Raw genomic sequence first — 144,179 nt, forward strand, 5'->3', positions numbered from 1 at the left:
CAACTGACGCATACACACACATGAGAGCCACCGGAAAGTGGTTAGCAGAGAAGGGATGTCAGCTGCTCAAGTATCTAAAGGCTCAACCTGGCTGCTGTGTTACAAACAGACTGGGGGAGGTGGGGAGGCAGAAACAGGGGTGCCAGTTAGCTGACCTCTACCTGTGAACGGCGCACAGGCACCTCAGACTCAGAAATCCAAAAGTAAACATTCCCCAAACTTGCTCTTCCTCCCATGCTCTGCAGTTCAGTGAAGGACAACTGAATCCACCAAGGACTGGGGTGGGAACCAGGGATCCCTGACCACTCCTGCCCCTTCCCCTCATAACTAACTAGTTACAAATCCTCTTTTTTCTAGCTTATGAGTGCTTCATTCATTCCTTCATTCATTATTTCATTCGGTTACCAGATGTTTACTGAAACTTATATTTCAGGCCAATAAGGGGAGGTAAGCAATCAGATGTGTTCCCTGCCCTCTTGGAGCTTTGAGTTTACTATGGGAAATAAATAATGCAAACAAAAGTAAGCCAATACTCACATGACTTCCTCTCATGATAAGGACTATAAAAAAAAATAAACTTGTTTCAACAAAGAAGAAAAATACGAGAGAAAAACTTAGATGTTGGCCAGTGAAGAGCCCCACAGGGAAGGCTCTGGGCTAAAAGGGATGGGTCATGTGAGAATGGCGCTGTAGCAAAAGGCACAGACTGGGAGGCTGAAAACAACAGAATTTTATTCTCTCCAAGTTCTGGAGGCTAGAGGTCAGAAACCAAGGTATCAGCAGGGCCATGCTCCCTCCAAAGGCTCTAAGGAAGAATTTTTCCTTGCCTCTTCCTATTGCTTTTGTCCACAGTCCTTGGCCTATAGACACACCACTCCAACTTCTGCCTCCATCTTCACAGGGTCTCATTCCCTCCATATCTGTATCTTTATATGCCTCTTCTTATAAGAAACCAGTCACTGGATTTAGGGCCCACTTTTACCCAATATGACTTAATCTTAGTTAATTACATCTACAAAGACCCTACTTCCAAATAAGGTCACATCTTGAAATTCTGGGTGGACAAGAATTTTTAGGGCCCAAAATTTGGGGACATGATTTAACCCAATACAAATGGCAGGATCTTTTCCAGGCAGGTGGAGTAGCTTTCACACAGGCCCTGCATGGAGAAAGATGCTTGGAGTGTTTGAGGCCAGTGTGGCTGAAGTAGGCATAAGGAGCAGAATAGACCCAGAGAAGCTTGGAGTGACAGGCAAAGCCAGATCACAGAGGAAAGAGGGGCTGGGAAAGGGAGAGAGAGAGGGAAAGCCTGAGGCACCAATGATATGGAAGAGAAGTCCAAAGGATCAGCATCCTGGACAAGGTGGCCAGAACAGGATGTCACAGTTGGGACAGGGTTGGTTTGTGATAGCAGGAAGGTTCAAAAGTGGAGAAGGGGAAGACGGGCAGAGGCAGGTGAGTGTGATGGTGAGGAAAAGAGAAATCCTTTCTAATGGCTCCTCTGTGCACAACAAAACAGGAGATAGCTGGAAGGTGGAGGAAAGGGAGCTGGAGTTTGGAGGAGAGAAGAAACTTGTGATGGTTGTCTTGGGGACAGGGAAATCAAGCTTACCAGGATGGGTAGGCAGAGTTAAGAGCCTTTTCCATTAAAAAAAAAAAAGCCTTTTCCAGGTTCAAGGTTCTCTTGTATATGCCCATTTCCCTGCCTTTCCACAGTCACTTCCCCAGCTTTGGCCACATTATCGCCACTCTGTGACTGTGACCGCATCCATCCGACGGGTTTCTCCTTCCTACTTTTCCCCTACTCCAGTCTGTTCCCAACATCGCTGTCACTCTGATCATGCTACACTCACATGGCATCACGCCCCAGTGTGGAATTCTTTTTAATAGTTTCCCATCGCCCTAACATACAACCTTAACTCCTCCATCTGAGTCTTCAGCTCCTTCATGGACTGGTCCGCTCTTGCTTCACATTCATCTTGCCACTTTCATTTCAAATTCTGCATTTCAAATATCCAGAGTTACTATAAATTCCTTGAATGTGCTACACATTCTGAGACTTAGCACTCACCATTCCTTCTTCCTGAAATTCTCTTTCCCCTCTGTTCGCCCCTCCTCTCCTGTCTGCCTGGCTAACTCTTCTCCCCTTTCAGTGGTCCCCTCCTCCTGCAGCTTTCATCTGTCATTCACCCACTCTGAGTTTGGGTAGGTTTCCTGCATAACCCTCTATGCTTCCCTTTTCTTTTTCTTCAAAAGCAGATACCATATAACAATGTAATTGCTTCCTTATTTCTATTTGGCTCTCATAAAACAACCTCCCTAAAGTACCACGCCTATGTTTTTCATGTTGCTTTCTGCATAGTATTTTTTTAAAAAACTATTAAAAAGGTAAATAAATGAAAATATTAAGATGAATTAACGTTTGTGCTGAAGGTTGTGAGTAACTCAAAGCTTTCGAGCAGATGACTGCTTCCCCTCAAGGCACGACAATGCAACTGAACTGCATGCTGGTGACATCAGGGAACCGCACTCTGCATGGCCATTGCAGCTCAGCTTCCTGTCTCACGCTCTGGTTCTCAGTTGGACTCCTGACTTTCCATCACAAATTGCACGCGGCTTTGTAAGGGTTCCCCACAGGATAATCTCTGCTGTGTCTTTTTGCTCTTTCCACCTCCTCCTGCAATCTGTGGTCTCTGTTATTTGGTTATAGGTTATGCTTTTCTTTATAAGTGGTCTTCCGGCTTCTTAAAGCCTTGGGACAGTGTGTGTATTGTAGTCTCTTGGGTCATTGGATTTTGAGTTCTCAGAAATTCTTTTTTTAAGCTGCTTTTTTCCTGTAGCAAAAACAGCTTTGTCCTCGTTCTAACTCTTGAGTGGTACTTCCTGCTCTGCCTCCCAGCAGTGGCCCAAGGATATACTCCCACTCATGCCCAAGTTGTCCTCAGATGGCTTCTCAAGTGACAATGGAAAAGAAATACAACGTGCATTTCTCTGTGATCGGCAGGCTTTCTGATCTTGTTGGAGGCGTGTTGATTCCACTACTCCTGCATGCAGATGGACCGTGACCAGTTTACATCTTTAACCCATTCCACTGATGAGGCAAGAGTTTCTTTTCTCAGTTGTAGACTTCACAACAGGGGAGTCCACACCAGTTCCTGTGCCATTACTAGATGAAATAGGCTACCGTTTGCCCTTCTGCCCCATCTTCTAATAATGTACTGCTTACCATGTTCCAGATATCACATAAACAGATACAGTGTACTGACCTTTGTGGATTCCTCTATTGGTAGGATAGAGGAAATAAAAGAATTCCCATCCCCTCTTTCTTTGTGTGTTGATCTCAATACCTGTACATTCTTGTTGGGACAATCCTGCTTTATGAATTTGTCCATTTCAGAATGCACATTTAATTTTGGCTCAGAAGACACCATTTTCTCTTGTGTAGAGTTTGTAAATAAGCCTTTTCCAAAAAAGCATGTTTTCAGCACTGTAGTCTGTTTGAAATGTAGCAGACATAGCATATTGATGTTTGACATTTACTCCACTGCCTTCTGGAATGCCCTCCATACTGCAGAGGATGGGAAATGAGAACTATGTTTCCAGACACCAACCTTGCAGCTGGGGTTCTGGGACTGAGCTCTGTCCAGCCAGTCAGATGCACGAGGTTTGGAAGGCAGGAGTGAGACACAGCCCTCACTTCTGCTCTTTTCACTGGGAAGCATGGTCACTCACGTTCAGTTTCACTGTGTCTGACTGCTGCTCTGCGTGTTTAAAGCTGTGGTGGGTCAGTTGTTTCTGGTGTGGATTCTAGTGGACACTTGGGTGGTTCTGGTTGCAGCAGATACACGGGCTTCCTAACCATGATGGCTCCCCGATGGCAGCAGCGGTGTTATGGTTCTGGGGTTGGGGCAAGACATAGCTTGCTGCTCTGCCGGAGAGCTTCCTGGTGGTAGAGGCTGCAGCTCTGTTGGTGACCCGGCTCTGCAGAGCAGTGTTGAAGTCATCCTAGAAAGGATCAACCTAGAGCCTGTCTCTACTAATTTGTGAGCTATTTAATGTCATGTACTAAGTTCCTTTCTGCTGAAGCTAGTTGGAATGGATTCTGAATTTTGCGAGGGGACTCTGACTGATATACCAATGGGAGTAGTTATTTGCAATATTAAACATAGCTTCTGCTTAGAAAGATTTTAGGGCAAGAGAAGCAGCTAAGAAGAGAGGCAAGAATCAGGCTTTTTGTTGGCAGCTGCAGCTATGTAGGAACCAAATCGAGGCTCTTGCTGTTTTGGGTTTGTATATATCTCTCTGTGCCAATAGGGTTTTGAGTGATGGATGGGTGGGGTACAGAGCTCTGGAAACCCTAACTTTCAAATTAAATTGAATTTATCCTGAAGCTCACCCCCAAATGTATAAGCTTTCAGGTCGAATTCTCCTGCCACAACCTTTCTAATGATGAGCAGCTCCTCCCATTCTCTCCCAGTCATCTCTCTCTTTCCTCCTCTCCCCTCCTGCAGGAGTTCTTCAGCACCTCCACCTAGTCACCCCGCTCTCTCTCTCACACACAAGGGAGGGCTCCATTTGTAGAAACAGATGATATAAATGACAAAGTTTCCGAGGACAAATGATACAAGATCTGCAGTAGAGTTTGCTCCTGGGAGAAAGGATCGTTCTTCCTACATGAAGAGCATCAGGAAGGGGAGGAAGTAAATGATGCAGCAAAGAGAGAGTTAACAAGAGCAGGTCTAGGAGCAGGCAAGCCACTCTTCCTCTTATCTTAGGTTCAGGTTCTGTTTCTCTGCAATTTTAAGATTAGGCAATACCTGCTCAGGGTACAAAATTCAAAGCAAAAAAATAAAGGGCACATAACAAGTCTCCTGCCACCCTGGAGCCCAGACTCCTGGTTCCCCACTCAGAGGCCAGCTCTGTGGATTCTTCTCATTAGGGCACCTCTGATCTGGGGGTGGCACGGAAACCTCCAAAATGGTGCGGGAAAGCTCTGGGGTGAGGGAGGTGAGGAGGAAGCTCCGTGTTGGAGGCAAGGAGGGGTGATGACAACCAGGATTCCACACCCAGCCGACTGGTGCCTGGCGGAGATCCGATCCCACAGTGTGGACAGGGCACCTGCGGCTGCCCCCTCCCAGCCGCCCGATCCTCAGGAAATAGCCCAATTCCCTGGCAGGAGGCTGGCCTGTGACTTTTTCTTTTTAGCGTTATTGTCTGTTAGGCTTTTTTTTTTAATGTTGTGGTTTATTCCCACAGCTTTCCCTTCAGCTGAAAATTTGAGTGCTTCTGGATGAATGTTTGTTTATATATGTCATGTTGCTGTCCTTTCAGGGCCAAATACCTGCATCTGAGGCAGGAGACCATGTTTGTTTTTTAAACTAAGTGGAACTGCCAAGCACCCTCCCCTAGATTATGGAAAGTTACCCTATCAGGAGTTTACAGAAGAAAAATCTCTGCCAGTTACAGCAGGTATTGAGAAAGAAGGAGGGAGGGAATGAGACAGAGACAGAAAACCTGAATAATCCTTGGCAATTCTGAGTGTGACACAGGATTCTCTTCTTTCTTAGCAATTCTGTGCCTCGTTTCTGATAATTTTAGGGTCTGCTATGTCTCTTGCTATGAGAATTAGCATCAGCAGCTTTCAAAATGACTTACCAGTTAACCCCTCCAGAAATCTTAAGACATTATTCTTTTCTTCTCCAAATTTCCCATCCCTAAGCCTTCTAATTCTCCTTCAAATTTCCATCTGTAAAGTTAATACAATCCAATAAGAAAATAATGTGCTCTTGAGACGTTGACATGCTCAGAGCCATTTTATCCTGCCCTAAAGCCTGGAAAGTTTGAATTTTCCTTAGGATAAAAAAGTAAGAAATAATAGAATAATTCACTGTACTGTAACAATTAAATCCAGCAATTTAACATTATGCATTGGTAAATATAAAGCTCGCAACGACCCGAAGTCTCCCATGTATTGAACAGACAAAAACAAAGTTATAAATCTAAACCTCCTATTCTGAACCACATTCCTAAATGTAAATAAGCATCCAAGCATGCTGCTACATATCTTTAGAGAAGCAATTACAAACAAGCCTTATCAGTCGCTAAGTCACCAACGCACACAACGCTTATCTGCTATGCCCTCTACTGGATAGAGTACACAAAGCAAGTCACATTATTTCCAATTAATTTTTGGCATCCTCTCTCCGCATCTGTTTTAGGAATGCAAGGCGTGAAATTTATAGTAGCAGGTTTAATATTCCAGCCAGCCAAAATTATTTTGCTACAAGGACTTACCTTCGGTAGAATATTTTGGGCTGGCACATTTTTTTTTAAATGCATAGATTGCTTCTCCTCTTCTTGCAACCCACTGTCCCAACTCTCAAGCTGTCACCAAACTCAGTACGTGGCAGGAATAATTTCATGCTGAGTAAAATGTGTTTAATTTCACATCCTGTAAGAATAATTACTTAGCATAATGCCATTTAAAATGTATTTCTATCTGCAAATGCTAATGAAGCTACAAAAACCTGAATCATTTTTGGAAAGAATTAGGGAATTAAGGGTGCTTCGCCTTCAGTCCCTCTTCTCCCGGAGAAGGACCGCCTGAAGAGAGAAACCCGGACCACAGGAGTAATCCGAGGCGAGACCCTGCTGTCTTCAAACTGGGTTTGAGTCCAGTGGCTTTTCAGGGAAATTAATCCCACAGACCTCTCCTGAGCTCCCCCAAGGTGCTGAACCAGAGCTGCAGGCTCCCTGTTGATGCCCAGTCCTCACCCAGGTCCCAATGGACGGCCCCTAGAAGGGGGCTCAGGCTCAGGGCCAGTGAGGACCACCTACCCAAATGGCAGGTCTGTGGTCTTTGCCCTTAAAAATCTTGTCCCTTTGATCATCAGTGCGCCCAAGTAGTAAAGACCATTGTGTTAGATATTGCATGTCTTGAGGTTTAAAGCTTTCAATAAGGAATGAAATGACAAGGACTAAAATAAAAAAGGAGCACGTTGCCTTAAAAATGTTCTTTAAATTCTTTTATTGTGAAATCATCTTAGAATTATAGAAAAGTTGCAAAAATAGCTCAGAGAGTTCCTGTGTATCTGTCCCTCAACTTCACCTAATTTAATATCTAACATGACTTCAGGGGCTTCCCTGGTGGCTCAGTGGTAAAGAATCTGCTTGCAATGCAGGAGCCACAAAACATGCTGGTTCGATCCCTGGATCAGGAAGATCGCCTGGAGGAGGGTATGGCAACCCACTCCAGTATTCTTGCCTGGAGAATTCCATGGACAAAAGAGCCTGGTGGGCTATAGTCCATAGGGTCCCAAAGAGTCGGACACAGCTGAAGCAACTTGGCACATGTGACCGCAGTACAACAAAACCAAAAACCTGACATTAGTGCAATATTATTAACTACACGGCAGACTTGGGTTCAGATTCACTAGTGTTTCCACTAATACTTCCGTTCTAGAATCCAACCCAGGATCCCATATTCCATTTAGTTGTCACAACTCCTTAGTCCCCTTCAATCTGTGTCATGCTCTTGGTCTCTCCTTGTCTTTCACAACTGTGACACTTTTGAAGTGTCCTGGTCAGGTATTTTGCAGTGTCCTTCCATTTGGGCTTGGGTGCTGTTTTCTTGTGATTACACTTGTGAGGTTATACGTTTTGGGCAAAACTGCCATGGAAGTGCTGGCTGCTTCCCATTGCTTTGTGGATGAAGGACCTGTTCTCTTCCAGCAGTGGAGTGAAGCAATAGCATGTGCTGAGGGCCCAAGGGAGCCACTGCACCTCTTAGAACCTGGAGGTGGGTCCCAGGGAGTCAGGCATTGAGTCTAAAAGCACTCAGCATGCTTCTGTTACCTGACTTCTCCCTTCTTGGTTACCAAGCTAGCAATGCAGAAGTGAGGTTTCTTCTGCGTAGGCAGACAGCACTAGAGTTTTTTTTTAATCCAGTACTGTTGAGATCGGCAGAAAAACAAGGTGTGGCCAAGGAGGGCAGAGTATTCTGGACTCTAGGCAGAAAAGAGGTGTGGGGAGAGGAGGACCAAGGGGAAGTGTAGGGAGAGGGACTACTCTGCAGTCCAGTGCAGCCGTGTCTGGGTTCATCAGGGCTCTCTATGTCCTAAGGATGAGACTTGGACATCTAAATGGGTGGGAAGCTTGTTAAACTATGTTGAAGCGGTGGTGGTAAACATTTTTCAACCAGCATTTGTAACAGTGAGAGATTTGCTCTGTTGGGTTAAATGTAGTGGTGGTGCCCAAGGATCCTCTGTAGATTTTCAGTGCTTGCATTTGGTTTTCTCCCTCTCTAGATTGGAAGCTCCCTAGGGGACGGGCTCCTGTCTCTCTGGTTCCTACCTCTCCCCACTCCTCACCTCTCACCCCGCCCTCAGCCCCACTGAAAACCTATTATCCAGGCCTGGAACACTGTAGGAACTCAAAAAGTGATTATGGATGAAATGAATTTTTAAAAATGAGTTGTAAAGCAGTGAGTGGATGAGGTCCTCATTTAGGAAACACCCTGATGGGCACTCCACTCCTTCCTTATTGGAAGTCTGTGGCTCTGGGCCCAAGATTCATTTCTTCATCTGTTCGGCACTTCTTGGTTACACTCTTAAAATTACCAGGTTTCCTTATAATTTAAATGACACATTTGTAATTACTATAAAATGACACATTGTAATTTAAATGGAATTGCTTTTCAGATGCATGTTTACTGAGAACTTTTTAATTATTCAGGAGAGAAGCAAAGCAACAGGAGGCTTTGAAGACTTGTCCTTGGTGTGTAGTGGGATTGAGCTCTGGTATTCGCTTGCATTAATGAGGACCCGCAGCACCGTGAGCAGTTGCTCTGCACTGGGTCATCTTCAGTGCATGCCGTCTATATCAGCCCATTTCGTCCTCACAGACACACCATGCGGTAAGTGTGCTATGACCCCCTTCTACAGATGAGGACGATAAGGCATGCAGACACTTGCACTAAGTCATCCCGCTCCAGAGTGCAGAGCTGGGAGTCCAGCCCTATCCACTGGGTGTTCTAGTGCTGTCTAAAAAAGGCCTGTGCTTTCTGGAATAGCCTGTCTCCTGGACAGGTGAATGGAAGAGTTGGGAAAGACTAGGTTTCTGCTCTTTCAGGCACAAGTGTGCCCATGTGTGTGTATGCCCGTGTGTATGTGTGTGCGTGCGCTGCTTCATGCAGGCAAGGAGATCTTGAGTTGTCCCTCCTTCTATGGGAGGTCCCAGTGAGTTCTTGCAGAGATTGCACACCACTGAGGGAGCTTTCAGATGAGAGCAAGGTATTTGTTCAGGTATTTCTTTAATCCAGCAGCACTATAATAAAAAAGAACATAAAATATCTATCTTACAAAATTTCAAGCAGGTCACATTTTTCACAAGATAGTTATTATTAATAAGCACAATTATTATGAAATCTCATGAAATTGCTTTAAAATAAAGTTCTAGTTTTGATTCTTATATGCTGCTGCTGCTAAGTTGCTTCAGTCGTGTCCGACTCTGTGCGACCCCATAGACGGCAGCCCACCAGGCTCTGCCATCCCTGGGATTCTCCAGGCAAGAACACTGGAGTGGGTTGCCATTTTCGTCTCCACTGCATGAAAGTGAAAAGTGAAAGTGAAGTCGCTCAGTCGTGTCCGACTCTTTGCGACCCCATGGACTTCAGCCTACCAGGCTCCTCCGCCCATGGGATTTTCCAGGCAAGAGTGCTGGAGTGGGGTGCCGTTGCCTTCTCCGTGATTCTTATATAGGCTCCCATATTTACCTTTGGACTTCCCTGGTAGCACAGCTGGTAAAGAATCTGCCTGCAATGCAGGAGACCCCGGTTGGATTCCTGGGTCGGGAAGATCTGCTGGAGAAGTGATAGGCTACCCACTCCAGTATTCTTGGGCTTGCCTCGTGACTCAGCTGGTAAAGAATCTGCCTGCAATGTGGGAGACCTAGGTTCAGTCCCTGGGTTGGGAAGATCTCCTGGAGAAGGAAAAGGCTACCCATTCCAGTATTCTGGCCTGGAGAATTCCATGCACTGTATACTCCATGGGGTCTCAGAGAGTCAGACATGAGTGAGCGACTTTCACTTTCACATTATCTTATACAATTAGCTCATAGTTTTCAACATGTTTAGGTTCTGTAGATCAACTATTTCATTGTTCACAAGGGGATATGTGAAAGGAGAAAAGTATCATCACATAAATTCGTGCAGCATGGCTTGTGTGGTCACATCAGGAGTCTTCGTCTTATGAGCACCACTAAATGTATTTGCCTGCCAAAGATGAAAAGCCAGACTACTTCCAATACTGACAGTAAATGCAGAAATGAAGCCATTCAATGGATATTAAATGGAATTACTTGTTATGACAATAATTATTATTGTTATCATTTTTACAAATCACATACATGACTTCAGAGCCAAATTTGAAATAAATCATCTAGACACTGAATTGGTAAGGCTCATAATTAGGAAACCAGATATTTAGTTCTTCGGAGAGGCTTCTGACCTCATGGACACTGGTTTTCAATAGAGTGGCTGAACCAAATAGAACAATCATGAACACTGGCTCTAGCTGGTTTTAGTCTCTGGGAGGAAAAGTCTAATTCCCAATGAACACTCCAGTGCAGATAGGACATAGTTCCTCCTGCAAAACATAGAAATACTATTCTGTTTTGAACCCTGCATATGAGCAGGAAGGAATATATAAAGTACTGGGACATTTTTCAAATGGAACTTTCAGTAGCTGATTCAGCTGGAATGTAATTTATGCTAATAAGTTCCTGGGTTTCAAAGTGACTTTTTCTTATCACACTAAAACCTTTTAATTTGGATATATATTCCTAAGTCCAGAATGGTAGAAAAATTCTCTATCAAAAGCCAGGGATACAACTGGCCTGGTGTAAAAAGGAAGGAAAAAAAAAAAAAAGAAATTATATTCCAGAATTTTGGAGGAGGGCAAGAAAGAAGTTCGATGTATGGCTTTTAAACAATTTCCTACGACATAGTTCTTGATTTCACACACCATTTACCGCAGGAAAAGTTTATCACAATTTTAATATGACTGCATAATTTGGGGATTTCAGTGTGACACAGAGTTGAGAGTAGAATGTAACTAGTTTCATTTAACTGTGATGGAAGAAGGGAAAGTATACCAGATTGGGCCAAGAAGCGTGTGCTCTGGCTCCTATCTAGGTTAGTCGCACTAGTTACATTAGATGATCCCTTCCCCAATCTTCTTGGCATTAACATTCAATAAATTTGGATAAATTCTCTGAGTCCAGTGGCTTTCAGATTTATCCCTTACTGTGATCCACAATAAGAAGTACATTGTATATTATGACCTAGTTCACCTACCTGTATAGATTTGTATGTAAATGTTATATCTATATCTCACTATATTAATATCACTCATAGTAAGATATGCTGGACATAAACCACACATACATACATGTGAAATGAAACAAAGTTTTATAAAACAATAGTTACTCTCCTTACCTCTGGTGCATTATGATATCTTTTATTCTATTTCATTAAGAAAAAGCTTGTCAGTTTCCACTAAACTGACTTTATGACCCAGTTTGACAGTCACCTTAACACACAGAATTGGTGACGGTCATATCACCTTAACTAGGCAGTCCTGCACGCTGAAGAACTGCCTCCAGTTGAATGCAGATAACTGCAGAACTCTGATTCCCGAAAGAGAAATTTAAAAATTCTGTAAATACCAGTCTACATATTGAAGGAATACGCTCTAATTTTAGTGAAAAATTATGACACACTAAATAAAAACAATGCCTAACTACTGCTAAGTCACTGCTAAGTCACTTCAGTCGTGTCCGATTCTGTGCGACCCCATAGACGGCAGCTCACCAGGCTCCCCCGTCCCTGGGATTCTCCAGGCAAGAACACTGGAGTGGGTTGCCAATTCCTTCTCCAATGCATGAAAGTGAAAAGTGAAAGTGAAGTCACTCAGTCATGTCCGACTCTTAGCGACCCCATGGACTGCAGCCTACCAGGCTCCTCTTTTCCTGGGGTTTTCCAGGCAAGAGTACTGGAGTGGGGTGCCATTGCCTTCTCCAATGCCTAACTACAAGTACTCTCTATTAAGCTCTGCATAACTGAACTTTGGTTTTTCATTTTTCTATAAGCGAAATTATTTTTGAAACTTCTTTTCACCTGTTAGATTGGCTTTTAACTCTTCAAGCAGAGGAATCTAGTGTTTTGATAAATGAGTCATCTTTTTTTAAAATTAATTTTTATTGGAGTATAGTTGTTTTACAATATGGTGTTAATCATCTTCTGTTTATAAACAACACTTTTAAAAGTTCCTGTGGCTTATGCCAGAATATTTTAAAAGAGCCTTTGATTTTTTTTAAATATTAACTTTTAAAAGCACTGTTAATAATAAAACACTTATAGGGAATTCCCTGGTGGTCCCATGGTTAAGACTCTGTGCTTCTACTGCAGGGGGGCCTGAGTTCGATTCCTAGTCAGAGAGCTAAAATTCTGCAAGCTATGTGGTGCAGCCAAAAAAAAGTATACAATGCTTTCCTTCTACTTTCAAAACCCATTTGGGGGAAAATACCATAACAAGATTTTAGTCCTTGCATCTTTTACCCTGTCCTCTAATCCTCTGTTGCAGTTTTGTTAGAATGCCAGGGATTTCTTGTGTCTCAGACAGTACACAAAGATGTGGGGTAATAAGTGATTCATTTAGGTTCCTTCACACTACAGTCTAAGGGAGGGAAAATTGAGTCTAACTTCCCAAGCATTGTTCCCTCTGTGGCTTTAGTCACACTTTAGTTATTTAGTTGCTAAGTTGTGTCCGACCCTTGGAAACCCCATGGACTGTAGCCCTTCAGGCTCCTTTGTCCATGGAATTTCCCAGGCAAGAATACTGGAGTAGCTTGCCATTTCCTTCTCCAGCGGATCTTCCTGACCCAGGGTTTGAAACTGTGTCTCCTGCATTAGCAGGCAGATTCCTTACCATGGAGCCACAAGGGAAGCCCCTTTAGTCACACATACTTATGCATATAAGTGACAACCACAGGTATTAAGGGTAGTTCCAATGGTTCAACCATTAGGGAATATTTTATTTATATGAGAAAAGCTCCAGAAAGATTTTCTTTAAAAGGTTACATTATTTTAAAAAACTCCTTAAACATGTATTTATTTGGCTGTGTTGGGTCATAGTTGAGACACTCAAGACCTTTCGTTGCGTCGTGTCAGCTTTTCCAGGCGTGGCACCTGGGCTAAGTCGTTCTGCAGCATGTGGGAATCGTGGTTCCTCCACCAGGGATTGGACTTGCGTCCCCTGCATTGGAAAGTGGATTCTTAACCACTAGACCACCAGGGAAGTCCCCAAATAACTCCGTTTCAGATCACATTTCTAAAATAGAAGTTGGTTATGGTTTGCATATTTTAAAAAAGGACAATCTCCATTTACTAGTTTATCATATGTAATATATAAAGAACTTGCCAATATAAAAATTATACCTCATCTATTCTTACCATCTCATACGACTTATAACAAATTCTAAACAACATTCTGAATGGGTTAAAACTTAGATATGGCTTATTTCTATTTATCTTTTATTAGACCTTTGTTTAACATAAACCTCATCTAATGGCACCAAAAAGACCTGTGACTACTTGGGTGCTCTGTGAAATTGGAGCATGTGGATGGCAACGTGGTCCATTTATTTGCCTTTGTGTTCGATTTATATCTTGAAACTTTCTTATCAACTTTTAAAAAATCATCACATTATCTGTGCTATTGAAAATTAACCCTCACCAATAGCACTTGGGATCAGTGGAAAAGATCCAGATAATTCCATTTACAGGGCAACAATTTCAGGCTCTGTGTTTACAGTTTTGGAACCTCTACCTGTCTCTCCCCACCGTCTTTTTTTTTTTTTTTTTTTTTGCAATATGATACAAACTAATCTTTCCAGTATATGCAAATATATACTACATTGTTGAAGAGCAATCAGAATTTTTTCTTAAGAAAAATCCCTTTCTCAAGATATATTCCGATTAGTTTACTTTCCAATATCCAGGTAAGCACATCGTGCTATTCCTGAGGCTTTTTTTTTATCATCCACGCTGATCCAAATCAAACAGACCTTTAGAGTGTGCTGACAATGACGTCTTCATTGAATATGATCGCTGCTGAGCTTCAGCTCCCTGTTTGCTCTGTAAGTCTGTGCCAAGATCTTGGCCTTTAGATGTTCCCAGAATCCCTGGAAACATCAGTTATTTGTTTCTAAGTGTAAGTCTTAGGATGGGCTTGCATCCACAACAAGATATGAGGATGAACAAAGCAGTGTGAATCTCCTACTGGGTTAGACTTTCTTTACCGTTTTACCACAGGGCTCAGAGCCAGTTAGAAGAACAGAATTTTAAGTATTACTCCTCACTGGTGCTTTCACAAAATATACCAGAATTAAAACAGAATAAAAGGATTTGCTTTAATAGGATCCATTTTTTTCAATCTTTGGTATTAACGTTTTTCTTAAATGTTAAAAGTATTAATATTTCTAAATTCTGAAAGATATTGATGGGAACTCTGAAAAATGACTCACATTGTTTAACTTTCAAAATACGAATTTAAAAAACTACTCTTCATATCCTAGTCTGATGTCTTAAAGAAATCAGCAGGGTATCATACAATAATCCTAACACTCAAAAAGAGCTTTATTTAAGTATCATAAAGGGTATAAACATCCTGGTGCTATCATTAGAAAGTACTAAGAATGCAGGCAGAAATAACATTTCACTCCTATTAGAAGACTTCAAAATAGGACACAGGTCATTGATTCCCTTCTCTTTTGGCTACATTTTGAATCATAGAACAAAGGCATTAAAAAAAACAAATGGATCCTTTGGAAAAACAAAGAAGAAAGTCAACAGCAAGAAGCAAGTATATCTCCCATCAGCGGCAACAGGGCTGGGGAGGTTTGTTAGCGAACATGGAAGCCACTACCCCCTTCTCCACTGGCCCTCTGGTGTGTGCCAGCCTTAGTGCTGGGCAGGAGGGCACTGCAGCCTGTGGAGAGGCAGACAGTGCTTCTGGCTCCAACTTGCTCCTTAGGCCAAAGTCCAGGCAGGAGTTGGCCTTGTGGGGTTCCTGTCATCCTGCCAACCCATGGCACTCCAGGGACACTGCTAGGGGAATGCTGGCCAAATCCTGCATGAGAAGTCACCTTCTTCACATTCTCTTCCATGTCAGGGGTTAGACTGAAGGAAACCCCTTCTGTCAGGTTTTATGGTGTTTGTGCACTAGCCCAGGAGAAGGAAGGGAAAGAAAAGAAAGCAAATGGTTTAACCTCACAAAATAGAAAGAATTCTTCAAAGTAGTTGATCTTGGAATGAAGCCCAACATCCCCAAATCTCAGCTCAGTTTGCTCTTTTGCCATTCACTGCTGGTTTTTAGAAATTTAAATAATTATGACCCCATCTACAGTGGGCCATCGTATCACTGCTTTCTCAAAGAGAGTGGTCCAAAGTCACAGTTGCACAAATACAGAATAATCTACGCAGCATCTGACAACAGTCAATATGCAAAGCATATTCAGATGTATATGAGGTATCATAGCATGAACAGACATTTAAAATGCAGATATTTAAAGAGGCCCTCATTTGCCATACTTATGGCCATAAGTAGGAAATATTACTCCAAAACAAGATGTGTAGGTAGATGCTGAAATGAACATTTACATATTATTCCGTATACAGAATATAGATTTCAAAAACCAACATGATCATCTCACACACACACAGTGTCTCTTCTGAAAAAATAAAGACAGTGCATTTCCAGGGAATGAGTATATGAATTTTATTGCACTGTTTAAAAAGAAAAGTAGAAATCATAATCTTACATAATTCCTTCAAATGGATCAACTGAGACAATTTCTCAATGCTTCCTTAAATTTTTACACCACACTGAACTCCAACAGGTTTTTTGTTTTAAGGTAAACCAGGTTTTTGGTTCTTCCCTGTGGAGAAGTTACTTTCAAGTCAGTGAAAGTTCTTGGCCCATGATTAAAAGTCTTTGCCAATTAGTACTCAACAACTTCAATTCATTTTTTTCTGGTTCAAGATGAGTAGGAGCCTAATAAGGCTGTGATAAAAGGGCAAAAGGCACTGAGAGCCAAAAGCGGATTAATGAGCTCCTCCATTTATTTGTCTTCCTAACAGCTGAACTGTTACAACTATTGACACTCTTCAAAAGGTTCCGCTCTGAACCCTGTCCAGGCGCTGCAGGCTCCGATGGACATCTTCAAATCCAGAGAATGGAGGGGCAAGGGCTTCCCCTGTGTGGTGCCAAAACCAACAAAGCCCCATGGATCAGGTAATGAAACTTCAGCTTTTCCCCCTTTGAGATTTATTTACTGGCAGCTGACAAGGGGCAAATTCAGCTCGAATTGTGCAGTCAAGGCCCTGTCAAGCTTTTAGAGGCACCCTTGTCTTGAAGCACCTTCATGACTGGCATTTCACTCAAAAGCCCTCGGCACTGGCCCTTAACAGCTTATGACATCACAAAGGACACTCCAGACAGATGCCTACATGGCATCCTGCAGCATTTTAAAAGAGAATTAGTGGTTTTAATTATGGTCGTAGTATGAAAGGGAACCATGCAAGCTCCACAGGAGACCTTTGATCAGACCCTTTCGCTAGTACAATGCCACGGAACTGTGACTATTCCTGGTAAGGGGCCTTTTCTTGCTGAATGACTCACCAGTGATCTTTGAATGCAGACAAGCTTCTAGCCCTCCCTCTTCATTAGTGAGCATTTCTATACAGGGGCCTATATAGTGCTTGGAGTTTAGGAGCTATACAATTGGGGGAAAAGAATCCCTACAGATTCAGGCCTCTACTTAGGAAGTGCTGAAGGACTCTGAGTGACTTTATTCATTAAAACAGGTTGCTATTAATTAACTGTCATAATAAAATAAAGAACTATTATTTGCATTTCTTACTATGTTCTCTTTAGTAATATGTATAAAAGATGCTTGTAACAGAAATGAATTTATTGAACCACTTCCCCACACCCCTGAACCCCCACTGCCCCCCCTTTTGGCAGCAGGAAGCCTCCTAATTATTGGGTCCAGATTTATGAGTCCAAATAGAAGTAAAACATGAATATAAAATTAATTAAGGAAAGACAAAATCCTTTTTACTTGCCAGTTTAAGCAACTGAAGAAAAAAAAAGCAAACAATTAGCTTTACTTTTTTAGTGATTTCAGAGAATGATCAAACACAATAAAACCTTAACTTTTTTCCAAAATATCATCTGGTTGGTATTTAGTTTGAAGTGTGAGATTATGTAACAACTACAGCTACTCAAAAAAAAAAAAAAAGAAAGAAAGAAAACCAATGCCCCCCCATCCCCCGCACCCCAAACAGTACTCTAGCTTGAAGTGTAACAAGATTTATTAAAAAAAAATAATAATAATTTCATTTCTGGGAGCCAGAGAATGTCTTTGGTCTGGTATTAATATTTTAAGAATTTAATTTTAATACCAATCCCAATAAGCAGGGCCCTTAAGATTCATGGTCGATATTTTAAGTATATGAAAATAGTTCATTCTTTGCTAGAATTTAATCAAGCAAGTCATTTGATGAAAGGTTGTGTAAGTAGGAAGATTTTTCAAAATATTCTCACTGAAATGCTAATTCAGTAACACAGGCTAAATAGAATTTGTGGAAATAGCACATCTCAGTTTCTAACTCCGCCGTAAAACAGTACCGTTACTGTTTTACTTATAACACCATGTTACTTATATCTGGGAGATGACCTAGTCTTCCGTTTTTTAATGCCATTTCTTTTCTTGGAGGAAAAACTTTTGGACTTGGGAATTTTGGAAGCTGAAAGCTGAGCCGGTTTTTCACAGTTTGCTGTCTCAGCCATTTTTCATGTTTCTCAGACTTCGTAGTTCCTTTCTTAGGTGCTTTAGAGCAACTGAAATATCGGCCAGCTGGGGATCATTCTGGGCCTTGCGAGTGTAGAGACGGAAGTGTCTGATGGTTTCAGATAACAAGACTTCAGGGTCTGCACTTCTTTCCTGAAGGCGCAGCATCCGTTCACAGGAGATGGCGTAGTTCTTGTGCCAATTCACCGGGTGTTCCCTTCGTAAATAGACAATCTCCTTATAAAGCTGGAAGACAGCAAGAACATTGACATTCCATTGTTATCCCTTGACTTTTTAAAAAAGACTAGAAAACACAAAGGAATTAATAACACAGGGAAAAATAAATGCAAGCAGCCTGTAGTAAAAATCTAATCGTTGCTAGGCCATGCAGAAAATGCAAGGATGATACTGTAATTATTACAGTAGCAGGAGGCAAATGCATTTCATATAAAGCTGTTTCTGGGGTTTTTTGGATGTTGCGGAGGGAACTTTAGACACACTGGGTCAGGACAGAATGCTCTTCCTCCAGAGAGATGTTCTGGGAAAGGGATTTGGTTCTAATTCATGGAAAGCTATTTACTCAACAGGCAGAAAGGTTGAAACTCTAAATTTAGCTATTAAAGAAAAAAAAAGTAACTTTCTTTAGAAAACTGCATGGAAAAAGAACCTGAAGAAATTTCAATTTTGTCCCTCATTTTTACATAAAATTCTCTCTACATTATAAACAACAGTATTAACAATAGTAGCAATAGAAAACCTCTAACAAATCCAGCATCCAACAGGCTGGGCATAATATAATTTAAGAGACACCCTTAAAGTGAGATGTTGAAAATCTCCAGTGTCCTAAAATAACAATTTTCATAGTTAAAACTCTGCCCCCAGGAATTCAGAATTTTGTTTTTCAATATCAGATATAGTGTTGATTGGATAGAATTAGAATCTTTAATATTGAGTTTTCTAGAGGAAAAAGATAAAAAATTAACAAATAAACCAAAAAAGTAGATGCAAATCTACAAAACAATATTATGCTTGCTTATTGGGGAATTTCACAACCTTCTTGGGGATTTTCAAATTGAAGTCAAATCCACAGGCACTTGAGTTAACCAGTAGCCTCCATTAGAGCACAGGACAAGTAATGATGCTTTCTCCAGGGACAAGGGCTTTTTGAATTAGAACTATACTCATTACATCATTCAGTTGAGAGGGACCCGATTATATTATCTGTTTCCCCAACTCCTACTCTAGAGTAGACAAATGCATATCCAGTCTTTTTCAAAACAACATCCCCATGAAAAATTCCCCAATCTGTATTTTTTATGTCATTTTGATATTTAATAACTCTTAGTCCCGAAGTTGCTTTTAAAGCTATTTTCCCTTTGCCTTCACTCCATAAAATAGGAAAGAGTCACCTCGTACTTTTCATAGACTTCAAAGCTATTAAGTCAGCATTTTATTTTCTTGGTAAAATGTCCAAAGCTTCTCTACTTTTTCTCATAGTCTTTTTTATTTTCCCTATCTGCTGCTCCTCTTCCTGAGCCTCCCTCCAATGAGGGACATGTGTAAAATGCACGGCAGGCTGCCCTGCACAAAGTCGGTGCTCAGGAACTGCTCAGGTTCTTTTCTTAGCCGTTTTCAAAATCCTGATTAGATTTTGGAGTGCAAGATGGATGCCAGCAACTCAGTAAGCACTTTCCAATGGCTCAAGAGAATAAGAGGCTCACTCACAACCTCCCTGCTACGTCTTCGGACATCAGAACAGCCATACTACCCTTTTCTAAAACACTCTGATCCTGGTGTCTCATCAGCTCATTCTGGATGGACCATTAGTCACATGTGCTGTATCTTAAGAAGCTAACAGTCATTTTTCATCATGTGGGAATTGTATTTCCTCCTCTAAGCGTGAATCTTTGTGACACTAAGTTTAGTGGAACATATTCTAGTTTGGGGGGCATCTTCAGTGTATCAACTGTATTCCTAAAGATAACAGATCATTCTTGCTTTCCCAGTACACCTGAACTTAATGTTCTGGATAACTATTGAGCAGGACAATGTAAATAATAACAAAAATATCTTCTATACCTAACAAGAATGTTCTTGAAAAACCTGTGCGAGGAGGTGATTTGTGTTGACTCATCAAGTATTTGAGCTCCTTTGTCTTGCAAATGATGTCACATACCTGGAGACACACGTGAAGGAGATACCTATAGATTATGTCACAGACTTGTGTTCACTGAACAGAGTAATGCCTGCAGGCCCAAAGGGACAATAAATCCATGAATTGGCTTTAGTGGTGGCCTAACGACTGACCACGGAACAGATCACTGATGAGAACATAAAATAGTACTAAGTCTCGGATTCCTCCCAACTAAATACTTGTTTTTAGTTTTTGTTTTTCACAGAATCACAGGGTATTAGAGATGAAATGGATCTGACATGGCCAGGACGTGAGAGATAATCTATAAAATTTACAATCCACTTTTTTTTTTGAAAGAAAAAATAGAAAGGTTAATTGGCCCACAGTTAACAGTGAATGGTGGAGCAGGCCTTGAACCAGGACTCCCTGACTGCCAGTCAGAACTCCAGAACACTGCTTCCTGTATCTAGTCCCTGGCTGTCCTTGATGGGCACCTCGGAGGTGTCCACCTCTATCCCTGTGGTTTCCTGCACCACATGTGTCTGGCTGGCTTCCTCTGATCTTTCAAGATGACACTGCAGTGACATCTCCTGTGGCAGCTTTCCCTCCCTTCTGCGCCACCTCTCCCCAGGAGGCTGTGCTCATATGCCTCTCACTGTCCCGTGGCACCCCTGCACAGCTCTTGTATTTCTCACTACTAACAGGACTTTATCTTCTATCTCCCTCTCTGGCGTGTGCCCATTTGACAGCAGGGCCAATGCCTGATCATCTCCATCACAGTATTTGGTACAGACTGGGTGCTCCATAAATGCTCTGTGAGTAAATGAATACATGAGTAAACCATGGACCAATAAGCACACAATTGAGGAGTAAAAGCTGTCACACTAATTGGACACCATGCTATTTTGACTCAGTCCCAAACAAATGCCCTGGCTGAGTAGATCCACAGCAGCCCAGAGACAGCATAAATAATCACTTGCTAGACATACAGCTCCTGGGCTCCATTCTCACTGGCTTTTGCCAGGATGTCTGTTTCCTATACTGCAGGCTCCAAGACTATCTCAGAAGGCGGGGAAGAGGCCAGTGCTATAAACCACAGAAAAGCAGGGCCTTGTTAACACAGTGCTACAGCAAAGCAAGCCTCTGGTCTGTACCCTCGTTCCCATCACAGAGGACCAGCTAAGCAAGAGCCTTAGCGTGCCTGGCTGTCTGGCTTCCTGGGGTTATTCTCCACGACCCTTTCTCTCTCTCATGAAATCTCAACCAGCGATGGTCCGATCGTTTCAAGTGTTGCCAGGGTCATGACTTTTGTATAGAGGGCGACCCATCAGAACTGCTTTTTAAGAAAATAAAGCCATCATCTTAGCTTCCTATTACTGTTGTAACAAATCAGCACAAATGTAGTGGTTAAAACATAGCAGTTAAAACAATATAAATGTATCATATATTTCTAGAGGCTCTAGAATCTGTTTTTTTTTTTTTTTGCCTTTTCTAGCTTTCAGAGGCTGCCTGCACTTCCTAACTTGTGGCCCCTTCCTCCATCTTTCAGGCCAGCTACCTGGCAATCTTCAAATCTCTTTCTGACCTCTGCTTGCAATGCCATGTCTCCTTCTCTGACTCTGACCTTCCTGCCTCCTTCTTCTAGGGACCCCTGTGATTATATTAGGCCCACCTGGATAATCTAGGATAATCTCCCCACCTCAGGATCCTTAATCACACCTGCAACGTGCCCTTTGCCGTGTAAGGCCACATATTCACAAGTTCTGGAGATGAGGACATGAACTTCTTACATTATTTTGTCAACCACGGTCATTTACTTTAAATATTATTTGAGAGACACATGACTGTTTTTCCATTTGTACTGATTTATAATGCCAAATAAAGCTGGAAACAAAAAAAGTAAAAACTCTGTGATACACTCTCTTTACATCCCAAACAGTCACCACTACCCTCCCACCAAATGTATTTATATATGTAAAAGTGCAACATACGTTATAGGCGTGAGTGTAGAGTTGAGCTTTCACATTTGAAGGCAAACTTGCACTTTCTGCCAGGTTAAAGATGAAGAACGGTGTTTTCATCCTGGGAGTGGGAGGGTGTTCACATCAATTTCACATTCAAAACTAAATCGGCCAGACTTTTCCATTGATGAGGATCATACAGAACCCTTTATCGTATTCTTTTCACTTCTTTCATATTCACAGAAGTTTACTCTGAACCAACAGTAGCCCTCCCCCACCCCAAGACGCTGCATTCTGTTCATCATCACTGTTGTGCATCACCTTCCCTCCAGATGTACATCTTCACTGTGCAAGAGCAGCTGGGAGGGGAGACTTGCTGAGTCTGTCAGCACATCCCCGAAGATACCCATCACGACGGCTCATGCCGTGTGTGACCAGTTCTTCAAAGGTGGCTGGACTCTTTGACCACATGAACTCATCCGAATTGTATTCAGCACTCCAATTAAATCAATACCTGCCCGAATAATGACCTGCTTTCTTCATGTGATTTCTCCCCAAGCTTTCCCACACTGTCACACTGAAGAACCGTGCAAACATTTGGTATATCTTTGATTAGTCCCTCAAAGCAAGTATTTGTTCTTATAACCGGGTTGATAACTTGAAATATGCAATTTTCTGACATTTCCAAAACACTACTACAAACACTTTTTTGTAATTGTTATTTTGTCAAGAACCATATTTCTTGACAATTAAAAAAAAACCCTGTTTAAACATATTACACCCTAACTCAATTTCTGGTGCACTCAGCCCCTGGCCCAGAGTGGGCATCAATCCATTTTTCCTGGAGGAAGTACTTCATACTTGGTACCCCTGTCTGCATCACTTAGGCCTTTTACATTTTAGGCCAAAGTCTGTTAGTTAGTGTTAGATATTTTGAATATTTTAAAATAATGGCAGGAACACAGAGAGACAAGAGCATCACTGTGAAGTGTTCATTTCACATAGGAACAGGGAAGTCCAGCATCTAGCACGTGAACAGTCAAATCTCTTGGAATATGTCTGTCTGCTCCACTGACAATAGGAACTGTGTCGTATTCCAATGTGTAGCCTCCAAGCCTAGCGTGGTGCCTGGTTTCTAGGAAGTTTTCAATAAGTGCTTAAATAACTAACTAGCACATTACACATGGGACAGGGTGGTAATTATCAATCTCTCCTTAATCAATTACACTGACTTTGGTTTAGTGGAGGCGGGAGAGCACAGGAGTGATGAATGTTCCAGTCAGAGAGAGGTGAATTTTGGACTCTATTGGTAGAGCTATGCGGCCTACAAGTAACCTCTCTGCCTTTAGTTCGTTCTTTTTGTAAAATGGGGTAAGATTGACTTCTCCACAGGTTGCTGTATGGATGAAATGAGATTATGCCTTAGTAACAATTAGTACAATGCCCCAAACAAAAAAATCGCTCATAAATATTACTTTTATTATCACCATGCCCCACTGCTGCTCAAATGAAAATTGCCACAAGCTACTTCTACTACATTAAAAGTAGACTGCAAACCGAAAGTATAAGTTAGTCACCTTGCTTGCCACATCTCTTCATTGGCCACAGATTCCCAGGAAGAAGGATCAAACCTGTAGTTAGAAGAAAATGGTAACATTTTCCTGCCAGTTACCTTTATTGTTACGGACATGTCATTTTTGTTTTATAATCTTACAAGGCAAATAAAATAGGTTGCATCTTGAAGAACAGATAGAGACCAAAGTAACAAACTTATTCCCTTAGAAATATTTGATGGTTAGGAATCTGAGGTTTTGGTAAATGTATTTGTAATCTGCATGATGAGCCCCACTGCCTCACAGGAGCACACTAAAGCTCAGTGGGAAGAGGCTGGAGGCTTCCCGAGAGCTGTCAGGCGGGCAATGGGGTAGGGGTGAGGCCTGGGTCCCTCTGTGGGCACAGCTGAAAGCCATAGAGCTGTGAGAAGAGGGGACTCCTGGCTTTGATAAATCGTTGTTGGAGCTAGGATGCTGCTCAAAGAGCACTGGCTAAACCGTTTGCCGATTTTTTCCCACTTAATTAAAATTTCTCTTAGCATGTATCTACTTTGACAAAATGGAGGCAGTGAGTGATGCTGTGTACCTGTACTGTCATCGGCTGTTTGGAGAACAGGGGATTTTCCAGCTTTTCCTCACAATGGTCACAGAGTACTTTGATAAACAACTACTTATCCAGCTCTGGCTGGAGCACAGCAGTGGGGTCTGTTTGCTCATATCGACTCAGAAATCTTCGGTAGCATTTGTTCATATGATTTTGAGTGTTGCTCTTGAATTATAGGCTTATAGCTCAGTTGGTAAAGAATCTGCCTGCAATGAAGGAGACCCCAGTTTGATTCCTGAGTCAGGAAGATCCTCTGGAGAAGGGATAGGCTACCCACTCCAGAAGTCTTGGGCTTCCCTTGTGGCTCAGCTGGTAAAGAATCTGCCTGCAATGCGGGAGACCTGGGTTCGATCCTTGGGTTGGTAAGATTCTCTGGAGAAGGGAACAGTTACCCACTTGAATTATAAGCAGTAATTATCTAATCTTTGCATAATTCATAATTTAATTTAAAAAATAGGCAATAGAGAGCCTATCTTTAGATGGTGACTCCTTTTCCATATGGGAGAGAGTCAACTATAGGTAGAGATGCTTCCAGAAAGACTAATCAAAACAACAGAACGAGGCTAACGGCAAACAGTTGTGAAGAAAAAGTTACTTAAATCCCAGTCTTCCTACACAGAAGTGATCTGCCATTCTTTTTTTTTTTTTTCTTGTTTTGGCCACACCATGTGGCATGTGGGATCTTAGTTCTCCGACCAGGGATGGAACCTGAGCCCTTTGCTGTGGAAGTGGGGAGTCTTAACCACTGGACCACCAGGGGAGTCCCTGATCTGCCATTCTTGAAGAAAACAAATAGAAGTGACAAGTTTCTGTGGGTGGAGACTATCAGGGACAACAGAGTGCGCTTTAAAGCTCTGCTTCAGTTCACGAATCTCTCCCACTTTTAGGGTCTGAGGTACAGGATGACGGACCATGTGGCATTACAAGAGCTGGATGTGGATGGTGGCACATATCTAACTACATGGTGCCCACTTAACCATCACTGCCTTTCCTCCACCTCTCCATTGTTCTTCAAGCCTGAGGACAAGAAATATAAGTTCTCCTTCTCTATCACGGTACTCTGTGGGCAGCAAATAGCAATATTAACTACTAATAAAAAACAAAAACAAAAATCTAAAAAATTAAAAGGCATTTCAAAATTCAGTGAGTTTTTTAGGCACACAAAACAGCTACACACTGATGGCAAACAACTGCCCTCCATACCTTCCATAGCTTTCAGTCCAGTTGTAGATATTTCTCGTAAGTTTAATCCACTCCTCAGGGTTGAATACAATCTCTGAAGAAACTAATTTGTCACAAGAACCCCATGGCCAAAGTGAATAATTCTTTTTCCAGGTTGGGTCGCCTTCGTGAATTCCTATGCAAACAAACGTTTCTTTTCTATTGAAGACAGAAAAATATGTATTATCAGCTTAAGGTTCTAAATGCCAAATACATATAACTCAGGAAGGGTCATTTTTTACTCTAAACCTCAGTTACCAATAAACCATTTGTGAACACTTTGGTTTCTTTAAATCTCTGCCAGTAGATTGCTTTAAATTTATATTAGTGGGGGAAAAAAGCTGTCTGGAGATTGAAGGGAAGCACACAGACATAAATAATAAAACCTACCTGTTTTTGACACAGAAATCAGAAGAAATCAGGTGGGGACAAAGGGACAAATACAAGGAAAGAGTCTGTGGTTCTGTCTCATGTGTAAATAGACATATTATTTGCTACCTTCTAAATTTTATAGGTGGAAACATGTCTTTGTATTAGTAGTACTACTAATACTAGTAGTCTTTCTGTCCTCCAATTTCCATTGCATTTTACTTTTAATCTCTTTTAGCATTATTTTATTGAACCTACGATTTTCATTTACAAATCCTTCTGAGTAGCCCAGAAGTAGCCTGAGGATAGGCTCTTTATCTCTAAATTAATTCTGAAATCTAAACATGGAACAACTATCTGAAGACTCTGAACAGTAAATGGTAGAAAGAAGATTGAGGGAAGAAAGCAGAATTCTGAGTTCCACCAAATCCGTGGTGAGTTTACTCCTGTTCATCTTCCAGGATTACCTGGCCTGAACTCAAGGAAGCCTGAAACCCAAAATACATACCAAGTGAGAACAAAAAGATCTCAAGAGAAGCCTTCCTCTTGCTTTTTTCCTGACTCCAAGGAGCAGGAAAAGGAACTTGTAAGGATTGAAAGAGCAGAGGAAATCCCCAGAACTTTTTCCTTTCCCTCTTTCCCTGGGCACCAGACAGCACTGTGCCAGCAGCAGAAGCAGCAGCACAGTGGCAGCTGGGCAGGTTCCTGCAACTCTGTGGAAGTGGACGCTGCTCGCTAACCAGAGGAGCCATGGTTCCAAAGATTGGGAGCAAACTCCCATTACTCCTCCACTGGATGGGCTTCATACAATTTTAGAAAGACAGAATGTGTGTCAATGAACTTGAAGCTAGATCAAGAGAAATTGTATACTTTAAACAAAGAGGAAAAAATACTGAAAGTATAGAGTCTTAGGTACCTGTGGAACAATATCAAAAGGTCTAACACTGGAGTCATCAGAATCCCAGAAGAAGAGAAAAAAGGTGGAGCAGGAAAAGTACTTAAAGAAATAACGTCAGAAAACTTCCAACTTTTGTGAAAGACACAATCGTTCAGATTCACGAAACTTAGTAAATCCCAAGCAGGTTAAACTCAAAGAAATTCATGCCCAGATACATCATAATCAAATTGCTTAAAATTAAAGACAAAAAATCTTGAAAGCAGTCAGAGAAAAACAACACATTTCACACAAGGGAAACAATGATTTGAATAACTGCAGATTTCTCAACAGAAGCCATGCATGGCAAAAGGATATAAAATAACACTGTTAAAGTGATGAGAGAAAAAAAAGAACTATCCAACCCAGAATTACATATCCAGAAATATCCTTCAAAAATGAAGGTGAAATAAAGACTTTTTTGGGTAAAGAAAGACTAAGAGAATTCACTGCTAACAGTCTTGTTTTGAAAGAAATGCTAAAGGACTAACTTCAGAAGGGAGAAAAATGATACAAGATGGAAAGCTCGAACACCAGGATTGAAGGAAGAGCAACAGATCTGGTAAATATCTGAACAGATATCTAAGACTACTTTTTCTCTTAAATTAAAAAAACATATGTTGAAAACAAAAATTATCACATGTCTAATATAACATGTTTGACAACACAATCAAAAGTGGAGTAAAGGAGCTTACACACCAGTAAGATTTCTACAGTTCACTTGAAGTAGTAAATTGGTTTAGTCACTAAGAGATGTCCGACTCTTGTGACCCATGGACTATTGCCCGCCAGGCTTCTCCATCCGTGGGATTTTCCAGGCAAGAGTACTGGAGTGGTTTGTCATTTCCTTCTCCAAAAGTAATAAATAGATTGTGATAGTTAAATATGTCTGTATACTGTAATTCTAAGAGCAACCACTGAAAAAAATTTACCAAGAGACACAGTAACATGGAATGCTAAAAAAAAATCAAATTATCCAAAAGAAAGCAGGAAGGGAAACAGTGGAATGAAAAACAGAAGACCAAACGGAAAACAAGTAATAAAAGGATAGATGTACATCTAAAACATGTCAATATTTACATTAATGCAAATGGTCTGGATATAAATGAAATGATAGACAAATTGTCAGAATGGATAATAAAACAAGAGTCAAATACGTGCTATCTACAAGAAACCCACTTTAAACATGACGTAGGTGGCTAAAAGCATAAGAAAAAAAAAAGATATGCCATGAAAACCCTAATCAAATTAAAACCAGTCAAAAACCCCAGAAGTATTTTTTTTTTTTGTAAATACAGAAAAAGGTGCAAATGCAATTAAATGAAGAAAGAATATAAATGTTTTCAACAAATGATATTAGGACAAATAACATTCATAGGCAAAAATATCTTTGTTCTAAGCAAGCCCCTTGTAAAAATTAACTCAAAAGTGATTTTTGATCTGAGATATAAAACATAAAACTGTAAAAATCTTAGAAGAAAACATGAGATAATCTTTGTGACCTGGCATTAGGCAAGAGTTGTTTGACAGGAGATCAAAAAGTATGATCCATAAAAGAGAAATATGATAATTGGATTTCATCAAAATAAAAATTACCTGCAAAAGACACTTTGAAGAGAACAAAAAGACTAGGAAAAAATATCACATGTTTAATAAAAGATTTGCATCTAGAATAGACACAGAACTCTCAAAACTCAATAGTAAGAAAACAAACAATCCAATAAATCCAATAATCCCACTCCTAGGTATGAAAACATATTCATACACAAACCTGTACATGAATGTTTATAGCAGCTCTATTCACAAATAACTGGAAACAGCCCAAATGTCCTTGAATAGATGAATGGATAAACTGCAGTACGTCTATACAAAGGAATATTACTCAGTAACAAAAAGGAATAAACTATTGATACACAACAATAACTTGGAAGGATCTCAGAGGCATTTTGCTAAAGTAAGGGACGCTAGTATCAAAAAGTCACATACTTTATGAGTCCATTTATATGACATTCTGGAAAAGGTAAAACTACAGTAACAGAAGAGGCCTGGCATGCTGCGATTCATGGGGTCGCAAAGAGCTGGACACGACTGAGAGACTGATCTGATAGTAACAGAGGATAGATCCGTGGTTCTGAGGGCTAGGGGTCTGGGCACAGTATAACAACAAAGGAGCAGAAAAAGGGAGTTTCTGGGGTCATGGATTTGTTTTGTATCCTAACTGTTCTATCTACTTGGCAAATTCTTTCTTAGTCTTTGAGTCTCCAAAGTTCATCCATACCAGTATTATCATGCTTACCAGCTGATACTATAACTTATCTGTTTCACATTTAAGGCATCACTTGACATCTGTCTCAAAGATGGTAACAGCAGGGATCACACCCATCCATCTGCAGCTAGTACAGGTGTTGGGACATTTTTAATACCCAAAGTTTATTAAATAAATGCTGAATGAATGCCCCTTGGCAGAATTAATTGCTTCCTCATCCATGGTCCCAGAACATTTGGCTTACACTGTCAATTAAGTCATCCATTTAGTAAACACACATTGAACATTTACTGTGTCTTACACTTTACAAGGCTTTGTTAGTACAGAGCTTACACCATTATGGCTAACTGTATTCATATCTATGTATATATACAACTAGATTGTAGTCTACTTAAATCTGGAACTGAGTCTCACTTTATTGCCTAATACAAACGGATAGACAGTAGGTTCAATTAGTGTTTAAGACGTTCAATTAAATAAACTGCACCAAAAATGCCTATTTGGAGATGTTGTTAATATTTTATTCCAAAATAGAACAATTAATTATTATTCCACAGCACATTTATACCTATTACCTTCATATGACTTCATGAGCCACAGTAAACTTCAGGCTCTGAACACCAAAGTACCACTTCATTATGTTCTTAGTAAGGGACAGTTTAACTTTGGAATTTATAAAAATTTCTGAAATCCTCTTTATAAGAGAATAGAAATTATGAAATAAGTTTGCTTCTTCAGGCTCTGGACAATCCCAAGCATTTCAGGGACAGGAAAAATATTCAACAGTATACCACTGAAGGAGTTATTTATTCTTGACCTTAACTATGAATAATTTTATGTTCTGAAGTATAGAATTCACAATTCTCATATGTTATCTCAGTCAGCATAACTGTAGGTGTTTTTCTTATTTATAAAAATGCCTTATCCTTTAGAAAAAAATCCTTGAGCTATTTTTATATAGTGATTATTCCCAGAAAACATTTGCATTAAACTTAAAAGGGGGCCATGGTGTTGATCAGGGGGAAACTATAATTGCTTGCGATCTACCTGCAATGATTTCAAGTAGGCAGGCACATCTCCAATTTCTCTGAATTGTACTAAGATCTTATTTGCTATTCTTGCTAATCTGTCTTTATTTTTCCTTTACCCAGAACAATAACATTTATTTCTGCCTGGTCTCATTTATGCACAGATATTCAATTTAATTACAAAGATAATCTCACCGGTGACAGGGAAATAGGTATAGAAAATTGGTCTTTTGGATGAAGCACAGCAGCTACATAAACAATTTTAGAAAAGCTTAAGATTTTAGAAAAGCTATTATATGAAAAGAATGCTTACTGTTTATTTACTTCAAGAAAATGATAAAGATTAAATGTGACCATTCCACTAGATAATATTCCTTCTACAGGATTCCACCGGTTCCCAGGAAACTTGACGCCTGGTAAATGCTTTGCCATCTTGGGTAGATACCACTCATAAGTCATCATCTGCCAGAAAGATAACATGTGATATCATGCTTTTAATATGTTTCTTTAAAAAGAACCAAGTTTATCAAGGATGATGAAAAAGTTACCAAATGTGGGGTTACTCATTAAATATAAACATAATTGAAAAATACATACAAATGCAACCAAGGTATGTGCCACTATTCTTCTAATGACTCAGACCTTAGATTTTATGTCTTAAGTTATAATTATCAGCTATCAATAAAATCAGCACCTAGTTTATGACCAGAAGGACCTCCTGTTCTTATACCTAGGGAGTGTACTGAACTTTGAGAACCAGCTTAAGCATCACTTCCTCTAGGATGTCCTCCCCAGTTTTCACAGCAGAACAAGATGCTCCTGTAGCACGATATACCTACCTTGATCATAGCTTCTAGCCTATTCCTCACTAGACTGAGAGCTCCTATAGGAAAGAGACTGTATCTTTTCACCTCCTTGCCTCTGCACCTAGCACAATGCCTGGCACAGAATAGTTCCCAAACTATGTTTGCTGAAGCTGAAATGCCTTTTTGATGGCCAGACTAGACAACCTAGGCAAAATAAAGAGATGTGTCATTACTCTGTTCTTTCATTCATTCATTCAGAAAACAAAAACAAGTAGTGCTTGACCTATAGTGAAGATATAATCCCTGCCCTTGAGAAGTTCAATCACATAACCTAGGCGTCAAAGTTAAAAACCCCTTGGCTAAATAATCTGAATTTATTAATAGCTCCAAGTTAATTACATGTCCTTACATATTCTTTTGGTTAAAATAAATCATTAGTATTAATTTTTTTTAATTCTATACTTAATATATACTTCATCCTACAATTTTATATGTACAAATTTCAGTTTTTAAAGAAGACTTCATTAAAGTTTGGATATCATCACTTGAGCAATTATGTTTATGTTTTACCTGTCTCTACAAGTCATTTAACTAGAAGTGACAAATTAATTTTAATCTAAGTATGTAGAGGGTGCTTCCCTGGTGGTAAAAAATCCACCTGCAATGCAGGAGACGTGGGTTTGATCCCTGCATTGTGAAGATCCCCGGGAGGAGGGCATGGTAACCCACTTCAGTATTCTTGCCTGGAGAATTCTATGGACAGAGGAGCCTGGCAGGATGCAATCCACAGCGCTGAAAAGAATTGGACACGACTTAGCTACTGAACCACAACAACATATTGGAAATACTCAAAAAGTACTTATTGAATTAGAGTTTATTTCCCAATAAGTTTCAGTATTTGAGAATCAAAAGTCAAAGTCAAAGTCGCTCAGTCATGTCCGACCCTTTGTGACCCCATGGACTATACAGTCTCTCCAGGCCAGAATACTGGAGTGGATTCCTTTCTCCAGGGAATCTTCCCAACCCAGGAATTGAACCGGGGTCTCCTGCATTGCGGACAGATTTTTTACCAACTGAGCTATAAGGGAAGCCCCTATTTGAGAACAGTAACATTCATTAAATAACCACTTTGTACTAGGACCTTACTGTTTCTCATTCAATTCTCATAATAACCTTAGGTGAGAATAATTATTTCTGATACTGTTGATTGCCCACTCAACAGCCAATCCTTCTTTTCAGCTAACACAATCCTGGTTTTAATCAGGGAGTTACAGTCATTCTCCTTTGCTAGTGAGTAGTTTTTGGAGTAGTCATGTGACCCAATACTGGTTAGTGGGGCCTGAATAAAGGTCTGGCGGGGGCATCTGGGGCACATGTTATTCCCAATACAGAGAGAGAGAGAGAGAGAGAGAGAACTCAGAAGAAGCACTTTGCATGCAATGTTTAGAACCAGGCATCCTTCAATTCAAGAGACCTGCAAAAAAGCTACCCTAGAACACGGCCATCATGGAACTGCTTGTATTATCAATCCTAAAAGCTCCTTTCTCCAGACTACTTGTTTTGTGAGATTAAAAATCCCATAGTTTAAGCTACTCTTAGTAATTTTGTTTCTTACATTCAAAAGCATCCTAACTTACTTATCTAATGATTATTTCCATTTTATAGACAGGGAAACAGAAGTTCTGAAAGGAAAACTCTTTAGCCCTAAGTCATACATTCAGGAAGTGAGAGGATAAGGATATGAATTCAGGTTGAATTAACTTTGAAATCCAAGCTTCTCAACCATAGTACCTGTATTTAAAATCATGGTATACCATATTATTAACAAATGATCTAGCTTTTGTCAGATTCTAGATCATTTTAATCAAGACCAAATGAATCATCAGTGTACATGACATAAATGCACACTGCTTATAAAAATATGTGTGATTTTCAAATTTCCCTATATTTGCAAATCTGTTTAAAGTGTTGTCAAATTTTTAAATTATTTATTAATTGAATGAAATTTATTCAATAAGTATTGTTTTTTTCAAAAAATTTTTAAAATCAGTATTGTGCCTATAATTTGCTCAATCAAACTAATAGTACTTTTTCGAGGTTAAGAATTTCTCTTTTCCTGATGACTGTTCTAAAAAGAGTGGAGATAGATTTGTTCTCTTTAACTATTTATGGCTTAAACAATAAATCCTATAGTTTAAATACATTTTTTTTAGTTCCAGAAGATTGTTTTAATAGACCTTGAAATTTTCACAAGTCCTTTCCCAACATACTTTTGTCATAAGATCTACAAAATTTACAAATTCTATAACAGAATTGTGGTTAATAATTTCTATTTTGAGTGAAATGTTTACTTACTTGCAGTATGACTTATTTTATAGTCAGCCTAATTTATTTTAATCCCTGGACCAGGGGGCAGTGTTAATTTGAATGGCTGAGCTGATTGGATGTAAAAGAACAATTTAAAAATAAATTTACAACACAGTATTGTCATGGTCTGCCATGTGAACTAGAGACCTAGGATGTTGTTTGAATCTGAGACATATTAATTCTTAAAACACTCAGTTTAAAAAACAAAGAAGAAACACATGACTTATCCTATTAGTTACAATAAAGGAAAGAATGTGATATATATTTTACCTCAGAGTGATCATGAAAACTGAACCCATGCACTGTTAAAAAAAAGAAATAGTTCTTTAAAATACACATTTTAAAACAATTGCTACTACTATATTTTAAGTATATTTCTCACATACTTACTTCCTGATCCACTAATGAAATATCTGGCCTCAGTCCCTCACAATAATGCATGTAACGGAGAGAATTCCCTGGCAGATCTCCTCTGAGTAAGATAATTGCATCACGAGGCATGGAGGATAGAAGGTTCTTTGCAAATTTATCAATCACATAGTTGGTCCTTTGGTCACAAATGCTAAATAAAAGGATTTAAAAATATTAAAATAGCAACACATTGTTTTGGTTTTAATAAGACTAGGCTTATTCCCCACTCCATTCCTTTCCCATTATACAATCTACACTTAGTGTTTTAAGTATTCTAACATATCTTCTAAGAGGACACATATATTTCAAAGGGAACACTACTAACTGGAGAAAAAAATGTAGAACTAATTGTGCTAGTGAAAAAAATCAGCGTACTACTTTACTTCTGGAATTTATAATCATTTCCATAAAAAGGGAACAAGTTAGTACTCAATAATGAGTACATTTTACCCCTAAAAACATATCCAATTTCACTAAAAAGAAGTAAGGTGTCTAATTCCACTTGGAGTATAACGTAATTTCATGTTAATTCCATTTAGTTCAAAGGGATTTTCAGAAACACAAAAGGAAATTTGCCAGTTTCTGGCATACATTTGCACATTTGTCTGACTCTCTTGCATGTAGAGGTTGATCCTTTCTACCACTTCCCTGGACCACTGGCTCTCTGTGTTCCTCTCTCCCTTCTAGACTGAAGCTGATTATCACTAGGGGATGAGCCCAGTGAGAAAGAAGGGAAGGAATAATTTGCTGAGATATTTACTTCTCTTCAGCCATTATTTACTGTTGCCAACAATAGCAGTATAGCTCTTTTCGATGATGAAGTGGACTTTATAACTTCAAAGGAAAAACTGGCATGAATTCTCAGAGCCTTCCACAAAAAAAGAAAATGAATACAAGAGAGAAAAAGCATCAAATAACTGAACAAGTAATGTCCTTCCTCTTATTATCAGGTCCATTACATGTAACGGTGATAAGAAACACAGCCTAAAGGTGAATCATTGAGTTAGCATCACAAAGCAAATTAATACTTCCAGGAACAAATACTATCCCTGCCTTTGTAATTGATGATGCAAATGTTTCCTACTGTGATGCCCTACTTTGCAGGGTGATGCCTCACCTTTTGCCACCCAGCAAAGTTCCATTCACCTGGGGGCAAAAAAGAATCCAAATCAAACCAAGCCACCCAGTCTGTGCAGGCATCCCTGGTGTGGAAACTGAGTTGCCCTGAAGACCTGAGCCAGGAGAAGAATGGGATAAAAGAGGGGTGGGAAACACACTATGGGCCTGGCAAACCCTTCCCGAGCCAGTTATGGAGTTGTATCAGGAATCTGCCTCCCCTTCCCGAGCCAGCTGTGGAGTCGTATCAGGAATCTGCCTCCCCTTCCCGAGCCAGCTGTGGAGTCGTATCAGGAACCTGCCTCCCCTTCCCACAAGGCCTCCTGGTGACACAGAGTCCCTAGCATGGCTGCTCCTCAGCATTATAAAGTACCAATCAAATCTCACTATAACAAAACTCCAGCGGACTCTTCCACTTCTATAAAGTCTATTCAATATTACTGCAAATAAATGAATTATCATCTAAGTCTTTACATCTTTTATGTTTGACTGACATTTACATTATAATGGTCATTAAGCAGATTTTGAAAAATACAAACAACACTAATAATGCATAAGGGTTAAGAAACTTTCAGAACTTTGAATATTCAAAATATTTAATATACACTACTACAGAGTATACTAGATAAGGGCCAAGGATTACTCAAAAGATAAATTCTTTGAAGCACAAAGTAAATTATTTTAGGGCATACAAAAAAAGCCCAAATTGGGACTTCCCTGCCAGTCCATGAGATGTTTGGATGGCATCAATGACTCCATGGACATGAGTTTGAGCAAGCTCCAGGAGTTGGTGATGGACAGGGAAGCCTTGCCTGCTACAGTCCATGGGGTCACAAAGAGTCAGACACGACTAAGCGACTGAACTTAACTGCCAGTCCATTGGTTAAGACTCAGTGCTTCTACACAGAGAGTGCAGGTTCGATCCCTGGTTGGGGAACTAAGATCCCACAAGCCTAGTGGTATGGCAAAAACAAACAAAAGCAAGACTTCAAATGCCTTTACTCTCCATCTAAGTGGTATTTTAGATCATGGAATTTTACATATAGGCCACAGAGCTTGCTCAAACTCATGTCCATGGAGTCACTGATGCCATCCAAGAGTCTACAAAGTAGCTCTAGGATCCCCTTTAGTGGAAAATACACAGGTAGTTTACACGCACCACTTGAACGCCTGTTTGCAATGCCCTGAAACTATATATCACTCATGCTGAGATTCTTATTCAAAAGTTTAACAACCACTGCATTCAGATCAAGCTATCTCACTTTGAAAGCTAGTGGAAGGTAAAGATAAAACAAAGCCCTAGAATCTAAATATCCCAACTGTCTCTGGCTGGAAAGCTACTTTTCATAAAAATAACCATGTATTACCTATAGTTAGAATATATTTGGCAAGTTACAAAAAGAATTGCTGAAAGCCATTCCAGATACTGAAGCCCGTTGGTGTTGAGCACTCGGTTACTCTCAGATACAAGGGCAGCCAAACCGATGCCAGCAAGGACAGCCACCACTGCATTGCTCTGCATCCAGAATCGTTCCACCTGTGAACGAGGCATGGGAACAGTGCATCCAACTGACCGTTTTATGTAATCAATCAGGTATTTACATATCTTAAAAATATACTGCATGCATCTAGTTGCTCATGCCTGTGTCATTTATGTCTTCTTAACTGACTTCCCCAACTCAACTCCACGTCACTTGATTTTTCCATTTTCAAGCATTCTTCCTTCCCTGTCTGACATGTGGATCTCCCTTTTTGGATCCACAAAGTCTTTTCTATACTGCATACTTAATCTTGAATTCTTTATCCTAATGTGCAAAGTTGAAGAGGTGGAGAAATGCTTTTGCTTAACTCCTGATGTTTCCTTCCATGAGAAGCCCCACCAGTATAACACTCTTTCCCTTCACTTATTTCTCCTAGAAGGACTGTAGGGACTGAGCTGACTGGACAGTTTGGGAGTTGGGCCTGAAGAGCTCTCCTCTTTCCTCTCTCTTTCTCTTGGAAGTGAGTTGCCCACAGGAAGTACTTGTCCAGGGGCAGACTCTGGGGTGAGGTGAACTGGGGAGGGAAGAGGCCCATCCTGAGCAGCACTGCTTGTGACTAGACTGTTCAGGGATACAGGATGAGAAGGCTCCAGTGCCCACAGGTATTAACCACATTCTCCAACCCCATCGTTATTGGTAACAAAGGTGATTCTCCCACCCAATGTACTGGTTTATCTTGTTCTCAACTGATTCAGAACTCAGGTACTCAAATAAGGTATTATTCATCAGGTCTCTCGGAAATATACACACATGGTTGGTTTTGGCTGCTATCTACATTTACATAGGTTCTGTTATAAGGAGAAGAAATACTCTAATCTCAGATATCGTAGTCAGGGAAAATTGAAATATACTTCCTGTTTTGTACAGGTGTGGACTGGTGAGGTAAGAAAATAAGGGAATATGTTGGTAGAGACCCTAAGCACAACCCATATTTCTTTGCTATTTAAAAAAGTTCCAGAAGAAATGTGAAAAAGAAAGTGAAAGTGTTAGTCACTCAGTGGTGTCCGACTCTTTGCGATCCCATGGACTGTAGCCCACCAGACTCCTCTGTCCATGGGATTCTCCAAGCAAGAATACTGGAGTGCGTTGCCATGCCCTCCTCCAGGGGATCTTCCCAACCCAGGGATTGAACTCATGCCTGCTGCATTGCAGGCAGATTCTTTACCAACTGAGCCACCAGGGAGGCTCAATCCCCTAAAACATTAAATTTAAATACAATTTCCAACTTCTCATCCTTCAACATGTAAAAAACCATTGAAAACACTATAACTAAACCAGAAAGGAATATCCCTAAGACAGTCTTATTAGAAATCTAAACTTCAGGATACTGCTCAGTAGCCATAGCCATTGTATAACCAAATACCACCAACATCCCCCTCTAAAAAAATTAAAAACACCATTAATCCTAAAAAAGAACGACCAAAATTCAATACAATACCACAACCAACACCACCACTTACAATTAATGTGAAAGTGAAAGTGAAAGTGAAGTCGCTCAGTCATGTCTGACTCTTTGCGACCCCGTGGACTGTAGCCTACCAGGCTCCTTAGTCCATGGGATTCTCCAGGCAAGAGTACTGGAGTGGGTTGCTATTTCCTTCTCTACAATTAACATGAGCCCCCCATAAATAGGTGAAGAAAACTCCACAAAACCAATCACAAAAATAGTACTTAAATATGATGGATGTTATCATTATTCTTACACGGAATTTACCACAAGTAATGATATGAAAAACCATCATTATTATTCAACTATAAGAACACTAATGACCATCACTCAGAATCACACCCACTAATAAAAATCATCAACAATGCATTCATTGATCTCCCCACACCATTAAAATTTTCATCAAGCTATTTTAAAAAATTCCAGAAGAAATGTAGTGGTTCCTATTAACATATCTCCAAGCACACATATAAAATGACTAACTTAAATCTACCTTACATTTATTTTTCTATTTAACTATTGTGCTAATGAAACAATGCTTTCCGCCCCCCCCCAAAAGAGGCCTTAGCCTTACTTATTCAATAATTTAATTTTGATTTGTGATCATGTATACACAATATCAGGGCTTCACTGATAGCTCAGTTGGTAAAGAATCCACCTGCAATGCAGGAGACCCTGGTTCAATTCTTGGGTCATGAACATACCCTGGGAAAGTGATAGGTTACCCACTCCAATATTCTTGGGCTTATCTTGTGGCTCACTTGGTAAAGAATCCTCCTATAATGCTGGAGATCTGGGTTCGATCCCTGGGTTGGGAAGATCCCCTGGAGAAGAGAAAGACTACCCACTCCAACATTCCAAAGAGTTGGACATGACTGAGTGACTTTCACTTCACTTCACGACAATTTTAACTATTTCTAAGACTGGTTGCCCTTCTACAAGATTCATGAAAGACAGATTTGTACATTCTTCACGAACTTTCTGGTCAAAGGATATATCTAGGCAAAACTTACCACACCCATGAAAAGCGGTTTTGAAATATCTAAATTTGCCCTCCAGGCAAAGAACAATGAATAAATGCAAAACATTCCAGTAAAAAGCCATACTAATGATGGGCTTTGTCTGTCCCTATAAAAAAATTAAAATATGTCAAAAATTACTTATGTGACATGAATATTAATAATATTACAGTTACAAGCTATAGGAAAAATATTTGGAACTAAAAATCTTTCCATTTTTAAATAGGAACAAAGAAAGACCTTAGGCTTAAAAATGTGAGTTGGAATAGATAACCAGAACATAGTAATAAGTCACACTGCACTACATATTATAAGCATAACTTGGAACTATGCAGCAAAAAATATGAAATTAAAATCTGCAGAAGAAAATATAAATTACTAATCCTATTAAATTTAAGCTTAATTAAACATATGCAAAACAAAAGAATAATTTCATGCATCAAAATAATACAAATTTTAAAATGACAAATCTCAATGCTGGTGAGAATGAAGTTGTATGAGAACGTATGTTAGTACAATGTTCAAGGAAAATTAATTTGATAATATATCAATATATCAAGAGCCTTAAAAAATATTCACATTCATTGACCCAGTAATTTGCTATGTGGGCATAAATCTTTAAGAACCAGAAATACTGGATAAGAATTAATCCATAACAATGCCTTGGTATTTATTTACAGTAGTGGAAAAAGTGGAAGCAATCTAAGACTCTTAAATAGGAAAACATATAAGTTAATTGTCCCAGGTTTTAGAATGGACTATTATACAGAAATTTAAATGATCTTAAGTATTTGTCCCTTCTTTTCTTTGGAAGGAATGATGCTAAAGCTGAAACTCCAGTACTTTGGCCACCTCATGCGAAGAGTTGACTCATTGGAAAAGACTCTGATGCTGGGAGGGATTGGGGGCAGGAGGAGAAGGGGACGACAGAAGATGAGATGGCTGGATGGCATCACTGACTCGATGGACGTGAGTCTGAGTGAACTCCGGGAGTTGGTGATGGACAGGGAGGCCTGGCGCGCTGCGATTCATGGGGTCGCAAAGAGTCTGACACGACTGAGCGACTGAACTGAACTGAAGTATTTGTTATGGTATGGAAAAATGCTCACTATAATGTGAAGGGTTAAGGAAATAAAACAATAAGTATATATTCAAATATACATTTATATAAGAATATACTCAATAGACTAGAAAGTCAGTAAACGAGAAATTAACAGAGCTTCAGTTCAGTTCAGTCGCTCAGTCGTGTCCGACTCTTTGCGACTCCATGAACCGCGGCACGCCAGGCCTCCCTGTCCATCACCAACTCCCGGAGTTTACCCAAACCCATGTCCATTTAGTCGGTGATGCCATCCAACCATCTCATCCTGTCGTCCCCTTCTCTTCCTGCCCTCAATCTTTCCCAGCATCAGGGTCTTTTCAAATGACTCATCTCTTCTCATCAGGTGACCAAAGTATTGGAGTTTCAGCTTCAACATCAGTCCTTCCAATAAACACCGAGGACTGATCTCCTTTAGGATAAACTGGTTGGATCTACTTGCAGTCCAAGGGACTCTCAAGAGTCTTTTCCAACACCACAGTTCAAAAGCATCAATTCTTCAGCACTCAGCTTTCTTTATAGTCCAATTCTCACATCTATACATGACTACTGGAAAAACCATAGCCTTGACTAGATGGACTTCTGTTGACAAAGTAATGTCTCTGGTTTTTAATATGCTGTCTAGGTTGGTCATAACTTTCCTTCCAAGGAGTAAGTGTCTTTTAATTTCATGGCTGCAATCACCATCTGCAGTGATTTTGGAGCCCAAAAAGATAAAGTCAGCCACTGTTTCCACTGTTTCCCCATCTATTTGCCATAATGATATAGTGACTATATTAATTCAATTAATGAACATGGAAAAAATAACAGAAAAAGGAATTACTTTACTCACTTTCTTGTTAAACATATATTTGCCCAAACTGCAAGGGCTTGAATGTTGAATGAGAGTTGGGTCCTCATATTTGTCACTTGAGAACTGTAAGAGACAATTTAATTTATTATTGGCAGAAAACAAATTTGCTAGTTCCAAACAAAGCATTCTTTACATACTATACCTGATTATACAGTAAATAAGTCAGATTTTCAATTATTTTGTGTTCTTTTAAATTTGGGAGAAAAAGTACCACAAGAAAGAGCTAGATAGTCGTAAGATGTTTTTCAGCTGTAACACTGAATTACCAACTTACACTATTTGAGCTAAGAACAAATAATTATTTGGTATTTTTGATATTGGTCTACTATACTGATATTATACACCAGTTTGTATCCCAGATTAGTTTGATAAGAAGTCATGTGAAATTGAAAACAAAATTAATTCAAATAATTTTCTGGAGATCCAATCATGGAGAAAAAAGGAAAGAGAATTGATCTCCAACCATCCTTTTTGAGGTTATCTCCTTTCTTAAAAGTCTTCCTTGTTTTCTGTATTATTTGGTACAAAAAGTGTTTAAGTAATCTCCAAGAAATGTATTTCTCCCCTATAATTAAATTCTTTCATTAACTAATACATTTTCCAAGTATTATCTGAGTTTTCAAATAGCTCTGGCAATCTCCAATTTTTAATAAAAAAATGACTCTAAACACTATCTCAAAGAACTTTCTTCTCCCTACTGGCAATTTTGTTGGAATAAATGTAATGCCATAATTATGGAAACAACACAATGTGTATTTTATTAATGGAGACTCATCTACTATGAGAAGATCAGAGCAGATCAGTCGCTCAGTCGTGTCCGACTCTTTGCGATCCCATGAATCGCAGCACGCCAGGCCTCCCTGTCCATCACCAACTCCCGGAGTTCACTCAGACTCACGTCCATCGAGTCAGTGATGCCATCCAGCCATCTCATCCTCTGTCGTCCCCTTCTCCTCCTGACCCCAATCCCTCCCAGCATCAGAGTCTTTTCCAATGAGTCAACTCTTCGCATGAGGTGGCCAAAATACTGGAGTTTCAGCTTTAGCATCATTCCTTCCAAAGAAATCCCAGGGCTGATCTCCTTCAGAATGGACTGGTTGGATCTCCTTGCAGTCCAAGGGACTCTCAAGAGTCTTCTCCAACACCACAGTTCAAAAGCATCAATTCTTCGGCACTCAGCCTTCTTCACAGTCCAACTCTCACATCCATACATGACCACAGGAAAAACCATAGCCTTGACTAGACGAACCTTTGTTGGCAAAGTAATGTCTCTGCTTTTGAATATGCTATCTAGGTTGGTCGTAACTTTCCTTCCAAGGAGTAAGCGTCTTTTAATTTCATGGCTGCACTCACCATCTGTAGTGATTTTGGAGCCCAGAAAAATAAAGTCTGACACTGTTTCCACTGTTTCCCCATCTATTTCCCATGAAGTGGTGGGACTGGATGCCATGATCTTCGTTTTCTGAATGTTGAGCTTGAAGCCAACTTTTTCACTCTCCACTTTCACTTTCATCAAGAGGCTTTTGAGTTCCTCTTCACTTTCTGCCAGAAGGGTGGTGTCATCTGCATATCTGAGGTTATTCATATTTCTCCCGGCAATCTTGATTCCAGCTTGTGTTTCTTCCAGTCCAGCGTTTCTCATGATGTACTCTGCATATAAGTTAAATAAACAGGGTGACAATATACAGCCTTGACGTACTCATTTTCCTATTTGGAACCAGTCTGTTGTTCCATGTCCAGTTCTAACTGTTGCTTCCTGACCTGCATACAGATTTCTCAAGAGGCAGATCAGGTGGTCTGGTATTCCCATCTCTTGAAGAATTTTCCACAGTTTATTGTGATCCACACAGTCAAAGGCTTTGGCATAGTCAATAAAGCAGAAAGAGATGTTTTTCTGGAACTCTCTTGCTTTTTCTATGATCCAGTGGATGTTGGCAATTTGATCTCTGGTTCCTCTGCCTTTTCTAAAACCAGCTTGAACATCAGGAAGTTTACGGTTCACATATTGCTGAAGCCTGGCTTGGAGAATTTTGAGCATTACTGTACTAGCGTGTGAGATGAGTGCAATTGTGTGGTAGTTGAGCATTCTTTGGCATTGCCTTTCTTTGGGATTGGAATGAAAACTGACCTTTTCCAGTCCTGTGGCCACTGCTGAGTTTTCCAAATTTGCTGGCATAGTGAGTGCAGCACTTTCACAGCATTATCTTTCAGGATTTGGAATAGCTCAACTGGAATTCCATCACCTCTACTAGCTTTGTTCGTAGTGATGCTTTCTAAGGCCCACTTGACTTCACATTCCAGGATGTCTGGCTCTAGGTGAGTGATCACACCATCGTGATTATCTGGGTCGTGAAGATCTTTTTTGTACAGTTCTTCTGTGTATTCTTGCCATCTTTTCTTAATATCTCTGCTTCTGTTGATTCCAGCATGAGGCCCATTTCAAACTATCCTTCAAAAGGAACGAAGTCAGTCTCTTGTAGAGATCTGTTGCTTAAATGTAAGCTTTAAAACATGGTCACTGCCTAGGGTTAGATTAAATAATTTCCAGTATGTAATCCAACAAGATGGCAATTTAAAGATATGCATGGAGAAAGAATGCAATTTGCTTGACTGGAAAAGGTAGATGATTAGGTTCTATCATGTTCAAGAATTTTCTAGTAGGTTAATTATGAGTTGCCTTTCTTAATACTCCTATCCACCTGAAACAATTAAAGACTAGAAATTCTCTCCCTCACAGAGTGCTAGGATTATATCCCCATTCCACATATGATTTCATTGGAACAACAGTGTGGGGGTGCGTGGGCGTCACTTTTGTCAAGTCTTTTTTTCTGCGTATGTGACCTAACTGCTATTACTTCAATGTAAAGGAGACCTTTGAGTTCCCCCATAGATGACTTTTACATGCAACTAATGAAAGTTAGACGTATGGTCTAGGATTACTCTTGAGGCGTCTCTGGAGTTCATGTGGGGTTTGTTAAGACAAAATATATCAATGATCCTGAACGTGATGACAGTTTTGGAAGGTAGGTAGAAAACAGCAGGCTGGGAGTCTTGGCCTGGAGAAAAGCCCCAAAGGAGAAGCCTACAGACACTGATAAAGGTGTCTTTATCTTTAAAAGGGGAACTGAGCTTCTTGCTGCCTTCTCCCCAAAAGAAAAGAAAAAGGAGCCACAAGTCTAAATGGTGGCAGGGAGGTATTTTCAAGATATAGTATTAAATGAAAAACAGCAGGCTAACAAAACAGAGTGTATATTACGATTCCATTTTTAAAAACAAGCAAAAATATAAAAAATATTGGAAGGATATAGACAAGAATGTTAATGGATTAAGAACAGTAGTTATCTCTGCATGCTGGAATTATAGGTAATTTTAATTTTCTTGGTTTTCTTACCTGTATTTTCTAAATTTTCTATTAATAACTACATATCATTTATTTAGAATAGAAAGAAATTTAGAACTTCCCTGGTGGCACAGAGGTTAAGAATCTGCCTGCCAATGCAGAGGACACAGGTTTGATCCCTGGTCTGGGAAGATTTCCTATGTCTTGGAGCAACTAAGCCCATGCACCACAACGACTGAGCCCAAGCTCTAGAGCCCACAAGCTGCAAATGCTGAGCCCATGAGCCACAACTACTGAAGCCTGTGCACCTAGAGGTTGTTTTCTGCAAGAGAAGCCAATGCAATGAAAAGCCCGTGCACCACAATGAAGGGTAGCCCTCACTCACTGAGACCAGAGAACGCTCGCACAAAGCAATGAAAACCTAGCGCAGTCAAAAAGTTTAATAAAAGTAATTAAAAAAAAAAAGAACAAAGTATGTAAGGAAGCAAGAAAATTAGCAAATGAACAAATTAGAAATTGTGAGAACATGTGAGCTACCTCACATATAGATTTAAAATATTATCCCCATATTTTTAAAAGTTTTCAAGTTGTCCTGTGAATTCTGTATTAATACTGAGATCACTTTAGTGTCAGGTAAACCTATTCATACTTAATTTTATATTGAAATACTGTAAGAATATTACAAAATTGCTATAGATAATTTTCAGTTATCTTAATCTCCATAGGTTTTAAAGCAAATATTAACCCATTTTTCAAAGAACACTGAGAGATAATATAGATGAAAATATATTAAGCTGGTTCTAGTAAGGCTGGATTTTTAAAAATGTGTCAAAACCAGAGCTTAAGGACAGCTTAAAGGAAGTCTTAAAACATTAAATAAATGAATATTTGAAGAATTAAATGAATATTGTTGTTCAGTCGTTCAGTTGTGTCTGACTCTTTGTGACCCCATGGACTGTAGCACACCAGGCTTCCGTGTCCTTCACCAACTCCCGGAGTTTGCTCAAACTCATGTTCATTGAGTTGGTGATGCCATCCAACCACCTTATCCTCTTTCATCCCCTTCTCCTTCTGCCTTCAATCTTTCCCAGCATCAGGGTCTTTTCCAATGAGTAGGATCTTTTCCAATGAGTTGGCTCTTTGCATCATGTGGCCAAAGTATTGGACTTTCAGCTTCAGCATCAGTCCTTCCAATGAATATTCAGGACTGATTTCCTTTAGGATTGACTGGTTTGATCTTGTAGTCTAAGGGACTGTCAAGAATCTCTTCCAGCACCACAATTTAAAAGCATCAGTTCTTCAGTGCTCAGCCTTCTTTATGGTCCAACTCTCACATCCATACATGACTACTGGAAAAACCATCAGTTCAGTTCAGTTCAGTCGCTCATTCATATCTAACTCTATGATCCCATGGACTGCAGCATGCCAGGCTTCCCTGTCCATCACCAACTCCCAGAGCTTCCTCAAACTCATGTCCATCGAGTCGGTGATGCCATCCAACCATCTCATCCTCTGTCATCCCCTTCTCCTCCTGCCTTGAATCTTTCCCAGTATCAGGGTCTTTTCCAATGAGTCAGTTCTTCCCATCAGGTGTCCAAAGTATTGGAGTTTCAGCTTCAACATCAGTCCTTCCAATGAACATCCAGGACTGATCTCCTTTAGGATGGACTGGTTGGATCTCCTTGCAGTCCAACGGACTCTCAAGAGTCTTCTTCAACACCACAGTTTAAAAGCATCAATTCTTTGGTGCTCAGCTTTCTTTATGGTCCAACTCTCACATCCATACATGCTAAGTTGCCTCAGTCGTGTCCGACTCTGTGCGACCCCATAGACGGCAGCCCACTAGGCTCCTCCGTCTCTGGGATTCTCCAGGCAAGAACACTGGAGTGGGTTGCCATTTCCTTCTCCAATGCAGGAAAGTGACAAGTGAGAGTGAAGTCGTTGCTCAGTCGTGTGCGACCCCATGGACTGCAGCCTACCAGGCTCCTCCGTCCACAGGATTTTCCAGGCAAGAGTACTGGAGTGGGTTGCCGTTGCCTTCTCCAATCCATACATGACTACCAGAAAAACCATAGCCTTGACTAGACAAACCTTTGTCAGCAAAGTAATGTTTCTGCTTTTTAGTATTCTGTCTAGGCTGGTCATAGCTTTTCTTCCAAGGAGTAAGTGTCTTCTGATTTCATGGGCAGTCACCAAATGCAGTGATTTTAGAGCCCCCCAAAATAAAGTCTCTCACTGTTTCCATTGTTTCCTCATCTATTTGCCATGAAGTGATGGGACCAGATGCCATGATCTCAGTTTTTTTAGTTTTTTGAATGTTGAGTTTTAAGTCAGCTTTTTCACTCTCCTCTTTCACTTTAAGAGGTTCTTTAGTTCTTTGCTTTTTGCCATAAGGGTGGTGTCATCTGCATATTTGAGGTTGTTGCTATTTCTTCTAGCAATCTTGATTCCAGCTTGTGCTTCATCCAGCCCAGCATTTCACATGATGTACTCTGCATATAAGTTAAATAAGCACGGTGACAATATACAGCCCTGATGTATTCCTTTCCCAATTTGGAACCAGTCTGTTGTTCCATGTCCAGTTCTAACTGTTGTGCCTTGACCTGCATACAGATTTCTCAGGAGGCAGGCCAGGTGTCTGGTAATTCCATCTCTTGAAGAATTTTCCACAGTTTGTTGTGATCCACACAGTCAAAGGCTTTGGCATAGTCAATAAAGCAGAAGTAGATGTTTTTCTGGAACTCTATTGCTTTTTCTATTATCTAATGGATGTTGGCAATTTGATCTCTGGTTCCTCTGCCTTTTCTAAATTCAGCTCGAACATCTGGAAATTCATGTTTCATGTACTGTTGAAGCCTGGCTTGAAGAATTTTGAGCATTACTTTGCTAGTGTGTGAGATGAGTGCAATTGTGTGGTAGTTTGAACGTTCTTTGGCATTGCCTTTTTTGGGATTGGAATGAAAACTGACCTTTTCCAGTCCTGTGGCCACTGCTGAGTTTTCCAAATTTGCTGACATATTGACTGCAGGATTTTAACAGCATCATCTTTCAGGATTTGAAATAGCTCCACTCTAATTCCATTACCTCCACTAACTTTGTTTGTAGTGATGTTTCCTAAGGCCCAGTTGACTTCACATTCCAGGATATCTGGCTCTAGGTGAGTGATCACACCATCGTGGTTATCTGGGTCATGAAGAACTTTTTTGTGTAGTTCTTCTGTGTATTCTTGCCACCTCTTCTTAATATCTTCTGCTTCTGTTAGGTCAATACCTCTTCTGTCCTTTATTGTGTCCATTATTGCATGAAATAAAAACCACAGCTTTGGCTAGATGGACTTTTCTAGGCAAAGGCAAAGTAGTGTCTCTGCTTTTTAATATGCTGTCTAGGTTTGTCATTGCTTTTCTTCCAAGGAGCAAGTGTCTTTTAATTTCATGGCTGCAGTCACTGTCCACAGTGATTTTGGATCCCAAGCAAATATAGCCTCTCACTGTTCCCACTGTTTCATCTATTTGCCATGAAGTGATGAGACTGGATGCCATGATCTGTGTTTTCTGAATGTTGAGTTTTAAGCCAGCTTTTTCACTCTCCTTTTTCACCTTCATCAAGAGGCTCTTTAATTCCTCTTTGCTTTCTGTCATGAGGGTGGTGTCATCTGCATATCTGATGTTATTGATATTTCTCCCCGCAATATAGTTCAAAGCAAAATAACAAGAAAATGATTGTTTAAATTGTGCTAAATGCAATGTTCTAATATGTCTCCAAAAGCAAGAAGATATAAACAAAGAAAAAGTTATTTATAAAGCCAAAATATATTGGGTAATTTTGTATTCAACTGAAAGTTGAAACATTTTCATTTTATAGATTCTATTTAGTCTCCTAATAGTCTTATTCACTGTTGTATTTAGTGCTCATTTCAAGCTTTATGTTATTGATGGGATACTAGAATATTTGACATTATACACAAAAACTGTTAACCACAAAGATGAGAACTACTTCTCAGATGTACTGCTTCACAAAGTGATAAACTCAGAAATCCCTAAAATCATTTAAAGCAATTAATAAAGAATTCATTTAAAAATAGTTTAAAATATTTCATACTCACAGCAATATTTCAGACATACTGGATCCTATTTCAGATTTGGCCTGAACATAAAGAGAAAAGTTTATTTGGACAAGTGTTAAACTGAAACTTTGGAAGGCTACTGTATTTCAATTACCCTGATTTAAAAGATTAAAAGATATATTTAAAAGATGTTTTAAATATATGATGCAACTCCTCTTTCATTCAAAGTGTTTATTTCAGAGTCTATTTGGATTTTTTAAGAGAAGCCAGTGAAAACTAAACACAGACATCCCTTAGGAATCATTTCAGAAATAATAATTGGCTAAAAATCAGTTAAACTCTTCTAGCAGGAATGATTAACACATTAATGAATTAACAGACTTTACACTTTCATTACAAAGTCTCTTTAAGCTCTTTTTTGGGCACTTTGATTAGAGCTCATTATCACCTGCCTATAATTTCACAATTATGTGTGAATTATACACATTTTCAAATCTGCAATGGCCCTTAAGCGATATTTCAATGGAATAACCAATATAAGTAAACCAGAGTATAAATTTAAAGCACCAAACCTTCTCAGTCAAAGAATAATAACTATTCTTTTATTAAATGATTTTTTAGGAAATATCTCTTATATATAAAAACATATATAATCTATATTTAGGGGATAAAGAGTTTTAAAAAAAATCTATAGACTCATCACTCATTGAAGAAACAGAACTACACAAATACCATATTTCACAGAACCCTCGAAAGGGGCTTTTTTACCCCCTGGTGCTGCTGCTAAGTCGCTTCAGTCGTGTCCGACTCTGTGCGACCCCATAGATGGCAGCCCACAGGCTCCCCCGTCCCTGGGATTCTCCAGGCAATAACACTGGAGTGGGTTGCCATTTCCGTCTCCAATGCATGAAAGTGAAAAGTGAAAGGGAAGTCGCTCAGTCGTGTCCGACTCTAGCGACCCCATGGACTTCAGCCCACCAGGCTCCTCTGTCCATGGGATTTTCTGGAGTAGGTACTGGAGTAGGGTGCCATTGCCTAGTGGTAACTATTACCTTGAATTCTATGTTAGTTATTACCCTACATTCTAAAACTATATAGTGTTACTACCTTTTATGTATTATTGAGTAACAGATCATTAGTTTTTGCATGGTTTAAAATTTTGTGTAAATGGTATTCTTTAACATTGTAGTCATCTGAGATTTGCCTAATTCAAGTAAGACACAAAAAGCACAAATCATGAAAGAAAAATCAGACATAACTGTGTATTTAAAAATAAAAACCCATCTGTATATCCTTGCACTTTTCAGATAACCATTACTCCCAAACGCATTTAGTGTTTTACCCTCAACTATGTCTTAGGGAAAGCAAAGTCTTTTGAAATTCTCTGGAACAGACTGTTTCCTTTGAGTGAGATCATATTTTATGAAGTATTAACATATTTAGGTCTCCCACTAAATACTAACATGAACACTGTTCATCAAATATTTGAAAAAAAAAAGAAATGTTTTGGTCAAGGTATATTAAAGTTTTTGAAGTGTTTTTCCTCTAACTGTTTCCAAATATTTTTAATCATAGACCAAGGGTCCAAAATGATACCCGATGATAAAAAGACTGAAAAGCTTCAGCTCCTGGGAGCAGTGTCTTTTGACTGCTTGTTATCTTGAAAAATACATTCAGGATACACAAAAGGATGATGCCAAATTAAGTGAGTCAGTTTTTTTGAACTCATGTGAAAGGCTACATTCCAAGGGGCAAGTCTGCAAGATAAATAACAAAGAAAATTCTACATGCTGTCATGTGTTTTTTTTTCCATTCGTGGTCCAGGCAGAACACTGAAGTTTTGCCAGTTATTTCCTTAAAAGTGTTTGAAATATAAATTTACCAGACTGAATGTTCCATATTCTTCCCTGAGAAAATGTGTCAAAAATCCTAGCAATGTCGTCTGGTCTCCCCAGGTCCAGCGAGCTTGATTGAGGTAGGATGAGACAGGCAGGTAAATATAGGGCAGCAGGCCAGCAGAGAAGCACAGACTCAACTTCAACAGGGAGCCTGGGGAGAGTTCCTGCATTAGAGCATAGGGAGTCACATGTATCACAGTGTTTATTTTAGTCAGATTCATCCTGGAACTTCAAGAACATATTGCGGAAAACATCAAATATGTTTACTCAGAGCTGATCTCTCAATTTATATCAAGTCACCACGGAAGATGATGTTAAACCTTCTGATTACTGTGGATTACTAGGAAATTGCATCAGCCTGAACTCCTTTGCATGGCAAGTGAAATCTGAGTGAAGCAAATAATATTAGCAAAGACATGATTTTCATGTTTATTGCATCCTCTACATTTAAAACCATGTCATGACATGCAGCATCGCACAGCTGAGACTACCCACTTGGAAGTGATTTCAGTGTTGATTATGGTGTTTGACCATTTTCAAAACTGCCCAAGATATTGTTCTAATACTGATTCACTTCATTATTATCATCAGGAGTAGGCTTTAACTATACACTATATTATGACTGCACATTAATAATATATTCTTTCTACAAGAGTTTTGGCCATTTCATGGAAATCCTTAGTACAAATGAAGCTAGTTTTTAAGTAACATTCAAGTTCATCCAAATGCTATTTTTTTCCCTCAATTTACATAGGAAAGAAGGAAATTTGTTGTTGTATGCAACAATCTTGCCTCAAACAGAATATATTTTTCATCTGCAAGTTTCTTCTTTGCTTTTTCTTTTTTGGCCATGTCATTGGCATGTGATTTTAGTTCCCCCACCAAGGAGCAAGCCTTGAAGTAACTGAAGCACAGAGTCTTAACCACTGTACTGCCAGGGAAGTCCTGCTTCTGCATGTTTCTAAGACCAAGGAAAACTCTGCCAAATTTTTACAAAGATTGAGTCCAAAAGAATTCTACGGTTGCTTTAGTAATTGGAAATGTCGCCTCTTACAAATATCGTGAGTGGAAATTGCCAATTTTTTCTTTACGAAAAAGGGAAATTCATAGGTGACAATGAATATGAGAACCAAGATTTCTGTTCCCCAGAAGTAGAAAAGTAGTTGACTTACACTAGCATTTTCAAATAAGCATTCTTCATTGAAAATGGAGTGTTTTTATTACAGTACTGATATTGTTTGACATTTCTAAAGCGGTAATGAGATTCATACAAAATGATGGGATGAAAAAAATGGAAGAAATAACTAATTGAAGAATATGCCTTTGCTATTCTTAAAAGTAGCTTTAAAGAAAGTAAATGTTTAGATTTTGGCAGTTTCTGCACACTATAAAGTTCAGTTTAGAATGGCAAGACATAGTTGCTGCTGAATTTTCCTTTTGTGTGGGAAATAGAGAAACAAATACATGAGAACTATTTCAGAGCGTGCAGGAGAGTGGCTCTGAGTCCCAGCTGCATGTACACTGGAATCACCTGGGGAACTTTTGAAACTATCAGTCCCAGGGCCTCACACCCAGTCAAATAAATCAGAATTATTTTAGGGTGGTGAGAGCACACAAAGGCATACACACACACAAACACCTATTTACTTTCTTAAATCTTTCCAGATAATTTAAGTAAGCAGTTGGGGTTGCAACCAACTAATTTCCTTCTCTGCCTTAGATCACCTGAGCAGTCAGATCCAATTCCCTATCACTTCACTGGTAGATCTTATTTTCTAGACTCTGCTCTTTAAATAATAAAAATAAAAGGTGCTCTGAAGAGTCACACTTTCCCAAATTTCATCATTCATCAGAGGTTGATCTAAGTACAGGGTAAACAGGCTCTCAGATCAGGTTCCTAACTTGTCAGCTCTGGGTCTTGTATGTTTTACATGAGAATATGGCTCTCCCTCCAGACTTAAAACAAAAGATTTGCTTTTTAAGTTCATGATCTAGATACACCTTCCCTGATATCAGAAGCCTGGCTAAGGGTGACGCCATCAAGATGGCAACATAAGTAATCCCAACTTCAGTCCTTCCCACAAAACACCATCAGCAACTACCTGTAGACAAGATACTGCTGTGAAAATCCCAGACACTGGGGTTGAGGCTGAAGTCCTGGACCACAGAGACTGAGAAGGACTGCACTTGAAGTTTTGAGGGGCACTCTGACTATATCACTCCTCCCCTAGGCCAGCACAGCACTGCATTGGAAGACTCCCTTTGGGGTACACTTTTTCCAGTGGGAAAAGAGCCCCCAGGGTGGAAATCCAGCTCCCCAGGCATTGCAGGATGCTCCCCAGGCACTGAAGGATGCTCCCCAGGCACAGCAGGATGCTCCCCAGGCACTGCAGAATGCTCCCCAGGCACTGCAGGATGCTCCCCAGGCATTGCAGGATGCTCCTTAGGAGACTCACTCAGCATTCATTCGCAGGGACCACTGCGGCGGTGTGCGGTGGAGGGGCGGTGGGGGCATAGATCTTTGGGGCTCAACCACTGGGGATCAGACAGAGATGGAGAAGGGAAGCAGGGCTTACAGCGACCGGTTTCCAGTCTTGGGAGAACACATTCCTGTTTGCAGCGGTGCCAGAGCAGAGGTTGATCAGCCAGCAGTTCTGTGCATCTACAGAGCCAAGCCAGTGGCTGATCCTACTCTAAAATAATTTTGATTTAATTGATGTGGGGCATATATTAACATGATGAAAGTCACATATGACAAGGCCACAGCTAACACAATACTCAATGGTGACAGACTGAAAGCTTCTCCTCTAAGATCAGGAATAAGACAAGGTGCCCACTCTCACCTCTCATGTTCAACATAGTACTGGAAGTCCTACTCAGGGTAATTAGGCAAAAAAAAGAAATAAAAGGAATCCAAACTAGAAAGGAAGTGAAATTGTCTCTGTTTGCAAATGACATGCTCTTAAATAGGAAATCCTAAAGATTCTATGCTTTTGAACTGTGGTGTTGGAGAAGACTCTTGAGAGTCCCTTGGACTGCAAGGAGATCCAACCAGTCTATTCTGAAGGCGATCAGCCCTGGGATTTCTTTGGAAGGAATGATGCTAAAGCTGAAACTCCAGTACTTTGGCCACCTCATGTGAAGAGTTGACTCATTGGAAAATACTCTGATGCTGGGAGGGATTGGGGGCAGGAGGAGAATGGGATGACAGAGGATGAGATGGCTGGATGGCATCACTGACTCGATGGACGTTGAGTCTAAGTGAACTCTGGGAGTTGGTGATGGACAGGCAGGCCTGGCGTGCTACAATTCATGGGGTCGCAAAGAGTCGGACATGACTGAGCTACTGAACTGAATTGACTGAAAGATTCTATCAAAAAGCTGTAAAACTTAACAAATTTAGGAAAGTTACAGGATATAAAATTAGTTGTGCTTCTATATACTAACAATGAACTATCTGAAAAAAAAAAAAACTATTTCATTTATAATAGCATAGCATCAAATATAATAAATAGCTTAGGAATATATTTAACCGAGGAGGTATTAATGAAATATCTGTATACTGAAAACTATAAGACATTGATGAAAGAAACTGAAGAAGACACATATGAAAAGATATCTCATGTTCATGGATTAAAATAATTAATATTGTTAAAATGTTCATACTACCCAAAACCATCTATAGATTTTATAATATCCCTATCAAGCCTTGTATGAAACTAATAAATAAATAAACTCCATGTTTTCTGATGCCATAAATGTCATATTGGGCATTTTTACTCAAAAACATACCTTCTCTTTTAAAAGCCGAAAGAGAATCCATGGTATTATGCACAAAACATAGAGTACTATTGTGTGCTGATTACATAAGCTAAGGCCACAGCATAAAGCACCAATTTTAGCTATCTGAAAAATAATAAAAGCAAATAATCCAAGTTAAAAATTCACTGAAAACTAAGAAAGCACAATAGTAAAAAGCTATTCTTTTTATTAAAACTAAACATTTATACAGTAAGCCAGGTTAACATCAAACTTTTAATGCAAACAATCATGCTTTAATACTCACTAATTATCTATCACCATTATTTTATTAATATTTTTCATTCTTATCAAATCACTGCAGTCTGACCTTAAATTACTGTCTTCAAACTAGGTTTTAGGAAGTCCTATATGATGACAAGTTCTTTAGAACATAGTATAGTGAAATCTAGAACTAAAGTTCAGCAATTCTTTGTCTTACATTTTCTTCTATTAAATTAATTAAATATAACACTTTTATTTAGAAACCTGGTTCCCTACGGGTGGTCTTTTTGCTATTTTTGAACATGTGTTATTTTCATAATCATAAAAGGGTTTATTTTAAACAAAAAATAAACTCTAATATCATCACAGGCTTGTTTATGGAAACCACAGATAAACCTTGATGTTGTTTCTAAATTCTTTAATGACAAAGGCTGCCCATATATTAAGATAATTCAGAACTCTTCAATGTGTAGACGGTAAGCCCTTAGAAGACAGGGTTCCTCCACATTGCAAATTATTTTGATGATAGCAGTGGTCTTAGAAGTCATTATAATCTCTTCAGAACCACTTCATTTTACATCTGATTACTTTCCTTTTAGTGAAAAAAAGTACAAATTATTTGATCTTTTGTGAAACTAGAGAATAAGCCAATGAACCATAATGGTAAATAATTTAAGGTGGTCAACCTAGAGCTTGGCATCTTAAGATCACACACACACACACACACACACACACACACACGACACTGGATTAGCTAACAAGCCTTTCTTTCCCATAAGACTCAAAGGGGATTTTGTAATACCCTCATTCTCCAAAAAACTTTTGAACTCTGGGACAGAAAAAGAATTCTCATGTTTTATAAAGGCTCTCATAGTTTACAGTAAAAAAACAGAGTGTTTTGAGAGTGCTTTTTCTCTCAACATGCCTAGATTACCTTGACAGTAATCAGAATAGATAAACAGTATCTAAACCAAAGTTAAAAAGAAACAGAGCATCTGTCTAAAAATTAAAACAAAAAGTGATTTCACTTTGATCAAAATAGGTTACCTTTGATCTTTCTTGTGCAGTTGCTGCCTCCTCAAAATGTACAGTAAGAGCCATAAGCAGGCCCACAAACAGATTGTTTAAGCTAAAAACCTCTGCTGCAATGGACCACTGCCATGTTAGACGAGAAAATGAAAACACCCCCGCAGCAAGGATTCCTCCAGCATATGAGCCAGAAAGCCTGCAAATACAGATAACATGAAATCTTCTTTCCCAACAAAAAGAACTGACTTTATTTTCCTTTTTATAAACTGTAGCAGCAGAAATTATGACAGCCGCCCAGCACTATCCCAACACATTAGATGGTTAATACATTACTTCATGTAATAATTCCTTTCAACAGATTTTAATTACAAAGTCCATACATTAACCTATTAAGAAACAAATGAACAAACCTGCTTGGTATCTTATGAACTGAATGAGGTTTAGTTCTCTGATGTACTCTTTAGGATTCAAGCCATTTTAGAAAGCCTCAAGAGACAGAAACTGGAGAGATAACAAACCTGTGCCATTTTTCTTGCTATATCTAAGAAGAAAAATGATCATGACTGATTAAGACTGAAAAATTAATAAAATGGCAGAGTACCTGTTTGGTAGAAACAGACTTAAAGACTTATAGAATGAACTTATGGTTACCAGTGAGGAAGGATGGGGTAAAGGGATAGTTATGGAGTTTGGGATGGACATGTACACACTGCTATATTTAAAATGGATAACCAACAAGGACCTACTGTATAGCACAGGGAACTCTGCTCAATGCTATGTGTCAGCCTGGATGGGAGGGGAGTCGGGGGGAGAATGGATACACGTATGTGTATGGTTGAGTCCCTTGCTGCTCACCTGAAACTATCAAAATATCACAACATTGTTAATCAGCTATATCCTAATACAAAATAGAAAGCTTTTAAAAATAAATAAATAAAAGAAAAAAAAGGAATATCTGTTCAGGAACACTCACTCTCACTTCTTGTGGTATGTTTGGGTCTAGGTACTTTCTACATTTATCTCCCAACATATGGCAAAGTATGTCTTAGTCACAATATTTGGTGATTTTAAGATCTTGTAAGCTAAATTCTTAGTTTCTAATGATTTCTTCTTTACACAAAGTCAAAGTTAAAAATGATATTTTTTTTTTTAAAGAGAAGGGTGGGAGTGTGAATTTTAGTAACACAGAAGAATCAAAGCTACACTTGGAAACAAATTCCTCACTCTCAATGCCAACAGAAGTCCACATTTCAAATTAATTGAGGAATCTGGATCTCAATTTAGAGATTTGTTTTGAGACGTCAAATCATAGGTCATTACTTTTTAGCTGCATTGTTTTGCATAAAAATTATGGAGTAATTGTATAGGTTTTAATCAACCTTAGTAGAAAAAAAAGCTAACAAATTTCAATATCACCAAACCTGTTTTTCTCTGAATTTCTCTTTACAATTTTCCTGTTCTCTTTCCCTTATAAAAATCATCAGTTTCCTGTTTCTTGCAGAATACTCCATTCTCCCAGTTTTCCTGATTGAATAACCTAAAGTTATTTCTTCCTTCCAAATTCCTTTCCAGATTCTTTTCCATTTGTATTCCTATTGCCTTAGATTCAAAGTAAGAGTTTCCTAACTTGCCTTACATTTTTCTAATCCTTCTGCAAATATAACATCAGATTAAACTTTCTAAAGCATACTCTTTGTGAATACTCATTATTCCTACAGGATGAATTAGAATCAACCTGGAATCCAGGCTCCCAATAAACTGGACCCCCTAGACACTAATTACCAACATGACCTCCCACCAAGTAGTCAAGCTCCTTAAAATTCCCTAATAAGACTTGCCTATTCCTAGCTCCATACGTTTGCCCGTGCTGTAGCCCTAAACTGAAGGTCCTCCCTGCTCCTTTATTAAAACTCTACTCTTCTCTCAATTTTCTCTTCAATTCCCAGGTTTCTAGCTCATCTCTGCATATCAATGATTTTTACATTGTTTTTTGAAATGTGAACTGGAGCTAAACTTCACTTAATTGGAAGCATCTGGCCCCAAGCACAGAAAGGAAACTTAGCAAATAAAAGAATGAATTAATCTTAAAGTATTAGTAACAATTTAAAGAAACTTCTAAGTTTCAGCTGTCAATATGACTTTGGAAAGTCAGCAAAAGATACAAGATTCCTTCTTTTACTTAAAACATAAATTAGCACCCTTGGAGAAATGGCTGATTCCAGGATTGGAAAAGCTCAAGTAGCAAACGAATTAGAAACATCTTGGGACACAACGTAAGGAAATGCTCAAATAGAGGCATGACCAAAGAGTATATTAGCCAGCTTACAGGACTCTCATTGGCCAAACTGGGGAAAACTTGAGCATAATTAAAGTAACAGACTGTAATCCAATGAATAAATAAGAATCTATGAATCTAAAAAAAAAAAGCTATGGATCTGTAGTGATATAAAAAGTTGGGTGAGAAGGAAAAGTCCATGGAAAGTCAACTAATAACTATAGAAGAAATTAGAAGAATTAGAAATCCCCACTTGACAACCATCATAATAATAATCAATGGATACCAAAGTAGAGGGTAAAGTTTGGAGTAACAGAAATATGCACACTGTCTAAAGGTATTTCCCTGTAAATAATTACAAAAGAAGAAACTGTCATTACAGTGGCAAACTGGACTGACACAGTCTTAATCACATCATCAAAGTTAACAGCCCAGTAATGGGACAAAAATCATCATATGCTTCTTTATCTATTGCAAAAAAAAAAAGAATACAGCATCATTTCTATGGTATTCCTGCCAAAAATGCATTACCTGAATTTAAGCAAGAGGACAGACAAACTCAGACTGAAGGACATTCTACAGAATAACTGACCTGTATGTATCAAGAAGTGTCAAAGTCCTGAGAAAAAACAAAACCATCACGAGGAACTGTCCCAGCTTAGAGACCAAAAGGATGACAACAGAATAAAAGGTATTATCTAGGACTTTCTTCTACTATAGTTCAGTTCAGTTCAGTCGCTCAGTTGTGTCCGACTCTTTGCAACCCCATGAACTGCAGTGCGCCAGGCTTCCCTGTCCATCACCAACTCCTGGAGTTTACTCAAACTCATGTCCATCAAGCCGGTGATGCCATCCAGCCATCCCATCCTCTGCCGTCCCCTTTTCCTCCTGCCCCCAATCCCTCCCAGCATCAGGGTCTTTTCCAATGAATCAGCTCTTCGCATGAGGTGGCCAAAGTACTGGAGTTTCAGCTTTAGCATCAGGCCTTCCAATGAACAGCCAGGACTAATCTTCAGAATGGACTGGTTGGATCTCCTTGCAGCCCAAGGGACTCTCAAGAGTCTTCTCCAACACCACAGTTCAAAAGCATCAATTCTTTGGCGCTCAGCCTTCTTCACAGTCCAACTCTCACGTCCATACATGACCACTGGAAAAACCATAGCCTTGACTAGACGGACTTTGTTGGCAAAGTAATATCTCTGCTTTTGAATATGCTATCTAGTTTGGTCATAACTTTCCTTCCAAGGAGTAAGTATCTTTTAATTTCATGGCTGCAATCACCATCTGCAGTGATTTTGGAGCCCAAAGAATTAAAGTCTGCCACTGTTTTCACTGTTTCCCCATCTATTTCCCATGAAGTGATGGGACTAGATGCCATGATCTTTGTTTTCTGAATGTTGAGCTTTAAGCCAACTTTTTCACTCTCCTCTTTCACTTTCATCAAGAGGCTTTTGAGTTCCTCTTCACTTTCTGCCATAAGGGTGGTGTCATCTACTATAAGCATGTGGAAAAAATTGGATCAAGTCTGAAGATTAGGTAACAGTGTTGTATCATTGATAATTTGTTTTGAGACCTACACTGTGTATATGTAAGACAATGTTGGTTTAAAGAAACGTATCTTGAAGCATTTAAGGGTAAAAGGACATCATGACTGCAGCTTATTCTTAACTGGTTAAAAAGCAAAATAATACATACATATCCACTGAGTCAAGGATAAAGCAAATGTGGTAAAATATTAATATTTGGGAACCTGAGTAAAGGGCAAACAGTGAGCCATTTGTGCCACTTTTTTATAAATCTGAAATTGCATCAAGATAAAAAGTTTAAAGAAATCAGCAAATTTCCAAGCTAATTTGCTAACATTTGTTGAGTTTCTTGTTAGCCATGTTTCAGGTATTGTTTTATTGCCTTCTTTATATTCATGTAATTTTCACAATAACCCTATGAGTAGATGGTGGTTTGTCTCCATTTCTCAAATGAAGAATTTGAGGCTCAGGGAGGCCAAATAATTTTTCCAAGGCCCTACAGTAGGTAATTAAGTGGCAGAACCAGGATTAAAATTGTTAGTCTAGCTATTTAAAATAATTACATTATCGGTAAGAGATGGCTATTTTAGTTTTAATGTCAAATCATTTATTCCAGACTAATGATATACTTCCCTAGTGGCTCAGATGGTAAAGCGTCTGCCTACAATACAGGAGACCAGGGTATGATCCATGGGTTGGGAAGATCCTCTGGAGAAGGAAATGGCAACCCACTCTAGTACTCTTGCCTGGAAAATCCAATGGACGGAGGAGTGTGGTAGGCTACAGTTCATGGGGTCACAAAGAGTCAGAAACAACTGAGTGATTTCACTTTCACTTTCAATGATATATTGTACATTTAGTTAAATATGCACCTCTGAGTGAAGAACAGAAGTTTTGTCAATTATTAGAATTGTATTTATGTCTATGTGTTATCTAAACAACACACTACCAACCTGAATTGTACACACCTCTGAAGACTGATATTAACCTTTTTTTTTTTTTTTTGAAAGGGCAGTTAAAGTTTAAAACCAGTAAACAGTTAATTAAAGAGAACAGATATGTACAAATCCTCAGGAAGAAAACTCAAGACTCACTAATCTACAATGATTTTTAGCACATTATTATGCTCAGGAAGACATCCTAAAGCGTTTGAATTGTTGACATTATTGGAATTATGAACTATGTTAACTGCCTTTTCAAATATTTCATATGGTTTTAGACATTGAAGACAGTATAAGTAAAATTATCAGTGGTAAAATTTATCCAGTCACCTTATACTATTACAGATACTTATGTACATTAGCATTTTATTGAAGACTAATCCTACATCAGCAGTGTCTAAAATCTGAATTTTTCTCACCTCACTTCTGTCCCATATCACCCCCCCTGCCAAGGACAAGATTGTTTCACAATGAATAATCCATATACTCTTTCACCTGATTTTTCTGGGTATCAGAGAAATAATTTGTGAGACTGCTGAGTAAGGTTATAGAAGAGAAGGTAACTGATTATAAAGCCAGTAAAGAAAATCAAACCTATAATCTTGATATTTTTAGCATCTCAAAAGAGCTTGCTTAGAAATCAACTCAGTCTATAGACTGAAGACAAGAGTAGTGGACCTTCTCTTTTCTTTTGCTACTCATCATCTAAAATCCTTTCATATGCTTGAGTGATACAAGCTTATGAGGCACAGCCCCTCTTATTACACACTGAAATATAGGATATTTTTCTAGTCTTCATTGCAGCTAGAGCATGGGTATATGACCTGGGCTCTGCCTGTCAGAATCACCTGCTCCATTCTTTGAACTGGAAATTCATGAGGCCAAAGAGCAGGTATGGAGACAGAATCAGACATAGTGGGTGGGACTTGTGCATCATTTTCACAGACAATAATGGCAGCACTTTCAGGGCTAGTGCTCAGAACCCAGGTCAGGGTCGGTGATGTGAGCTGGGGTGCCTGGGGCCCAGGGATGGCAGCCGCGGTGGTTTCACCAGCACACACATGCCTGGGACTCTGAATATTTTGGGATCAGAGCCTACTAATCCAGCCTTCCAAGAAATTCTGCAAGCTTTCCAACTTCCTTTTTTTTAAATTCTAGATTTGAATATTTCCTCTTTTAAAAAGCTTTCAGTTCAGTTCAGTTCAGTTCAATCGGTCAGTCATGTCCGACTCTTTGCGACTCCACAGATTGCAGCATGGCAGGCCTCCCTGTCCATCACCAACTCTCGGATATTACTCAAACTCATGTCCATTGAGTTGGTGATGCCATCCAATCATCTTATCCTCTGTTGTCCCCTTCTCCTCCTGCCTTCAATCTTTCCCAGCATTAGGGTCTTTTCAAATGAATCATTTCTTCACATCAGGTGGCCAAAGTATTGGAGTTTCAGCTTCAACATCAGTCCTTCCAATGAATATTCAGGATTGATTTCCTTTAGGATGGACTGGTTGGATCTCCTTGCTGTCTAAGGGACTCTCAAGAGTCTTCTCCAACACCACAGTTCAAAAGCATCAATTCCTCGGCGCTCAGCTTTCTTCACAGTCCAACTCTGACATCCATACATGACCACTGGAAAAAAACACAGCTTTGACTAGACGGACCTTTGTTGGCAAAGTAATATCTCTGCTTTTTAATATGCTGTCTAGGTTGGTCAAAACTTTTCTTCCAAGGAGTAAGCATCTTTTAATTTCATGGCTGCAGTTACCATCTGCAGTGATTTTGGAGCCCCCCAAAATAAAGTCTGACACTGTTTCCACTGCTTCCCCATCTATTTGCCATGAAGTGATGGGACCAGATGCCATCATCTTCGTTTTCTGAATGTTGAGCTTTAAGCCAATTTTTTCACTCTCCTCTTTCACCTTCATCAAGAGGCTCTTTAGTTTTTCTTCACTTTCTGACATAAGGGTGGTATCATCTGCAGACCTGAGGTTATTGATATTTCTCTTGGCATTCTTGATTCCAGCTTGTGCTTCATCCAGCCCAGTTTTTCATGATGTACTCTGCATATAAGTTAAATAAGCACAGTGGCAATATACAGCCTTAACGTACTCCTTTCCCTATTTGGAACCAGTCTGTTGTTCCATGTACAGTTCTAACTGTTGCTTCCTGACCTGCATACAGATTTCTCAAAAGGCAGGTCAGGTGGTCTGGTATTCCCATCTCTTTCAGAATTTTCCAGTTTGTCGTGATCCACACAGTCAAAGGCTTTGGCATAGTCAATAAAGCAGAATTTTTCTGGAACTCTCTTGCTTTTTCTATGATCCAATGGATGTTGGCAATTTGATCTCTGGTTTCTCTGCCTTTCCTAAATCCAGCTTGAACATCTGGAAGTTCACAGTTCACATACTATTGAAGCCTGGCTTGGAGAATTTTGAGCATTACTTTGTTAGCGTGTGAGATGAGTGGAATTGTGTGGTTGAGCATTCCTTGGCATTGGCTTTCTTTGGGATTGGAATGAAAACCGACCTTTTCTAGTCCCGTGACCTAGTCCTGCTGAGTTTTCTAAATTTGCTGGCATATTGAGTGCAGCACTTTCACAGCATCATCTTTTAGGATTCGAAATAGCTCAACTGGAATTCCATCATTTCCACTAGCTTTGTTCATAGTGATGCTTCCTGAGGCCGTTGACTTCACATTCCAGGATGTCTGGCTCTAAGTGAGTGATCATATCATTGGGATTATGTGGGTCATTCTTTTTTGTACAGTTCTTCTGTGTATTCTTGCCACCTCTTCTTAATATCTTCTGCTTCTGTTAGGTCCATACCATTTCTGTCCTTTACTGAGCCCATCTTTTCATGAAATGTTCCCTCAGTATCTCTAATTTTCTTGAAGAGCTCTCTAGTCTTTCCCATTCTATTGTTTTCCTAGATTTCTTTGCACTGATCACTGAGGAAGGCTTTCTTATCTTTCCTGGGTATTCTTTGGAACTCTGCATTCAAATGGGTATATCTTTCCTTTTCTCCTTTGCCTTTTGCTTCTCTTCTTTTCTCAGTTATTTGTAAGGCTTCCTCAGACAACCATTTTTCTTTTTGCATTTCTTTTTCTTGGGGGATGGTCTTGATCCCTGCCTCCTGTACAATGTCATGAACCTCCATCCATAGTTCTTCATGCACTCTATCAGATCTAATCTCTTGAATCTATTTCTCACTTCTACTGTATAATCATAAGGGATTTGATTATAGGTCATACCTGAATGGTCTGGTGGTTTTCCCTACTTTCTTGAATTTAAAAGCAAAAAGCTTTATTGAGATATAATTCATATACTGTATAATTCATTTATTTAAAATGTACAATTAAAGACTTTCAGTATATTTACAGATATATGCAACTAACATTATAGTCAATTTTATAACATTTTCATCACCTCAAAAAGAAACTTTATCTCCTTTAACTCTCTCTCCAATCTCACTGCCAGGCTTAAGTAACCACTAATCTTCCTTCTGTCTGTGAACTTCCCTCTTCTGGGTTTTCATATAAGTAGAATCGTATAATACGTGGACTTTTGTGTCTGACTTCTTTCACTTAACATGATGTGTTCAAGGTTCATCCAACTTGTAGTGTGTACCAGTATTTCACTTCTTCGTACAGCTGAATTAATATTCCACTACACAGCTATTCCACATTTTGCTTATTCATTCTTCCACTGATGGACATCTGGATTGTTTCCATCTTTTGCCTGCTACGAATACTGCTTCTGTAAATATGTGTGTACAAGTTTTTGTGTGGACATGTTTTCATTTCTCTAGGGTATACACCTAGCAGTGGAATTGCTGGATCCTAAAACAACCAATTTAATCATTTGAAACTGCTAGACTGTTTTCCAAAGTGGCTACACAATTTTATGTTCCCACAAGCATTGGATGAGGGTTCTGATTTTTCCACAACCCAGTAAACACTTGTTATCTGACTTTTTGATTCTAGTCATCCCATTGGGTGTGAAAGGGTATCTCACTGAGATTTTGATTTGCATTTCCTTAATGGCTAACAATGGTGAGCACCTTTGCAATTGCTCATTGGTCATTTCTACATCTTCCTTGGAGAAATGTCTTTTCAAATATTTCGCCCATTTAAAAAATTGCTATATCTTTCTTATTACTGAGTTGTAGCATTCTTCCCAACTTCCATTCAATATGCTTCTTTTCTGCTAAACACAGCCAATCGCTTGCCACTGAGAATTCTGACTAAAACTATCTGCCTTCCTTCTTTATTATTTCTATTGTCTTCAAGAAAAACTGTGTGAGGAAATTCTGAAAATAAATGCTGCAGTTGTCAAAGCTTTGTGGAACATAGAAAAGAAGGCAGTATGCCTAAGGGCAAAAAGTTATGCATGCATCCATATAGAGAATATAAAACATTTTGGAGGCCTCATTTTATTAATACTATCTCTAATTTCCATAAAATAATGTATATAGGCTATACTTTTGAGAGTCTCTTTGCTTCCAACAGTCTTTTATATATCAAACAGTACATGTTCCTTCAAATGCACAGGTTTGAACATACTGCCTTTAAAAGCTTGTTCCGTGCTAAAACTCAGAATCAATCAACATTTACTAACCATGTAACATGTACAGTCTAGTGGGTTAAGAAAAGTAAAGATAATTTGAATCGTCTGCTCTGAGAAAACTCTGCAAGCTAGGGAGGGCTACAAAACAAGGACTTGTAAATAGCAAATAAAGTGTAATAAGCACTCAGCTGAGGCTGGAGACTGTAGAAGCTGTGGATGTGGGGTGGCAGCCTTGGTCCACATGGCTGTGGCAAGGTCTGTAGCAGCCTGACCTGCGCTGGGGAAGGCTGGGGAAGGTTATAAGGAACCAGGGTGAGTTTTACTAGGTAGGTAGGGCAGAAGGACAAGAGGAAAAGGTGTTAAAGCAATGAACTACGGGGTCTACACTGAATGGAGAAGGAAGCAGAGCCAGCAGGGGGCTGATGGAGGAGATCAAAAGGATGACCAAAGGGATCTAGGTCTCAGTTCAATGGAAGACAAGTGTAGGGACACCAAGAAATTGAGCGAACTGAATGCTCAAATCAGGCAGAGTGGGAAGAGAGATGGAGGAGTTTAATAAAGCTGTTCTCAAAATCATAAGATACCCTTTAAAATTAAGCATTTGTCTCAAAAGACAAGCAGTACATGGTATATTAGTAAGTCTGCAGGGTGAGTGCAATGTAGGAAGAGAGGTGTGTGGTCTAGTGCCAGAATGTCACTAGCAGGCAAGCAAGCAGATGTGGCGTCCCACATCAGCCCACAGCAAGCTGAGTCTGTGACTGGCTGACAGGTCAAAGGATAATGTCAGCAATGGTGAGGATGAAGAGCTTCTGAAGACTTCAGAGACGGTCTCCAGTTCATTCACTGACTCTGCAGGTCGGCAGTCTTGTTACATTATTCACGGTATATGACAATATCTGTGCATGCTTTGTTTCCCCTCATTGAGATGGAAATAAAATGACTTGCGGGCAAGCTGATGTCGAGAACACTTTCCTGAAGGCAATTTTCAGGGTCACAGTGAGGCTCAGGATTGGCCTCACGTTGTCCCCATCTGCAGCCTCCATCCTCTGTTCTCACCCTAGTTCTCTACTGGAATTGTTCTCACTGGGGTCTCCAGCGACTGTCTAACCACCAAACAGGGCAGGCTCAAGGAACCTCTCTGCTGTGTTGATCACTGCCCCAGCCACACTCTACCAAGTTGACCATCTGGACTTCATATCCTCTGGTTTTCCTTTTATGGCTCTGTGTCTTCCTTTTATGTTTTCTCCAAATGTGTTTTCTCTTCTTGCATTTAACACCTTTCAAGCCAGTGTTTCTCAAAGATTTCATTCTCAGCAAATTGTTCTCATTCTACTTTGCCTGGGTGACTTTATTCACTATCTTGACTTCACCTGCCAGCGACAAACTAAAAACAAATCTGTCTCCAGCACCACCTCTCCCTTAGTTTTGAAATTAATCTTATCTCCAACTTACTGTTGTACCCTCACCACAAAGCCACCCCAACTCTGGATGTCCCACAGAACCTCAGGGTCAGTACGTGCAAAGTTCATTTCTCATCCTCTTGCCTGAAATAATTTCTTGTGTTCCCTTACTGAATTTCATTATCTTCCTTGTTTAGTTATCTAAATTAAGAGCCCTAGGAGTCATCATCAGAGCTCCTCTCCCTTTCCAAAATCCTGCCAATTAGACTTCATCAACATTTTATAAAATCATATTCTTCTCTCTACCCATACTCACTTCCCTAGGTCAGCTCATCTGACTCATCACCTCAGGCTCACACAATGTTGTAGGTTTATGTGCTGCCTGCTTCCAGCCCTGGGCCCACCACTGCCACCAGAGAGAGGGATCTAAGGCACACCTGAAGTTGTGCTTTTCTGTTTCAAACCCTTCAAGGGTTCCTCTTTGACTATAGAACATATTATAAGCGTCCCATGACAACAGACACAGATTTTCATGATCTGGTCTCAAGCCCACCTGTAGCTTCATTTTCAACACAACCTATTTTGAACTGTGTTCCAGCAACACTGAATGACTTCTCCCTGTGCTTACAGGCTGTTTCTCTTCCACCTCAGAGTTTCTTAGCACAGAAGATTCTCTGTATCTGGATCACGGCTTTGCCTTCGCTTGGCCACTCCCACTGATTGATAGTTTACAACTCAGCACAGGCTTCACCTTTTCAAGAAGTTTTCAGAAGTACTTTCGCAAAGACTAGGGCAACCGCCCCTTCTCTAGACTCTCATTAAATTAAATTTATTAATAATCTTTTATTATTATTATTAATTAAATGTATTAATAAATCAGAATACGGAGATTTTCTGTATTTCTTAGTAAAAACAATCTTGAGGAATAAAATATTTTAACTGTAACTTAATCAAAACATAGTTAAGAAACCAGATGTGAGGAACTTAAAACTCTAAATAAAGTATTAACAAAGCCAATAGAATTTTTTGGACTACTGATACCTGTGATGTAGCTAGACAGCTGTGTCAGTACATTAGCACATTTAAAAGTTAAAAGAATATCTCATTTTACAAATATTTAGATGATCTCCTGGAGGTGAAAATGGCAACCCACTCCAGTGTTCTTGCCTGGAGAATCCCATGGACAGAGGAGCCTGGAGGGCTACAGTCCATGGGGTTGCACAGAGTCAGACATGACTGAGTGACTGAACACACACACACAGAACAAAGCTATGCAACTTTTGGAAACTAAATGTTTATATAATATATTATATAAACATTTATATATATATATATAATTTCAGACATACTTTACCTTCACTTTTTATTGTTGTTGTTCTTTATTCATATTGCCTTTCACACTGTTGTGTAAAGGGAGTTCCTTGTATTTTCTCAAATCTTTGTAAATCTCAAACAAAATACCTCAAAGTTTCCACTTTTTATGTCTTTTTGAGCCAAATATCAATAAATCTTTCATATCAATAAGCCACTGTGAATTCTGGATAAAGACATTAAATGTGCAAAAGACTTATCTAAGTGATGCTGCAAAAATCACATTGACAAATATGTCTGAAGGTGAATCTGGTCTTAGACTTGTTAAATAAGATGACTTAGCAAGCACTTTTATTGTCTGTTTATCAATTTTTTTTTAAGGCATGAATTCTATGAATCTGCTGACTTCTGAAAACCTCCAATTAATCTATTATCTGTTTTGATTGCTAGGGTCTTTGTTATTTTATGAGTTTGACCAATAATATTCCCAATGTGGGTTATTGAACAAATTAGTTGTAATTTGCTCTTTTGGGCAATAATTCTAACTAGAACACACACTCTACAATTTTTTTCCCCTGAAAAGGGTACAACATACCTTTGCAATTTTGGGGCAGAATTAGATTATATAAGCATAGTGAAACACTATGCATGAATGCTGGTAAATGAACTGTAGTTCAAATTTCTGGCTAAGCAATATTTCTTTTAAAAATATAGTGAAGGAATGTTTAATCTGACCTTGTTTTTTAAACATGAGTTTTAAGTGAAAATGTTGTTCTGAACCCACAAAACAAGCTGTTTGGTATCATCCATAAAGTCAAATAAATAGATGGAGAGTAAATATAAATAACTCTCAAATAAGACAAAACAACTGTCTTCTACCTATAGATTAAACCTAACTCTTTTTTCAAAGAAAAATGACATAATCAAAAAACACCAAGGTGTTTTCACTTGGCAATCAAGGAGGCCTACTTTTAATTTTCATTTCATTCTTTTAAATAAATATGCTTGTACACCCATGGCGGATTCATGTCAATGTATGGAAAAACCAATACAATATTGTACAGTAATTACCCTCCAATTAAAATAAATAAATTTATATTAAAAAATAAATATGCTTAAGTAGTTGTTATTTTTTATAAAGCAACTGAAGAACAGATATATTTATTTACATTTAATGTGCTAAAAGTGATATCTTAAAATTAGCTCATTTAAATTTAAAAGACAAACAGTTTTCTACTGAAATTGATGAACCTGCTACTAATAGGAAATTGGAGGAAAAAAAGAAATTCAAATGAAGTTGTGAATAAAATGAGAACTGTTTTCAGCACAACTCACTAATAAATTGCAAAATAATCTAAAATATTTTCCACTTTAATTATGATAAATTTTATATATATATGAGAAAAATGTTTTCTATTCTCAATCTAGAGGCTCACAGAGCCTCACAGAAGGATATCAAGGGAGCTATTTCTTCAAGTAAAATACATATTTTACAATCTAACATGACTTATAGAAAGATAACATCTTATGAGGCCATATAAAGAACACACACTTTAAACATTTCTATGAAATTTCAGTAAGACAGCCATTGTATTTTAAAAGATGTCAACAATCAAAATCAAGTTTTTACACTATTAGAGAAGCATGCTTAATTTTCAAGGTCTCAGACTAACAGAATAAGGTAATAATACAGATGATTCAAAATAACAAATAACCTAAAAGTTACTGAAGTTTGTTTCGTATAAATAAATCCATATTACATATATGTGACACATAAAATGTACTTTGCAGTATTTTTGCAATAAATAAATTTTCCTTATTGCCTTTTACTTGGGCTAAGGCTAAAACCATGGAGTTCACATTCCAGGGGATCACAGTGGTCAGTCACTGAGGAAAGATATACCAGGAGTATGACAGATAGGATAAGAAGGGTTCCCAAGTATTTAAAATTTCACCCAGAGAATGGAAAAATTCTCTTCTAGGCTGCGGAATATGTGATGCTTCTCAGAGAATCCTAACAAATGTGAGGCTCAGAATTCTATGAGACCTAGACAAGAAAGGTACTGATTGTGCAATAGTTTTCTCACTGATGGAATGCTATTCATCTGTTGACACAATGGATAAATTGAGGGGGAAGGGGTTACAATTCACACCATTGACACAGGTTTGCTATTGATGATAAGGTGTATTTTTCTTTCTGCTACACAGTATTTGATTTTCATGTGTAGTCACATGTTTGTCTAACCCGTAATCAAAAGACAAATAACAGAAAACTGAAATTCTTTCAGAACATACATTTGACGTGCTTCATAAAATTCATGAATGTATTTGTCTTCAGTGTGCAAAGAACCCAACATGGAGGGTACTCTATGCTCCTTGAACATTTAAAACTCCTACTTGAAGTAAGTACAATAGAATCAAGTAGGAAGGCCACAATGCATCTGAGCATTCTTGTTAAAAAAATTATTTTTAGTGTCAACTCATATTGATGACTTAAAATGCATCAGATTACAGGGAAGAGATACAGTAAAGCAGGATACAATTAGTGGCAAATCTACTGCTCCCATCCTCCCAAGTTCTTATCTTTCTGAGTCTTGTTCATGGAGAATATACAAATGTTACCTCTGGCTCTCATTCGCAAAATCATCACCCATAGATTTCTCTCTTCAATGTACCTGGAGATGTCAAACTGGGAAACTAAGCTATTGACAGCAAAGATTTTCAGTTTCAGCTGAACTTCTCTCATTCAGTGGCAGTTCACTCAACACTCTTTCAACAAGTATGTACTGACTATCTAATATGTGCCAGGTGCTCTATGGGCAAATTATGCACACATGTGCTAAGTCACTTCAGTCATGTCTGACTCTTTTCCACCCTATGGACTGTAGCCTGCCAGGTTCCCCTGGCTTTGGGATTCTCCAGACAAGAATACTGGAGTGGGTTGCCACGCCCTCCTCCAGGGGAATCTTCCCAATCCAGGAATAGAACCCACATCTTTTATATCTCCTGGCAGGTGGGTTCTTTACCCTTAGCACCATCTGGGAAGCTGGGGCAAATTATAGTCAGTGGGTATTTGGAGAGCAGTAGAATCTAAATGTTTTTCTTGTCATTTTCAAGTTTAGACCTAATGAATATCAATCAATAATTTAGGGCCTGGTATATTAAAGTTCTATCTCTAAAGCCACCACCACCATAAGTAAAAAAATGTAAAACATTTGCATCTTTAATAAATTTGCAAATAAGCCCATTTTCCCGTATTTTATAAAAATTTACTTTCACTCCAGGTGAAATCCTACCAAGGTTTATTCTATTCCATGAGACTCTATCAATAGGAAAAAGATTGTTCTACCCCGAATTTTCAGCTACATAAATATCAACTACCAGTACGCTGAAAGGAAAAGTACAAAGTATTAGTCTTGATTTTAAAACCACCAAATAAAGTTGGGAAGAAAATGGGAAAGCTTTCATAAAGGAAAAGGGCACAAGTGAAACAGAGGGAACAAGATTATGAATAGTTCTCATAAATAAAATACAATCATGCAATTTCCATTAGAATTAAAATTTGTAAACTAATAAATGATGAAGCTATTGGAGGCTTAGAACAACTCATCTCATCAATTTATACCCAAATACCTAAAAGAAAAACAACTGAACTGAGCCTGACAGGAATCACTATCATTTACTTTACATTTGACCAAGTGTCCATAGTATGCCAAATAACTTGCACTATGCAAGGCAATATCCTCTTAAGGTACAACCTAGCTTAAAATAACTCCCAAACTACAGGTTTTCATCAATTTTGCTTGAAATGTTTAAAACCATGCAAGGCCTCAGGATGAGCTTATTACTCAATCTGGATAGTATATTTTGTATTTGGTAGCAAAACTGAAATTGGTTAAGGTATAGTTCAGAATTATTATTCTCAAAGTCCTTTTTAACTGAAAACTTAGAATTTTTAAAATGTTAAGATTCTAAAGGTAAATGAAGTAAACTTAAAAGATCCAAATAACTAAGATCAACAGAATGGGGATATTCAACTATTTTCACTAAAAACACTAACCAACTTACTAGACAACAAAGTTGTCTTATTATGCAACGTTATAAAGTATATAGTAATATTTCAATTTGTTGAGTGTTTTCTACTTTTTATGGCTTTGAAAAGCAGGAAATCTATGAGTTATGATTTATCATTTTATTTGCAACTTTAAGAAATGTATACATTTATTATTATAGCCATAATGACAGATGACTAGTTCCAGTGGCAAAAATCTCGGCAGGAAACAGATTTAGCAATTTAAATGTTTTATAAGTTTTTGTAATTGGGGAAACTTTTCATAATCTGACATTTGTTAAAACCACTTATTAGAAATTATGCAGCACAGTAGCTGTGGAAATATGAGCTAGCTTCACAATTATAAAGTCAGCCTATGTAGCCCTTTTCTATTGTATATAGTGGCATAAACCCCACGGCGGCCTATCAGCTAACTGGCAGGCAGGGGGCTGCTCTATTCAAAGTGAGAGATACAAGCTGCAGGGCAAAAACCTGGCAGCTCCCATCTGACCCCACAATCCCCTACTGGTGACAGCTCCAAGCTCCATGGCAAATTAGGCCTTCTCATATTACAATTGGAGAAGACAGATTCCATTAGCAGTATCTGAAATTGAGTGGAGAGCTGCACTGTTATCAGACTTGACTCATAAGCACTGCTATTAATCAGAGCTATGATAGCATTTATATATTTCAAGCTATCTGCTGCCGCTGTGATATTCTGCTACAAAGGGTTGATGGGACTTAGGAAAGTGAACAATAGAGCTTTCTGGGAAAAGCAGAGTAAATCAAGAAAGTCTATGACTTCCGCACATTCTGAAGGGATTGTGGTTTACATAAATTTTCTCCCAATTGGAGATTGAGCTCTTCCTCATCTTACACATGGGATTTAGTTGTCACTCAATGGTAACAGCTGTGAAAAGGTGAAGCGGCCCACCGCTCAGAATATTGCCTTTGCTTTTAAAGCAATTAACCCATGAACAGGAGGATACCTGGTGATATCAAAGGGATTAGGCCAGGCAGTGCATTATTAACATTTCCTTGAACTAATTCTAACTCTGACTAGCTGTCAGAAAAGACTCTACAGTCTTAAAAAAGAGTTTTTGCCCTGCTTTTTTCCTTCAAAATGAAGTGCTGCTATTTGAGCCTAATATGGCCTTCTACTTATAAGAAAATGCAAATGAACCAAGCTCTTAATATGCTTAGCCAGTCTGAGTCAATGCAATTTTAATACAAGTATGAGAGAAATATATGATCAATTAACCAGGGATCAAGACAGATATTCTCCTGAAAGGAAATTAATGCTCCAGTACTTTCCATTCTTCTTCAACTACAAAAACTTGGCGACTATTTGTTACTTATGCATAGTTACCTCTGAAATTAGGAAGAGCTTCACATTATTCTCTATGGCAATAATCTAAAATACTCTTTGAGCTGGAAAATCCAAATGTCTCTTAAGCAGGAGATTCTACATACTCTAAGGTATGGCATTTTAATTTTCAATTCTTTATTGAATGGAATCTTAGCTGAAACCCTAAGAATAGCAGACACAGTGCTCAGAATCAAGTGTTCCTATTCCAAAAGTTTAATCAAATTAATTTTTAGTAGTGGCAGAATGTTTAGAAATGTTTACATAACTTATAAAAAATAAAATATTGTACAAACAAAATACTGGCACAAAACAATCTACCAGGAGATATTTAAATATCACTGAAATTGGCTGTAAGTTCTTTGTAGTAAGCAGGCAGAGTTTCAAGATACCTTTAATTATAATTAATATTCACATATTCTAGGGAACCTGCTTGATACTAAGAGATCTGATTTCTTACTGTAAAACCTTAACGGAGTTATAAAGTTTTTTAATGCAAGCTTCCTGAAACAGTGCCTTTTAGAAAAAGAAAAAAATTTATTAAAAAAATTTTATTTAAGAGTAACTTTGCCTTTCTCTAAAATAAGCACTGAATTTGATTATAAAAACTAAAAAAATTTTACTTTCAATTCAAATGAGTGCACAACAAATGTTGCTGAATGAGTTCTGCTACAGTTCCATTTGGCCCATACTAGTTTGAAAAGGATATGCTGACTCTCAAGCCTGTTGAGAACATATTCCCTGCCCTGGAACTTATCAAAAAAATAGGACACTAGAGATGCTTTCATTTGAGATCACAAGCAATTTAAATCTTCCCTCAAGTAAAGGATTGTTATATGATACTATCAACAGAGTCCATTCTCTGCCAGTGATACCAGAACATATACAATGGAAGCATGTTAATGACAGTGAGTTCAGTACTCCTTCCTTACTAAGTACATGTCGATAGGATCTAGTTTGAGGTTTTTAGAAAATAAGTTTGAAATTCATGTACTAAGCAAAGCTAAACAATGTTCATATTAGTGATTTATAGGACCTATAACTTTTACGTTTTTGTATTAATAGGATTTGCAAATTTCAAATATGACACTTTTAAATACCCTTCTGTCAAACTAAAAAATCATTTACTTCATTGGCCTTCAAAGGAAAAAAAAAAATCCCAGTTCCTCTAAATCACTTAACTGTAGTACAGAGTCTTAAATGCACAGATGTACACATTAATAAAATGAATACTATTTCCTATAAATGAAATGTATTAGATTAAACTCCTTTAACATAATCATGCTTTAAAATATCCCCTTAGGGGACAATACATAAATAAATACATGCAGAAATAACTGCCCCAATCTTACTATTCTTAATTCAGTAAAGTACAGTGACACATACAGCTTTCAATGTACTGTTTTACTCATATCCTTTCTACCTCAGCAAATATAAAAGAATTCTTGCCAACCATTAGGAAAGATTGACAAAAAATGCAGTGTTAATGACATCTTATAGGCTTTTAAAAGCAAAAGAAAGATGAAAGAAAAGCAAAAATTACATAGTAATTGGCAACAACGAAGTAACTGGTTTTTCAATCCAAGTCATGTTTACTGAAAAAAATGGAGCTTTTTACATCAACATATTTAAACAGAAATTTGCTTTTGAAATACAATCTTTGTTTAAAAGGTACAGAAGGTCTTTATGTCCACCCCAAGAGCTAAATATAGTGAATGCTCTGTGAACAATTACCTGAAAAAAACCTAAACCTGTTAAAAGAATTAATTTCCTGCACACCAGTCAGCACTAATCCTACATGTACAGTAATGTTCTCTTAAGTGATGGGGGAAAGAAAGAATACAACTGTCTCCAGGATCAAAACCCCTCAATATTCAACAAGAAAATGGAATGATGACTTGGTCGGTAGATAAATAAAGTAGTGAAATGTCTTCTGAATGAGTTCTGATGAAGGAGTCAACCTGTGAAGGAATACATTTACTGTACACTAGGACTGGAAAAAAGCCGTCACTGTAATGGCTGCACAAAAACCGAGTCCTGCTGTTGGGTTTATATTCACAGAAGGAAGGTTTTAAAGGTTAAGTTCAGGTCATTTGACAAATGAAATTGTAACAAGCCAGCTGACATTGTATAATGTCTTCTTCCACTCGATCAATAGGCTACTGTTAGTCCTATTACCATAGAGATGGCTTGCTCTTTCCCGAAGGGCGGCCATTGTTTGACAAAACAGATTTGCCACTTGAACTATGTTGTTCCCAAAGGACGTGTACCTTGTCAATTATCTGTATTCAAAATAATGAAGTATTTTCATATTAAAATTACATGAGAGATAATATTGTTAGGACACATCTCAGAAGAAAGTAACTTTTCCAAAGTACTAGATTACTAAAACTAAGCAAATATCCAGTCTATTAAGAGTTTTTGTTTTAAAACATGTCAGTAAGTATATGAATTTATCATTAAGACCATATGTTAAAATAAAATGGTCACAGGTCTGTGTGCTGATCTAAAACCCATTATAATCAAGCATAATAATTATAGCTATTTTAAAATGCAGACAACTCAAAGGAAAATTACTGTCCCAAACTATTCGGATTCTGGAAAGACAAAGAATTTATATATGATTTTTGCAGTGGTTTTTATGTGGAAGGGCATCAACAATTAATATAACAAAAAACCATGGAAAAGTTTTAGAAAACAAATAGCTTTACTTGCTTTAAGAGACAGCTACAGCATTTAATATGTGTATATGTTGTAGAAATAATCTAAAATACAAATGAACTAGCAAAACAAATATTAGTTTTTAAAAAAAATGGCTTTGTCTTAAACATCTTATGAAAATTAGTAATTCATACATTTAATACAGAACTGGTATGTTCTAAATTTCACTCTAGATATTTAAAATAGTTTTTCTCTCAATGAAAATAATGATACAGCCTTAATTATAAAATAAGACCAGAAGGAACAATTCTAATAAAAATTACTCTAATCATTTAGAAAAAGTATTCATAATACTAATTAATCCAAGCAAAAATGTTAAACATTTAATACTTAAAGATATGGCTATCACTGAAAACCTGTAAGACTGAAATAAAAACAAATTAAATAATACAGATAAACGTTTAGGAATGATCAACAATTACAATTTTGAACCTGAAACTTTCACAAATAGATTTAATAGTAATTTTTAGCCATAGTAACTTTTACCTTCTTACAAACAAGCAAAGGGAATTTAGAAAGAATTTAGTCAAAGGGCAGTAATATGACAAATGTAAATAAAACAGTCTCCATAAAGGACTTTTGAAATTTTCTATTCAAATTATACTATATTTACATACAAAATTATTTGTTTTTATAATAAAATCTGCAATACTTTTTGAAAGAAATGTTTTAACTTGGTTTTTCCTTTTTAGAAAGTATAATTTGTAGTTTTGACTATAATCCTTTTAGGCGTAGGTTAGACTGAGTTAGTACTGAAAGCGAGAAACAGCAAAGACAAATACAGATTACCAAATCCTAAACTAATGACCTGTTTTTTTAAAAGTAGGGTAGCCTTCCAAACTAGGAAAGCCTTTCATTATGAAGTAAGTGGTGTCTCATTTGCTTGTTTTCCCTACAGCTATACTGTAACAAAGTGAAACCTTACTAAAACTACATTCCCAAATTGATTTCCTTAGTTAATAGCCTCATTTCAAAATGCATGCATGTGCATATTTAAAATACAATATAATTAGGTATTAGCTCTGGACCTGATAGGCAGCTGCCTATCAGCAATACTGTGAGTAATTAAATAATATTTACCATTTACCAAAAGAAGAACTTCATACTGTTAAACTGGCCCATCTGCATCTTCCTAAAATGACAAACATTATTAATTCTGCCTAAACAGAGAATTGTGATAATGAACTGGTGACACTTTCTCTCCACTGTATGAAGCAGAACCAACTGTGTAATCATTTGAGGGTCAAACACATATGAAATTACTGTAAATTGAGAAAGTGAAATCACATGAGTGATTAGGAAAACCATTTAAGCAACAAAAGGTGTTCTTTGGGTTTTTTTTTTTTTTGTCATGTATGTACATGGGCCATAAGAAAACTCCATCTCCAATTAGTTAAAATTAACTTTAACTAATCAACTACTTTACCTGAAAACGGTGAAAAAAAGTAAAGCTGCAGCTGCTGCTCCAAATAAGCCACACAGCAGATTGACTCGGTAGGCAACCGAACCAAAAGGAAATAGTAGAATTGCCAGTTTAGCCACCAGAGTAAACAAAGGGTAGCCAGGAGGGTGGGCAACCTAAGGGAAAATTAGCAACAGTTAGGAGGTTTCCATCTAGTTTTAAAGGAACAGTCACACTGGCTTTCATTGAAAAGTAGCCCTTTTCCCAGGCAAGTATAAAGATTAAGAGACAATGACTAAATGTTTGAATAGTGGTTTTCTATTGTAATCCTCTTGTGCCAATACAAATAAATATTTTCTTTAGTGGATTTGGCAGCGTCTATCACATGGTGTGTCACCTAGAGAAAGGGTGACATATTTCATTGTCAGTCCTTAAGCAGTTTGTTCTCTGGGTTCACAGTACATTAGGGTCATTTAAAAGGCTATTGAAAAAAAGCCGGTTCTGAAATATCGCATTGGTTAGAAAGTTGAAAGACCACACTGCTATCGGATTACCACCATGCTGACAGTCCTAAGGTCTTGCCTAAAGGGATCATACACCATAATAAAGTTTATTAAATAATAAACTTATTAAAACTGTTAACCCGATTTATTTTATTCTCCATAGCTTATACAAAATTTGGGGTGATAATAAGCCAGCTACTGTATATATAGTAAAGGCTTTGCTTTATAATTTAGTTTAATTGGATTTAAAACTTAAAGTAAATTGTCACGTACTGTACTTATAAGTTACTAAAAACTGGGGTTTGAAAATAAATTAATCTACTTTACTCCATGCTTAATTAAACTTTCTTAATTCCTAAAACTGTTAATGAGAGCATTGATTAAACAATAAAACTAATACTTACTCCAAGCTCATGTGCGGCTGTGATCAGTTCCCCTGTGAAAAAATAATGTAAAACCAATAATTACTATTAGAAAATGACACTCCTCCAAAGTTTTCAAAATCCAAATGCTTGCATTGGGGTTTTGCATTAATTTGACTGGATAAAACTGTAAATCTGTAGAGATTTAACAGCATGAAATAGTCTCAGAGTATTTTCTCCCTTAGGTCTCATTGAACAAACTATCTTTGACAGTTTTTAATAACTGGTCAGTGGAAATATAGGTGAATTCTAGTTTCTAAAAATGCTTACTTTAAACAAGCTCCTACTATAGGAGGGAATAATATCCAATATCTTGCAATAACCTATAATGAAGAATATGTAATATGTATAACTGAATTACTTTTCTGTACACCAGAAACTAACACAACATTGTAAATCAAGTATACTTCAACTTTTTAAAAAAGCTTACTTTCCGTCCTGAAGGTTGTTTACACTTGCAAATATATAAAAACTCTTACAGAGCATTAGTGTAAAACGCTGTTATCCCTCAAGAATTTAGTGCAAAACTGCCTGTAAAAATGCAACCTTATATGTAAAATGAGCAGAAGCTGGATTTGAACAGTCTATAAAATGTGCTTTTCCGCCCTAAGCTGGCATTTAGATACCTTCTCTACATTCATTACCCTGGATATTTTTAAACAATTGCCAAATGCTTATTAACTGCAGGTTATTTTGGCAAGCTTTGATTACCACAGCACATTTTTTTTCAAACCATTAAATCACCATGTCATTTACATAGTTCTTTGTAATTCCTCAACATTAGCAATTACTTCTAAAATTATGATGTAGTAATTCAGTGCCTATTTGATAGTCCTTTTAGTATCCAGGGACTATTTCTGACTCATTCCTATATACATAATACTGTAGAGTTTAAGAAATCAATCAATATTAACTGATTTATGAAAGTTAAAAATTATCAGAAAATGTATTAATGTCTATTTTCTATCCTTCAGTGGCTATCAATGTCCTTCATTTCTAGAACCCTGATCATATTAATGTCTATTTTCTATCCTTCAGTGGCTATCAATGTCCTTCATTTCTAGAACCCTGATCATATTTTAGACCTTTTCTCTTGTCCTGGGCTATGGCAGTAGCTTTTGACCAATATTCTATTTCAATTCATCTCCCTACTGAAATCACTAATTACTGCCACCCCCACCCCCACCCCCGGCCCCACCAGAGGTCAAGATTGTTTTCTTAGTCTAAAATTTCTCAATGGCTGCTCTCTGCCCACTGAATGAAGTTGATTTCTCATTGTGACACCTAAGCCCTCTACGGCTTCTGGTTCCTTTCCCAAGGCTTATGTCCATGAAACTTAGGCTCACCTCTGTCAGATCGGGCTCCCCACTGTTACTCTGAAATGGTCCTCTTTTGCACCTCTTATCACTCACTTTCTCACCCAGCATTCTCTCCTAAATCCTTCAAGGCCTGGTTCAATTGTTACCTTCTCAGTGACACCTTTCCTTACACATACCCCTCCCCAGCTTCACCCATTAGAATTAATCACTTCTGCCTCCTTCATAGAACCTGCCTGAACCTATTTAGCACTTCTTTAGATTGCTTTCTATTCTGGTTAGTTGTTTTCATTTGTCTTTTCCACTAAGTTATCCATTTTAGGGTTCTGTCAAGAAGACATCGGCACCTCTCCCTCCTGTGCCACCCAGAAGAGTCCCGCACATAGAAGATGACAAAAAGACTCAGACATCCCCATCAGGTGGGATAATTGCTCACTTCAGAGAAGCCCCACAAGGGCATGAAAGACAGATACTACTCACTTAAGTCACATGCTTAAGGACATCTTTGAAGTCTTCCAGAAAAATTCAAGAACATCTTAGAAGACAAAAGCCCTTTTTGTATCTTACACAAATCATTCATGGTTTTAAAATGCTTAAAATAACCTTCCCTTTGTAGATACTGTTACCAAAACTGTATTTATCATTTTATATTCCAAAATGGGTTTGCTCTTATGTGTTCAGTCCCAAAAGGTTTTAATTAATTTCTGATTCTTACATTTCTGTAAGTGCAATGAAGCACAGTTCAGTTCAGATTTTCAAGGCCACTATTCATTCTCCTCAAATAAAAATGTATTTAGAATTACATCTAACATTAAGAAAAATGCCCTATTTTCTCTTTTTACCATTGAAAAGTCAATATACTGTTATTCTTTGTGGGAGTTGTTGGTAGAAAGATGAATCTTGAATGTTACAAACCTCCAACACCAACTCTTTTCGTATGTGAATTAAAATCTAAATAGAAAAGATGCTAGTGTTCAAAGTCTATTATGTACTCTTGATAAAAAGCTAAAGAGAAGCACTACTCTTAAAATTGAACATGATACAAAGAGAAATAATTAAAAAAAAAAAGCCTTCTGGCACCTTGCTTTCCCTCAATCAACCCTTTACACTAGGGTTCGATGGGTCAGTGGTAAAGTGTCCACCTGCAATGCAGGAGATGTGGGTTTGATCCCTGGACCAAAAAGATCCCCTGGAGAAGAAAATGGCAACCCACTCCAGTATTCTTGCCTGGGAAGTCCCATGGGCAGAGGAGCCTGGCAGGCTATAGTCCATGGGGTTCAACAGAGTTGGACAGTACTTAGCAACTAAACACAATTTGTCCAATATAAGTCCTACTATAACCTGTATCAGAATTACCTGGATGCCTTAAAAGTGAAGATTCCTTGACCATAACCTAAATCTCCTTACACGACACCCTCTGGAATCAGGGCCAATGTTTTCCAGGCAATTCTCAAGTATCAATATATTCAAGCTTGAGAACCACAGCTTTGTCTGGGACAAAAATGGGTGGCAAACTCAGAGTAGTTAGCAGATGTTTCACCTTTACATAACCCAGATCCCTCTGTATGTTAAAAATATATAAATATACATATAAGCTAATTTATTTTTCCCAAGAATAACAAACACAAGTGAAGGCTAGATTCCCAACCTTTCCTCTAAATGACCAGGAATGCTTTTGCCCATAAATCAACAATGTGTATCAAGTGGTACAAAAAGTAGTTTTGGCTAGGCCACACAATGTGATGGATTCATGAAGTATAATTTAAGACTTATTAGGAAGAAGAGTATATGCTTTATGTTGGTCTTGAGATGCATTCTGTTTATTGGTTAAAAAAAATTCATAAACATGAAATCTAAAGAGAACAGTACATTAAACACATAAGCAAAATTATCAAAGATGTGATTTACAAATTTTACTGGCAACATTGGAAAAGTTTATTTAGCATTCTCAAAAAAATGAACATAAAAATATTAGAAGCAACCAGCGTCAAATGAAACAAATCAGAATACCTAAAAAATCTGATAACTCTAAGTGAATAGATAACTTTATTCTTTTGGGAAAAAAATAAAAGACATTATTAACGAAAACAAAGTAACAATTGTAATGGTGTGGGGCAGGCGCCAGATATAGCAGCCCCACTTAGCTACTGGTCAGCACCACAGTGGACCCTCCCCCTCTTCTGTATAAAAGGAATCCAAATTTAGGTTGTTTCGTGTGTGTGTGTATATAAACTTTTTATTTTGTATTGGGGTGGTGGTGGTGGTGGTGTAGCCCTCATAATTAACAAAAGAGTATGAAATTGTACTTATACAGTACTTAGGTGTAACCTCAAAAATGACAGAATGATTTCAGTTCATTTCCAAGGCAAGCCATTCAACATCACAGTAATCCAAGTTTATGCCTCTACCACCGATGCCAAAGAAGCTTATCAGTTCTATGAAGACCTAGTAGATCTCCTAAAACTAACACCAAAAAAAGATGTTCTATTCATCATTGGAGATTGGAATGCAAAAGTAGAAAGTCAAGATATACCTGGAGTAACAGTCAAGTTTGGCCTTGGAAAACAAAATGAAGCAGGGCAAAGGCTAACTGAATTCTGCCAAGAGAATGTACTGGTCATAGCATATACCCTTTTTCAACAAATAAGAGACTACTTTACACATGGACATCACCAAACGGTCAATACTGAAATCAAATTGATTACATTCTTTGTAGTCGAAGATGGAGAAGCTGTATACAGTTAGCAAAAATAAGACCTGGAGCTGACTGTGGCTCAGATCATCAATTTCTCATAGAAAATTCGCTAGTGGCTCAGATGGTAAAGAATCCGCCTGCAATGTGGAAGACCTGGGTTCAATCCCTGGAGTGGGAAGATCCCCTGGCGGAGGGCATGGCACTCTAGTATTCTTGCCTGGAGAATCCCCATGGACAGAGTCCATAGGGTCGCCAAGAGGTGGACACAACTGAGCGACTAAGCACAGCACAAAGAAAACCGGGAAAAACACTAGGCCAGTCAGGTATGACTTAAATCAAATCCCGTATGAATTCGCAGTAAAGGTAACGAATAGATTCAAGGGACTAGATCTAGTTAACAGAGTGCCTGAAGAACTAAGAACAGAAGTCCACATATTATATAGAAGGTGGCGAACAAAACCATCCCAAAGAAAAAGAAAAGCAAGAAGGCAAAGTGGCATCTGAGGAGACTTTACAAATAGTAGAAGAAGGAAGAGAAGCAGAAAGCAAGGGAGAGAGGGAAAAGTACGTCCAATTAAACGCAGAGTTCCAAAGAATAGCTAGGAGAGGCAAGAAGACCTTCTTCAACGAACAGTGCTTAATAATAGAAGACAATAACAAACGGGGAAAGACGAGATCTCTTTAGGAAAATTGGAAACATCAAGGAAGCATTCCACCCAAAGAAGGGCACAATAAAGGATAAAAATGGTAGAGACCTAATAGACCCTGAAGAGACCAAGAAGAGATGGAAAGAATACATGGAAGAACTGTATAAAAAGATCTTAATGAACTGGATTACTATAATGGTGTGGTTAGTTACCCAGAGCCAGACATTCTGGAGTACATTCTTGACTTTTCAAGAGGGCCTTAAGAAGCACTGCTGCTAATAAAGCTAGTGGATGTGATGAAATTCCAGCAGAACTATTCAAATCCCTAAAGGATGATGCCATCAGGTTTTGCATTCATTATGTCAGCAATTTGTCACCCTGCTGATTTAACTTATATGCAGAGTACATCATGCAAAATCCTGGGCTAGATGAAGCACAAGCTGGAATCAAGGTTGCCGGGACAAATATCAATAACCTCAGATATGCAGATGACACCACCCTTATGGCAAAAAGTGAAGAACTTAAGAGCCTCTTGATGAAGGTGAAAGAGGAGAGCGAAAAAGCTGGCTTAAAACTCAACATTCAAAAAAGTGAAGATCATGGCATCTGGTCCCATCATTTCATGGCAAATAGATGGGGAAGCAATGGAAACAGTGAGACTTTATTTTCTTGGGCTCCAAAATCACTGCACATGTTGATTGCAGCCATGAAATTAAAGAACACTTGCTTCTTGGAAGAAAAGCTATGACAAGCTTAGATAGCATATTAAAAAGCAGAGACATTACTTTGGCAACAAAGATCCATCTAGTCAAAGCTATGGTTTTTCCAGTAGTCACGTACGGATGTGAGGGCTGGACCATAAAGAAGGCTGAGCACTGAAGAATTGATGCTTTTGAACTGTGGTGTTGGAGAAGACTCTTGACAGTCCCTTAGACTGGAAGAAGATCAAACTAGTCAATCCTAAAGGAAATCAGTCCTGAATATTCATTGCAAGGACTGATGCTGAAGCTGAAACTCCAATACTTTGGCCACCTGATGCGAAGGGCTGACTCATTAGAAAAGACCCTGATGCTGGGAAAGACTGAAGGCAGGAGGAGAAGGGGATGACAGAGGACGAGATGGTTGGATGGCATCACCGACTCAATGGACATGAGTTTGAGCAAGTCCTGGAAGGATAGGGGAAAGGATAGGAAAACCTGGTGTGCAGTAGTCCATGGGGTCCCAAAGAGTCAGACATGACTGAGCAACTAAACAACATCAGCAAATCTGGAAGACCCAGCAGTAGCCATAGGACTAGCAAAGGTCAATTCTCATCCCAATTCCCAAGAAGGGTGATACAAAAAATGTGCTAACCATTGGACAATTGTACTGATATCCCATACTAATAAGGCCATGCTTAAAATCCTGCATGCTAGGCTTCAGCATTATGTGAACCAAGAACTTCCAGATGTCCAAACTGGGTTTAGAAAAGGAAGAGGAACTGAAGATGAAGTTGCTAACCTTAACTGGATTATAGAGAAAGTAGGGGAATTTCAGAAAAACATCTGTTTCATCAACTACACCAAAGCCTTTGACTGTATGGATCATGACAAACTGTGGAAAGCTCTTAGATGGGAACACCAGACCATCTCACCTGTCTCCTGAGAAACCTGTATGCGGGTCAAAAAGCAACAGTTAGAATCCTATATGGAACAACTGATTGGTTCAAGATCAAGAAAGGAGTACGACAGGGCTGTCTGCTGTCACCCTGTTTGTTTAACCTACACGCTGAGCACATCATGAGAAATGCCAGGCTGGATGAGTTATAAGCTGCAATCAAGATAGGTGGGAGAAACATCAACAACCTCAGATATGCAGATGATACCACTCTAATGGCAGAAAGTGAAGAGGAACTAAAGAGCCTCTTGATGAGGGTGAAGGAGGAGAGTGAAAGAGCCAGCTTAAGACTAAATATTAAAAAACCTAAGATCATGGCACCTGCCCATTACTGCATGGCAAATGGAAGGGGAAATGGTGGAAATAGTGACAGATTTTCTCTTCTTGGGCTCCAAAATCACTGCAGATGGTGACTGCAGCCATGAAATCAGAAGACAATTGCTTCTTGACAGTTAAGCGATGATAAACCTAGACGGTGTATTGAAAAGCAGAGACATTACTCTGCTGACAGAGGTCCGTATAGTCAAGGCTATGGGCTTCCCAGTGGTCATGTACAGTTGTTGAGAGCTGGACTGTAAAGAGGGCAGAACGCCAAAGAACTGATGCCTTCAAACTGTGACGCTAGAGAGGGCTCCTGAAAGTCCCTTGGATGCAAGGAGATCAAACCAATTTTAAGGAAGATCAACCCTGAATATTCACTGGAAGGACTGATGCTGAAGCTCCAGTATTTTGGTCATCTGATATGAACAGATGACTCACTGGAAAAGTCCTTGATGCTGGGAAAGATTGAGGGCAGAAGAGGAAGTGAGAGGATGAGATGGCTGGACAGCATCACCGATGCAATGAACATGAACCTGGGCAAACTCAGGGAGATGGTGAGAGACAGGGAGGCCTGGCATGCTGCAGTCCATGGGCGTAAAGTCAGACATGACTAGGTAACTGAACAACAACACCTTTTTATTTTGTATTGGGGTGGTGGTGGTTTAGTTGCTAAGACATGTCCTACTCTTTTGTGACACCATGGACTGTGAGGCCTGCCAGGCTCTTCTGTCCATAGGATTTCCCAGGTAGTACTGGAGTGGGTTGTCATTTGCTTCTCCAGGGGATCTTCCCAATTCAGGGGTCAAACCCTTATCTCCTGCATTTGCAGGTGGATTCTTTACAGCTGAGCTGCCAGGGAAACCTGGTATAGTGGATTAACAACGTTGTGATATTTTCAGGTGAACAGCAAAGGGACTCAGCCATATGTATACATGTATTCATTCTCCCCCAAACTCCCCTCCCATTCAGGCTGCCCCATAACATTGAGCAGAGTTCCATGTGCTATACAGTAGGTTTTTGTCGGTTATCCATTTTAAATACAGCAGTGTGTACTTGTCCATCCCAGACTCCTTATCTATCCATTCCTCCTGGCAAACCGCTAAGTTCCTTCTCTAAGCTTGTGAGTCTGTTTCTGTTTTCTAAGTAAGTTCATTTGTATCATTTCTTTTTAGAGTCCACATACAAGGGATGCCACGCAGTATTTCTCCTTCTGACTTACTTCACTCAGTATGACAATCTCTAGGTCCACCCATGTTGTTGCAAGTGGCATTACTTCATTTTTAACGACTGAGTAGTATTCCATTGTATATGTACCAAGGTTTTGTTTTGTTTTTTTTTTTTTTGAGGTGCTAGTCTGTCATCTTTTCAGTCTGCTAGCTTTACAATTAAAGTGGTTATTCCTTGCTCCAACAACTGTTTTCCCGATTTACTGGCCTGCTGTACAGAAAGCAAAATGAGCTTGGTAATACAATCATAAATTTTAAATAGACTTCATCACTAAATACATGATGATAGATTTAAAAGAATTTAGAGCATAGGCTAGTTAAGAGAGCACACTCTAAATTCAATCTACTTGGGTTTTTTTCCTCTTGACTACCTCTATCTTCTACTTGTGTGATTCTGGACAGAGCTTAACCTTAGTTTTGTCATCTATAAAATAAATGAGTACCTACCTCACAGGGTAGCAGCTGGGAGAATTAAAATGGCAATCTATGTAAAGCACTTTGAACAGTGCCTAGCACATATTAAGTGCTCAACAAGTGTTATTATTATTCATTCTAATCTCATCCTTCAGGCTCAAACAACCATAGTCAAGAACTATCAATGCTTTTTTTCAAAGGTACAGAACTATTCAACCTGTAAGTAATACTCTCCAATATCAAAGCTCTCACAACTATAAAGTTATTTCTATTATTTAGTATAAAACTTGAAAATAACTCCATTCCCCACTATACTAATGAAACACTGCTCCTATTCAATAGGATCTGAAAGAAAAAATAAAGGTAATGATGTGTAAAAGGAACATCAGGGATCTTCAATGTGGTAGGCAGCCTTGAAGACGGCCTCTAAAACTCCCAAATTCCAGTATTCTCACTGGATAACCCTCTGCCGCTGAGTATGGGCTGGACATACTGACTCACTTCCAAGAATAAAACAGGGCAGTGGTCTGCCACTGCCAAGATTGGGTTACAAAATGACAGAGCTGTAGGCAGAGGTGCCATCTCTCTCTCTCTCTGTGAAAACCCCACATCAAAGAGCTGGATGAGGTTTAGAATTTAATCCTTGTTAGGTTGAACCTTTGAGTTGACTGCACCCCAGCCCACACCAGGACAACAAACTTGTTCTGGATAAGAGCACCCACTTAAACTGCACCCAGATTCCTGATCAACAGAACATGTGAGAGAATAACCGTTTGTTGTTTTAAGCCACTCAATTTGGGGGTATTCTGTTATGCAGCAACTAAGGTGTTCAGTTTTTTTCAGTCTATAGATTCACTACCCCAAGTTTCAGCACCATTCTGACAAAATCACTGATCATTATTAGGCAGTATTAGATGATCAGTTTGACAACAAAACAAAACCTGCCTCTGCATCTCATCCCAAATACGCAACGATTATTCATGTGATTTAAATAGCCCCGAGTCACGCTTTTCGATAGAATCAGCTTTAAGCCGCAACTGGTTTCCACTATTTTTAAGTGTTCTCCCGCAAATAGTCTGCAAGGCTGGTTGCTTTTCAACGTTCAGATTTCAACTAAAATATCACCTCCTTAGAGGCCTTTCCGGACTAGCCATCCGGATAGAGCCACTGCCTACCCAACTATCAATCACATTTTCCTCTTACTGTCTCCAATAACTTCTCCCAATACGTTGTGTTTATTCAACAGTTTGTGTATTGTCTCTGCCCGCATTACAACACTCTCCATGAAACTTGCTCGCGGCTCCTGTCAGCCCTTTTGTCTGGTACACGACAAAGACTCTGCAAGTAACACTGGTATCTGTGGACGAAAAAGGAATGGAAAGCTACGAAGATGATCTGGAGAAGTGGAGCGGTCAGTTAAGTCCCATGAGGAGAAAGCAACCAGCCCTGTCTCGAAAGGCTGAAAAACTACAAGAGACCAGAACTACAGGACAATTACAGAAATGAAAACACACAAACTGGTTTTGAAACGCAAAACCCTGCGGGGGGCCCCGGCGGGAGGATGGAGTGGGTGAACTGACCAGATCTCGTGGAAACGGTCAGAATCAGGGAGGGCAGGAGGGACGACCTTGAGAGTACATTACCCGAGTCGCCCCCTGGCAGCGAGGGGGGCAGCGTGAGAGTGAACACGGCGGCCACAGCGGCGAACACGGCGACGCCGCCGCAGAGGCCCCCAGCGCCCCGCGCCCCCACTCGGGCTGCCTGCCCCCCAAGCCGGGCCCCCGCCGTCGCCATGGAGACCCATGGGCCAGAGGGGACCAAGAAAGGAGGACACGGCGGGCCCCAGAAGTCGGGGCGCCAGGAGCCCACAAGGCGAGAGGCGAGCTCGGCACTAGGCGGCCGCGGCAGCTTCCGGGTCGGGCCGGACCGCACCTTTCTGCGCCGGCGCGGGGGTAGAAAATGCGGGATCTCGCGGGACCCAGGCCCGGGCAGCCGTCAGAGTGCCCAGGGTTTACAGAATTATAGTGTGCTTTCCACTAGCGCATCACAAGGGACAAACCTTGTTTTAACAGAGGAAGCCTGGGCCGCCGTCGCTATGGCCTCCCCCACTTCCTGGCCACTTGGTCGGGTCTGACAGAGACGGGAGCCGGGTCGCCAAGCGGGCCGAAGGAAGGGTAGCGACTTCCCCCTGAGGTGTGGGGTGGAACTGCACGAGGGGCCCCAGCCCGCCAACCCGCAATGTGCGCCTAGTTAGCCAACATACACCTAAATCACATGTTTACTGCGAGTAATTATATGCCCGTGTGCTAATTGTTAAATCGCCGAGTTATTTTCAGAGAGATTAAAGAAAGCTAATTGGTCTTTTTTTTTTCTTTTCTTTTCTTATAGCATGAGGAAAACTTGGGAGATGAGTTGAAAAACTTGAGTTTCTGAGGTAGTACAAATAATTTATATCATGATAAAATTGTCTCCTACATTGATGAGGAGGAGTGTTTCTGTGAAGCTTTGACCATGTGGTGGAAAATGAATTGAAGTCACTGCATTTTCCAGTTGGCTGCAATACCAGAAAGAATGGGGACTCTTACACCAGCACAGAGAATGGTTCTTGGTAAAGTCTTTAAGCTTACTTTATATAGTATTGTAGCAACTATTCTGGAGTGGGAGGGGAGGTGGATATCTCCCTGGAACGCATCTCAAAAGACACTGATCAGTGATGGTCTAAAACGTGTTATAAGCAAGCTGACAGGAACATAGAGTCTCAAACGTAGAGTGACTTAACACACCTGTGTAGACTGGCAGCCATGGCGCCAGCATTACCTTGGCCTTTCTCAGGTACTCCATAAGGCTGTCTCTGCAGGATTGCGAGTCCCTGGAGAACCGGTAGGAAGCCTCTAAAATGCTCCCCTTAATCTGACTCCCTGTATTCACTCCTTTATGCAAATCCTCTCCCCTTGAGTGTGGGCAGGACCTAGTGACTCACTTCTAGCAATAGAATAAAACAAAAGTGATGGAGGTCACTTTGGAGATGAGGTTATAAAAGACTGACTTTTCATCTTTCTTGCACTCCCCACCATGGGCACTACCTCGCTGCCCTCCCACTTGTTCACTTTGATGAAGCCACTTAACCAGGTTGTGAGCTGTCTTATGGAGCCATCCACATGGCAGGGAACTGAGCATCACCCCCGGCCAGACAGCCCACGCAGAGCTGAGGCCCTTGGTCCAACAACCTGTGAGGAACTGAATCCTGCTAATCCCTCCTAAGGGATCCATCCTGCCCCATGGGATCCTTGAAGTAATGACTTGCCTCCGCCAAGGGCTTGATTGCAGCCTGCGAGAGACCCAGCTAAGTCTCACACAGATTGCTGTCCTGCAAAAACAGGACAGCAATAATAATAAATAATAAATGCTGTTGTCCACTAAATTTGGGGGTCCTTTGTTGCTCAGCAATAGGTTACTAAGACAGCCTGCCTTCCATTTCTTTTTTTTTTTTTTTCCTTTATTTTTCTGCTCTGCGTCTTTGTTGCTGCACAGGCTTTTTTTAGTGGCCAGGAGCAGGGGCTACTGTTTTGTTTGGGGGCTCGGGCTTCTCCTTGCAGTGGCTTCTCTTGTGGAGCATAAACTCTGGGGCTCCCTGGCTTCCGTAATTGCAGCTCAAGTGCTCAGTAGTTGCAGTTCACGGGCCCTAAAACCTGGGCTCAGAAGTTGTGATGAGTGGAGTTTAGTTACTCCAAGGCATGTGGAATCTTCACAGACCAGGGATGTCCCCTGCATTGCAAGGCAGATTCTTTCTACTAGGGAAGTACCGTTCCATTTCTTTTCTGAAAGAACATGCTAGTGAGTAATACTGACTGAGCCAAGCATATGCTTCTTTCCCTTTTTATCCATTTCATCTTTTGCTCATGAGCTTTATAAAAGGGTAACTTTTTATCATGGCAAATTCCACAAGAGCATAAGTATTTGCCCATATTTGAGAGGTAGAGTTCAGTGTTGGAGTTTGAATTTGGGAATTGTCACATAAGAATGAGATGAATGAATAAGTTCACAGAGCAATAATGTAGGGAGAACAGGTTGAGGTCAAATATTAGTCGACATCTTCATTTAGGGCATGAAAGGAGAAGAAAAGAGAACAGTGGAAGAGAGGAATGCAGCACAGGGAACTAAGGAAAAAATGACATCAGTGATGTTTACCTGGGCAGGTTGTTAGAGAGAGGAGAAGGATGGTGAGGAGAGCCACATCTAGGTTTATGGGGCTTAAGTTTATCAAGTTGGAGAATCCTGTAAGCAAAAGGATACAAAACTGCAGGTACGAAATTAACTATGGGCATTGGAAGGAGCTTGTACTAGTGACAGGCTGTTAAGTTTTTTTTTTAAATTAAAGTATGGTTTATTTACAATGTTGTGTTAGTTTTAGGCATACAGCAGTTTTTCAGATAAATATATTAGTGTGTATTCTTTTTCAGATTCTTTTCTGTTATATGTTGTTACAAGATATTGAGTAGAGTTCCCTGTGCTATACAGCAGATCCTTGTTGTTTATCTATTTTATATATAGTAGAATGTTATGTTAATCCCAAACTCCTAATTTATTCCTCCCTACTCCTTCCCCTTCGGTAACCATAAGATTTGGGCTGTGAAATATAAGCTTTGTTAGCTTCATGGCTAATCTCTTTTGAGGATGGAGAACAACCAGTTCTCTGTGTATCTGTGTCTGACTACCTCTCAGTAAACATGCTGACTCCTCTCCACCCTGAAACTGTTTCTCCTTCAGCTATCAGTGAAAGCACAATTCTTTGTCTTTCCTTTTACCCTTGGCCTCTCTGCCCTGGATCACTTCTATCGAGCCTCCACCTAATGAGAGTGCACCAGGCCTTGGTTGTAGACTTTTCTTTCTCTTTCTGCCTTCTTTCCCAAGATAATCTTATTGAGACTTTAAATAGTAACTCTAGGCTGATAAAGGGCTTCCCCAGTGGCTCAGCAGTTAAAGAATTCACCTGCAATGCAGGAGACGTGAGTTGATCCCTGGGTGGGGAAGATCCCCTGGAGAAAGAAATGGCAACTCACTCCAGTATTCTTGCCTAGGAAATCCCATGGATGGAGGATCCTGGTGGGCTCCAGTCCGTGGGGTCACAAAACAGTCAGACATGACTTAGCGATTGAATATCAGTAATCAGGTCCTAACTGTGGTCCTAACTGGTTGACCTGCCTCTTGAGAAACCTATATGCAGGTCAGGAAGCAACAGTTAGAACTGGACGTGGAACAACAGACTGGTTCCAAATAGGAAAAGGAATACGTCAAGGCTGTATGTTGTCACCCTGCTTATTTAACTTCTATGCAGAGTACATCATGAGAAACGCTGGGCTGGAAGAAGCACAAGCTGGAATCAAGATTGCTGGGAGAAATATCAATAACCTCAGATATACAGATGACACCACCCTTATGGCAGAAGGTGAAGAGGAACTAAAAAGCCTCTTGATGAAAGTGAAAGAGGAAAGTGAAAAAGTTGGCTTAAAGCTCAACATTCAGAAAACGAAGATCATGGCATCCGGTCCCATCACTTCATGGGAAATAGATGGGGAAACAGTGGAAACAGTGTCAGGCTTTATTTTTCTGGGCTCCAAAATCACTGTAGATGATGATTGCAACCATGAAATTAAAAGACACTTACTCCTTAGAAGTAAAGTTATGACCAACCTAGATAGCATATTCAAAAGCAGAGACATTACTTTGCCAACAAAGCTTCGTCTAGTCAAGGCTATGGTTTTTCCTGTGGTCATGTATGGATGTGACAGTTGGACTGTGAAGAAGGCTGAGCACCGAAGAATTGATGCTTTTGAACTGTGGTGTTGGAGAAGACTCTTGAGAGTCCCTTGGACTGCAAGGAGATCCAACCAGTCCTTCCTAAAGGAGATCAGTCCTGGGTGTTCTTTGGAAGGACTGATGCTAAAGCTGAAACTCCAATACTTTGGCCACCTCATGAGAAGAGTTGACTCATTGGAAAAGACCCTGATGCTGGGAGGGGTTGGGGTCAGGAGGAGAAGGGGACGATAGAGGATGAGATGGCTGGAGATGGCTGGATGGCATCACCGATTCAATGGACATGAGTTTGGGTGAACTCCGGGAGTTGGTGATAGACAGGGAGGCCTGGTGTGCTGCGATTCATGGGGTGGCAAAGAGTTGGACACGACTGAGCGACTGAACTGAACTGATGTTTTGGGCAAATCATGGTCCCAGAGCTTGAATATGTGGTTGTGTGGGTTTGGAAGGACTGGATTCATTCTATCAGTGTCTTCAGCTGTCGGGGGCAGGGGTGGTGGTGGTAGGAATCCAAGCAGTGGGAAGAGTGATGGTCTCCCAGTGGTCCAGAGGACAGAGGAGGAGCAGAGATGTATATCTGTGACCACAGATTCATAGGAGCATGTCATGAAACCCCTCAGCAAGGAGTGGGAAAGTGATGGAAGAGACCAGGGTGAATTTGAGGGAGATTCCTTTAGTCAGGGTGAGAAAACAGGCTCGTTAAAGAAAGACCAAGAGTGGCCAGTTTTCTGAGGTAGTCTTTCTTAAACCTGGCTGATCATCAGAAACATTTCGCAGTGCTTTAAAAAAAATGTAAATTTCTGGGCCCACTACTGGAGATTTTAATTAGTAGTTCCAGGTAGGTCTTGGGTATCTGTATATTTTCAAACGTTCCCAGGTGAACCTGTTGATTAGCTTGGTCTGGGGCCCACTGATCTAAAGTTACAACCCCTCAGTTTACAGATAAGGAAGCAGATTCTAGGGCAGTTAAGCGTCTCACCTGAGCCACACAGCTGGTTGATAGAAGTGGAACTGGGCTTTAATGCAATGTTCTTTCCACAATACTCTACCCTCCTGTCACTATATTGAATAGGTAAAATCCTTCCAGGGGAAAAACTCTGAAATATAAGGTGTTTTGGTATGCAGTTATCAAATAGTATTCATCATTTTAAACTGCAAGTAACCATAGTTATACACAATAAAGTCAATGAACAATCTGTCTTCACAACTTCATAGTGTTAGTTCTAACTCCAAGTGGAATGTAAGTGGCTCAGAAGTTGGAACCATATGTTTTAAAATTTTTATATCACCAGTGTCTCCCATGTTAAATAATTGCAATTAGTTTTAAAAAACCAGCATATATTCAGTGGTGAAAGCTCTATTGTGGTAGGAAAACATTTATTTTTGTGCAAATCTCAGAGTTCTTTTTTTTCAAATCTGTCAAAACTTTGTTGCTTTTGAAATTACAGCTTATTTGGTAAATAATATAAACGCAAGAAGGAGTAATATTCTTCTTCCTTTTTAAAGGCAGTTTTGACAAATGGGATTGAGGAAACCATTCTGTAGATTGAAGAATTCTGAGTTAACGGTGCCGATTTTTCACTTTTGGTAACGTTATGCTACACTCAGCCTGCTTCTCATATCACCTCTCTTTTACAAAGAAGGAAATTGAGGCCCAGAAAGTTTGAGTAAACCTTGATCACACAACCGATGAACTAAGGAGTTTGAAGCCCGTGCTCTCTCCATACACAACATCACACTGTGAAGTTTGTGTTCATTTTTCCTGCCCAAGGAGTGCAAGTCACAGGAATACAAGGCTGAGGAACTCTGAGAGCAAGAGAAAAAGCAGGACCTGCCGGGGGCCTTTGCTCTTACTCAGATCACTCTGATGCATGTTCTCAGAAGCCAGTGAGGTATTTGAGGGGCTCCTGGCCCTCCCTGATAGAATCTCGGGGTCAGGAGTAGGACAGGTAGTGCCCCTTGAGGTTTAGAGACCATAGAGGCTGGCTGCCCCAGGTTTCTGGAAGAGGAGTCTGAAGGAACAACTGTTCAGAGTTGCATTGGAAGAAAGATGGCTCATTGGTGTCTGCGTTGATGGGGCTTTGTTTAGAAGCTGGAGAGGCTTCTCATATAACTTGGCTTAAAGCTGTACTGATATAGCAAGTGCACCGCCTTTATTTAGATTCTAATTTTATTTAGGGTGGCTCTTTTTTAAAAAATGTATATTTTTTAATTTATTTGGCTGTGGTGGATCTTAGTTGCGGCATGTGGGATCTAGTTCCCTGACTAGAGATCCAACCCGGGGCCCCTGCATTGGGAGCACAGAGTCTTAGCCACTGGATCACCCTGGAAGTCCCTATTTGGGGTGGCTCTGAAAGGGCCTTCTCAAAGAAGTGCCATCTTACTGGCTTCTGTGAGGTTCTTGTAGCAAGCCCTTGCTTGGTAACATTTATTGCAGGGGAAGAGGGGCCTGAAACCTTCCAAGCTACTTCTCTGTGACTCCATTGTGCTAGAGAACTAAAAGAGCACTCACCACCACCTCCCAGCTGAAAAGGGGGCTGGAATACTGTCTATTCCACATCTGAAGTTCATAGGAAGAAGCATAGGGAGGTTAAACTCCTATGTGGATCTCTCCAGGGGCAAAGGAAGCCTGATGCACTGGGAGATCTCAGACAGTTCTCTGGGCTGCAATCTCTTTATGGCCGGTCTGCTTTAGGGTGGCCTCCGGAGCAGGACCTAAGATAAATCTCCATCTGTCCAGGCCGACTTAGCCACATAATGCTCTGAAAGTGGTCCTGGGCTGTCCTCTGGTCAGAAGGGGAATGTGAGCCCCAGAGTTTGTGGTCACAGAACTCTGGGCTACAAGGACCCTGTTGCAGACTTTGCAGAAGCAACTATACTGATGCCCAAAGAAGGAAGTTGTGTTGGGTCTCAGGTTGTTCAAAGGCCTTGAAGCAAGAGGGATCAGTGATGATACAAGGGGGACTAAGGGGCCACTTCTTCTGGGGGAGAAGTAGAGATGAAAGCACCCTGTTCCAATGTGGGAGCTGCAGGGGGAGGAGGTGCTGCTGAAACATGCTAGAATCACCCTCCAGCATGACTGGCCCCCAGTGGAGACCGAGACTGTGCTCCCATCACCAACGGAGCATCCAGGACTAGGGGAGGGGTCTTCTGACAGAGTCAAAGTGTGAATTCTTCCTAAGTCCCTGCCACTATGCATCCATGCCCTGGGGCCGTAGTGATGGTTATTTTATAAATCAAAAGAGTTATTGCCTGAAAACATAGCTTGTAGATGAACAGGGAAATATTTTTACCATTGAACCTAAACAAGGCTAATTCAGATACAAAAAATGAACTCATCCAAAACAGTATGCATTAATATTGAAGGTAAAGTCTCCAGATCCACTTTAATCAACTCCACAAACATAATCCAGCCTTACCAAGACACTTAAAAGGACACTTGTAAAATTAGATGCCAAAGGCTTTTTTTCCTAGGTGGTTTATCCATCTACCTTTCCCACATCCTAAAGAAAACGTTCTGAATCTTACAGCACTAGAGCACACTCTAGTGGTGGTGAAGCACAGCAACCACTTCCACACTGTTGGATTTATCCACTGCGAGGGCACACTAGATAAACATTCCTTGTTTGGGCAAAAGGTTATGTAGGCTTGCCTCAAAACAGCTAAGGGAATTAATAGAACATTTACAATGACTCCAAGCCTTCTAATTCTCTAAGAATAGGGCAAGTTCTGTTTTATCCAGTGTTCAATGCCAAAGGCAAACAAATAACAATTATTCAAAATCGTAAAACAATCTGAAATAACACCTTACCCAGTGAGGTTTTAGGAAAGCTTTTGTTTTTTTCTTCTTAAATCCAAGCCACATGCAGACTTTCTCCTTGGAGATTCTGTTTAAAGAAAGGAAAGGAAGCAGATAATAGATATAATACCTAAAACAAACTCCCTTCAGCCATGACTGTGTTATTACAAACTCGAGTGAGTACCATTATTGCAGATAAATAAAAACAATGGACCAGAACCAATTTTACATAAGGAAATATTCAATTTGTTGCAAGCCTTGGTTTAGACTTTGATCTGTCAAATGATGGTTAATATAAATAAGAATGTCTGTCTTTGCTTATAGATAGCATTCTTAGAAAGGAGCTCAAATTCATTTAGCCAAGTAACAATGTTACCATTTTTTATGTGTGTGTCTCTCAACCAAAAGAAATAGATTCACTAGTTTGAAAGGTAAATTATACTCTTAAAATCAAACAAACACAAACTGGCGGAAAAAAATACAACACATATAAAAAAAGAAAAACTTTTTTAAAAGCCAGAAGCTTTGTGTTCTATTGTGTTTAGACTTAAAATATGGAACTATTTAGAAAGAATTAAAGAGATTATGTTTATTTGATTTCAAGTTATCTCAGCAAGAAACACATTTTTCCTACCTCTTTGGAAGAACAGCAGGTCAAATGACACATTTGTGAGTGCCTGCTTGAAATATTGCAGCCACGCTGCAGGGTCCACCTGACCTGAGCACCATAGATTGAGGGAACAAAGACTCGTGTTTTAAATGTTCCTTTAAGAGCCTTTCTGGGGAGTGGAGGGAAAGTGGGAAGCTGTCACAGGCCTTGCTTTTTATTTTTATCCTATGACACTAATCAGTTTAATTATATTTCTAACCCATGACTTTAGGATCATAATTAATTTTTCCAAATGCAAACATTATATAGCATAATTCTGCAACTTTGCAAGAATAATTCAGTCAGTTTCAAAGTCACCTACATCCTTAAACTCCAAAGAGTTTCCCAATATGTGCAAATTCATTCCCTGCTTTGAGTAGGTTTTGCTTGTGAATCTGTTCAATAGCAAAGGTAGGTCTTTTATTCTCAATGCTAAAACAAGGAACAGAATGGGTTTATGAAAGAAGAGATCTGGGATCTGAGAATGTAATTCACCTTATTACTTGACTAAATTAAAATCGTATCCATGTCAGGATCGGTGGGGCTGCGGTTCCCTTATTAAATGGAACAATTAATATTACCCGTGTCTGAAGATCATGCTTGAGAGGACTTCTCTTGACATTTCGAGAGTTATCATTCCAAACACAAAGCAGAGCACAAGCCCTATTTAAGGTGTAACTCAGTATAAGGACTTGTGAGTCAAATGTTGAACCCTTTAGAACTACAAACCTTTGTTTGTGGCCTTGGTAAAGAAATTCTCACATCGCCATTTAAAGAGATAGCTTGCCAAGGCCTAAATGAAACGCCAGGACCTAAAATGAAAATGGTTTGACCTTGCTGCTACACTTGATACTTCCAAGGCTGATTTCCTCCAAGCTCCCCTTTCTTCACCTCCTTTGCCCTAGGCTTTCATAAAGCCAGACAGAGAAAAAGGAATTTCACTTCCCAAATGCTAGAACTGCTGGTGCAGAACGTAACTAAATATCAGCAGCTGTGCCAGGGCACCTGGGGCCATATAAGGAGACTGACAAAAGACTTAGTTATGAACAAGATCCCAGTTCTCTGCTCATCATGGCTTCATGTGCTTCAAGAAGGGCAGGAAGAATCGGAGATTTGCAGCTACGCTCTTTTTTAAAAATGTGTATGAGAGACATTCTTAGGAAAAAGGATAAAACAGATATTCCTAAAGCAACAAAGTGGGACAGACGTAATGTCAATGTTTCTCCTGACTACTGCTTCCAACTTTAATGCGTAAATATTCTATCACCTGGGGATTGTGTAAGATACAGATTGTGAACCAGTAGGTCAGGGGTAGGGCCTCAGAATCTGCATTTCTGACAAGCTCCCACAGGATATTGGTGCAGCTAGTCTGAGGACCATATTTTTTAAGTTTTTTTTTTTTTTTGATGTGGACCATTTATAAAGTCTTTATTGAACTTGTTACTCATGTGTGCTACATGTGTGTTACAACTTTTGTTTTATGTTTTGGTTTTCTGGCCATGAGATATGTGAGAGCTTCCAGACCAGGAATTGAATGCATACCCATTTCATTGGAAGGCAAAATCTTAACCACTGGACCACCAGGGAAGTCTCTGAGGACCTCATTTTAAATAATTAGGGGCTAGACCAATTTACTGGCCTTTCAAATACTTGCCCCTCAATACTATTTCAAAGAAGTTTCATTTAAGAATTCTTACTCAACTCAACAAGAGCTCTCCTGAAGACAAGCACTGCATATTCTAGCTCCCTGGTAGATCTCTTAGCACCTAGCATGGCGCCATCAGCAGAACAAAAAAGATGAAGTAACTAAGTTTCAGAAGCAAACCTTTCCAGAGGCAATGCAGCACAGATACAAGGAAGAAGACCTAGGTTCAAGGACAATTTGTGATATCGGCAGAAAAGGTATCAGAGAGCCCTCTTATCTTTACAGTCTCTCATGAAGAATGTTTGAGAAGAGCATCTCTGGTCTCTCTACTTCTCTTTTCAGTGTTTATGGTACTGTCCTTCCAGGAGAGCAGCAGTTAGACCAGGAAAGGATGAGGTTTGGGGGCAGGCAAATGGCCTAGACTGTCTATGACTGATTTGAGTGTACTCACTTCTCAAAGCGGGATGAGCATACCTATCTGCAAGTCAGATGTTAAGGCCTGGAAAGAATCCGTATAGAGTGCCCAGTGCAATGCCTGGGGATAGTAGTTGCTCAATAAATATCAGGTACAATTAACTCCCATCAGGGCTTGCTCTTATCCAGTTTTCAAACTTGGCACCTTGGCAGCTGCACATAAGAATCACCAGAAGGAGTTTAGAAAAATCCCGATTCCGCCTCCCCACTTCCACCATACTGCAGTCCAATTAAAAGATACTCCCCGAGGGAGTCAACGAGGCAGGGTATTTTAAAGCCTCAGGTGGTTCAAATGTTCAGCCTAGACTGAGAATCACTCATCTACCTGTAAGCTGAGGAGCCTGGTAATAGGCACTGGCTAATTAACCTTCCCCAGGGGTGGTGTAGAGAGGAGGAGGGAGAGAGGCTGCCCCTCTCCTCCCATACACACCCCTAAGGCTTCTCTTTCTTCTTTTTGATCTTACCTGAACAGCAATCTGCCAGCCATCAGTGCTAATCAGCATCTCCCTAGTTATATTTCTGCTCTGGGGACATCAGCACTGCACAGCTCCATCTCTTTGGATATTTGAACTAGGACTACATTGTTTATTTGTGATTTGTGATTATCTTCTCCTTAACCCAGTATGGTTATTATATAGTCACCTGTGTTTTCTGAGGTTTCTCCAGCCAATGAAATCAAATGGGCTTTGATTAAAATAGCAGAAAAACTTGCCCCAATATTTAGCACTTGGGAGATCACTCCACAAACATCTGTTTCCTGAGGATGGGGTTGGGGGTGGTGCTCATGTGTGTTCTTGAAAAAATCCAGTCTATTACCTTCCTTGTTCTGTTGCATTGTATCTGAGACCTCAAGATACCTCAAAGGATTGTGAATAGTAAATAAATAACATACCTAAATTACATTAGCCTAGTGTTTGGAACAAAGTATGTTTTCAGTACATGTTAGGGTTTTTCTTTACCATTAATAGGTGACACATGCTGGGCTCAGCCACCCGACAAGGCCCCATTTGGTTGGCAGGCCCCTAACACTGCTGTTTCTCCCCCATCAGATTGTTTCCTCATGATGCTCCTACCATGATCTGGAGACCACACTGGGGCTTATGGCAAAGATGGGAAGAGTCCCAGCCTTTTGGGAGATGAATTTTGTTACACTGTTCTTATGGCAGCACTACTTGGGTTCCAAAGTCTCACTAAGCTTTTACTTTCTTCCTTTTCTCTCTCTGACCCAGGCGCAAGTCCTTACCTTGTACTCAGAAGTGTATTCCGCCCTTTATTTCTTAAATGTTTTTACCAGATCATACTTAGCGGCCCGACTTCCTCTTTGCCCCACCTGCACTCATTAGACATTGCTGGACACGCAGAACTGAATCTCTGCAGGGAGCACAGCTTGGGTCAGGCTGGGATGCTGATGCTCTTTCCCTCTGCAAGAGGAGTAGGGCCTGTGGGGGCACATCGCCATCCCCACCCTCTTCCACCACCAGCTAAACAGTAACTGTGCACCGGTTAGGTCATTCAACAAGTGATGGATGCTGGACCCAGACCTGTCCTTGTGATGTTCTCTTTGAGGAGGAACAGGATGTACAGAAAGGAGTAATTAGCATTTAAGTTTGTGTTTAGATAAGGGCTAGTGAAGATGGACAGAGTATGATGGCTACAGAAGATCTTCGCAGACTAGGAGTTGGCTTGACAGGGGCTGGTGACAGATGAGATGAACCTAAGAAAATAGTTGAAGCAAGAGCCATAGTGTACCAAGGGGCAGGGAGAGTGGTTACCCCGGGGTGCAGGTAAAAGGAAGGTGTGTTCTCTGGAGAAAATCTAAAAACAATAAAACCAACTAAAAGTCCACTCTTTATTATCACGGTGTATCAGCAATTCTAGACAATACAAGACTGTCTGGTAGTAGTCCTTTATTGCCCAACAGTACGAGCTGTGTGCTTTTATATTACTCTCAAAGAAATCCGTAGTCTTTCTTAAGTATTGGATTTCCCAATTCCTTCTGTCAGATAAGTTGTGTTTTATTTTCAATCTCTCACCTCTTCTTGAAAAGTCTAGTGTAAAAAGTCAGATCATCATTCGAAGTTAGAATGAAAATGTGACATCAGTGAGAGGACTGTGTATGTAAACAATATTCAGGGAATGGGCAATGGGTCTAGAATCCTAGAATTTTTCTTTCAGTTTTACTTTCGGCTCCCCTATATAAACCTGCTGTACTATCCAAAAATCAGTAAGCCCATGGTGTTGTGGATAGCAGGGATGTAACCCCATGTGAGTAGGTGTCCTTTCTTTATATTGTTCACTTGTGTCCCCAAAGCATCAAGGTTGGTGCTTGGCCAGAGGAGATACTCAATAAATATTTGTTGTATTGGAGGGAAAAAGAAATCGTTCAAGTGATCCAAATAGAGGTTAAAGGCTTTGTTCAGCTGATGCAAATCTGGCCCTGAAGACCCAGAAACTCTTGAAAATGAAGCAGTATTGGCATCTTATAAATTGAGAAGCAAGGAGTATGTGACCTTGTGGTCTAGCCTAGCTTGCAATTTTCTTGATCTCTAACTGTTGCAAAATTTTCCTTGCAGCAAATGGTCAGAGATTACTCTGAGTGTTCCTGATTCTTGCTGGAGATCACTGAGCAGTCTCATCCCAGCAACTATCAGAATAGTTCTTTCAAGAGCTGTTTTTGTAAGCTTAGAGGTTGTCTGTTAATCAGAGTCATGAATGGGGGAGGTAGCCACAACGGGATGGGCTGGAGAAAATAAAAGGGATAAAAGGGAAAGAAAGGAGGCAAAGTTTGAAGCAAGGAAAATGAAGTCTGTTCTAATCCTTTTAGAACCAAATGAATGACTTGCCTCTTTAACCCCTCAGCCATGCATTTGCACTTGGAAAGTTGCTAGAAGTATCTGTTAGGTTATTTTTTGGATCCACATATATATCCAAAGCAGCTGGTGCAGAATATCCTCCTATGAGCTCTGATTTCACATAGGAAATTGCTACTCCTTTAGCTTTCAAAGCCTGTGTTTTAGCAGTCATGGTGAATTAAAGTCAGATTCACTAGAGGCATTTTAACATTTCCTGAGCAATGAGATCAGGACTTGGGGTCCCCACCAAACACTTCAAATGTACAGCTGAGAGAGAGAGCAAATTAGCCAAGTTGTGTGTAACTTTGATCTGTTTTAGGAACACAGCCTGCACTTCTAATCTGGGCCCCGTGGTCCTGCTAATAAGAGATGCAAAATGTGTGTCCTGTTCATAAGAGATACTGAGAAAGAAGGGGTAAATTGATCAGGGCAAGACTACCACCATCACCCCTGGGAAAAGCACTTCAAAGGCATTGCTGGTGATAGGTCAGCATTGTACCTTTAATAGGAAAGAGCCTTCAGTAGCTTTCAAAAGTATTCAATTTATAATTAGGACTGTGTTTTAACTGGGGGTTGATAAGGGAAAAGAGATAGGCAAAAATTCTATTTTATTTTTTAGGAAGACCTCAAAAACCACACCAGCCTTTTCTTCTTTTCAGATACTTGTTGAATGAATCTTCATCACTTGTAGATGTATTTGGTGGTATCAATATCAGCTTGCACTGGCTCACAAAAGCCAGTTGTGAACATTTCTCTCCCACCCCACTCCAGTATTCTTGGGCTTCCCTGGTGGCTCAGATGGTAAAGAATCCGCCTGCAATGTGGGAGACCTGGGTTTGATCCCTGGGTTGGGAAGATCCCCTGGAGGAGGACATGACAACCCACTCCAGTGTTCTTGCTTGGAGAATCCCCATGGACAGAGGAGCCTGGCAGGCTACAGTCCATGGAGTCGCAAAGAGTTGGGCACAACTGAGAAACTAAGCACAACACAGCACTCTCCCACTTCACATTCAGTAAAATCAAGTTGGTAGCTTTCAGTCAACCATGGTGGGAGTACTTGTGGAAATCACAGATGCTACAAATCAGGCTACTCCAGCCCACCAGCACACCCCTGCTCCTATCCATACATCTTCCATGAACCAGCTTAATACTCGTTTCCTCTTAAAGCTTGAACTCCAACTCAACAAGGACTCCCTGCCTGCCATGGCTTGAAAGCGTGTGTACAATCTATTCCATTTATTTAAACTTAAGCAATATATTGTGGCTTAGGATATTTCAGAGTTGTCTTCTTAACATTTTTCCATTTAACCTTAAATGATTCTTCATGTGGATTGTAAGCTCCATTAGAGCAGGAAGAGTGTGCTATCTATTTACCACATGGGGTTTGTCAGCATGAAAGTGAATGGGTGGTGCTCAAGATTGTTGTTCAGTCACTAAGTTGAGTCTGACTCTTTGTGACTCCATGGACTGCAGAATGCCAGGCTCCCCTGTCCTTCAGTGTCCTGGAGTTTGCTCAAACTCATGTCCATTGAGTCAATGATGTCCTCCAACCATCTAATTCTTTGTCACCCCCTTCTAATCCTGTCCTCAATCTTTCCCAGCGTCGGGGTCTTTTCCAGTGAGTTGGCTCTTTGCACCAGGTGGCCAAAGTATTAGACATTCAGCGTCAGTCCTTCCAATGAATATTCAGGTACGTTTCCTTTAGGATTGACTGGTTTGATCTCCTTGCGGTCCAAGGGACTCCCAAGAGTCTTCTCCAGCACCAGTTAGAAAGCATTAATTCTTCAGAAGTCAGCCTTCTTTATGATCTAACTCTCACATCCATTCATTATTGAATGGAAATACCGTTCAATATGGAAATACCCGTATCTTTGACTATATGGAACTTTGTTGGCAAAGTGATGTCTTTGCTTTTTAATATGCTGTCTAGGTTGTTCACAGCTTTTCTTCCAAGGAGCATCTTTTAATATCATGGTTGCAGTCACTGTCCACAGTGATTTTGGAGCCCAGGAAAATAAAGTCTGTCACCATTTCCATTTTTTCCCCATCTACTTGCCATGAAATGATGAGATCAGATGCCATGATCTTAGTGTTTTCAGCTCAAAACAAAATATATTAAAGAAATGAGCTACTTACTGATAATTACATGCTAGAAAAACCGAGGCAGTTGAATGGAAAATGAATACATTCTAAACACATAAAATCATATTTTCAGATGATAATTTAACCATATAAATAGCTGTTGTAATGCTACTTCCAGTTTGTTAATAGAACTGATTTATGCTTTTTAAAATTCAGTATTTCTTTATTTCTGTCATTACAGTAAATATTGGTTTTTGCTTTTTGGAGACTTTGACACGCCTTTTGTGCTTATTACCACATTGTTTGGTCATGAAATCTGAACACTGGTATGTTGGTTGATCATGGCAGATGTCCTTCACTGCTGTTGAACACATTCCAAGGCAGGGAAGCAAAATACGTCACAAGGTACCGTCTTTTTAATCTATTGACTCGCTAATCAGTTCTTAAATGGCCATCAAATCTTTGCTACTAATTGAAAAAGTGATGTAAGTCGTTATCTGTATCCCCTACCCAACTTCACATATAGTCATGATTTCTACTCAGTGTTTTTGGGGTCAGGATATGTCTTAATACCAAGAAATAAAGCTCCATACGTAATGTACCAGTAATGGATACACATGTTTTAAAATATATTTTAATACTAATGTCAGATTATTTAGGTCTAATCTGCCCTATTGATTGGACCTAGTATCAGTGGAAGGATAAAGATTTCTATCCCTACATTAACACATTTTATGGGTTGCAAAGCCACTTTTTCTCCACTAAAACATAAGGTCGTGAACTAATAGTATCCTCACTTTCTGAGTGTTTCATTTGGCTTTAAAAAACATTTTTAGAAAAGATTAATCTGCAGAATAGGCTTGTGGAAGAACTGGATAAATAAGACATCTGAGTTTTAGGAAATGTTGCTCTTAAAGTAATGTCTGCTCTTCAAAATATTTATGTTAAATGGAGTAGTGTTAAATGGAGTAAGTGTTAAGAAGCACTCTGCTCAAAGCTATTTATGTAACTGTGCTGTCACAGATTAGAATTGTGACTCGAGGCAGTCTCCCCAGAACAAAACAAGACTAAAAGGGAAGACTGGATTTTTCCATATCCTTTTTCCTTCTAAATGGCCAAAATATCTATCTTATGGTCATTAATAGTTATAATACTATATGATTTATTTTACTGATTTCATTTTTCTTTTCATTTCCCCCTCTATTACATGAGTCTTCTCTATGTGTCCATTTTTATATCAGTAAATGACAATTTTATGGATTAAAAGAAAAGCAGGACAACAGTATAATTAGCACTGTTTCCAAAAAGAAGATGGTCTCCTCTCCTCTGTGCGCAGTTACTCCCAATCTCCCACCTGACATTACAGAAAATTTTCTTTCTTTTCTGTTTTTTTCCTTCCCAATTTCCAGGGTTCTACTATATTCTACTAGTTTCTTGTCTCTCCAGAATGGCCCGTTTGCTCTTTTCAGTGGGGACTAGGAACTGGATGACCTGACTCTGTTTTACCACTGGTCCTTCCTATCTGCTGCTCAGGCTTCTGACAGCTGGTTCAGGACTCACATTCTTAGACCACCCGAGTCCATCTTCCAAGAAAACCTGGGGCCAGGTATGTCTGTGCTTTATCAATTTGCTCTGATTGTACCAGGAAGAATAAATTGCAAACTTTTTGCATCTGAGGTAAGAAAAGGCCATTACGAGAGCTGAAACAAGTTACAGGTGTCTAAGAAATTTTATTTGCCCTGTAAGAACTTAGTAAACACTGGGTTTTAGTTTTCAAGGCAAAGGAAACCCTTTACAGTTTTCCCCAGAAGTAGTTTTCCCAGTGAAACCATGGAGATAGAGACACATCCTGTGATTTGCCCCAGTGGCTTTGTGTTGCTATTTTTCTCTGAACTGTTGTGTAGCACTTTTTCTCTTTTCTCCTAAAGCATCTGTCAGCAGCGCTTTCCTCTCTATCCCCATTCCCCGGGCATTTTCTTTCCTCTACTCCTGTTGGACCACCTATATCTGGTCTTGCCACATTCAAAACCTTCTTCTGCATAGCCACCTGAGTGATCTTCCCCAAACAGAAACTTTGTATGTTATTTCACTTTTAAAAACTCCTTACATGTAAGTTCTAGCTCCTTAAAATGGCAATCACGGCATGGTTGCTTGAGAAAATAAAAACATGTGAAGCAGCTCACCTGTGATGTTCTCAACTGTACATAAACTGCTCACAGAACAGTAATCAGCTTCCCTCTATAACCTTGTCTAAAACAGGCAAGGATGCTTTGCAACCACTGCTGCTGCTGAGTCTCGTCAGTCGTGTCCGACTCTGTGCGACCCCATAGACGGCAGCCCACCAGGCTCCCCCGTCCCTGGGATTCTCCAGGCAAGAACACTGGAGTGGGTTGCCATTTCCTTCTCCAATGCATGAAAGTGAAAAGTGAAAGTGAAGTCTCTCAGTGTATCCGACTCTTCTCGACCCCCTGGACTGCAGCCTACCAGACTCCTCTGTCCATGGCAAGAGTACTGGAGTGGGGTGCCATTGCCTTCTCCGATTTGCAACCACAGAGGCAACTAAATATCCCCTTTTCCCAGCTAACATGGAAAACTTTACCACAACAGTGTTAACTCTGATTTAGTCCATCCAGCTCCTTGATCACATTATCAAATACCCAACCACTGAATAGCCCTTGTTCTGGATGGCACGCCATCCAGAACAAGTCTGCACTTTCTCATTCCCTCCTTAGACCTGCTCTGCAGAAGCCAGAGTGAATCCCTCACAACTTCCTTTTACCTTCGCTGATCATTCTCTCTTGCTGCAACGAGCCTGATAAATTTGCCTTTTCTGCCCAGGTTTAGGTTATCAATAATTTTGGTCCATGGGCTTTAACACATCTCTCCCTGCCACAGCAGATGCTCTCATCACAGCAAGCCCACATGCAGTTTCCCAAACTTGTGTCATTTAGCGCAGGCGGCTCCCTTGGCTTCTAGGAACTTTTTTCTCCCTATCTCCACATAGAAAACTCTTTTTTTTATTTTTTTATTTTATTTTATTTTTAAACTTTACATAATTGTATTAGTTTTGCCAAATATCAAAATGAATCCACCACCGGTATACATGTGTTCCCCATCCTGAACCCTCCTCCCTCCTCCCTCCCCATACCATCCCTCTGGGTCGTCCCAGTGCTCTAGCCCCAAGCATCCAGTATCGTGCATCGAACCTGGACTGGCATCTCGTTTCATACATGATATTTTACATGTTTCAATGCCATTTTCCCAAATCTTCCCACCCTCTCCCTCTCCCATAGAGTCCATAAGACTGTTCTATACATCAGTGTCTCTTTTGCTGTCTCGTACACAGGGCTATTGTTACCATCTTTCTAAATTCCATATATATGCGTTAGTATACTGTATTGGTGTTTTTCTTTCTGGCTTACTTCACTCTGTATAATAGGCTCCAGTTTCATCCACCTCATTAGAACTGATTCAAATGTATTCTTTTTAATGGCTAAGTAATACTCCATTGTGTATATGTACCACTGCTTTCTTATCCATTCATCTGCTGATGGACATCTAGGTTGCTTCCATGTCCTGGCTATTATAAACAGTACTGCGATGAACATTGGGGTACACGTGTCTCTTTCCCTTCTGGTTTCCTCAGTGTGTATGCCCAGCAGTGGGATTGCTGGATCATAAGGCAGTTCTATTTCCAATTTTTTAAGGAATCTCCACACTGTTCTCCATAGTGGCTGTACTAGTTTGCATTCCCACCAACAGTGTAAGAGGGTTCCCTTTTCTCCACACCCCCTCTAGCATTTATTATTTGTAGACTTATGGATCGCAGCCATTCTGACTGGTGTGAAATGGTACCTCATAGTGGTTTTGATTTGCATTTCTCTGATAATGAGTGATGTTGAGCATCTTTTCATGTGTTTGTTAGCCATCTGTATGTCTTCTTTGGAGAAATGTCTATTTAGTTAAACTCTTATCTTTTCAAAATCCAGCTCCCATGTCAACTTATGTGTGAACACTTCTAAGAACCAACATTCTTCCTTGGGTCAAGTTCCCATTGTTTGGTGTTGATACTCAGCCAGAGCCTATGATGCTGCTAAGTCTCGTTAGTCGTGTCCGACTCTGTGCGACCCCATAGACGGCAGCCCACCAGGCTCCCCCGTCCCTGGGATTCTCCAGGCAAGAACACTGGAGTGGGTAGAGCCTATGATGGAGAGGTTCAAAGTCTGTGGACCTTGATATCGGGGAAGACCAGATTCAGGTTCTGGCTTTGGCAATGCATGATGTTGAGAAGCTTACTTATTACTCAAATCAGGGCTGAACTAGCAAATACTATTCCCCCAACAAATTCTGTTTGATTATTACCACCATCATTGACACTTAAGAAATGACCCTGAAACCAAATGCACACATATTAACAGTCTTGGGGCTGAGAACACTACATCTTTTCTTATTTGGAGCTTAATAAGAGAATGCCCAAGATGCCTAAATAAATCGTGTTCCTTTTCTTTGTTTCTCTAGTTTGTAAACTGGGAATTATCAATTTGATTTATTCTAGTGCACAGGTGTAAAACAACTATGAAGAACTGGCTCTTAAGAGGCATCAGCAGAGGGTCCGAGGATTACACCCAGGTCTTAATCCTCAAATTCTGTCCTGACCACATGACCAAGCCAGAGGGTCTCCACCTGAAAATTTGTGATAATACCATCTTCCTCTGAGAGTTAATCGATGAGCTGTGTGAACTTTCTAAATCAATGGTTCTTGACCTGTGGTGCACATTAGGATCACCTAAGGAGCTTTTGACGGAGAAGGCAGTGACAACCCACTCCAGTACTCTTGCCTGGAAAATCCCATGGACGGAGGAGCCTGGTAGGCTGCAGTCCATGGGGTCGCTAAGAGTCAGACACGACTGAGTGACTTCACTTTCACTTTTCACTTTCATGCATTGGAGAAGGAAATGGCAACCGACTCCAGTGTTCTTGCCTGGAGAATCCCAGGGATGGGGGAGCCGGGTGGGCTGCCGTCTATGGGATCGCACAGAGTCGGACACGACTGAAGTGACTTAGCAGCAGCAGCAGCAGCAGCAAGGAGCTTTTCAAACCTGCCTGGATCTACCCTCTAAATTCTGGAGGGCTACCTGGGCATGAATAATGTTTTAAAGCTTTGTAGGTTTAATTTATGGTCAAGGCTGAACATCACTTATCTGGATCTTGGCAGGAAAGTTCCTCTAAAAACATAAAGCATTTACTAGGACTGGGGAATGGATAATAAAACAGGTGTGGAAATCTATATCCAATAAGTGATTGATAAATGATCAAATTTTATGAAGACCCCAGGCACACCTTCGTAAGGGTAGTACTCCTTCAAACTAAAAGGAAGTAAATGATGTATGATTCAAAATGAAATCCAGGTGGTAGAAATTTAAGACTTTAACAAATTAGGAAATGTATACTGTTGCATAGATCAGGGAATGTTGAAATGAAATGGGGCCAGAAGCTAATTACATGGAAATATTCCTATTTGCACATTTCTCCAGAAGGCAAAGTAGAGATTGCAACCAGTATATCTATACAAGTGACAAGAATATTAAGTTTTCTGTCATTCCCTTAGTACACTACCTTTCTCAGCATGTATTCTGTCCTAGTTCTTGTGAAGGTGAGAATAATATCAAACTCATTAATTGTCTACATTTTAGATACGATAAGACTTTAGTGGATGGTGTTAATTAAACTACAAAACAACTCCTCTTGCTGTGGTGTGCATTCCAAGTTAGAGCAATTAATTCACTCACTTAAACTGATCAAGATTTAATTACCATCACTCTGTGCAATTACTCCATAATTAAAGTAATTTGGTTCATTCCACTTGCTGACAGTGTCATTGAACAGCCATTCACAAAACCAAAAGAAGTGATAATTAACTTAAAGAATAGCTCAGGGCAGTTTTACTCAGACAAGTTCACTGTTAGTTTTTCCTAAAATACCTAGAATGAGATAAAGTGTGGAGAGAAAATCCTGTAAGAATTTTAAAACAAAAATAATGATAAACAATACTTGAGGGATTTTTCTCTCCCACAAATGAAGTCCCCAGCAATTTAAATAGCCAATGTTATAACCTAACCATAAATTAGTGTCATGGGCAAAACAAACAGAGCTTGAAAAAAATTAAGCACTTAAATATTGGTTAGGGCTAGTCACTGTGGGGGATTAGTACCTACTTGGGCGTTGGTAGGTGTGGTACAAAAAGAACACCCAGAATCTTTACAGAAGCACTTAGAAGGAGTTTGAGACTGGCAAGACTCAAGTTTGAAAGCAGCAGCTTTGGCACACACACACACACACACACACACACACACACACACGAAGATCAGGAAGATGAACAATTGTCTCTACTCAACCAAAAGAATCATTGTTTTTGGGGGACTTCCCTTAACACATGTCTTGGCCTTCTCTTAGAAAAATTCCTCCTGAAATCCTTTCTCTTTTCTGATCCCATTTGAAAATATTAGAAGGGTATGATGTTAAAATATCATTCAGAGGATAAAATATATACCCTCAGAATTTTACTCACAAATTAGTTAAGTCATCTATTTATTATTAAATTTTCTCCTGAATATAAGGAAAAAAATTTTAGGAATCTATGTAGTGATAAGAGAGGAGAGTGAAAAAGTTGGCTTAAAACTCAACATTCAAAAAACTAAGATCATGGCATCCAGTCTCATCACTTCATGGCAAATAGAAGAGGGAAGAGTGGAAGCAGTGACAGATTTTATTTTCTTGGGCTCCAGAATCATTGCAGATGGTGACTGCAGCCATGAAATTAAAAAATGCTTGCTTCTTGGAAGAAAAGCTATGACAAACCTAGACAGTGTATTAAAAAGCAGAGACATCACTTTGCCAACAAAGGTCCATATAGTCAAAGCTATGGTTTTTCCGTTAGTCATGTATGGATGTGAGAGTTGGACCATAAAGAAGGCTGAGCACTGAAGAACTGATGCTTTTGAACTGTGGTGCTGAAGAAGACTCTTGAGAATCCCTTGGACAGCAAGGAGATCCAACCAGTCCATCCTAAAGGAAATCAGTCCTGAATATTCATTGGAAGGACTGATGCTGAAGCTGAAGGTCTGATATTTTGGCCGCCTGATGCGAAGAGCTGACTCATTGAAAAGGACCCTGTTGCTGGAAAAGATTGAAGGCAAAAGGAGAAGAGGGCGGCAGAGGATGAGATGGTTAGATAGCATCACTGACTCAGTAGACATAAATCTGAGCAAACCTTCATAGGAGATAGTGAAGGACAGAGGAGCCTGGCATGCTGCAGTCCATGGGGTCGCAAAGAGTCGGACACAATTTAGGGACTAAACAACAACCACAATGATAAAACTAAGGTTTAAATAGGATAATCTCCGAGTGAGGGATTAGGCTCATAGGACTTCATAGCTAGATGTGGTTGTGGGAATTAAACTGACAACATAATTTGTAAATGAGGAAATGGTTGCCTAGAGCGGTGGTGTGGCTTGCCGGAGGGCAAGTGGCTAACTAGTGGCAGAGCTAGGACTAACTCAGGTCTCCTCACTCTAACCCGGGATACAGTGGTGAAAGTCAGATATTTGAATTAAATGTAAAACTTCAAGTTTTCTGAGGAAATATGCCGAGGCTTCTGTGTGTTAAAGGCACAGGCTCTTCAGCCAGACCACTGGAGCTGGACCCCAGACCCACCATTTCCTGACCTTTGTGTACCCCAGTTTCACCACAGGTTAAAAAAAGGGGGTAAAGACAGCACCTCCTCACAGAATTACTATTGTATTAAATGATGAATTCCAGCGGAAGGCTTAGCAGGCTGTCTGGCTCATGGCACCCAGTAGACAGTGGCTACTCTTCTCACTCTCCTTGGTGAAGAGAGGCTATCTCAGCAGCCAAGTGCTGCCTCTGTGCTGGTGTCTCTGGCTCACTCCAGCTTTGCTATTTTCTAACATAGCCCTCTGAGCTTCTCAATGTTCTGACACTTCTGGGTTGGAACACAGTGTACTAGGAGAATGTGCCAAACAGAAACCTCAGATGTCAGGTCAGCTTACTCATAAAATCATTAAGCCAGATCCACTGATACGGCCACAGTTCCAGCCAGGTTTATCCACTGATTGAAAAACCACACCTGTTTTACCACCAACCTTAATGGGCCTTCTAAGTAATGAATTCTCTTCATGTAACTGTGCATGCATGATCGGTTGCCTAAGTCATGTCTGACCCTTTGCGACCCTGTAGCTTGCCAGGCTCCTCAGTCCATGGGATTCTCCAGGCAAGAATACTGGAGTGGGTTGCCATGCCGTCCTCCAGATGGACTATTTAATCATGACTTGAGTTCCAAAAGTATTTCCTGCTGTGTATAAAAGCAAAGTTCTCATTGAAGTACGTTGCTTCCCTTTTTAAAATGTGTGTGTGAATGTAAAATGCCAGTGTGGAACTGTACACATGGGTACAGTGTGCAAGAGCACTGAAGGTAGGAATTTAAGGACTTGGTTTCTGGTACTGATCCATCCTTGACTGGCTGTGTGACCTTAAGCAAGTCACTAATCTCTCTTTGCCGTAGTTGATTCAACTCTAGAAAGAGGAGGTTGGATGAAATGCCTTCTGTATTAGTCAGGGTTCTCCAGAGAAATAGAACCAATAGGATATTTATTTATTTATTATAAGGAATTGGTTCATGTAATTATGGAGGCTGGTGAGTCAGCAGGAAAGTTGATGGCATAGTTCTCATCTGGAGGCAAGCAGACTCGAAACCTGGGAAGAGCTCATGCTTCAGTTTGAGTTTGAAGGCCAAAAAAAAAAAAAAAGCTGCTCAGTTCTAAAGCCTTCAGACAAAGAATTCTGTTACTTGGGGAAGGTCAGTCTTTTGTTCTGTTTAGACCTTGATTGGATGAGGCCCACCCATATTATGGAGGGCAATTCAGTTTACTCAGTCAACTGATTTAAATGTTAATTGTATCTGAAATTTCCCTCACAGAGACATCATCATGTTCTACCAAATACCTGGATACCCCATGGCCCAGTCAAGTTGACACATAAAATTAACCATCCCACCTTCTGAAGGCTCTTCCAATTTAAGCCTCAGTGATACAAAATTATATTTATCACTAGTAAATAAGAAAAAATCTCTCTTATAAGCAGAATCGGTGCTCTGTCTCTCTAGCCATTCCCTGCATGCAGAAAGGCCAACAATTACAGTAAGGCTGCTGCTGCTGCTGCTAAGTCGCTTCAGTCGTGTCTGACCCTGTGCGATCCCATAGACGGCAGCCCAGGAGGCTCCCCCGTCCCTGGGATTCTCCAGACAAGAACACTGGAGTGGGTTTCCATTTCCTTCTCCAATGCATGAAAGTGAAAAGTGAAAGTGAAGTCGCTGAGTCTTGTCCGACTCTTAGGGACCCCATGGACTGCGGCCCACCTGGCTCCTCTGTCCATGGGATTTTCCAGGCAAGAGTGCTGGAGTAGGGTGCCATTGCCTTCTCCGTACATTAAGGCAGGTGCATATAAAACATGACGGGGAGGGAGGAGGAGCCCTTAGTTCCGAGTAGGGCACTCTTCATCAAACAGGTAAATGGCTCAAAAGTAGGAAATATTTCCTTCATTTTTTATAGTCGGTATTAAATAATACATATTTATTAAATTGAAAGATATAAAATGAGTAGAAATTAGATAGTTTGGGGAAGGAAACGCTTTGAAACATTGAAAATGGTATGAAATGATCTGGTCAGTAGGATAAGTTGGACTGGGAGAAAGAAAGTCTGGCCACTAATGGCTATTGCGTATTGAGATGTACTGTTGTATACAAGACATACTGGAACAAAGACTTAATCTGAAAAAGAGAAAGTAAAATACCTAAGTTTTTCATATTGATTATGTGTTGAAATAAAATATTGAGTTAAACATAATACTAACATTAACTGTTTCTCTTTTATTTATTTATTTTATTTTTGGTCGTTCTGGGTCTTCACTGGTAAGCGCGATGAAGAGGGCTACTCTCTAGGTGTGGTATGCGAGCTTCTCGTCGTGGGGGCTTCTCTTGTTGGGGAGCACGAGTTATAGAGTGCAGGTTCAGTAGTTGTGGCTCGAGGGCTTAGTAGCCTCTCAGCATGTGGAATCTTCCCAGACTAGGGATCAAACCCGTGTCCCCTGAATTGACAGGTGGATTCTTAACCAGTGGACCACCAGGAAAGTCCAAAATTTTTATTTAAAAGATCATTTGTGCGCATTCATATGTGATCAACCATGGGCATGAAATTCAGTTCTGCTGACATAATACTCTAACAATATGTGTTTCATTTAGATTTCAAATTGAAAACAATACACAGAAGCATATGGGCCTGTTTTTCTTCCTTTCTTCCTTCTTCCCTCCCTTCCTACCTTCCTTCCTTCCCTGCAAAGGAAATGGGTATATCTTAGCACTGACTTTTTTTTTAATTGGAAGGGAAAAGAGCAGGAGGGGAGACTTGAAACTTTTCTAGAAGATAGCATTTCCCCAGTGATTAGTTTATTATCTGTAATAAATAATAAACTACAAGAAACTTATATCTTCATCCGGTTGACTCAGTTGTATAGCCCCTCATAGCATGGACTTAAGTACTGATTTGTATCAGGAAACTTGTGTCTGTAGATATACTAGTCCATATTTTGAAGGCTTCAAAGAAAATATTTTAGAAAATAGAAAAGACAATTCCACTGAATCGATTCAATAAGCTTTCACACAAGAGTAAGGCACCTCTAGTAATAGGTGGATGTGGACATAATTCACACTAACCTTGCACATTTAATACCATTAATTTGTCAAAACTAATAATATTAATTCATTCAAAAATGAGATTAAACCCAGGCACCCCTTGCAGCCCATAATCCGTGACTGATGGCTCTGTGACACGGACAGCACAGCGCCTCCAGCAGAGCGAGCCACACACGTGTGGCCGATTGCCATGGGACGCCATCTAGTAGCTCCTGTCTTCAGCTAAAGCATTTTTTTAAATTGCCCCTCTCTCTGCACTCCTTGAATGTTGTATTTTAGCAGCCAAACCAACGATTTATATTTAATGCCAACAGGGCAGAGTCACACAATTATTTTTCTAAACAGCATTTAATGAAAATCAGCAGGTATGAAGAGCCCGACCAGGCTCACAAAATGATAGTTGCTGCAGTTGACTTTATTTCTGACCATGTAAATCAGGTGTGGACATCATTTAATGTAGCCATCCAAGGATGGTGCGGTGTGTTCTGTAGTGTCACTCTGAATTATGAAGGACATCCACTTGTCCCTTTTCTCAATCCCTCGATTGCTTCTTTGCAACACCTGTACTATTCTCCAGTCTTTTCTCTGCTATTATTCATTCTATAAACATTTACTGAGCACCTACTATGAGTGAGGGATTCCAAGTAGGACTGGGTATATGAAAATTAATAAGAAAGGGCAATCCTTCCCATGGAGCTCTTTGCCTTTTGAGAGGTACTGTGGTACCTGGAAAAGAGCACAGGTACTGAAGTCGGGTGGCTCCAGCTTCTATGTTCCAGGTGCTGGAATTAGGATAACTATCTATTCAACCTAGGGTAAATGACTTAGCCTTTCTGAGCTTCTACTTCCTCCTCTATCTCCTGTTTCCATCTCCTATAATGCTTCATAACATGGTCATGAGGATGAACTGAAAAAAACAGATGTAAGACAATTAGTACAATGCCTCAGTTCTGTTCAGTCACTCAGTCATATCCGATTCTTTGCGACCCCATGGATTGCAGCACGCTAGGCTTCCCTGTCCATCACCAACTCCTGGAGTTTGCTCAAACTCATGTCCATCGAGTCGGTGATGCCATCCAACCATCTCGTCCTCTGTCGTCTCCATCTCCTCCTGCCTTCAATTTTTCCCAGCATCAAGGTCTTTTCCAATGAGTCAGTTCTTTGCCTCAGGTGGCCAAAGTATAGCAAATGCTTAGTTTTTAAATGATAGCTAATATTGTTTTTAATTATAATAAAGTACTAGCAAAGTACATGAGTGAGGTAGATACTCAATAAATATTCACTCCCTTTTTTCTTGTTATTTAAGATGATAATTTTCTCAGTGCCAGCCTTAGAGAGGGATGAAGGGGGAGAAATTTGTCTGGGCACGTTCCCTCTTCTCGTGCTCCTCTCCCTCCCTGGTGAGTCTCTACACCCCTGTGTCTTCTGTTTAAAGCATCTATTTTCAGGAAGAAAAATCTAAACTTTCTCCAGGCTGAAATAGGTAGGTAAATGACTGTCAAGGGGAAAGAAACTCTAACAGTAGCCTAGTTACCAGGCTATATCTAAGGACGCTTTCTGCTTTTACTAGATGCCAGGCACTGGAGATAGCAAAATACCTCTACCCTCTGATTCTAATCACTGGTGGGGTCATCACAAATGGTGTATTCTTGTGATATTAAAAAACAAGTAACAAAAAAAAAAAAGAGGCTTTTGTGGTCCCATATTCTATAGTGAAAAGTGAAAGTGAAAGTCGCCCAGAATACTGGAGTGGGTAGCCTTTCCCTTCTCCAGGGAGTCTTCCCAACCCAGGGATCGAACCCAGGTCTCCCACATTGCGGGCAGATTCTTTACCAGCTGAGCCACAAGGAAAGCCCAAGAATATTGGAGTGGGTAGCCTATCCCTTCTCTAGGGGATCTTCCTGGCCCAGGAATCAAACCGGGTCTCCTGCATTGCAGGTGGATTCTTTATCAACTGAGCTATGAGGGAAGGCATAATCTATAGTAGGTATTTATTAAAGTATTTTTTCCAATCAAAGAGGGTTTTCTAAGACAATTCCTGTGATAGTTGTTAAAATTAAAAATAAGCTTGTGAAATTACATAATAATAGTACCATTTATATGTTCTGTGTAAGTATATAGTGTGGAATTTTTCATTAAATCCTTCAGAACTTCTGGAGGTAAGTAACTTATTGCTTTTTACAGATGAGAAAACTGAGGCAAGAGAAGCAAAATATGTCTTCTAATTGAAAAAGCTAGGATTTCCAGGCCCTTCTGAATGAATGCAGAGGTGGTGTTCTTTATACTGTCCTAGGAGTCATTCTTACAAAGCTGAGCCTCAAAAGACTATATGAAGTGAAATTCAACTTTTATTTCATGTTGTGTTATGGATGAACTTTTCTTTATAGTTACTTTTACTGATAAAGCAGACCACACAAATAAATCTTTTGGGAGCAGCCGAGACTCGAAAGCTACCTGTTATGTCTGGCATGGCTGATGGAGGGGATTGTGCACGGCCCTGGAGGGAGAACTCATGGACAGTGTCCTGCATTGCTGTGTAATTTTAGTAAGCTCAATTCAGTCTATTGTTTCTTTTAGGTAGGAATTAGGGGCAAACCATGTAGAGAGTAGTGTCCATAAAGATACCATAGAGACTTCCCTGGTGGTCCAGTGGTTAAGAATCCTCCTGCCAATGCAGGGAACATGGATTCATTCCCTGGTCTGGGGAAACTCCACATCCCACAGGGCAACTAAGCCCTCTCGCCACAACTACTGAAGCCCAAGCACCCTAGAGTCCAGGCTCCTCAATAAGAGAAGCCACCACAATGAGAAGCCCACGCATCACAACTAGAGAGTAGCCCCCACTCACTGCAACTAGAGAAAGCCCGCACAGCAACGGAGACCCAGCACAGCCAATAAATAAATAGATATTTTAAAAAGAGGTACCATGGCATGAAGGTGCTAGGTTAATGTGCGGTGTATGGTTAGAAGGAAAGTTATGACCAACCTAGACAGCATATTAAAAAGCAGAGACATTACCTTGTCAACAAAGGTCCCTCTAGTCAAAGCTATGGTTTTTCCAGTGGTCATGTATGGATGTGAGAATTGGACTATAAAGAAAGCTGAGCACAGAAGAATTGATGCTTTTGAACTGTGGTGTTGGAGAAGACTCTTGAGAGTCCCTTGGACTGCAAGGAGATCCAACCAGTCCATCCTAAAGGAGATCAGTCCTGGGTGTTCATTGGAAGGACTGATGTTGAAGCTGAAACTCCAATACTTTGGCCACCTGATGTGAAGAGCTGACTCATTGGAAAAGATCCGGATGCTGGGAAAGATTGAGGGCAGGAGGAGAAGGGGACGATGGAGGATGAGATGGTTGGATGGCATCACCGACTCAATGGACATGGGTTTGGGTGGACTCCGGGAGTTGGTGATGGGGTCGCAAAGAGTTGAACATGACTGAGTTACTGAACTGAACTGAACTGATGGGAAATAGTTTGTAACAGGGATGCATGAGATTAGGTGAGTGAAGACTAAAATGAAAGGACAGACTGGGGCTTGATTTTTAAGGGTCTTGATTACCAGTCTAAGGGATTTGGGTGTTACCCCATAAGAGTAGGGCGCAGTTGGAAATGTTTAAAATAAAAAGTCATAAATAAGCTCTGAGTTCTATACCACCTGGGCAGCAGAGTGGAGGATGGAAGGAAGCTAGAGGTATTGGAGTCTGAAAGACCTATTGCACCTTGAATCTGATGGGCTACCTTAGACCTGCCAAAGACCTGGATGAGAGTTTGCACAAGGTACATGAAGAAGACAAAAATATATTCGAAAGATGTTTGGAAGTAGAATGGTGGGAGAGAGGGAGGCAGCCTCCTGATTCCTGTTTAGAGTTTGGGGATCATGTAGAAGGCTCAGGATAGCTCGGTGATTCTAGACCAGAAATAACAATCAGATTTCCTTTGGAATGCTAAGAGATTCTGAGGTGGAGAAGTGGCTTAATGATTTTGCCACAGACACAGGAAGAGCAGTGGCAGCACACTTGCCAGGCATATGTCATCCTTTCCAGCCTAAATGAACGGTTTGCCATGGAGAAGGCCTTTATCTTTGAAGGAAACTCATAATATTGCCTAATAACGATGTTTTATTGGTCATCTTCAGCATGAATGCTAAAAACCAGAAGTTCCAACAAGATAATGCAGAACCAACACATAACTATCTGCAAAGCTGAGTTAAAGATCAGTACCAGGAAATATCAAAAATATTAACCAAGTAAGAAAATATGTTACAAAGTTACCACCAAACCTTTTCAGGCAAGGTAAATGTAAATTACAATGTGCTATAAATATAAATGTTGGAAAGCTAAGAGCTGACTCCAAATCCTTCCAGATATTTTGAAAAATTGACTATAAAAGACTCATGCATTCCTATTATACAGAGCGAAGTAAGTCAGAAAGAAAAACACCAATACAGTATATTAACGCATATATGTGGAATTTAGAAAGATGGTAACGATGACCCTACATGCGAGACAGCAAAAGAGACACTGATGTAAAGAACAGACTTTTGGACTCTGAGGGAGAAGGCGAGGGTGGGATGATTTGAGAGAATGGCATTGAAACATGTAGTATTATCATATGTAAATTAGATCGCCAGTCCAGGTTGGATGCATGAGACAGGGTGCTCAGGGCTGGTGCACTGGGATGAACCTGAGGGATGGGATGGGGAGGGAGGTGGGAGGGGGGCGTTCAGGATGGGGAACTCATGTACCCCCACTGCTGATTCATGTGAATTTATGGCAAAAACAACCACAATATTGTAAAGTAATTAGCCTCCAATTGAAAAAAAAAGACTCATGCTGTTGTTTTGCTCATATTCTCTTAATCTCGTGGGTAGGACAGAGAGTCTTACCCCAAGGTTCCAGGGAGGACTGAATATGTGATACTGGACAGAACAGATGATCCTGACAGCAGTTCTCTTGTCCCGTATACTCACAGCCTGGGGAGGACACCACATACTATGCAGCGCCACACACAGGTTGCAGAGTGAAGCAGCAGGGGCTGTAGGAGGCTGGCTCTGTAGTAACAAGAGGGTGGGATAAGTCTGGTTCCCACAGGAGGATTGTTTGAAAAATGCCACAGGCTTGCAGAAAGGTGAAACTCATTAGGTGGAGGACCATGTGGGGAGCAGCTGGTCTGGCTGCCAGGGGAACTAGCTGGATAGGAAGCCTGTCCCCCCGAGGGGTAGGGAGGCATATCTGGCAAGAGCAGGAGAACTGAGTTAGGACTTGGCCTGTGAGGCGCAAAGAGATCAAGGCAGCACATGAAGTTTTAGTGCTTACAATCTAAGAGGTTAGCCACTGGCCACGTGTGGCACTGAACACCTGAAATGTGACTAGACTACACTGATATGTGCTGTAAGTATAAAATATACACTAGATTTTAAGTATTTATTACCAAAAGGTAAAAAATATCTCATTAGCTTTTTTATTGATTACATGTTGGAATGGTAATATGTTGGATATACTTTTAGGCAAAACATATTATTGAAATTAATTTTACCTGTGTCTTTCTACTTTTTAAAAAATATGACTACTAAAAAACTTAAAATTACATATGTGGCTGGCATGTGTAGTTTATACTGTTTCTGTTGGACAATGCTAGCAGTACAACTTCCTCTAGGAAACTGAGCAGCTTAAAATACCTCAGAATAGTGGACTGGAATTTTTATAGTATGGAAAACTGCTTTACTGATGGAGAGACTCATTATAGCTTTTTTCTCTAGTTCAGTTCAGTTCAGTCGCTCAGTCGTGTCTGACTCTTTGCGACCCCACCGACTCTTTGCGACCCCGTGCACGCCAGGCCTCCCTGTCCATCACCAGCTCCCGGAGTCCACCCAAACCCATGTCCATTGAGTCGGTGATGCCATCCAACCATCTGATCCTCTGTCGTCCCCTTCTCCTCCTGCCCTCAATCTTTCCCAGCATCAGGGTCTTTTCAAATGAGTCAGTGCTTCGCATCAAGTGGCCAAAGTATTGGAGCTTCAGCTTCAACATCAGTCCTTCCAATGAACACCCAGGACTGATCTCCTTTACAATGGACTGGTTGGATCTTCTTGCAGTCCAAGGGACTCTCAAGAGTCTTCTCCAACACCACAGTTCAAAAGCATCAATTCTTCGGCGCTCAGCCTTCTTCACAGTCCAACTCTCACATCCATACATGACCCCTGGAAAAACCATAGCCTTGACTAGATGGACCTTTGTTGACAAAGTAATGTCTCTGCTTTTTAATATGCTGTCTAGGTTACCACTCCTCAAACAGGCTGCCTAGCAAATAGGGGCTCTCTTATCTGTCTTAGACCAAATCTCACCCTTCATTGATTAACATTCTTAATTCAGTTAGCTGAAGTTCAGAAAAAGAGGTGTTATTGTTATTGGGCTGAGTTGTAGGGATGTTCTATATCACCACACATGATCAAAATAATTTTTGAGTCCCTTGTAATGTTTGTGCTAGTCCAAAAATCAACAGCCGTCTCCTGATTTATACAAGTTGAAAAAGCCACAATTGGTCATTTTGTCCTCAAAATTGGAACCAGGAAGCCAAAAGCATATCACATTAAATAAAGCAGAGTTATGGCAATTGCACATACTCAAGAAAAAAAAAAAAGAAAATGTTATCTTTAGAGGCAAGAATCTGTTCAGAGAATACTTCTCTAGCTTTTAATTGAAATGCCCTATTAAATGCTAATTTTGCAGTTTGCTGCTGTGATTATTGTGTCAGGAATGAAATATAGTCAAGGAATTTGGTTTCAGTATAAACAACACAACAGCTTGCTGAGTGTCAGAAACAGCTAGTATGCATTAGCAGTAAGCCAGAAAAATCTCCTAAAGTAAGAACAGAAGGATGAAGTTTTTGGATATTGACTATTTATAGATCATCCTACTAAACTAAGGCTTCCAACCCAATATGACCTCAACTTTTTGCCCAGAACAGTCCCCAGCTCAGGGAAAGGTGAGCTCTGCTCCTTTAAGTTTCTGGAAAGAAAAAGAAATACTCATTTCAGTCTTACCAATAAATAATAATAATAACAGCCTCTAGCTATTACTGAGTTAGGCGTTGGGCTAGGAATTATAGGTATATCAACTAGGGCTTCCCTGATGCCTCAGCGGTAAAGAATCTGCCTGCAAGCCAGAGACACATGAGACTTAGATTTGATCCCTGAGTCAGGAAGATCCTGGAGGAGGGCGTGGCAACCCTCTCTGGTATTCTTGCCAGGAAAATCCCATAGACCAAGGAGCCTGGCAGGCTACAGTCCATGGGGTCGCAAAGAGTCAGACACAACTGAAGCAACAGAGCATGCACGTACAATGAGGCTTTACAGCAAATCTTCAAAGTTGATAAAGATTAGATCCCCATTCTGTAGGTGAAGAAATGAAGCTCTGAGACACTGGTTTATCACTGAGAAATGCCTAATTGCAAATACTAGAACACTTGACACCTTGTGGCTTATGCAAGTTGGAATTTACTTGGCCCATGCAACAAGGTATTGTGGGGAGGCCATCTAGGGTTACTGCATTGGCTCAAAGACCCTCTTTGTGTCTTTTCTCTCTGCCATTCAGAGTAAGTTGGCTTCTGTCTTTGGATTCGTCATTGCTGTGTGATTACTAGATCTCTAGCAGGAACAGGGGAGGATAGAGAGGTGAAGGACCCTGCCAACTGAGACTTCCCTTCTTATAATAATTTAAAAATTTCCTCAGAATCATATCCAGCATCTCATTGGACAGAACATGTCTCATGGCTACTTCTATCTGCAAGAAAACTCAAGGGCAGTATTTTTTGTCTGAATAATGAACTTAAAGCTGGATTCTTTAGCAAGAAGTAAGAAGAGACTGATTAGACAAGTAATTTAACACCTGTCACTTTGGGGTTGGATTCCAGGGTTATCTCAGTCCAAAACCCATACTCAGGTCTTAAGTGTTTTGCAGGCTCCTAAGGACCCTACCACATTCCCACGCTTGACTGGCACAAGTTGGCACACAGGTTTTGTAACTTCAGGCACCATGTTGAAATCCTACCAGAGAAAGTTTAGTGTCCCACCTTCCTTATAATCTCCCTTGGATGATGATGAATGCAGCAACAGTGGCTATATAGTTTAGCTGTACAATGTTAAGATAGTCTCTGTTTGCTACTGCTACTGCTGCTAAGTCACTTCAGTCATGTCCGACTCTGTGTGACCCCATAGTGACCCTGGTGGGGCAGCCCACCTGGCTTCCCCATCCCTGGGATTCTCCAGGCAAGAACACTGGAGTGGGTGTTCTGTTTAGATAATTTTTTTTTTTTTTTTTAAGGCAGGAATGCTAGGACTTCCTTGGCAGTCCACTGGTTAAGACTCTGCTTCCAGTGCAAGGGACACTGTTTCAATCCCTGGTCGGAGAACTAAGATCCCACATGCCATGTGCTGTGGCCAAAAAAATTAAATACATAAATAAAATAGTCTTTTTTTTTTTAAAGCAGGAATGCTAAGTGATTTTTTTTTTAAGGTTTGGAAACTTTCTACATAAAAAGATTTTTCTCTAGCTAGATAGAGAAAACAATTCCAAAACTAACTTTTGTTCCTTATTTTGTCTAAGCTTTTACTAATAGTTTTTAGCCCCAAAGAGCTGCCTCAAATCCTTTGCCTTTGGGTGGCAAGTTACTGGAACTAAGCTTCACATTTTTGGTAAAATAGTATTTTCTTCTTAGGAGACATGGGATGCTATAGATAAAAACAAGAAGTATTTTAATAATTAGGAAACAAGTGGGTGATTATTGTGAGCCTGTGAATGCAAACATGTAGACATGGAAGCTGTGGAAGAGAGATTTTTTTCAGAGATAGCAGTTGATGAGTTAGACCCTGGATTGCAGAACTCAGGCAGGAACAATAGAAATCACCATAAATATTACTTTCTTCTAAGACAGCAGCAGAATCCATTATAAGGAAACTCACGGATTAGTCAGACCTTCTGTGGCTGTCCCAGTTTTAAGTATCCTGTCCTGTTGCAGATCAAATGCTTGATAGTGTGTCCTGATTAGTCAGTCATGTGTGAAATACGGCCCCTTAGCTGATGATAATTGGGACATTTTCAATTAAAATGATCTGAACCTCTTCAGGCTCAGTTTCTGTGAGGGATTCAAAGTTTGGCTATTCCCTCTTCTTTGTTCGTTACTCTTTTCCTTTTGTTGTAATAAGTTCCCAGGTGTAAAAGCTGTATTTTCAGGTCAAGGCAGTTCTGCAGTTCAGACCACAGAGTTTGCTGTGGCCACAGTGCCAGGCAATCTTTTTTTTTTTTTAATTTTATTTTTAAACTTTACAATATTGTATTAGTTTTGCCAAATATCAAAATGAATCCGCCACAGGTATACCTGTGTTCCCCATCCTGAACCCTCCTCCCTCCTCCCTCCCCATACCATCCCTCTGGGTCGTCCCAGTGCACCAGCCCCAAGCATCCAGTATTGTGCATCGAACCTGGACTGGCGACTCGTTTCATACATGATATTATACATGTTTCAATGCCATTCTCCCAAATCTCCCCACCCTCTCCCTCTCCCACAGAGTCCATAAGACTGATCTATACATCAATGTCTCTTTTGCTGTCTCGTACACAGGGTTATTGTTACCATCTTTCTAAATTCCATATATATGCATTAGTACACTGTATTGGTGTTTTTCTTTCTGGCTTACTTCACTCTGTATAATAGGTTCCAGTTTCATCCATCTCATTAGAACTGATTCAAATGTATTCTTTTTAATGGCTGAGTAATACTCCATTATGTATATGTACCACAGCTTTCTTATCGATTCATCTGCTGACGGGCATCTAGGTTGCTTCCATGTCCTGGCTATTATAAACAGTGCTGCGATGAACATTGGGGGTACACGTGTCTCTTTCCCTTCTGGTTTCCTTAGTGTGTATGCCCAGCAGTGGGATTGCTGGATCATAAAGCAGTTCTATTTCCAGTTTTTTAAGGAATCTCCACACTGTTCTCCATAGTGGCTGTACTAGTTTGCATTCCCACCAACAGTGTAAGAGGGTTCCCTTTTCTCCACACCCTCTCCAGCATTTATTGCTTGTAGACTTATGGATCGCAGCCATTCTGACTGGTGTGAAATGGTACCTCATAGTGGTTTTGATTTGCATTTCTCTGATAATGAGTGATAGGCAATCTTTTTGAATGGAGGATCTTCTTGGAGTTGCTCAGATCAGATCAGATCAGTCGCTCAGTCGTGTCTGACTCTTTGCGACCCCATGAATCACAGCACGCCAGGCCTCCCTGTCCATCACCAACTCCCGGAGTTCACTCAGACTCACGTCCATTGAGTCAGTGATGCCATCCAGCCATCTCATCCTCTGTCATCCCCTTCTCCTCCTGCCACCAATCTCTCCCAGCATCAGAGTCTTTTCCAATGAATCAACTCTTCGCATGAGGTGGCCAAAGTACTGGAGTTTCAGCTTCAGCATCATTCCTTCCAAAGAAATCCCAGGGCTGATCTCCTTCAGAATGGACTGGTTGGATCTCCTTGCAGTCCAAGGGACTCTCAAGAGTCTTCTCCAACACCACAGTTCAAAAGCATCAATTCTTTGGTGCTCAGCTTTCTTCACAGTCCAACTCTCACATCCATACATGACCACAGGAAAAACCATAGCCTTGACTAGACGAAGCTTTGTTGGCAAAGTAATGTCTCTGCTTTTGAATATGCCATCTAGGTTGGTCATAACTTTCCTTCCAAGGAGTAAGAGTCTTTTAATTTCATGGCTGCAGTCACCATCTGTAGTGATTTTGGAGCCCCCCAAAATAAAGTCTGACACTGTTTCCACTGTTTCCCCATCTATTTCCCATGAAGTGGTGGGACCGGATGCCATGATCTTCGTTTTCTGAATGTTGAGCTTTAAGCCAACTTTTTCACTCTCCACTTTCACTTTCATCAAGAGGCTTTTGAGTTCCTCTTCACTTTCTGCCATAAGGGTGGTGTCATCTGCATATCTGAGGTTATTCATATTTCTCCCGGCAATCTTGATTTCAGCTTGTGTTTCTTCCAGTCCAGCGTTTCTCATGATGTACTCTGCATATAAGTTAAATAAACAGGGTGACAATATACAGCCTTGACGAACTCCTTTTCCTATTTGGAACCAGTCTGATGTTCCATGTCCAGTTCTAACTGTTGCTTCCTGACCTGCATACAAATTTCTCAAGAGGCAGATCAGGTGGTAGTCATCAGCAAACTCACAGAATGTTTTCTCTGAAGTTATTGTACCTGGTTGCAGATATGCTGATCAAATGGATATAGTTATAGCTTGCCCCCAAGATAGAATAAATAAGCAAAACATAAATTAAAGCAAAAAATAAGCAAAAATAAATAATTATTTTAATTTAGAAGTTAACCTGATGAAATGTTTGAATTTTTTCATGTAAGAGCATGAGAATGCACATTTATGGGCTGTGTGGCTATTAACTAGAGTATTACAACCACCATAGGAATTTGATTATTAATTCATGCTTACAAGTCAACTATATTCATTTGAGATTTACTTCTGATTTCATTCAGATTATGGTATTTTATATTAAAAAATGCCTACATTATCTTCATATAGGGCATGGAAAATGCCATTTTATGATAAGCTAATAAAATTTTATTCCACAGTGGGGTTTTTTTGTTTGTTTTACTTCAGTTTTTTTTTTCCCCCTTTCCTTCCCACCCTGGCATTCAGGAACTTTGATATTTTAAAATGCATATTTTAAAAGGTACTACAGTAATTAAGGCTTTCTTTCCCACTGTCTGCTGAAAATTACAATGAACAAGACTAAAAAGAGCAGTTAATCAGTGCTATGGTCTCATCTTCTGGCTCATCAGTACCAAATTTTCACTCCAGCTAATAGCAGTGTGGGATGTTTCTTTAAGTTGGAATATAGCTGAGGGTTTCTGGAGACTCTTTCTCTAGTCAGAACCACACCATCTGAACACACCCTCATCCATAATCCAAGGGTGGGCTCAAATGGGACTAGACTGTGTGAAATGTTTTCATTTCCTATTGACTGGCTGTGTACTTCCCTTGTGTTAATCCCTTGTTAATGGACACTTTCTTTGAGCCAGCTGAGATCGGAGTTGTGTTGTCTTTGTGATTCTAGCAGATTTTATTACTTGGATATCTTTGTTTTCATTATTTTGAGATTTTGGGATTTTGTCTGTTTCATTGATATTGATTCTCTCAGTTAGAGATGGCCTGGTCTCCCACTGTTTCTGTTTGTGTTTGATCTACAAACAGTGGGAGGGAATCCTTAGGCTGCAAATGTTTTAGTTCTGTGCTTCAACTGGGAAAGGTAGGGTGAGAGCCATTAGCAGCTTTCTCAACAGAAAACAGATGAACGTGGCTTTATGCCTAGACAGGGGACTTATATTTTGTCATTTAAGTGATCTCAGGTCATTGTTCTAGGGCATTCATTTTAGAGGGCAGTGTGGAATTTTGGAGAGCCCTGATTTTCTGAGAAATCCAAACACAAATACACACAGTTCCTTTATTTATTTGCTCTGCCTGTTCCTAGCTATGACTTTGGGCAAGTCATTTTACTTTTCTGGGTCTCAGTTTCCTTATCTTTAAAATGAAATTACTAGACTGGATAATCTTTAAGTTCTTTCTCCCCTTGATTGATAGATGGAAAAGAAGTAACATTTCTTGATCTGTTACTTAATGCTCAGGTTATTTAAATATTTTGTTTCAATGATGTATAGTTATTTTGCTTAGTAGCAGCCCAGTGTGTAAGTATCATTATTTTGCAGATAAAGTAACCGACTTAAAATGTGGGTACATGGTGTATCCTCTAATCTATGCTGAGATAGACTTGGCTCTATAACTGCTTAGGGCTTCCCTGGTGACTCAGTGGTAAAGAATCCACCTGCCAGTGTAGATGACATAGGAGATTTGGGGTCGATCCCTGGTTCCGGAAGATCCCCTGTAGAAAGAAATGGCAGCTCACTCCAGTATTCTTGCCAGGAGAACCCCATGGACAGAGGAGCCTGGTGTGCTACAGTCCTGGAGTTGCAAAGAGTCAGACATGACTGAACACACACGCATACAGTATAACTGCTTAATATGGATAAATATACTTTCTCTCCCTATCAAGATTATAGAGAAGAGAGAGAAGAGAAAACACCCGCTGAACACTTTCTTCAGGGCTTGGTTTCAAATAAAATGCCTGTTGAATTAGTTTACTTAGTAGTTTATAGGTGAAGATAAGGGACCTCTTTGGCAGCATCCCAAGCAAATGGGGTCATGACATTGAAAATGCGCTAGCTGTGTGGGTGCAACCAGGTTGACTTCAGCTGGTTGTTGCAAGACCCGTGATGCCCCCTCATTGGGAACTCTAGCTGTTTATCACCTTGCCATCCAACCAGTTGCCAGAAAGATGGCATTTTCTGCTCAGGATCCCTTTCCAGGCAACCTATCCTTTGACTTTTGTGCCTGTTAAGTAAGATTAATAATTGACTAAGAAAAGAAATAAAGTTTTTAAAAATGCTTATTAAGTACCAGCATTAGTAAGGATTTTTTTTAAAACACTGAAACATGCTCACAAATGTACTTTATAATCGCACAATTAAAAAAGTAATCTCAATTGGCTAGAGGTTTTACAATAGCTGTAATAAAAATGCTATCTCAGAAGGAAGAATATTTTGATATTTCCTTTGTTATCAGTGGCAGTCTGGACTGGATGTCACTGTCTCTGCCGAGGCAGGTCCTGGACCAGGAGCCTTTTTTCCAGGAAGGTAGAAGAGATGATGGGAAGATCCAGAGACAAGTGAGTTTAGTAATTTGGATCCCTTTCAAAGTGATATGCTTTACATTTTTGATCAGTATGTTGAAAAACTGAAGGCTTAAAGTGGCAAGGTTGGGAAACACCAATTGCTGGTATCAATGATTCTGCTTTGTCCCCAGATTTCAATTCCCACCCAGTAAAACAAAACTCCTGCAGTTAATGGAGATCATTCTTCTTATAAGACAGTTTGGAAACCATTGTCTGCCCCTCATAGCATGCCCTATGGGAGTGGGTAATCATTTTAAACATCAGGCTATTTATCAAAGAATTCCTTCCAACCTGTTGCAATTCTTCACTTCCTTCCATTTCTAGAAGGAAATGCCTTCCATTTCATGACCATACTTTAGATGGTCATGAGCACCTTTTTGCTGAGCTTCCCTTTATCCAGCTCAGGGGCACGGCCATTGGGGTTTTTTTACCCTCCTGCCCCCAACTACCCTTCCATGGACCAACTTGTCAGGAGGCTTGAAGACTCTACCACGGGAATTCCTCAGATGATGATGTTTCTATAGCAGTCATGGTGAACCCACATCAGAATCCCTTCAGGAACTGAAAAGAATCCCCAGTGCCTAGGCTGTACCCATGCCAGAAACTCAGAATCTCTGGGCTTGAGACTTAGCAAGAGTAGTTTTATATGTTCCTCTGGTGATTCCAGTGTGCAGCCAAGGTTGAAAACCAGGGCTTTAGAAGGACTATGTTTATAAAGCTCTTACTTGGAATTTGAAATATACTCATTTGGATATATTTACCCGGAATTTATGATATAAATTGACCATTGAATTCTGACCCTCAGAATTATCTGGGGGAATATGTTTTAAAAATGTATTTCCACCTCAGGCTTTTTCTTTATTAGAAATGAAGATTTCCAGCACTCACTCCAGTATATTTGCTTCAGTAGTGCTTGATAGGGGATGGAAATCTGCATTTTAAACCTGCTCCCATATAATTATGCTGTAGGTAGTTCAAGAAACCCAGCTTAAGATGCTGTCACAGAAATATAGAGAGAAGAGTCACATGTAGTCCCTAACCTTGAGGAGAAAGACAGCAACATGTTGTAATGACTGTGGGAGCCAGAGCTCAGGATCAAAGCATAGGGCTCCTAGCCCAGGAGCAGTAGTGTGATTCAGTAGAGTAGATTGCTCAACTCACCAAGCTTGAACTCTGCCCTTTTACCTAGGAAGGTGCCATGTGAACAAGCCACAGCCTTTCCAGAGGATTAACCCAAGACCAGGGCAGGATCCATAAAACATGACTTAATCATTCCCCTAACTAGTCACATTCTGGGCACCTTGGTGCTTGGTTTCTCCAGTCTCATCCCTTCTTTCCTATGTGGAGAATTCTGTCAGTTCTTCAATGTTCAATTAAATAAGTCACCCTCTGGATAAAGTCTTTCCTGATCCTTCCAAAGCCCAGTTGGTGCATCCTATTGGCTCTCACAGCAGTTCTTGCCTGCCTCTGTGTTTGTCTCACTGTGTCACATGTGTCTCACCATGGCCCCCAGGGCATGCAGTGCCTGTCAATCTCTTATCACCAGCACTTCACCGGGGGCTGTCACATGGCAGGTGCTCAAGACATCTTTGTTGAGTAGAGTCCTGAAGGCAGAAACAGACAACTACCGGACCCCTCCACAAAAATGGTAGTGAACATTCTGAGCAGCGGGAGCGAGATGAGAATATACTCCCCCAACCCAGATCAGATCAGATCAGTCACTCAGTCATGTCCGACTCTTTGCAACCCCATGAAACGCAGCACGCCAGGCCTCCCTGTCCATCACCAACTCCCGGAGTTCACTCAGACTCATGTCCATCAAGTCAGTGATGCCATCCAGCCATCTCATCCTCTGTCGTCCCCTTCTCCTCTTGCACCCAATCCCTCTCAGCATCAGAGTCTTTTCCAATGAGTCAACTCTTCTCATGAGGTGGCCAAAGTACTGGAGTTTCAGCTTGAGCATCATTCCTTCCAAAGAAATCACAGGATGATCTCCTTCAGAATGAACTGGTTGGATCTCCTTGCAGTCCAAGGGACTCTCAAGAGTCTTCTCCAACACCACAGTTCAAAAGCATCAATTCTTCGGCGCTCAGCCTTCTTTACAGTCCAACTCTCACATCCATACATGACCACAGGAAAAACCATAGCCTTGACCAGACGGACCTTTGTTGGCGAAGTAACGTCTCTGCTGTTGAATATGCCATCTAGGTTGGTCATAACTTTCCTTCCAAGGAGTAAGCGTCTTTTAATTTCATGGCTGCAGTCACCATCTGTAGTGATTTTGGAGCCCAGAAAAATAAAGTCTGACACTGTTTCCCCTGTTTCCCCATCTATTTCCCATGAAGTGATGGGACCGGATGCCATGATCTTCGTTTTCTGAATGTTGAGCTTTAAGCCAACTTTTTCACTCTCCTCTTTCACTTTCTTTTTTTTTTTTTTTCTCTAATTTTATTTTATTTTTAAACTTTACATAATTGTATTAGTTTTGCCAAATATCAAAATGAATCCGCCACAGGTATACATGTGTTCCCCATCCCGAACCCTCCTCCCTCCTCCCTCCCCATACCATCCCTCTGGGCCGTCCCAGTGCACCAGCCCCAAGCATCCAGCATCATGCATCGAACCTGGACTGGCAACTCGTTTCCTACATGATATTTTACATGTTTCATTGCCATTCTCCCAAATCTTCCCACCCTCTCCCTCTCCCACAGAGTCCATAAGACTGTTCTATACATCAGTGTCTCTTTTGCTGTCTCGTACACCGGGTTATTGTTACCATCTTTCTAAATTCCATATATATGCGTTAGTATACTGTATTTATGTTTTTCCTTCTGGCTTACTTCACTCTGTGTAATAGGCTCCAGTTTCATCCACCTCATTAGAACTGATTCAAATGTATTCTTTTTAATGGCTGAGTAATACTCCATTGTGTATATGTACCACAGCTTTCTTATCCATTCATCTGCTGATGGACATCTAGGTTGCTTCCATGTCTTGGCTATTATAAACAGTGCTGCGATGAACATTGGGGTACACGTGTCTCTTTCCCTTCTGGTTTCCTCAGTGTGTATGCCCAGCAGTGGGGTTGCTGGATCATAAGGCAGTTCTATTTCCAGTTTTTTAAGGAATCTCCACACTGTTCTCCATAGTGGCTGTACTAGTTTGCATTCCCACCAACAGTGTAAAAGGGTTCCCTTTTCTCCTCTTTCACTTTCATCAAGAGGCTTTTGAGTTCCTCTTCACTTTCTGCCATAAGGGTGGTGTCATCTGCATATCTGAGGTTATTGATATTTCTCCCGGCAATCTTGATTCCAGCTTGTGTTTCTTCCAGTCCAGTGTTTGGGGGTAGGATTATAAACATGCATAATCCTACCCCTACTTCCAGGAGTGATGAGGAGCCATGGAGTGTGAGCATTCCCTTGTAAGGACCACTGCATACAGCATGCTGATGGATGTAGTTCCTCCAACACTCACCGTTCCAAGAATGTGTGTGTAATAGGAATAGCACAACACAGCTGTATACTGTCACCCTGCTTATTTAACTTATATGCAGAGTACATCATGAGAAATGCCAGGCTGGATGAAGCATAAGCTGGAATCAAGATTGCTGGGGGAAATACCAGTAACCTCAGATATGCAGATGACACCACCCTTATGACAGAAAGCAAAGAGGAACTGAAGAGTCTCTTGATGAAAGTGAAAGAGGACAGTGAAAATGCTGACTTAAAATTCAACATTCAAAAAACTAAGATCATGGCATCTGGTCCCATCACTTCATGGCAAATAGATGGGGAAACAGTGGAAACAGTGAGAGACTTTATTTTCTTGGGCTCCAAAATCTCTGCAGACAGTGACTGCAGCCATGAAATTAAAAGACTCTTGCTCCTTGGAAGAAAAGCTATGAAGAAAAGCTAGATAGCATATTAAAAAATATAGACATTACTTTGCTGACAAAACTATGGTTTTTCCAGTAGTCAGGTATGGATGTGAGAGTTGGACCATAAAGAGAGCTGAGCGCCGAAGAATTGATGCTTTTGAACTGTGGCGTAGGAGAGGACCTTTGAGAATCCCTTGGACTGCAAGGAGATCCAACCAGTCGATTCTGAAGGAGATCAGTCTTGAATATTCATTGGAAGGACTGATGCTGAAGCTCCAATACTTGGCCATCTGATGTGAAGAACTGACTCATTGGAAAAGACTCTGATGTTGGGAAAGATTGAAGGCAGGAGGAGAAGGTGATGATAGAGGATGAGATGGTTGGATGGTATCACTGACTCAATGAACATGAGTTTGAGCAAGCTCCAGGAGCTGGTGATAGACAGGGAAGTCTGGCGTGCTTCAGTCCATGGGGTCGCAAAGAGTCGGACACGACTGAGTGACTGAACTAAACTGAATTGTGTGCCTGGCCTTTCTCTAAGCACTTATACTAGTAACTCATGGGCTCTACTTGTCAGGTGAGGAGACCAAGGCACAGAGTGCTTACTTAACTTGCCCAAGGACACATAGCTTGTATCAGCAGAATTGTGATTCAAGTTCAGGTGACCCGACTCCAGAGTCTATGTTTATAACCACCACATTCTAGTGGTTCCCTCTAAATACCGAAAAGTGTTCATTTCATGGCAGAGAGGGTCATCACTTGTGGGGGACTCAATGTTTTCATTTTACATTTTCATATCATTGGAAATCATTTAATCCCATTTGCTAGTGTGTCTATGGCAGTGACTCTTCATCATCTTCAGGTATTTAATGCCTCCCCCAAATCTATATTAATTCACTAAGTTGAGACTTTCAGAATTCAACATTTTTACTTACCTCTTCAGCTGGTACATGAGAAAGAAAAATGACCATGCAGAATCCTTTCCAGTACTTCATATGATTTTATAGAATAAATTATTTTAGTTATTTAAGCTTAAATAATTTTTAGTGATAATTGCCTAATACTCTCCACGGAGCTTGCCTTTTTACACTTTTCATTACTTTGAGGTATCCACTAAAAAGGATTTAAAATTATTGCTTAGAAGGCTCTTTCCCTCAACCAAGAGTAAAGGGCATTATACATCTAATAACCTGTTAACTCACCTTTTCCATTTAACTTTTCAGAAAAGTTTCCTTGTGCTTAATACTTGCAAGCAGTCGAATAAAGAAAAAAAGCTTAGATATTGATGATTTTTAGGAATCAGTGCAAGTGAGTTCAGGGAGAACCGGCAGGAGCACAGCCCAGCGGAAAAAAACTCTTCAGAAAGGCAGATAAGTGTGCTGACTCTGAAGCACCCTTGGCTGGCAGTGGGCTGGGGCAGAGGTCTTGGCGGAAACCTGCACGGGAGGCCTGTTACCAGAGCCTGCATCTGATAGCTGTCTCCTGTGGCCCTAAGCGGCCCACTCTTCTTCCTCAGCAACCAAAGAACCACAGACTTAGAGCTTTTGTGTTTGTTAGGAATTGTGTACCAACTCTGAGTCTTTTGTGATGATTTAAAGACAGGAGGGAAGGAAGAAGGAAGGGAGGGAGGGTGGAGGGAAGGAAGAAGGAAGGGAAAAGAAGGGATTCAGGAAGGTAGAGAAATACACCACCCCCCAAGATAAATCAACTACACACATTCACAGATGGCAGAGAGAAATGGCAACTCTCCTAAATTCTGCATTTTATCTATAATGACTGAACTTCTAAACTTTGCCAACAATTAGGTAGAAATTTGCATCACTTGGTTTTCTTTTCCTTTTTAGTGTTAAAAGATAAGACATAATGGATTCTTGGTCTAGAAGTTTTCTGGGGTTGGGGTAGGAGGACAGGGATGGTCTGGGACTCCCTGGGAAGCACAATGAAGCAAACATTGCCCAAGTGTTCTGAATTTGCCTCCTTGAAATAGTTGAAACATTTCACATTTGATCGTGAGAGTAGCATTAGTGCTCTAAAACAAAATTCTAGCAAAGAAACTCTGACTGCATTCCCCCAAGGATCCACTTAAATATATATGTATTCTCATAGTGACAACAGGGGAATTTTGAAGGTAAATACAAAGATTACCTTCTCTTAAACTGACCTCACAGATTATGAATATTCTTTTGAGGGCAAGAAGGTTATTTACCTCTAATATTCATTATCTTTAACTTCTTTAAAAAAAAAATAAGGCTTTATAAAGAGCAGTTTTAGGTTTACAGTAAAGTTGAGAGGAAGATGCAAAGACTTTTCCTATATTCCCTGTACCCTCATTGCACAGTGTACCCTACTGCAAAGAAACATTGTCCTTCCTTTGACTTCTTTTATGAGAAAAAGAAAGATACTTCTGTCTTGTTTAAGCCTCTGTTTGATTTTTTGTTTGAGTTTTTTGGTTCATGCTATTATTGTGGTTAAAACTAAACTAAGAAGATATATTTGCTTTTTATACCTGTTTATGGTTCTGTTTTCTATTAAGTTACACAAATATGCTCTTTTTAGATGGGCAAAGCTGAGAAAGATTTTCTTAGAGACCTAGAGCTAAAGAACCTATTGATACACTGAAGTATATCTAATAGCTCCATTTTATACAAAATAGACAAACAATAAAAACAAAACAACACATTTGGCTAAAGAAATAAGGCATGAAAAGGCTAAATAAAAGAAATTTCTGAAAGGATGTGTGATTTGACAGTTTTAAATTTCCCTTTCTTCCATCAGCAAGTCTCCAGAAGAAGAACCCATTCTGATACCCTGATGCTTAGTAACAAACATGACAATGCATCAGACTGACCTTCTACTTCTCAGCAATAGCTGGTGAAAGCATCAGTCTCAACTATTTCATGATATTTTTTTGTAATCAGTGCAACCCAGCTGCTGTTTCCTCTTGCACCAAGTGAATTGAAGCCCTCAACTGGTGCACATCACACTTTTAGATGTGTGAAAACCTGATACCTGTAACATAAATCACCATTCCTTTCTTTCCTGGGACCATGCACATGATTCAACATCCATATTAGGGTTGTCAGGAGCATGCCAGCTCAGTGCTGGGAAAATAATCCAACACCTCTCCCCAAAACAAGATGTCATTCTTCAAAACATCTTTAAAAAGAACTTTACACTTTCTGTAAGCAGGTGGATGTTTGAAGTAACGAACTGACCAGCTTCTAAGAATGAGTTTTCAAAAGAAATCCAACACAATTGTCACAATTATTGTTTATATTTCTTTAGAAAGTCGATGAGCAAATAGGATATTCTGCAGCAGAGAGTCCTGGGGTAGATCAGCAGGATCTGTGGGACCTAATTTACTTCTCTCACAAGGCAAGGGGTATCTCATTCTGATCATGAGTAGGTGCCTGTAGGATTGAAACGAGAAGGGTGTTTTGAAGACTCCTGCCATTTACTTGAATAATGTAGACTTGGGCTTAGATCTGGCAAAGAATTCAAAAAGAATAACCAGCAGTTAGAATGTCTGGTTTTTAATTTGTGCTTATCTTTTTCTGGAACACTTGTGGTGAATATGTGGTCTCACTCTTTTCCTTTCATACTCCTGGAAAACATTGATGATTCTTTGCACTCCTGCTTACTGAGTTCAAATTTAATTTGAGGCTCCTTCTCAGTTCAACACCTAAGCAGCTCCTACCAATCCATCGGCTATGCCATAAAAATGACTGTTGGTCCCCTGCTCTGGATGCTTGAAAGTTTTGTCGAAGTTATATATTTTATCTAATGTGGTTGGATGGGATCCATGACCTTCCTGGTGCCTTCAAGTTGGCTGAAGTTTCCAATTATCTAGGTTTAAAACATGTTCAGGATTTCTCCTCCCTGGTTTCTAGTTTCAGTGTCTTTCAAGTAAAGTATTGATAAAAACATTGTAGATACCTATAAATTAACCTAAATTCAGAATTCCTTTTTATTTTTGTAATGTTCTCCTTCAATTTAACTACTTTGCCCACACCTAGTACATTTGCAATATTTTTTTTAGAACTCAACTTTATCAAGTTTTACTAAGGCATTCAATCTGGTTTTCATAGTAATAACTTTCTTTGTTAGCTCACATTTCATCTACTTATGTAATATTTAATTAAATTGCACAATTAAAATAACTTGATCTAAACAGGTTTGGGAACAGTCTTAACTGAATCTTAGAAGGCGTTCAACAAACCAGTGGGAGCAGAATGCACAAGTATATGTAGTGGTGATAAGCATCAGCTTTTCCTGATCCTCCGTCAGTAGCTCCTACAGACGCAGAGGATGGTGTTGGTTAATCCCCTGAGTCAGTTAAGCAGAGGTCAGTTAGAGTCTGCACTGTCAAACAGAAGCCCCAACTCTCACTATAGAAGACACTGCAGCATGTTACCCTTTGTGTGTGCTTTCTTTTAAAAAAAGGAGCCAGTTTGCTGTATATGACTCAGGAAACTCAAACAGGGGCTCTGTATCAACCTAGAAGGGTGGGATGGGGAGGGAGATGGGAGGGAGGCTCAGAAGGGAGGGGATATATGTACACCTATGTACACCTATGTACATATATGTACACCTATGGCTGATTCATGTTGAGGTTTGACAGAAGACAACAAAATTCTGTAAAGCAATTATCCTTCAATTAAAAAATAAATAAATTAAAAAAGGAACCAATTAGCTTTAATATCCTTATTACTTATTTCTTGGGTGACTGGGAGCAAGTAATTCTTAATGGGATTTTTTTTTTTTAAACAAAAATACTGGAGAATCGTACAATGCTGCCAGCACTGGACACAAGTCTGTTTATGCCTTTGCAGCTGGCCTTGTGATGGCAGAACCTTTCACTTAACCTTTACTGTTTATTATGACTTTCACATGATGGCCAAAATAACGGAACACACCGTCTTTCTCTGGGATGACTTCCACTGTTGAATTACCACTGCTGAATGCACCTTCCTCCTGAACTCTGCTTTTCTCTCTTGACTGTGATCATCATCATGTCTCCTGCACCAGAAGCAGGAATCTGTTCGTCTGTCCCTCGATCCACTTCACAGAGATAGTATACAGAATTCTGGCTCCTGTGCTATTAGCACAGTTGATCATGGCTCCTACCAGAAGACCGCAGGAAATGCAGGATTTTGCACAGGAGGAACCACCACATCCTTGTTTCTACATCTGGAACCTGATAAAAAACCGCATTGCTTTTTTATTTTTTCCATTGTGGTAAACTCTATGTAACAACATTTACTCTTTTAAGCTTTCTTGGGTATGTAATTCAGTGGCATTGAATTCAATCTCACATTGTGCCGTCATCATCACTATCTTCAGAACTTTATTTTTATTTTTTTTAATTTAAATTTATTTATTTTAATTGGAGGCTAATTACTTTACAATATTGTATTGGTTTTGCCTTTATTTTTTATGACTACTAACAAACTCTATACCCATTAAACACAAATGTTTCCCCATTCCCCTCCCCTCAGCCACTGGCAGTCACCAAGTTACTTTCTGTCTCTATGCAGTTGACTATTCTAGATATTAATACTTCATATAGATGAAATCTATACTATCTATACTTTAGTGCCTGGTTTATTCCACGTAGCATGTCTTCAAGGTTCATCCATGTTGTCTCATTGCTTTTTTTAAAAAACATTTTATTTCATATTGGAGTATAGTTCATTAACAATATTGTGTTGGTTTCAGGTATAGAGCAAAGTGATTCAGTTATGCATACGCATGTATCTATTCTTTTTCAAATTATTTTCCCATTTAGGTTGTTACATAATACTGAGCAGAGTTTCCTGTGCTATATAGTCTTCGTTGGTTATCCATTTAAAATATGGTAGTGTGTGTGTGTCAATGGTTTTCCTACTCAGACCACACCATCATAGCCTAGAGTCTCTAAACCCCATTGTACAATGATGAAGACCGTTTTGAGGTTGCCTTTCTTCCCCTAATCTCCTGCAAAGTGATGATCATCTGCCCTCCCCCAAAACGTGAACACCACCTGTGGGCGTTTTATGGAGACCACCCCACAGTCCCCCAGACTTGGTTGCTGGGCTCTATTCGTCCTTTCCAATGTTTTAGGATTTTCAAATGCCTGCTAAATCTTCTGCAACAATCAATTCAAATACACAAGTTTGGCTATTCAAATTACTTTTTCCAAAAGTACTTTAAAATGCATTAAGTTATTAATTGCCTGCTGGCACTTTAATCAAACGGGAAAATTGACATAGCCAGAGGCATGTGTTTTTGTGGAAAGAAAATTTATTTAAGAAGAAACAGCAGCTCTTACTGCTTAATTTAAACTGAGAAAACTGTGGAAAATCAACTGCTATGGAAAATTAATAAAACATTTCCAGCTGCAAACAGTGACTAATTGTACAAGATGAAGACTGCCCGGAATTAATAACTTGCAGTCTTCTGTGTGAAGAACCCCCCACCACTTCAATTTACTGGGAGATTAAATTACTTCTAAGTTTGCCATATTAAAACAGAACATGAATAAAACGTTAGTGAACGTACATCTATTATTTACTGTCTGTGATATGGATATAATTATTTCCAAACAACTACAATGTGACGTGACCAGTAATATTTAAATGACTCTTTTAGCAAAAGAATCTACTGCAACATTTTTTCCCCAAAGGGGAAAAATATCCTTCTCTTACTTCTAAAGTGATAAAACAATGCCTAGTTGACTGCTGCAGAGGGTACATCCCTGCCCCAGTGGACTGACATGTGCTCAGTGTCCGAGTTTATATATTTCCCTCTATGTGTCAGATAGTACTTTGGGGGAGTATGTGCAGCAGAAAATCTCAGCAACTCATTTATGAGTTCTGATCTTAAATGGATGCTGAGCCAGAGTATACCAATGTAGATGCTTCAGGGCTTCCCCTGGTGCCTGATGTGACCATGAGCACATGAGTCTAATAGATTCCTTTATAGGAGAAGAAGGAAGGCCAGAATGATTTCCTGAGACAAGGGGTTTCACTCAAAAGGGACATACATTAGCACAGGCCCTGTCAGCATCATGGACACATCCTCAAAGTTTGATCATGGTATCACATCACCTTGTAGGCTGTGATTTCCTCAGCAATAAAATGAGGATGAAATAACATAGACCAATGTTGTCCCTTTTCTCACTCTTTTGCCAGGACTGGATTAATTTTCCTGCCCCAAAGGGCCACCAGGAGGGTCTGTCAGTTTTCCTAGTACATCCAAGCTCTGAGATCCTATGAAACAAGATACAGCAAAAAGATGCCATTCAATGACTAGGAGAGATTTAAAGTGAGACAGAGAAAGAAAAATTCATAAAACTAGGAGCTCTATTTTTATGAAGTGACAGGATGTTTTAGAGGTCGTTTAACTTTTTGGTTTGTTTTTCAAATTTTAGAGATTAGCAAATAAGAAACCAAGAGGGAATGATCGAATTGGACGTGTGTATTTAGGAGATGTCTCAAAGATGGAGATTTTTGTGTTGATGTTTGACAGAAAACAACAAAATTCTGTAAAGCTATTATCCTTCAATTAAAAAATAAATAATTTTAAAAAATGGAGATTTTCTTAGCAGAGAGGCCCTGCCACCCTTGGCAGCTTATCCTTTAATGCTCACACAGAGGGTACATTCAGCCTCTTGCTATTTGATATTGCTGGCAGGAAGGTCCGAGTATTGGCCTGGAGAGAATAAAGGCATGTTCTTTAGAAATGCAGAGGCTTAACCTGAAGCATAACTGGTTTGGGGTTTACCACAGAAGTTATCTGGACATATCATTTGATTTCCAGGTTTTAAATGTAATTCTAAACAAGATCTGGCCACATAGCCCTCTGCTGTATGACTCAGAGAGACTTTATCTGCCACCAAATGCCATTCAGGCTTAATTCTGCAGCAGTGAGTTGTATAAATTGGGACATTCTTTGCGGCCCTGGAGCATTATGGCTCTCAGAGGAGGAGAGATGAGGCCTGCTTCCTCCTCCCTGTTGCTCAGGCAAGACACTTTTTTAGGTTGTCTCTATTTGGGTTCATCTTGGTTTTCCTTTTTTAGAAACATTTAAGACTTGTGATAGCAGGTTGAGCTTTATCTACAGGCAAAGTGTCCAGCTGCAGATACCACTGAATCAGAGGAGTCCTGGGCAAGTTTCCTTGACCTGGCAAAGCTTCCTCTCCCTGCTGGAAAATATTCTCCAGAGAGGCATGAATTGATTGGCACTTTTTCAGTGACTGCTCTCCAGCAGGAGGTGAAAGGGTAGACCTCCAGATCCTGAATGGGAGCAGCACTAGGACGGGAACCAGACAGGGAGAACAGGACACAGGATGTACATCAGCCTGCCCAGGCCTGGGTGGACTCTGCCTTTTGAGAAGTGGCAGACTGACCTGCCCTCTTGCTTTCACACATCATTCCATGTATAGAGTTTGCCCCAACCTTGAATGAAAAAAGGATATTTGAAAAACATAAATTTGCCCTCAACAGCTGTCTATACTCAGTATCTCCAGCTCCCTTCCTTTCCCTTGAACTCACTACAGTCAGATTCTCATCCCTGCTACTCCTTCAGAACTGCCTTTGCCCAAGTCATCATGACCTTTACCTTGCTGAATCCAGTGCACACTCCTCATCCTCAGTTTATTTGACTATGAGGAACATCCAGTCCAGTTGATCTTTTCTCCTTAACACTTTTGTTCTTCGAAATTTAGACACACAAAGAAACATCAGAGGGGCATGCACACAGAAGAAGACCTTGTAAATGCACAAGGTGGTGGTGATCTGCAAGCCAAGGAGAGAGGCTGAGAAGAAACCAAACCTGCAACACCTTGATCTTGGACTTCCTGCTCTAGGAGAACTAGGAGAAAATACATTCCTGTTGTTTAAGACATTCAGTCTATGGTGTTTTGTTGCTGCTAAGTCACTTCAGTTGTGTTCGACTCTGTGCGACCCTGTAGATGGCAGCCCACCAGGCTCCCCCATCCCTGGGATTCTCCAGGCAAGAACACTGGAGTGGGTTGCCATTTCCTTCTCCAATGCATGAAAATGAAAAGTGAAAAGTGAAAGTGAAGTCACTCAGTCGTGTCCGACTCTTCGCAACCCCATGGACTGCAGCCTACCAGGCTCCTCCATCCATGGGATTTTCCAGGCAAGAGTACTGGAGTGGGGTGCCATTGCCTTCTCCGATGGTGTTTTCTTAAGGCAGCCCTAACAATCTAATACACTTGTGAAGATGCCAACCACTGATAAATCAAGCGCTAATCAGTTAGTCTTTGAAAATTGTACTCAGACAAAAAATAGAAGGCAGAGATTTTGGCTTCAAAAAGCTTGTCATGTGTTGCCTGTGCAGAGGTACTTGCATGTTAGTGGTGATTCTCCACTTCCCTCTCTAGCTAGCCCCAGCTGCCATCCCATGATGCTCTGCTTGGTTCTCAGAGATGCTGAACTGGGGGATTGCATCACCTAGGCTCTCTTGCTCTTAGGCTTCCAACTGGGCTTAGACAATGGAAATTAACAGCAGGGGATGAGAGGTGGAAAAGACAGCTAAATTAGTCATTGTAGTCCCTCTCCTTAAGGGCCAGTTTTGTGTCAAAGCCTGGCTTCTTCCCAGCAAGAACTATCTCTAGGATGTCATCTGCATCCCCTCCCCTTGTTTCTGTAGGCCTACAATGGCCATGGCTTCTTGTCAGTCCTCATCCACAGATGCTCTCTCCTCTTGTCGATTCTCTTAACCCCCTAACCACACCTCTATAAAGGATCCTAAGTTTACTAAGCTCTCTTTGATTAGACCTTTCTGAGTATGCTATTTGTTTCCCATGAGAACTCTGACTAATACAGAGAGAGAGAATAGTATGGTGAGAAAAACCATCACTGGTCAGACAGTCCTGGATTTTTTTTTTTTTAATTGAAGTATAGTTGATGTGCAATATTGTATGTTACAGACATACAATATAGTGGTTCACAATTTTTAAAAGTTTTACTGCATTTATAGTTATTATAAAATATTGACTATTCCCTGTGTTGTAAAATATTTACTTGTAGCTGGTTTTATATGTAAGTTTGTATCTCTTAATCCCCTACCTGTTTATTGCCCTTCCCACCTTCCCTCTCCCCATTGGTAACCATTAATTAGTTCTCTAGATCTGTAAGTCTGTTTCTTTTTTGTTATATTCACTACTTTACTATATTTTTTAGAATTTATGTATCAATGATAGCATATAGTATGTCTTTTTCTGATTTTTTCACTTAGCATAACATCTACCAAATCTACTCATGTTGTTGCAAATGGCAAAATTTCATTCTTTTTTATGGCTGAGTAGATTTACATTGATTGTATACATACACACACACACACATATATACAGTATGTATATATATACACATATACATACAGGAGGAGGAAATGACAACCCACTCCAGTATTCTTGCCTGGAGAATCCCATGAACAGAGGAGCCTGGTGGGCTATAGTCCATAGGGTTGCAAAGAGTCAGACATGATTGAAACACTTAACACACACACACGTATACGTATACATGTGTGTGTGTGTGTGTATACGTGTGTGTGTGTGTGTGTGTGTGTGTGTATAGATAGGTATTACCTGGTGGCTTCCCTGGTTCAGATGGTACAGAATCTGCCTGCGATGCTGAAGTCCTAGGTTTGACCCCTGGGTCAAGAAGATCCCTTGGAGAGGCAGTGGCTACCCACTCCAGTATTCTTGGAGCTTCCCTGGTAGCTCAGGTGGTAAAGAATCTGCCTGCAATGCTGGAGATCCAGGTTTGATCCCTGAATTGGGAACATCTCCTGGAGAAGAGAATGGCTACCCACTCCAGTATTCTTGCCTGGAGAATTCCATGGACAGAGGAGCCTGATGGGCTATAGTCCATGGGGTTGCAAAGAGTTGGACATGACTGAGCAACTGACATTTTCACCACACTATAAATATATATATATATACACCGAGCAACTAACATATATATATATATATATATCATATATATATATATATATATACACACACACACACCACATCTTTATCCATTCATCTGTTAATGGATATTTAGCTTGCTTCCATATCTTGACAACTGTAAATAATGCTATGGTCAGACAGCCCTGAATTTTAATACCAGCCTATCGATAAATAGTTGCACTATTCTGTGCATACTTTTTGTCTCTCAGATCCTCAGTTTCTCCTGAACATTATAAAGTATGTATAACAATGCTTTTCTTACAGGGTTACTGAAAAGATAAAATAAGATACAGTCTTTGGCAAACGGTAGGTGCTCAACAGTGGTATTACAGAAGTAGATGAAGTAGTTGGTTTTAGTTTATAGGACATTCTTACAAATACTAATCTTAAGCCCAAAGAAATAACTTTGTCATGAGAAAGTTTCAGGTGCCACAGCAATTTCAAAGAAGAGATCAAGGCCCTGACAGGTCTCCTGTGCTGGGTGAAACTGATGGTTCCAGGCTATGGGAGACACACCCCTTCTCCTAGTTATCCAATGCAACACTAATTAGATGATATTTTGAAGGGATTTTGCAGATGTAATTAAGGTTCCATATCAGTGGACCTTAAGACAGAGAGCCTACTTAATCATAGAAGTACTTTAGAAGCAGAGATTTTTCTCAGGCTGAACATAGAAGGGGAAGGCAGAGGAACACACCTTGGCTGACCTGGCAGAAAGAAAAACATCCACGTTTTAACTGCCTGCAGGAGGCCACATGGCAAAGAATTGTGGGCAGCCTCTGGGAGCTGAAGGAGGTCCCCAGCCAACTGCTAGCAGGAAAATAGAAAAACAAAGATCTCAGTCCTACAACCATAGGAAGTGGATTCTGTCTCAAAAAGACCTCAGACCCCAGATGAGAACCGTGGCCTCGGCTGACACTTTGATTAGAGCCCAGTGGATTCTGCCCTCCAGAAACTATGAGAAATAAATTTGTGTTGTTTTGAATCACCAAGTTGGTGGTCAATTGTTTCATAGCAGTAGAAAACTCATTCCCAACCTCTATGGCAGCAAGTTCCTTTTCTGGTTATAAAGAAAATGCTTTCTGATCCCAGCTAGTCGCTGCATCGCTCTGTTTCTTGGCTTTCCCATCAGCAAATGCACATGCTTCCCTACACTTCCAGCTCACTTATCTTGAATGTTCACCCTCCAGGAACAAGATTTCAAACGACATTAAGTAATAACAGCCACACATCAAGCTTCTGCCCGTGATGGGAAACAAAATCATCTGTGCAGCTATTGGCCAAAGGGATAAACAAGTGAGGAGAAACAACACACAAGAATAGTTTCTGATTTCAGGTGACATTTTTAGTAGGCTCACTTAATTTCAAAAATGGTAATAGAAGCCTTTGGAAAATTCCACAGTTCAAGATAGGAAAAGGAAGGCTTACCAAAAGGTAAACACTTCAGTTCCTTTCTGCACATTGTTTCTTTAGGCTACTAAGCTTGCTGTTTCTCAGGGGGTCCATATGCAAACAACTAAAATCTTAAAGAAACAATCAAGTAAAATCAAGCATGTAGGAAACTTTATGTAGTAGAGATGGGCTAGAAAAGAAAAATGGAATTTAATTAACTGTCTTGGTTAAGCAGAGCAGATATTAGCCTTAAGAATCAAACCTACTGTTTAAGGAACTTTCTGAAGTGTGTATTTATAAGAGATTA

General features: G+C 39.9%; 1 protein-coding gene and 1 long non-coding RNA gene across 3 annotated transcripts; one reads left to right on the forward strand and one right to left on the reverse strand.

Annotated features, from left to right (window-relative positions):
* Positions 1 to 15,811: 15,811 nt before the first annotated feature.
* On the reverse strand, positions 15,812 to 88,590 carry TMEM260 (transmembrane protein 260). The gene is made up of 17 exons (XM_086319035.1): positions 88,567 to 88,590; positions 87,393 to 87,717; positions 77,457 to 77,488; positions 76,574 to 76,725; positions 55,014 to 55,191; positions 53,736 to 53,849; positions 49,928 to 50,107; positions 48,085 to 48,125; positions 40,622 to 40,705; positions 38,685 to 38,799; positions 36,051 to 36,220; positions 33,547 to 33,718; positions 30,297 to 30,445; positions 25,369 to 25,545; positions 23,586 to 23,639; positions 22,039 to 22,129; positions 15,812 to 18,159 (listed from the first exon to the last, which is right to left on the reverse strand). Exons 1-17 carry the CDS (start codon positions 88,588 to 88,590, stop codon positions 17,905 to 17,907), a joined length of 2,313 nt encoding a protein of 770 aa, XP_086175161.1. The 3' UTR covers positions 15,812 to 17,904.
* A 9,183-nt stretch (positions 88,591 to 97,773) lies between these two features.
* Positions 97,774 to 104,670, forward strand: LOC147364294 (uncharacterized). Of its 2 annotated transcripts, none has more exons than XR_015133647.1 (4): positions 97,774 to 97,913; positions 102,584 to 102,672; positions 103,306 to 103,469; positions 104,474 to 104,670. It is a non-coding gene; the product is annotated as an uncharacterized LOC147364294 (long non-coding RNA). The 2 variants fall into 2 exon arrangements; XR_015133646.1 differs by lacking the exon at positions 97,774 to 97,913 and adding an exon at positions 102,072 to 102,198.
* The last annotated feature ends 39,509 nt before the right edge of the window (positions 104,671 to 144,179 follow it).

The sequence above is a fragment of the Bos grunniens genome, chromosome 10, assembly GCF_055505025.1.
Source record: "Bos grunniens cultivar Pamir isolate PY7600 chromosome 10, Bosgru_T2T1.0, whole genome shotgun sequence".
NCBI classification, from domain to species: Eukaryota; Metazoa; Chordata; class Mammalia; order Artiodactyla; family Bovidae; genus Bos; species Bos grunniens.

Coding starts and splice junctions, on each gene's coding strand:
- TMEM260 (XM_086319035.1), bottom strand. CDS start 88,590: ATGGAGTACCTGAGAAAGGCCAAG. Junction 87,718..88,566: donor AGTACCTGAGAAAGGCCAAG/GTAATGCTGGCG, acceptor GGGTCCCGCGAG/ATCCCGCATTTTCTACCCCC. Junction 40,706..48,084: donor AGTATGTCTGAAATATTGCT/GTGAGTATGAAA, acceptor TGTCTCTTACAG/TTCTCAAGTGACAAATATGA.